The sequence below is a fragment of the Cololabis saira genome, chromosome 4 (assembly GCF_033807715.1).
Source record: "Cololabis saira isolate AMF1-May2022 chromosome 4, fColSai1.1, whole genome shotgun sequence".
Classification (NCBI taxonomy): Eukaryota; Metazoa; Chordata; class Actinopteri; order Beloniformes; family Belonidae; genus Cololabis; species Cololabis saira.
The window spans coordinates 7691232-7835410 of record NC_084590.1 but is presented as its reverse complement, the minus strand read 5'-3'; the positions used below and the strand labels follow the sequence as shown (position 1 = coordinate 7835410).

Below are 144179 nucleotides of genomic sequence, written 5' to 3'. Positions count from 1 at the left end.
ACACACAAGGGGGCCCCGGCGAGGGCGGGTGCCGCTCTGTGGTGATTGTAGAGACACAGCACGGATCAGTTCAGTCAACTCGGCCGCCCATGCTGGTTTCTCTTGTCCTGGGTCTCCCTGCATCGCCGTCCTCACAACAGGGTTGCTCTCCGGGTGGCCGCCCTCTACTGCTCCTCCAACGACCTCTCTCTCCAACGCCAGCTCCAGTGCTTCCTGCAGAGAGCTGGGGTGTGCCAGTTGAGTCTGGATGCGCAGCTCTCTTGGGGTTATGGCTCGGATGAACTGGTCCCTGGCCAGCTCGCTCTGCACCTCAGGAGACATGTGGGCGTATGCTCTCCGTGCCAGGGTTTCAATGTCATTAGCCAATATGCGGAGCGGCTCCCCTGGCTGTCTCTGTCTGCTTGACAGCTCTGAACGCAGCACACCAGGCTGGCTGCACTGACCAAACCGCCGCTTCAGAGCCCCAACCAAGGCCCCATAGTCCGCCCTCTCGGATGGGCTGAGTAGGAGCAAGCAGGATAAGGCTTCTTCTGTAAGGCACAGAGCTAGCTGGAGTGCCTTTATGTCCTCAGACCAGCCCACAGCCTGAGCCAACAGTTCAAATTGAGCCTGGAAGGCTTCCCAGTCCGCTTTACCATTGTATTTCGGTGTTTTCACCTGGAACTGGTTATAATGGGCGCCACCATCCTTGGTTACATCCGGCACCACGTCACTTTCGGCAGGAGCTCCCCTGCTGGAGCGCCGCCCGCGCTGGGTGAGTCGAAACCGGCAGCAGCAGCCAGCTCTATGGCTGTCTGTCTAAGGCGAGACAAACGTTCTGGGGCATTGTCATAATCACGCCATACACCGTCCATCCCCTCCTGTTAGACCTTCTGGCGAGCTCCGGATCGTTCCTGACGTGCTGCCATTACGTTTAACTGGCGAGGAAGAGCTGACGTTGGCAGAGCAGGGTGGAGGAAAATCCGTTGTTTAACTTCTGACACCAAATGTAGCGATCAGGATGTATCAGAAGGATGAGGAAGCGTAAACCAGTTTAACAGATTTATTATCTGTCACAGAAATGGGTTACTGATGGCCGTAACCACGCCAAAACAACAAAAACGCTGCTGAGTTACTCAATCAGCTGTTCAACTCCGCTCAACAGCTGTTCAACTGACGCGCCTCCTAACGGGCGCCGCTCAGCCGCTCTACGCATGCGCACACTCACACTCACAACTCCCGTGCTTACCCCGCCCCTACCTGTTCTCTACCCACAGGCTTAACATTAAACAGAACATCTGAACATGACAACATTACTAACATAACTGAACATAACTGCAGGGTCGCTAAAATATTAAGAGAATAATGTCGTAATATTATGAGAATAAAGTGGTAATTTATGAGAACTCTAACAGGAAGAGCTACATACGTCTTTTGTGGAAGAGGAGCTGTCTGGTATAGCATAGCATACTATAGTATAGTATAGTATACAATAGTATAGTATAGTATACTATACTATGGTATAGTATAGTATACTATAGTATACTATATTATACTATAGTATACTATAGTATAATATAGTATACTATAGTATACTACACTATACTATGGTACTATATACTATAGTATAGTATACTATACTATGGTATAGTATAGTATACTATACTATAGTATACTATATTATAGTATACTATAGTATACTACACTATACTGTGGTACTATATACTATAGTATAGTATACTATACTATGGTATAGTATAGTATAGTATATTATAGTATAGTATAGTATAGTATAGTATATTATAGTATAGTAGTGGTGACTGCAGGGCTAGCGGTGGTTACTTCTGCTTCCATTCAAAGAGGTTTTGTTGTTTCTCAGGAAACAATGACGATGATCATAAACATTTTCCTCTTCCACAAAAGACACAATTTCTTCCAAGTCTGTGTGGTTCTTTCTTCGTAATAGACGCAGTCGTTTACACAATCGTTTTAAAGTCCTTATACTGATAATAATTCAATGCTGATGTGCCAAAAGATTAAGTATTTCCTTATTTGTAAAACCGATACCAAAAATATAATAAAATATAACAAGATGCTCAATATTCCTCATTTTAACACAGGGAGAAGACTCCTCTTCTTGTTAGAGTTCTCATAAATTACGACTTTATCCTTGTAATATTACGACTTTATTATCGTAATATTACGACTTTATTCTCATAATATTACGACTTTATCCTCGTAATATTATGACTTTACTCTTGTAATTTTACAACTTTATTCTCATAATATTACGACTTTATTTTCATAATATTACGACTTTATTCTCGCAACATTATGACTTTACTCTCGTAATATTATGACTTTATTCTCATAATATTACGACTTTATCCTCGTAATATTATGACTTTACTCTTGTAATTTTACAACTTTATTCTCATAATATTACGACTTTATTCTCGTAATATTACGACTTTATTCTCGTAATATTACGACTTTATTCTCGCAACATTATGACTTTACTCTCGTAATATTATGACTTTATTCTCATAATATTATGACTTTATTCTCGTAATTTTACAACTTTATTCTCATAATATTACGACTTTATTTTCGTAATATTACGACTTTATTCTCATATTACGACTTTATTTTCATAATATTACGACTTTATTCTCGTAATATTAAGACTATTCTTGCAACATTATGACTTTATTCTCGTAATATTACGACTTTATTCTCGCAACATTACAACTTTATTCTCATAATATTACGACTTTATTTTCGTAATATTACGACTTTATTCTCATATTACGACTTTATTCTCGTAATTTTACGACTTTATTCTCATAATATTACAACTTTATTTTCATAATATTACGACTTTATTCTCATGATATTACGACTTTATTGTCACAACATTATGACTTTATTCTCGTAATTTTATGACTTTATTCTCATAATATTACGACTTTATTCTCGTAATTTTACAACTTTATTATCGCAACATTATGAATTTATTCTCATAATATTATGACTTTATTCTCGGAATTTCCCATTTTTCTTTTGTCTTAGTTTGGCCCTAATACTCCGTCGTAGTTTCTAGCATTTTTGGTCACATATTTTGTAAATGTCCAGGTTGACTGAAGAGTTCAAACCCTCTGAGATGATCCTGGTGTCTGCTTTAAGAAAAACTGTCTAGATTCAGTGATATAAAGCTAAAATAAAAGTTGAGCTAGAATAAACATAGATGTCTAACACAAGTTTAGCTGAAGCCAGACGAGCAGACATTTGAGGGACCCTAAACCTAACAGCTTTACCAGACCTTCAGCGTTGAAGCTTGTCAGCCGTTTGGTTCCTCTCCCCCCAGAATGACGACACGGGTCTCTACAGCCACCTGGCCGGCGTACCGAAGGCGCTGCTGCCTGGCATCGGGGGGAAGAAGATCCTGGACTTCTGGTGGGAAGCTGTCAACATGTACGTGAGAGGTCCAAACACGAGCAGCTCCAACATCTGCTGAAGTTTACAGTGTTTTCTATCTGGATGTTGACGTGTCTGACTTCTGTCCAGGAGGCAGCTCTTCACCGACGTCTATCTGGTCACCAATGCGGACAAGTGAGTGTCCTCACTGCTGCTCTACGTCTAGATGCTCTACGTCTAGATGCTCTACGTCTAGATGCTCTACGTCTAGATGCTCTACGTCTAGATGCTCTACGTCTAGATGCTCTACGTCTAGATGCTCTACGTCTAGATGCTCTACGTCTAGATGCTCTACGTCTAGATGCTCTCACCAAACCTCTTACTAGGGATGGGAATTGATAAGATTTTGCCAATTCCGATTCCATTTTCGATTCTGTTTAAAGATACGATTCTCTTATCGATTCTCATTTGGAAAAAAGGAGAACAAACAGGTCGATGAGCATCAACTTTGTTTTATATCTTTGAGGTCTTAAGACGCCCCCAGCCTTGGGCTCCTCCATGGTGCCAGGGGGTCCCCACAAAATTATTTGTAATATAAAATATGTATTTAATATAAAATAATAAAATAAATATTCTTCTGTAGAAATTAACTAAATACAACAAATAATTCTGTGGCAATTATACAAGAATGTCCAGTAACATGTTCACACCACGAACTTAGTCCCTGCGGGTGACATTCATCTATTCTGGCCTGATATTCTTCCCTGCCTTGATGAAAGGAGAAGCTGCGGTAGATGCTCTTTAACTTCTCCATAGATGAGCTGACGAGCTGCAGTTGTCCGCCGGAGCGCCAGGCTCGTCCTCGTGGCCGAGCGTGCGGCTCTTCCTGCCACACGCCGGCCGACTCCGGGTTGCGAAGGAAAGCCCGGCCAGTTTCCTCCCTTTGTTGAAATGTCCACATTGCAAGTATTGTCGCCCTGTTGTCATCCTTTTTGATAAAATGTAACCAAACTTTTGAGCATTTATCGCTTTATTCTTAGCACTTTATTACTCAGCACTTTAGTACCTCAGAATTTTAATTTTAAATCTAATTTTAATTCTAAGTGATCTTTTTTTTTTTTATTGGATCTGTTTTTTATCTTGGTGTTGAATGCATGCGTGAAAAAATGCACTGATGCTGCTGCTGCTGATGTAACACCTTAATTTCCTGCAAATGATTAATAAAGTATCTATCTAAGATCGTTTATGCCGCTTTGTCCCCATGTTTTCCTGCTGGGCGCGAATGCGCACATTGCGTAACATGCGTGGTGACGTCATTCGCGCACACTGGAGTCGATAAGGGAATCGTTTGCAAAAAAGGCAAACGATTCCAAGGAATTGAAACACTGGGAACCGGTTCTCAACAAGAACCGGTTCTCGATTCCCATCCCTACCTCTCACAGCTGCTCTACGTCTAGCTGCTCTCCCCAGACCTCTGTGAACCTCCCGTCCCTCCGCAGGTTCAAACACTACGAGCGCTGGGCTACGGCCAACGGCTTCCCGGTGGAGAACGTGGTGAACGACGGCAGCACCAGGCCGGAGGACCGGCTGGGCGCCCTGGCCGACCTGGAGCTGGTCATACGGAGCCGGCAGCTGCAGGACGACGTGGTGGTGGTACGAGGACTCGGCCTGAAGTCGGAGCAGCTCAAACATTGCTTGTAGAGTCAGCGTTTGTTCTCTGTGGACGCAGATCGCCGGAGACATGCTGTGTGCAGACCAGAACTTCGACATCGCTCAGGTCATTCGCTTCTTCAGGTCAAAGGTGAGGAACGTCCACCACGACCCACTCTGCTCAAAAGCTCTTTTTCAGACCAAAACACAGACTTTAGACCCTCTATCAGCTGTTAGATGCTGAGGGGAGTCTCTCCGTTGGTTCAGATGTGACCGAAACTGACCACTGGTTCCGTTTTCATCCTCTTTCTGCTGAAAACGGTCCAGAATTAAAGAAAATCCCCACCGTTCTGTTCTGGGTGCAGAGCTGGTGTAATCAAAACTCAAACCAGACCAAACCATGTTTACTGAAGGCGTGTTTCCCGATTGTATCTGGTTACGTTCAAAGGTTTGAGAGCTAAAATGATTTACAAACAGACTGGTAACTTACAGCAGACCGACGAGTGAAGAAGACCCCTGAGTTTGTGGTCCCTGAAACATCAGGACCAAGAAACAAGACCATGAACTCAGCAAACGTTAATAACAGACCGTGTCTATGTGGTTGGGATCAAAGAGAAACTTAAAACTGGATCTCTGGTGTTGTTGTTTCTTTAACTGTAATTGATTCACTTTAAGATTTTCTGGCTGGTTGAGGCTTAAAAGTTGATTTTAAATCTTAGTCACATGAACTGGTCAAACAATAGCTGGTGTGAAAGAGTGTGCAGCTCCATGAAGACCGGAGAGCTCCTGAGACAGGACACAGTTGTGGACTATAAATATGTATGAATGAATGAATGAATGAATGAATGAATGAATGAATGAATGAATGAATGAATGAATGAATGAATGAATGAATGAATGAATGAATGAATGAATGAATGAATGAATGAATTTTATTTTTGTGTCATGTCCGAAGATCCATCCCTTACAGGATTATAAGACACCAGAAACAGAAAATCATCAAATACACAATATCCACACACTTAATTGGGAGCTGCACAATGTACACCGGAAAAACAAAATAAATAAATCAAAAACCAGAATGGATATTTTTACATATATGTTACTTTTCTTCGCCTATCCCACTCTTTCTCCAAATAGTCAGCAAGTGCAAATACTTTATGATCAAAAATCCATTTGAGTCTCTCAGCATCGCTTACCCACATCAAATCCAGATTCTTACATCTATCAAATAATTTCTGACGCAGCTCATGATACAGAGGACAATAAAATAAAAAATGGAACTCATTTTCAATGTCATTAATCTTACAGTAAGGACAAATCCTGTCTTCTTCTGGGACCCCTCGATAACGTCCTGTCTCAAGGTGCAGAGACAAGATTCCACAACGGATTTGGGCACATAGTGATCGTTGTCTTTTAGATAACGAGGCACAAACATACTTTTCACAGCTATAACAACTTTTTATAAAACTAAATATTCTTAATTTGGGTTTATACAATATGTCCTGTGACCATTTGATCTGATAAACATTAAACAAGGCTTCCTTCGCCAAAGAGACATTCACAACGCTCCCATTCTGAAATGCATGCAATGCGCCAATCCTCATAAATATACCCTCTACTTCACTTGCCCATGCACCTTTTATTGTGACATCCCATTTTAATATTTTCTTGGCAATTCTATTCTCTGGCATCTTCACTATTCTGTTCCATAAAGCTAACATAGCACCTTTCCAACGTACCTCACATTGCTCCCATCCCATATCTCCCGTTATAGCTAGTATGGGCGCGAATTTATGAACCCCTAAAAAATATCGGATTGCCCTATTCTGTACCCTTTGACCTTTCATGTTTTCCTTTAAGCCCCATACTCCTGCCATATAATCAATAACAGGACAGACGCACGTCTGAAATAATTTGGAATAGGAAGCATATCCCAAATCGCCCAGCTTTTTAGTCTTTCCTATTACACCACCAAGCGCCCTACTTGCAGATTCAGCTAACAGAGATGTACCATATTCAAAATTTAGATGTTCATCCAAATTAAAACCTAGGTATTTGTAGTTTCCTACATACTCTAACTTTTGTTCCCCAAAATAAAACTGTATGTCACTCCTTTTAGTCCCAATCTGTCTAAAATGCATAATCTGAGTTTTGCTATAATTAACAGTAAGTCTCCACTTTCTACCCCACTTCTCTGCGCATACCAACATTTTCTGCAGATCCTTTTCGTTTTCAGCTACCAAAATTATATCGTCCGCATAAAGCAAAATATCTAATTTGTTACCATCATAGTTAAGACCCAGTCCTAGGTGTTTTATTTCCTTAACTAAATTATTAATAAAAATGGCAAACAAAGTAGGAGAGAGGCAATCCCCCTGCTTGACACCAGAAGGCGTAGGGAAGTATGTACTGTAAGTAGTAGTGTTAGTTGCAGGAATTACCTGTTTTACTACAATATAAATACATAAGTAGTAGTATAAGTGGCAGGATATAACTGGTTGTAATATACGTACAGGACTGTCTCAGAAAATTAGAATATTGTGATTTTCTGTAATGCAATTACAAAAACAAAAATGTCATACATTCTGGATTCATTACAAATCAACTGAAATATTGCAAGCCTTTTATTATTTTAATATTGCTGATCATGGTTTACAGCTTAAGAAAACTCAAATATCCTATCTCAAAAAATTACAATATTCTGGGAATCTTAATCTTAAACTTTAAACCATAATCAGCAATATTAAAATAATAAAAGGATTGCAATATTTCAGTTGATTTGTAATGAATCCAGAATGTATGACATTTGTTTTTTTAATTGCATTACAGAAAATAAAGAACTTTATCACAATATTCTAATTTTCTGAGACAGTCTGAGACAGTCTACATAAGTAGTGGGATTAGTACTGTACATAAGTATTAGTTGCAGAATTTAACTGGTTGTAATATAAATACGTAAGTAGTAGTATCAGTTGCAGGATTTAACTGGTTGTAATATAAATACATAAGTAGTAGTATTAGTTGCAGGATTTAACTGGTTCTACTATAAATACATTAAAAAAAAGAAGCTATTTCCCACTACCGCGTGTAAACAACCTATCGTCATGGATACTGGTGTATGTGTAGATGTTTGAAGGCAGCTCATCTCCAGCCTCTGGTGTTGGTTTCAGCCCGGAGAGGTGGTGATCTACTACGAGCTGGAGGATGGGGAGGAGAGCAGCTCCAGAGGAATCGTGGAGGCGTGTCCCGACACCCACAGGTGAGGCAAACATCCCAGCACAGCTGGAACAGCTGCTCTCTGGGACTGCAGATGGGGTTTCACCTGATTCTGTCGTGTAAATCAGGATAAGTCGCTTCTTGGAGAAACCTGCGAAGGGCCTGACGGCGTCGCGGCTGGCCAGCGTGGTGTTCTACTGCATCCGGAGAGAAACGCTGACCTCCATGTCGGACTTCCTCAGCCTGCAGCCTGACGCCTCAAATCAGGCCTTCGGACACTTCTGGGTTGGTACAGCTGCCCCGAGTCCAGCAGGAGAGGGGGTTCTGTTGTCTTCGCAGGAACCAGACCTTCTGTTCTGCTGCCTCTTTCCTCTGGGAAATTGGACCGTGAGACGATTCAGCTGAACATTCCAGTTCAGCCTGGTCAACTAGATGCTTCATTGTGGCGTGGATGGGATGGAAAAGGATACACTTGTGAAGACTTATGAACACTTGTGAACACTTATGAACACTTGTGAACACTTGTGAACATTTATGAACACTTGTGAACACTTGTGAACACTGGCTTCACACTTGTGAACACTTGTGAACACTTGTGAACACTGGCTTCACACTTGTGAACACTTGTGAACACTGGCGTCACACTTGTGAACACTTGTGAACACTTGCTTCACACTTGTGAACACTGGCGTCACACTTGTGAACACTTGTGAACACTTGCTTCACACTTGTGAACACTTGTGAACACTTGTGAACACTTGTGAACACTTGTGAACACTGGCGTCACACTTGTGAACACTTGTGAACACTTGCTTCACACTTGTGAACACTGGCTTCACACTTGTGAACACTTGTGAACACTTGTGAACACCTGTGAACACTGGCTTCACACTTGTGAACACTTGTGAACACTTGTGAACACTTGTGAACACTGGCTTCACACTTGTGAACACTTGTGAACACTGGCGTCACACTTGTGAACACTTGTGAACACTTGCTTCACACTTGTGAACACTGGCGTCACACTTGTGAACACTTGCTTCACACTTGTGAACACTTGTGAACACTTGTGAACACTTATGAACACTGGCATCACACTTGTGAACACTTGCTTCACACTTGTGAACACTGGCTTCACACTTGTGAACACTTGTGAACACTTGTGAACACCTGTGAACACTGGCTTCACACTTGTGAACACTTGTGAACACTGGCGTCACACTTGTGAACACTTGTGAACACTGGCTTCACACTTGTGAACACTTGTGAACACTGGCGTCACACTTGTGAACACTTGTGAACACTTGCTTCACACTTGTGAACACTTGTGAACACTAGTGAACACTTGTGAACACTGGCGTCACACTTGTGAACACTTGTGAACACTTGCTTCACACTTGTGAACACTTGTGAACACTGGCTTCACACTTGTGAACACTTGTGAACACTTGTGAACACTTGTGAACACTTGTGAACACTTGTGAACACTGGCTTCACACTTGTGAACACTTGTGAACACTGGCTTCACACTTGTGAACACTTGTGAGCACTGGCATCACACTTGTGAACACTTGTGAACACTGGCATCACACTTGTGAACACTTGTGAACACTTGTGAACACTTGCTTCACACTTGTGAACACGTGTGAACACTTGTGAGCACTGGCATCACACTTGTGAACACTTGTGAACACTGGCATCACACTTGTGAACACTGGCGAACACTTGCTTCACACTTGTGAACACTTGTGAACACTTGTGAACACTGGCTTCACACTTGTGAACACTTGCTTCACACTTGTGAACACTGGCTTCACACTTGTGAACACTGGCTTCACACTTGTGAACACTTGCTTCACACTTGTGAACACTGGCTTCACACTTGCTTCACACTTGCTTCACACTTGCTTCACACTTGTGAACACTTGTGAACACTTGTGAACACTTGTGAACACTTGTGAACACTTGTGAACACTTGTGAACACTTGTGAACACTTGTGAACACTGGCTTCACACTTGTGAACACTTGTGAACACTGGCGTCACACTTGTGAACACTTGTGAACACTGGCTTCACACTTGTGAACACTTGTGAACACTTGTGAACACTTGTGAGCACTGGCATCACACTTGTGAACACTTGTGAACACTGGCATCACACTTGTGAACACTTGTGAACACTGGCGAACACTTGCTTCACACTTGTGAACACTGGCGAACACTGGTGTCACACTTGTGAACACTTGTGAACACTTGTGAACACTGGCGTCACACTTGCTTCATACTTGTGAACTCTTGCTACACACTTGTTTCACACTTGTTAAACACTTCTCAACACTTGCTTCACACTTGTGAACACTTTGATCACACTTGCTTCATACATGTTTCACACTTGCTTCACACCTGAACACTTGTGAACACTTGTGAACACTTGGGTCACACTTGTGAACACTTGTGAACACTTGTGAACACTTGTGAACAGCTCCACTGAGAGCTGAAGGTCTTATCTCAGTGATGCCAGGAGAGAACAGGAGAACTTGATTCACATGGAGACCAGAGCTGTAAGATGAAATATTCAGATATAGACGAGTCCAGCTGGCCCCGGAACAAGTCTGACTACCAGCAACGTGGACCAAACCAGACGGGGCGAGGACTAGATCATCCCCCACAACAGACTCAGTGGTCCAGACTCCCACAGCTCCCCCGGCCCATATCACCTACTGGAGTTTCACTCATCATTTGCCGGCATCGTATGTCCTGATTGCTGCTTGGAGACATACTGTGAATGTGGTTGTGTGTGCTCTCAGTCACTGTAGTGCCACTTTGTATCACTATGATAAACGGCGAGGAGACACAATCAGAAAAAAGCCATGAATTCCATCAGACGCTAGTGGTTTATTCAGGAGTGCTGATGATGTTTCATGTGTCTGGTCCAGGAGTGGCTCATCAACCGCAAGCAGATGGATGTGTTTGGAATGAAGCTTCCAACCGGCTTCCAGCTCATCGGACAAGTGGTCTGTACCCCTGTGAACACACACACACACACACACACACACACACACACACACACACACACACACACACACACACACACACACACACACACACACACACACACACACACACACACACACACACACACACACACACACACACGCTTGGTCTTCCATCTCTACTCTCTTCCTCTTCAGAACCAACAACCATTGCTTCCTCTGCTTCTCCATTAGACAGAGATCCAACCAGGAATCATGGCACATACACAGTAAACATCCAAGCTGTTGTTAATGACTATGGTCCATCGTGATAGTTGTTGGTAGTGGCTCTTGAATGTATGAGTCACATACAGTAACTGCCATGTAGTGACTGGTTTGGTACGTTTGTACCAGTGGGAATGTACCTGACCCACATCACCAAGTGTCGGTCTGGTCTAAAGCCTGAATTATGGTTCTGTGTTAAACCTACGCCATAGGGGTTCGTGGCTACGCGGGAGTCTCTCCATAGCCTACGCCGTAGCCTGACCTGCACCTCCCAAAAAATGTAGCTACGTGGCGAGGCGACACAGACCCAACGCAGACGAGAGGGCTGTGATTGGTTCGCTTGGTAGCAACGCATTTCTGGTTCCGGTTTGAAGCAGCCGTGAAGTTTCAGCGCTCTTTCCTTCGTGTATGTGTGATTTTTTTTTTTTGTTTGTTTTTTTGCACAATAGTTGTCCTTATCTCTTTGATTCACTGTGACCGGAAAAACCAGAAGCTAAACAAAGTATCAACTAGCACTCTGGGGGGGTGTTGCCCCGCAGGAACCCTTCGGACTTCTCCGTCACTCCATTTCTCCATGGTGCAGTACCCCCCCAGAGGGATAGTTCGCGATCTTTTCCTGAATGTTTATCCGACTTTTTCCGGTCACAGTGAATCAAAGAGATAAGTAAATAACCATTGTGCGAAAAAACAAAACAAAAAAAAAATCACACAAACACGAAGAAAAGAGCGCTGAAAGTTCACGACTGCTTCAAACCGGAAACCGGAAATGCGTTGCTACCAAGCGAACCAATCACAGCCCTCTCCGTCTGCGTTTGGTCTGCGTCACCTCAACGTGTAGTTACAATTTTTGGGAGGTGCACTTTTAGTGACGGCGTGGGCTACGCCGTAAGGTACGCGTCGATGCGTACCTTACGGCGTAGGCACGGCGTAGGCACGGCGTCGTTTTGACACAGAACCATAATTCAGGCTTTAATGGAACCATTCAGTTGGCCTCCTTCAAAGTTGGTGAACGCTGCCACCTGGTGGCCAGATGATTCACGCTCTGACAGTTTTCATGACCTTGTTGAACCTCCAGGTGGTGCAGTTTAGATCTTGGGCTTTTAATCAAGCTTCAGATTTGACGTCTGTGTCATCTAGCATCAGAACTGATGACTTTTCTCTGACGTCATGACCACAACCAGCCGATGAGGTGCCACAGTTTCTCTTTATATCTTGTTTGGGGACTGTCTGGAGCTACAAAACCCCCCCTTTTATTGTGCAGGAGGTAGGCAAAAACAGCTGAGCACTGAGGCTACTCTTCCCAGGAGTAGACGTAGACATAGACTCCACAGACACAACTGGGAATCCTCAGTGAGGATTGGAGCTGGAAACATCTCTGTTCATGAATCTATGGTACAGAAGTCGCTGAACAGGCAGGAGGTTCATGGAAGAACACTACAGGACAGCTGCTAGTTTACCAAAGAGCTCTGCTCTAGCACAAACATGTTTTGGGTGGCTAAGTTAAAGGGGACCTATTATGGCATCTAATACCTATTTTAAACAGGCCTTGGATGTCTTAAAAACAAGCTTTTGATTGTTTTTGCTAAATAAATTAGAAATTCAGCCTCTGATCCATGTCTTTATCTTCCCATTCTCTAACCTCATCATCTATGCAGGATTCTGAGTGGGCGGGGCTATGATAATGAGGCTCTGTGCTGATTGGCTGCCTGAATGACGCGATACACCGCTACGGAAATATGGCGGAAGCTCCGGCCGGCGGAGTTAGGTGTGGGCGTGGTTTCACGCATCGCTCCCGTCATTACGTAACGACGGGAGCAGAATCTTATTGGCTCGTAGATCCACATCACACTGGACGGATCATCCGGGCGGCTGTACAGACACTGCAGAATTTGGTTGCTTTCCTCCTTCTCTGAGTTGGCAGGCTGAGGGGAGACCACTTTATATATGTTAAAGCAAGAGAAAACCTGTTTTTCATAATAGGTCCCCTTTAAAGATAAACTGTATAGTGTTCAGTTATTCTGCTCCTCACCGGTGGAACAAACTTCCTGTAGACCTGAGGTCTGCTCCAACTGTAGATCCTTTAAATCAGGATAAAAACATTACTGTTTACTGAAGCTACTCCTAAATTAAATACTTACCTGCTGTACTCTACTGCCCTTACTTTTAACAACTTGTGCTTTTTAGTATTTTACTCTTTTTTACTCTCTTTTCTTATCATTTTATTTAATTTTATTTGTTATTTACTGTTTAATTGTGTCATGCTGCTTTTAATGTTGATGTAAAGCACTTTGAATTACTTTGTGTTGAATTGTGCTATACAAATAAACTTGCCTTGCCTAATGATATTTCATCTGAATCCGTGTCAGGGTTTGTCGGACTACACCAAGTGGCTCACGCACTACTCCACCAAGAAGAAGGACAACCTGGCCAAACCCATCACATGCCGATCACATGCCAGGTGAGACAACTCGGCCTTTCCAGTCACGTTAAGGTCGTTGAGAATTCTCCAGCTTTCTTCAGGGCTGTGACCCAAGCTGATGGACACTTTTATTTATTTATTTTTTTTAATTTTCTTTATTATTATTATTATCCTCACATCTTACATTACACAGCTGGTGTACAATTGGTTTATAATTATTGTCAGGGGGAAATAAAAAGATCAGCATGTCAAAACATAGCTGTTGCCCTATAGTTGTGTAATGTTGAAAGAAACAAAACCTGCGTATATTTATATTTTTTAAGGAAAAACAAACAAACAGAACTAATTTAAGACAAAAAAAAAAAAAAAAAAGGAACAATGATGAATTAAAACGGGATGTATGGGCTTGTTACAGCGATTACATTCAGTTGCAGGGAGACCAAACTACGATATTATAAGGGTTTGGATATACACACATAAAATTATGTACGTATAAAACGCATAAAACCTGGCAGTCCATCAAACCAACAGAGAAATGACCAAGAAAGTAAGTGGGTGGAGACAAGTAATTCAGTTTCTAGGTAATTGTGACTTTTGTATATAGGAGACCCATTTTGACCATGACCTTGTGAATTTATCCATTTGTAGCTGAAGTGAATAAAGCAATCCTTTCCATTTTATATATTTCATTGACAATATCAGTCCATTCCTCTATTGTGGGGTGGTCAGGATGCAGCCAGTGACGTGTGATGGTTTTCTTGCCAGCAGAAATCAGAGCACCAAATAGATATTTGTTGAGATGTCCTGTGAGAAAATGAGTTTCTCCCAGAATAAAAGTTTTGGAACGATATGGTATTTTCATATGAAACATGTTTTCTAATATTTTGTGCATCTCTAACCAAAAACCAAAGACATTCCCAAAATATATGCCAAGGGTTTGCATCCAGGCTCCCACACATTCTCCAACATTGTGAATCCTCTCCTGCAAAGTGAGCTTTTTGTTTAGGGGTCACAAAAAATCTGCAACCATGCAAATTCTCTCCATGTAACAACTATACCACTCCTCCTTGGGAATTTCCAAATTACCTTCCTTCTCCCAGTTATCTTTAATGTAGTCTGTGGAATAGGTTTTTTTAATCATGAGGCCCTTATATATTCTAGATATAGTACCCTTGGCTCGCTCTGATGAATAAGCACTGATGGACACTTTTCAGAGCGGATGTCTTTGTTGTCTTGCAGGGTTGGGCTGATGGGTAATCCATCAGACGGCTTCAACGGGAAAACCATCGCCATGACCATCTCTAACTTCTGGGCCGAGGTTACGCTGGTGGAAAGCGAGACTTTGGTACCACAGCTGTTCATACCGACTGCTCAGATGAAAGGGCGTTATCGTCGGAGTACGGTGCTAACGCTTGTAATGTTTGTGATTGTGCAGGTTTTGGTCCCCCACCCACTCAATGACCCCACAGAGTTCGGCGGTCTGCAGGACCTGTTCTGCATCAGCAGGAAGGAAGGGTGAGGGGTTTCTGATCCGACATGCAGGAGTGGAGTCGTCTCCAGGTTGTAACGGCTCCGTGTTTGGTCCTGCAGGTATCTGGGAGGTCTGCGGCTGCTGCAGGCCACCTGCAAGAAGTTCTACCAGTTCTGCTCCAAACAGGGGTGAGGATTTCTGAGGTCCAGAGGTCTGGAGAGACACTTGTGTCCAGATAAGCTTTTAGACGTGGATTTAAATGCTTGTTGGAAAATTGATGGAACAGATGTGGTCTCGAATGCTACGGAAGCGTATTGCATTCACTTGAGGAAAAAAAAAATCTGCTCTGTTTTAATGAATTAACGACATAATTATGTCACAATTCCGAGAAAAGTTTTAATGAAAAAAAAGCGAACAGTTAGTTTACATAATTTGGACCTTAGATACCATACCTGTATTAACCCTGTTCTTGAAATCATATAGCACTGTTGGAGGGTTATTAGCAGAAGCAACCGTAGGCTACTCCATGCAGGTCACGTGAGAGCTTCTCGCAGGTTGTAAACAGATGTATTTTTTTTTCATTAAAACTTTTCTCAGAATTCTGAGATAATTATCTCGTTAATTCAGAAAAACAGAGCAGATTTTTTTTTTCTCAAGTGAATGCAAGCTGTTCAGAGTTCTGTTCTCTGCATTAATGCTGCCGTCACAGACGTGGAGATCTGGACCCTGATCCAGCCCCAGACCATCACAGAGTCTGGATTCTGGACTGGTTGCTGATTACAGTCCGGATCATCATTTTTGGTGCCCGTTTCTTCCTAAAAAGATCTGGAATCTGGAGTGTTACCTGCATCACAACCCACATCTGTGTTACGTTACATCAGATGAGCTGAGTGTTGCCATGTAGGGGAGCTTTTCTTACCATACTTGCCCCCCATGCACACTGCTGCATATAGGAGGGCACTCGCTGCCCCAGCCTGGTAGTTAGTTAGTTAGTTTCAATTTATTGTCCTTTCAGAAATTCTATTTGCATCTGTGGCAGTCAGAATACAAGGTCAAAAACCAAAAAAACAGAACAATATACAAGACAATTGGACATAGAACGATTAAGTGCAGTATAGTACAACACTATACAATAACATAACTTAACACAATGATCCTAAAATACTTCACACCAAACCTAGTGGATTATGAGATTAATAATGCATGTATAATTTATTTATCAGAGCTATACTAGAGGGTATAAAGATCTTTGGGCCCAGAGGTCTGCAGAGGTGGTACCTGCACCTCCGTCCTGATGGTAACAGCAGATATTCTGCTTTGAGGGGGTGAGATATATCAAATTAAATCAAATCAAAGTTTATTTAGACGGGACAATGCATATTAATGAACACTAATTAAAGGAGCTTGAGGCTCCTTTAATCCTAGGAATCCTAAGAAATGAGACTCTCTAGCGCCACCCTTCACCACGACGGCCGTCGGGGGTACTGCAGCCAACAGTGAAGCCGGCACGGGAGAACGGGGAGAACGCGCATGCAGCGTCATGTGACGTCACATCTGCAGCCCAGCGCGGGAAAATCGGGACCGATTTGCAGCACATTTTGAAGCACACAGCCTGTTCAAGGCAACGGAGAGATACACTAGAGCCGTGATTCCCAACCCCCGGTCCCCGGACCGGCACCGGTCCGTAGAGCCGTTACTACCGGGCCGTGGAATGGCTTGTGTTCCGATCATAATTAGGGCTGCAACGATTCGCCGACGTTGTCGACAAAAAGCGATAATCAAAATTGTAACCAGACGTTTTTTTTCCAATGGAGTGACGCATCTCACTTCACTTCACCTCATACAATCTCTGCGAGAGCCGCGCTGCAGGACGTCTCAGCGGAGCCTTTTTTTTTTTTTTTTTTTTTGCGTCCCAGCGCAGCTGCGGATAACAAAACTTCAAATTTCGGGAGCATTTTAGCCTGGATACGGCGAATAAAAGAAGACTTGCAAGTAGGGTCGCCACCCGTCCCGTAAAATACGGAATTGTCCTTTATTTGAGAAAAAAATGTTGCGTCACGTATTGAACTAATACGGGACGCGATTTGTCCCGTATTTTCATTAACGCCCCATACACACGTCTGTCACACACACACATCAACACTAAATTGATCAATAATAACAAAATAAAACACAGGAAACATTAAGGCCAGCAACATCTTTGTGTCGGGACAACAGGACCTGCTGCGTCTGTGCCCAGATCTTTCTATGTGCCAGACAGCGCTGCGGGGAGGACTCGGGCTTCACCTCCAGGTAGGAATTGGGAATTAAAAGTTCCGTATTGAACCAATACGGACATATATTATGCCAGGCCCGGTTCCACGAGGGTGCATAAGCAAGCATTGCACCCTCAGTTTGTGTTTGCGTGCTCAGTTGAAAAAACGAAAAGAAAACTGACAAATGCGCCCGCGTTAAGCCTGATTTATGGTTCCGCGTTAAATCGACGGCATGGCTACGGCGATGGGTAGCCTACGCGGCGACGCGCACCGTACGTTCGCGTCCCCACGTATCCTACCCCGTAAGCTCTGCGTTGGTGCAACGCGGAACCATAAATCAGCCAGTGTCCGTCACTGCATGCAGCAGTTTCCTGCACCAGCAAGACGCTGCTCTCTGATTATGGCTCAAAGTTTATGAAAACCCCAAATAAAAAATAAATTAGAGAATATTTTATGAAATCAATAAACAATTCCATCATCAAAATTATAACAAAGGTTCAAAATATCTTGCTTTGCATGTAATAAGACTAGGTAATATATTAGTTTCACCTTTTAAGTTGAATTATTGAAATTGATTAACTTTTACACCAAATTCTAGTTGAATTATTGAAATAAGTTAACTTTTACACCATATTCTAGTTGAATTATTGAAATAGATTAACTTTTACACCAAATTCTAGTTGAATTATTGAAATAGATTAACTTTTACACCATATTCTAGTTGAATTATTGAAATAGATTAACTTTTACACCATATTCTAGTTGAATTATTGAAATAAGTTAACTTTTACACCATATTCTTCACCTGAAGCATTTTTTTGTCATATAATTTCATCCAAAACTTGTATAAATCGAAATGTTTTTCTTTGAGTGGCAGCCCTGTCATGGCTTGGCGGACAATAAGTTCTGGTACCCGACTGGACTGAACAGCGCCATGCACAGGTGCTGTATGCAGGTTAGGTTCAGTCAGCTGCAGAGATGAGCGGACCTCAGCAAACCTCCATGAGCCGTTTCTTTACTGGTTGTTCGAGTAAAAGAAATAGTGATGAACAAGTGGAAAATCCTACCAAAAAGAAAAGCAAAAGCTTTAATCGCAAGTACGACATTATGTATATATAATACGGATTTGTTGCAATTGGCGATTTGGAGGCGCCAAACCCACTATGTATTTTATGTGGAGAAACGCTCGGCAACGAAGCAATGAAGCCATCCAAGCTCCAAAGACACTTAAATACAAAACATCCTTCTCTCAAAGACAAACCAGTGGATTTTTTCGAAAGGAAAAAACGTGAGTTAGATTTGCAGAAGCAAGTTTTAAAGGCCACAACATCAGCTAACGTCGCTGCAACGAGGGCTTCATATCTCGTTGCTCACCGGATTGCAAAAGCTAAAAAGCCCTTTACAATTGGAAAGGAGCTAATACTGCCCGCTGCAAAAGACTTCTACCTCGAACTTTTGGGGGAAAAAGCAGCTGGCAAAGTGTCGCAGCGGTCTGGCAATTGAAATAGTAAAATAAGTCGCCACCTGTTGATGGATAAATATATGCACCTGAAACCATTGTAAAGTTAGTAAAACAATGATAGCCTGCATTTTAAAAAGCATTGTTTTTTTCTAAAATGTTTATTAAAATTGACATAAATTGTCAACCGGTCCCTGAGCTTTTTGTTTATACTTCTGCTGGTCCTCGGCACAAAAAAGGTTGGGAACCCCTGCACTAGAGGGCTCATTCTTTTGGGTTTGGAACGCTTCATCTGACATTATTACTAGAAATTTTTCATTCAATTTTTTTTTCATAAATCCTGCCACAATCCGGCCTCAAGCTCCTTTAATGAAGTTCGATTGTCTAGCATGACTTTATCTTCTCGTTACACTGCCCCCTGTAGGTCTGACTGCTCATAGCACCTTAACAGCTATTTATGCGTTCGTGTAAATGATGGTATTTTTCAAAACGTAGAGGGGGAAATATCCGTGTTTGTAAATACCCGGCTATGTGGAAACGTGTCCTCAGCTCACCAGCTTCTCTGTTGGCCGTTTCTGCAGCATCGCTTTGACCAAGCAGAACTTCACCCTGAAGTACGACACCAACATTCCTCGGCAGGTGGTGAGTTGCATTTGCTTTGAGCTAAACCGTCAAAGTGTCAACGTTCAGCTACTGATGCAGTTTTTCTGTTTCCATGAAGGGCCTCGCTGGAAGCAGGTAAACGCTTTTCCTCTGCACAGACTTCCGTAAGGATGGTTTTTCCACACTTGGACTTGAAGAATGTGCTTGTTGATGATGTTCTCTGGTCGCAGCGCCATCGTCGCAGCCACGCTGAAGTGCCTCATGAAGTTCTACAACATCACAGACGGCGTAAGGCTCCTCTTTACCCACGTGAGCCTGTTTTCCATTCGTCTTCCGTCACTCTTTCACTGAACCCCCGTGCTGTTAATCTGCAGGATCTCCCCAAACCGGTGCGGGCCAACTTCATCCTGAACGTGGAGACGGAGGAGCTGTTCATCACGGCTGGTCTCCAGGACCGAGTGGTTCAGGTCAGGACCGTTCTGGACGGCAGCTGGTACCGGCAGGAGCAGGAAGTGAGTGTGCTCTGTCTCTGCAGGTGTACGAGGGCCTGGTCTACATGGACTTCAGCAAGGAGGTGATGGAGGAGCAGAGCTACGGTACGGAGCCACAGCAGCAAGATCAGCTCATTTCACTGGGTTCAACGGCTCCAACACTAAATATGAAGCTTTTTATCAGATGCTGAAGTACATCACAGAAACAAAAATCCCAACGTCACCCGCAGGTTTCTGAAGTACGGAAGAGTATTAGGGCCAGGCAGGAGAAAAATAAAAATTATATTTTAGAGAATTAATGTCGAGATTAATGTTGAAGTACAATTTTGAGTAAAAGGTCGAAATGTTGAGAAAAAAGTCAAAACTTTGTGAATAAAGTTTAAATGTTGAGAAAAATTCGAAATGTCGAGAATAATGTTGAAGTACAATTTCGAGAAAAAAGTAGAAATGTTGAGAAGAAAGTTAAAATTTCGTGAATAAAGTTAAAATTTCGTGAATAAAGTTTAAATGTTGAGAAAAAAGGTGAAATTTTGACTTTATTATTGAAACTGTATTTCAACAAGACTTTTTGAACACCAAATTCAATTTTTATACAGAAAATAGTTTGCACGGTTTTCAAAAAGCGCACTAGGAGATGAAACTGAGGACGGGGGAGATTTATTCCTGCAGGTCCATCACTCCTTCACATTACAACCTCTAGTATTTCTGGATTGAAATGAAAACAGGATGTTGTTTTCGGCCTGTTTTTTCATTTTTTATCACCGTGGACTGTTTAATCCTGAAAGGACACAAATGTGACCCCATAAGGGTTCTTCTCCAGGTTGTCCTCCTCATTGCCGTCCTGGGAGGACGTGCAGAGACGGCCTGGCAGCTTGAGTGTGTCTGAGCAGAAGCACGGCAACGGCGGTATTGCAGGATCTTTTTTTTTGTTTTTGTAATTCAACGTTTTTTTGTTTTTTTTTTCATTATTGCAACATACAAAACGGACATCAAATACAACAGACAACATGGAGGTCAAAAATAGCAATAATAGTAAAAAAATAAATAAATAAATAAATCTGAAAAATCTGAAAATAAATTAACTAAAAATAAGACAGGCAGGTAAGTAAATAGGCAAAGGCACGTAAATTAACACATCTGTCTACCAAAAGTATTCAATTTTTTTTAATCATATAATTTTCACAATTTAATCTCCCCAGCATCTTCTCCCACTTTTAATATTCTAAAACTATATTTGTTCAACAGAGGTACCACAGTTCTGTCTCCAAGGAGACTAGTCTTGGTGATCTGGGAAGTTCACAATTTAATGATTTGCTCATATTATCTATAACCTTTTCCCATAAGGTGATCTTAGAACAGTATTGCAGGATGTTGATTGTTGACGTAGAAAGGGCTGTGGACGGATCCGAGGCTCATCATGTGTCTGTCTTCCCAGGGAACTACGTTTCCATGGACATGGCGGACCTCCCCCCCTTCTGGCTGGCCTACCTGAGCGACCCCAGCGACTCCGGACGGATCCACAGCAACATCCGGCAGCGCTGGATCAACGGTACGCCTCGCCGTCCTGGAGGGGGGGGGTTAGGATGGGGAGGAGGTTCCAAAGTAAACACGTGTTCACGACAACCTCAACTCCTTTGACTCTTGGAGTTCAGGTCACCACTCAGTCCTGAAGGTTCTTCTGTGGAAAACCACAGCTGGAAACGACGAGCTGCTCCGGCGTCACCACAGACGCACGCTGAACTGCGTGCGTCTTTTTATTCGTTTTTTATCATTATAACAGGACCATTCACTCTAACAGAAAAGTACGGAAGAGTATTAGGGCCAGGCAGGAGAAAAATAAAAATAATATTTTAGAGGAGGAAGATTTAGAGGAGAACGCGTGCTGCATGTTTCTATATTAGTTAGAACTGGGGCAAGGTTTTTTTTTCATTATGCACTTCGACAAAAAAGTCGAAATGTCAAGAAAAAAGTCGAAATGTCAAGATTAATGTTCAAGTACAATCTTGAGAAAAAAGTCGAACTGTCGAGAAAAAAGTTGAAATGTTGAGAAAAAAGTCGAAATGTCAAGATTAATGTTGATGTACAATTTCAAGAAAAAAGTCGAAATGTTGAGAAAAAAGTCAAAATTTCGTGAATAAAGTTTAAATGTTGAGAAAAAAGGCGAAATTTCAACTTTATTCACAAAATGTCAACTTTATTCTTGAAATTGTATTTCAACATTAATCTCGACATTTTGACCTTTCTCTCGAAGTGCACAATAAAAAAAAATCTTCCTCTCTCAAATATTTTTTCTCTTCCATAGAAAAGAGAAACCAAATCCGAAACAACAACAATAACAGCAGCACGGCAGATTTTGTTTCTTGTCCCTGTAGTTCTCCATTTCCAGCGTCTTCCAGCGGAGCTTGATCTGGTCTGGCGTTCCTACAAATCCTGCTTCGCGCAACTTTTCTCTCACCTTCTTGTAAATCTTCTATCCCGGTACTTTCTACCGTCTACAAATGCAGAAATGTTCATATCCTTCATTACATTTATGAAGTGATTAGTCTCCTCCTGGTCTTGGTTTCTCCGTGTTTAGAAGAACTTCCTGGACTCAAAAGACCAGGATTCCTTGTGAAAAGAACATGCACAGAAAACAAATTCATGTTCCGTTTGATGGGGATATTCTGTTTGGTGTTTACATGACCCAATATTCAGGTTTTAAAAGGAGTAACCCAGGGCTCATATTCAGGTTTTTAAAAACCGGAATATGAGCAAATTCTGGTTATTCAAAGGGGTTATTGGTGTTTACATGGCCGTGCAAATCCGGGTTATTGCCAATATTCCGGTTAGAAAAGGGTTATTGATGCATGGAAACGTAGTCAGTGATCCTTGAAAGCTTGACCTCATGAACTGCTTGTCTGACGTTCCTCCACAGGGGAGCCCGTGGTGACGGAGGCCATGAGGCGTTTTGCCGAGCTCACCGATCAGGCCAGGTAGGACTCTGACCCGTCAGACCGGTCCGGTCCTCCATACGAACCCTGGTGGGCCCTGTAGAGACCACCAGGAGCAGCGGGGCTCCCACACTGATTTACTGGGTGTTTTTCTTCAGGACGGCGATCCAGGAGAGAGACTGGAACCAACTGGCCCAACTGATGGACCAGAACTTTGACCTGAGGAGGTAAACTGAAGGTTTGGTCCTCCCTTATGAACCCATGAGATCACCTGAACTGTACCGGCATTCAGTTTTACCACAATCTAGAGTCTGGACTCTCTGGGAGAGATGAGGGAAGTTCAGTCATCCAGGGGAGACTGACGGCTCCTCCACATCCAGAGGAGCCGGTTGAGGGGGATTCTGCTTGTCCGGGGGTCTCCTGCTGGTCCGGGGTCTCCTGGATGCCTCCGTGGAGAGATGTTTCAGGCCCTGAGACAGACCAGGACATGCTGGAGACCTCCCGTCTCTCTGCTGGCCTGGGCACAGCCAGGTTTCAGCTGGACTACAACCCAATTATGGCGCTTTTCCACTAGAACCTACTCACCCCGACTCCACTCGGTTTGGTTCTTTTCCACTAGTGGTCTAACATGCCGAGTAGATACTTTTCTGTATCTATTCTGCTGAGGTTCTAAGCTGCTGAGTCGGCTGTATCTGACATCATCACACTACAGACCACCGATTGGTCGGGGGGTTGGAGTCAGACGTCTGAGTCAGGAGGAGGAAATCAGAGAAAGAGACTCTGACGGATTCTTGTTCATTTTATTCAACCAGCAACAGCAGCAAAAGTCTGTTTGGTGATCCAACTCTGAGGGTCAGATGTTCATAAACCTGGTGCTGAGGAGAGAATTAAAAAGATCTAGACGGAGATAAGGAACGACCAGATCTACCAGGAGCTCTGTCTCTTCATAGCTGCTCACGGCTCCAGCTGACTTTTCAGCAGCACAGAGACAAACTAACAAAATCAGAAAGTGTCGCCTTGAAGCTTCTCTCACTCTCATTTTTTAACTTGATATCAAACACAAGCCACAGATCCAGCAGCACATCTATCATCTCCTCCAGGTTCTACATCTTTAGTGTTGTCTTCTCCGTTTAGATACACAATCAAATATGTCACAGCAGCTTCTCCAACCTCCTACTTCTGATCTGGGTATTGAAAATAAACGAGGGCAAGACGAGTCGAGTCGTGCTGAGTAGGCACTGGTGGAAAAGCACCATTAGTCATCAATTAACGTTAATGAGCCCGATCCATCATCAGGTCTAGGATGGCTCATAATGCCTACACGTGTGGCTCCGCCCCGGTCACCAGAACCTGACAAGATCCCAGTCCGTGTTTAAGTTCTACATTTCGTCTCCATAAATCCGTATCCGTCCAGTGTTTCTGGAGGTGGCTGCTCATGTTCTTGGTTTCCAGTGAGGTCCTCATGTAGATGTTCTTACCTGGGGTGACAGCAGCTTGTCTCCTCAGGTCCATCTACACCGACGACTGTCTGGGTCCGGGGAACCTCCGGATGGTGCAGCTGGCCAGGCAGGTGGGTGTGCAGCCGGTCTGACCTGCACCACGCTGCAGTCGGACGTGTTGATTCATGAAGTCTCTGCTGGTGTTGCAGTTCGGCTCAGCGGTGAAGCTACCTGGCAGCGGGGGGGCCGTGGTGGGGCTGTGTCTGGACCGGGAGAGGCTGGTAAGACCGGACTGTTTCTGTTGGAGTCGGACGGGTTTGAGCTCAAATCAGGCTTTAATGTCATTGAGCTGCACATGCAGCAGCATGCAGGAGCATCAACAATAATGCAGCCACGCACGCACGCACGCACGCACGCACGCACGCACGCACGCACGCACGCACGCACGCACGCACGCACGCACGCACGCACGCACGCACGCACGCACGCACGCACGCACGCACGCACGCACGCACGCACGCACACACACACACACACACACACACACAAGCCATGTTGGGTTCCCTGCTCCTGTAGAGTTCCTGGACGGACGAGAGGGAAACTGATGACCCTCAGCTCTGCAAACTATCCGCTGCAGGGAGAACTAAAGGATGAGAAGAACTGACACCAGAGCTGCATCTGAAATTCCATCCTTCCACCCTAATGAGTAGCAAAAACAGTATGTGAGATTTTTTTAGTGCGTCCGAAACATTAGTACGTACTCAATAGTATGTACTATCCATACGTATTCCAGAGAAATTTATTATTATGGATTGATGGACACTAGCTAAGCAGAAACTTCCCACAATGCAATGCAGCGGTGTTTGGTTGCTAAGTGCTGCGCAGATACTTAGCAACCAACAAAAATGGAGGATAACGTTAGCGGCATAGATATACGTAGACGCCAGCCCCCGGGTCTGGCAGTCAGAAGGCGCGCCGATTTTTTCCAGTGGCCAGTCGCGGTACTGCAACAAAAAATCCCATGCGGCCCAGAAAGCTTTTTTCCCATAGACCGCAATAGTAAAAGAGAAGCCTCTAAAACTGTTCACAGGAACCTCCAGCTGTAATCACCGGCAATTACTAATCTTTGTATTCTATATTTTTAAGTCATGGACTTTATATCCGTCAAAAATGTTTTATAACGGCCAGAAAAGTAAAAGAAAAGTCTCTTTCTGGGCGTGACGTCACGGCTGACGTCACAGCCGTGTCCGTGCATTCCCCGGATGTTTTATATTAATATATATTATACAATTATATTATATTAATACATTAATAATATATGTAATGCTATAGATGTAATAATATACATTAATTAATATATTATATTAATATTCGCGTCATTGCCCCGGGGCATGATGGGAGGCCCCAGAGCATCATGGGAGGTGACTCAACTGCGCATGCTCTATGGGCCGCTGTATGCGGAAGTAAACCCGGAAGTCAGAGATTTTTTCGGCGGATGCGCTGGCTGAGCAGAATGCATTGAAATGAATGGGCGGCCATTTTTGACGTCCGATCCAGTTATTATTATAGATCCATGGTAGACGCCTCATGACCTGCTGGAACGTAATCCAGCGGGGCCGCCATATTGGATGGGTCTCCTCACTCCAGGCTAAATTAACTACACTGGAGTTACAGAGTTACAGTTACAGCCAGCACACGCAACAAGCTGCAAAACAGTTCTTTTTCAAGGGTTTTAGCTCCCCAGCCCCAGTTCAAGCCTAACAAGGTAGTATAAGACCGTGGAATGAACTGGATTTATTTTTATAGATATATTTATTGAGGGCAATAAGAGAAAAAAAAAAAGATTTACAATAACAACAGAAATATAAATATTTCCCCCTTTTTTTTTTTTTTACTTTTCATAACAATAATTAAACAAAAATAAATAAATAATATTAATAAGAAAGAAAGAAAAAATAAATAAATACAACAACATACCCCTCACTGCTTCCCTCCCTCATATGATCAGTACATTACGTCATTCAAAATCATTTAGCTTCTTTTCACGTATGCATAACAATACTGGAGCAAATGCATAATAAAGTAAATAATCAAGTCCTGAAAAAACACATTAATTAATGCAGTAGATGAGCTCGTCCAATAAAGGCAAAAAATCCAAAAAGGCTCCCCAAATAAGATCAAAGTTTCTAGGTTTTTTTCTAATAGAATACAGTATTTTTTCTGGAGTGCTATATTATGCAAGTTCATTGATCCACTGTTTGGGTGCTGGGTTTTTTTCTGATTTCCAGTTTTTTAAAATACAATTTTTTTGGCGAGGTACGACCTGGATTTATAATGCTTACTTTTCCAGGCCTTTAAAAAATGCACTTAGCTGGTACAGTATATATGGGAGCTTGTATGTATATGTGTTACAGAATGAAATGACATGTATAAAAGGTTTCACATAATGGTCTAATGACAGCTCATGACTAATAAATTCAAATGAACAATCAAACTTGTTTCTTTATTAAAATATAAAATTAATGAAAATTAATCAAATTAAAATTAATTTATACATTTATCAATATGCCATACCATATGTCTTTGTTAAAGATGATAATACAAAGTCTTTCAGCATAAAAGTACGTATTTTTAGTGTGTGACAGCGTCCAGTATCATAACTAAATCTCTGCCGTTTGTAACAAACCAAACCGTGTGAAGATCGGGTAAGAATTCGGGGAGTTATGGATGATTGTAGTCGGGGATAAAACCTTCCTCAGTAGAAATAAATGCACTGGGGGCCGTTGGAGACCCATCCAAGATGGCGGCCGCATTGGAGACTCATCCAAGATGGCGGCCACGCTGAACGTCAGCTCCAATAGGCAGCGTCAGTCTATGAGGCGTCTACGTATATCTGTCTTTGGTTAGCGGTACCATGCAAAGCTACAGCAGCAGCACCACCACCTTCACGCTACAATTCAAATGTGAGGAATTAGGTGTGATTTCGCTTTGGTTTCCATAAGATATTAACCAGATGAGTTCATCATTTATCACATTATTCTTATTCTTCTTCTGTTTCTCGTTAGAAGTTGAAGAGGTAAGAACAAAACCACACAGCGCAGGAGAAATGTAATCTTGTTTGGGCCAGGATAAAGGGGAAAGAGTGGATCGGTGCTGCTACTGCTGCTGTGACAGGAGTTGTTATCGTGGTAACAGCTCCCCCCCCCAACGGCAGGAAGTGCTGTGTGGCTCTGAATAGTACGTCTCAATTAATGCATACTACTGATATTTACTCAAAAGTTTGCAGAACTAAAGTATAATTTTTGAGTATATACTGTTAAGTATGGAATTTCAGATGCCCCGGGACTAGCAGAACTGGCACCAGGACTAGTGGACCTGAAGCCACGACTAGTGGAACTAAACCAGGCTCGTAGAACTCGTAGGTCTCTTGGACCGCCAATGATGGGGTTAAACCCGTACCAGTCCCGCCAGAACCTGGTCCTGATTTCTGCAGGTCTGGGCTCTCACTGGAAGGGTTCCGGGTGGGACTGCAGTGGGGGGGTCTGTGGACCAGCAGGGGAACCAACCTTCAGGCCGCCACGTTCCCATGGGAACGTTAACGCCCCGGTCCCGCTGGAGTGTGATGACATGTGACCATGTAGGAACTGAGTGATGGGGACTAGTGTCTGTGACGTTAGTGCTGGATGGGGTTTGGCGGGACAGGTTAGGACGGACGTGTCCTTCAGTGTAATGTCACTAAAGAGAAGAGACACAGGGCTCTGCAGAGTTAAGAGGGGAGAACCAGGTCCTGACGTCCAAGGCATAAGTGAACTAAGCAGCTGCTTAGGGCCCCGTGACCACTAGGGGGCACCCAAGAGTAAAACAAAATTAAAAAAAATTTTTTATGTGTGAGTGATGATTCATACATTATCTTTTTTTTTTTTGGATTTCAAACTTGCTTTTTTTTATTTCTTTTTATTGACATTTAGCATTAGACATTCACATCCGATACATCATGTATGCCTACATCCTGTCTGTCCTAAATGTCAGAATAATGTTTTTGTTTTATGTCCAAACAATGAAAAGAAAGAAAGACAAATCACCAAAAACTACTGTGTACAAGTAGGGAGTGATATTTTCAACATAACACAATTATTATTATTTCAACACAATCATTGACTTGAGAAAATAAAATCAGGCCTATGGAGCGTGACGTTTTTGACCCAGTTTTCCCAGGATTCATACATTATCAAAGGTATGTTATCGTACAAAAACTTACAAAACATGAATATTATTACATAAACAATATTATGTTAACAGACTAGAGTAGATACCGCTGGCATATTGACACTTTAAATATTAAGTGTAAATCAACCCCAGGCTGCTCTTGTAGCTGAATTTGCTCCATTTCAGATTAAAAACCATAGATGGTAAAAACCTGCCAGGCTGACAGTAGGATGATGGAAACAACTCTGCTGCAACTGTGCAGCTCTTTCACCTTTTATCTGTTGCTTCTCTGTGTGGCCAGTAGGGGCAGTTGCTGACTTTGTAAAATATTAATTGAAAGATTTTTCTGCAAGTTTGTTAATCTGTTGTAGCTTCCATGATCTTTATCCCTGTGGATTACAATCTAACTACAACAAAAAGTTCTTACATCTAGTTTTACAAGTGTATTTGTAATGACAGGGAAGAACATGAAATATTTGTATTTATGTATTTATCTGACAGGGATAATGCAGTCCAACATAGATACAAGCCTGCAGCTGATGTGATGCATGTAGAGTTTATAGCTAGTGCTGATTCTCAACTTCAGTCCCCAGTTCTTCCACAACATTGCAGTACAATATAAAATGAATATACATCAATTAAAAAGAGCATACAATTCAATAATGCAATATTGCATTTACGTGATATAAAACCTTCCCTCACTCACTCTCCCACACAAATATACACACTATTTACAGATGAGTACAGTTTAGATTTTCCTTTAACCAGGTTTTAGTTTTGGGGTAAACATGTTAAACTCTGAGATGGATTTATTTCCAGAGTTTACAGCTCTGATAGGAGAAGCTGACGGTCCCAAAGTTTTCCTGCAGAACGGGATTTTGAAATAGTGGTTTGAGGAAGTTCTGGTGACTCTGTAGCTGTTTTGTCTCTCAACAAATTGACAAAAACTAAGTTTATAGTGGGTGTTTGAATGATCAATAATCAGTATTATTGGCAGTAATAGAGGGCCCCAAAATCTAATTTAGCTTCGGGCCCCATGGAGGCTTGGACCGGCCCTGCTGCCGGAGGACGTATCTGTATCTGTCTAATGCAGTTCCTCCTCTGCCCACCAGGTGGAGATGAGACGGGCCTTCCAGGAGGCGGGCTGCGTCTTCTGCCTCATCACTCCCTACGACCCGTCCAGCGGCGGCGCCGGACGCCAGCGCTGACCCCGCTGACCCCGCTTCCTCAGCGGGTGTGGCTGAGGGCGCTCCTGCCCGCCAGAGGTCCCGGAGTCGTCTCCATGACAACGGGGATGGATTTAACCAGAAATGATCACGTTCCTCAGGAGGACCACCTTCTCCAGGGGTGGCAGCTCTGACCGTGCAGCTGGACGTCTGCACTTCTGGGTTCATTTAAGGTGGAATGATTCATCCCCTAATTTATCCTCAGCAATGTGGAATCATGTAACGAGTTTATATAAATGTAATTAACTTAATAACTGTAGAATGTTTGTATCACCAACCTGATTTTATACGCAGATATTGAGATTAAAAGCAGTTTCACGGCTCCACTTGTGTCTTTGAGTTTCCTTATGTTTCCCTTCATAAAGGTAACGAAGCTCCACGTGTTAAACCTGACAAAACAACAGTTGTGCTGAAGTTGCTTCTTTCTGAATCCTGAAATGTAAAAGACAAAAACCTCACATGCAGACTCACGTCCAACAACATGGAACTTTTTTCATGTGCCACTATTTATTTATTTATTTATTTATTAAATGAATACAAAATGAACAAGACCAAGTAGTCCCTCACTGACCAACGTGGAGATGTCTGGTCTTCATGTCCAGAACCATGTTTGGAGGAAACCAGCAGAACCAGCTCAGACCCACTGAAGCACGGAGGTGGAGGGATGCTGGTCTGGACCTGGACACCTGTCAGTCCCTGAGGGACCAGGACCTGGACCTGGACACCTGTCAGTCCCTGAGGGGACCAGGACCTCCTCTGGAGACCAGAGTCTTCTAGAGACACATGTGAGGACATCTGACTGAAACTGGGTCATGTGACAAGAAATAATCCAAAACGCAGAAGCAGATCGACATCAGAATGACTACGTTTACATGCAGTCAAAATTCAGGTTAAGGTCAACATTCCGGTTACTGAAACATTGGGAATAATGTGTTTCCATGCGTGAGCTAACAGGGTTATCCCTGTATACATGGTGATTAATCATTTGGGATATCTGGATCAAACACACGGAGAACATCATGACGCAATTCTCGTCATTTCTTATTCCTGTATCCAAATCCAAAACAACAACAACAACAGCAGCACGGCAGAGCAGACCTTGATCTGGTCTGGCGTTCCTACAAATGCTGCTTCGCGCAACTTTTCTCTCACCTTCTTGTAAATCTTCTATCCCGGTACTTTCTACTGTCTACAAATGCAGAAATGTTCATATCCTTCATTACATTTATGAAGTGATTAGTCTCCTCCTGGTCTTGTGTTTCTCTGTGTTTAGAAGAACTTCCTGGACTCAAAAGACCAGGATTCCTTGCTAAAAGAACATGCATAGAAAACACATTCCTGTTCCTTTTGATGGGGATATTCCGTTTGGCGTTTACATGACCAAATTCGGGTTAGAAAAGGAGTAACCCAGGGGTCTTTTTCCGGTTTTAAAAACTGGAATATGAGCAAATTCTGGTTATTCAAAGGGGTTATTGGTGTTTACATGGCCGTGCGCAACCGGGTTATTGCTAATATTCCGGTTAGAAAAGCGTTATTGACTGCATGGAAACGTAGTCACTGATGAAAAAAGAACAGTCCAGGTTCTGGAACGACCTGGTCCAAGTCCAGACCTGAACCTGGTTGAGATGCTGTGGTGGAGCTTCAGAGAACTGAGTAGATGTGGACCTCCAAAAACCTCAATGACCTGAAGAACGGACCAAAACTCATCCAGACCCATGAGACACTGATGTAGTAAGACAGGAAGCATCTACTGGGAGTTCCTGCTGCTGAAGGTGGATCTATGAGCTGAGGAATCAGCGGGGTACTTAGGGTTGCCTCTGTAATGCTAAGTTTCTTTCTGCCTTCATTTTTGTCAATAAATAATAACACTTAAAGGAGCTTGAGGCAAGAATAAGAAATGAGACTCTATAGCGCCACCCTTCACCACGACGGCCGTCGGTGGTACTGCAGCCAACAGTGAAGCCGGCACGGGAGAACGGGGAGTACGCAAATGCAGCGTCACATCCGCAGGACAGCGCGGGAAATTCGGGACCGAATTGCAGCACATTTTGCAGCACACAGCCTGTTCAAGGCAAAGGAGAGATACACTAGAGGACTCATTCTTTTGGGTTTGGAACGCTTCATCTGACATTATTACTAGAAAAATTAAAACGTATACGGATTCTTTTCATAAATCCTGCCTCAATCCTGCCTCATGCTCCTTTAAGAAAGGTAAATGTTGATCAGACGATCTTTTTCCACAGAAGACACAGCATTAAAACCTGGGTTCCAATTTCCGTAGTTACATGGTTGTAGTGATGAGTGATGGACGTGACTGAAAACGTTTCCTCTGATTCAGCGTTCAGGGAGCAGCCTCCTCTGGGGGCGGGGCTTCCTCCTCCAGGGGGCGGGGCCTAGTCTCCCTCAGGGGGCGGGGCCTAGTCACCAACGGGGCGGGGTCTCCTGCTACAGGGGGCGGTCTCTCTAAGGGGGCCGGTGTTGTGCCGGATTCAGCACCCCTGCCGTGAAAAGCACCCCCTCGTCGTACACACAGAGCCGGATTAAATAAATGGACTACACTAGGCAGACTGTGATTTTTGGGGCCCCCTCCATCGATGTTATTTATGAAATCTTAAACTTACCAAAGTTACTAATAAAACTTAATTCACATTTTACATAGCATAGTCATAGTCAAGTTGGTTCTTTGTATTCCAAAATAAGTCATGTGTTGTATATTAAACAGTCTATCAGACTATTTTTAGATTTTTATTATTTATACGTTATTACAACGCTCTATTAAATGCTATTAAATTATCCTTATCTTATCGATTGTGAGCATTTTGCAGAAAATCTTAATTAAATGTGTTGATTAAATTGAATAGTTAAATAAGAAGTCAAATCTACAAAGACCAATACAATTTGCAGTAAGACAAAGTGTGCTGTAGTATGTATGTGTATATGTATGTATGTGTATGCGTATGCAGAGCCGTCTGGGAGATTTGCGAGGTCCTGTGTGAAATGGCCAGGGGGGCCCGCGAAATCTTTGGGTTTTTCGGGTCGGATCGGGTGTCTATATGCGCAATTTTAACTCTCCAATTAGCAAAATACCGGATACCTTCCCCTGCCTCATCATCATCTGGGCTTGCCTCGACGCGGGGACCCACGGCTGCTTGAGACCCGGGCGGATCGGTGATTTTTGTAACAAATTTATCAAACGTGCCTTTCAGAGAGGCATTAAACTCTTCCATTTTCTTTAGTTTTTTTCTTTTTTCATCCCCTGATGGAAATTTCCTGAATCTGTCTCGTTCTCTCGACATTGTGTGACAGTTTGTTCCAACTCCACCCGTCTGGATCAGAGCAGCTTGTGTCCGCGCTTGGTCTGATCAGTTGTATTGAACAACAGACACCGTTATCATTGCACATATATTTATTGATATGCACAGACTAGCACATATTTAGGTCTGTAATGGAATGTGACTGTTGATATTTATAGGGGAAAAAAGGAAAAAAAAAACGAAAAAAAAAAAAAATTGGGGGAAAAAAAAAAACGGCCCATAGCGCCAGGCCCCTTGTGGCGCGAGGCCCCTTGTGGCGCGAGGCCCCTTGGGGCGCGAGGCCCCCGGTCGCACGGTGCGCACATCCCTTGCGGCGGCCCTGTGCGTATGTATGCGTCTATATATATGTATGTATGTATGTATGTATGTATGTATGTATGTATGTATGTATGTATGTATGTATGTATGTATGTATGTATACTAAATATAGTAATAATGCACATATATATATATATGCCTTGTTGGTGTTGGTGTTGTTATTATTATTTATTATATATTAATGGTTGATATGTTATCAACCATTAATATGTGTGCAGACAAATTTTTTTTTTTGTTTTTTTTTGTTTTTTTGCCCCCCTGTCCATCGGGCCCTAGGCACATGCCTAGTTTGCCTTTGCGTTAATCCGGCTCTGCGTACACACAATGACAAAAATTATAAATTATATTATATTATACACACTGACACTTCAATATATTTATATATACACACTCACACAAACACATACTTAGGAGTTTATATTATATTTACAAATATTATGGAAGACAACACAGTAAGCAGGCTATTAATTAATGACATCAATAACCATTTACCCGATTTTTGTTATTGGTGACTGTGATTGTGGGAAAGTATGACTATTGTGGAATCCATGAGCGCATTTAAACATGAATCATTAACACAAAACTGGACGCTAAACAGTGTGTACGCCGAGGGGGTGCTTTTCACGGCAGGGGTGCTGAATCCGGCACAACACCGGGCCTATTCTCCCTAAGGGGCGGGGCCTCCTCATCCAGGGGGCGGGGCCTAGCCTCCCTAAGGGGCGGGGCCTCCTCCTCCAGGGGGCGGGGCCCCGGCCTCCCTCAAGAGGCGCGGTCGCTAGGGGCGGGGCCTCAGTCCTCCCGAGGGGGCGGGGTCTCGGTCCGCCTCCGTCCGCTCAGAGCTGCTCTCCTCTCGGCTCCGCCGGCTGCTGCTCCCCGCTGAAGCTCTGTTCCGCTGCTCGCTGTGGGACTCTCCTCTCCCGGACCCGGACCGGGGCTGCAGCTGCAGGACCATGGCCGCCAAAGAGGACCTGTACAGCAAGATAGTCCCTCGGAGGCTCCGGCAGAACCGAGCCGGATCCGTGAAAAGTGGCTCCAACCTGGACGTGCTGCTGTCCATGGGCTTCCCCCGAGCCAGGGCGTGAGTTCCGACCCGTGTGTGTGTGTGTGTGTGTGTGTGTGTGTGTGTGTGTGTGTGTGTGTGTGTGTGTGTGTGTGTGTGTGTGTGTGTGTGTGTGTGTGTGTGTGTGGGACTGATGGGGCATGTGGCTCCAGCAGCATCTGTCATCCGCTCTCACTACACCCACTGAAGTTGGTCTCTGATTGGTCTGAAGTTGGTCTCTGATTGGTCTGAAGTTGGTTTCTGATTGGTCTGAAGTTGGTCTCTGATTGGTCTGCCGGTTACCAAACCTGCAGGGGGCGCTCTCAGCGTAACAGCTCAATGGACAGACACACGGGATGTAGAGAGACCGAACAGCTGATTGTAACGTTAAAATATAATAAAGAAACGTCTCGTAATGTACAGCGTTGTACAGTGATATAAACATTGTATATAAACATAGTCAGATAAAAATCACATTACGCGCCCACTTCCAGTTGCAGTGACCAGTTATGTAGCCTTTTTCTTTTGAAGATGGTTTCTTGTTTTATATCATTTTGTGCTTTGCATCGTTTCTCTATTTCCAGCACGTTTAATACTGCTGCATTTGTCTTTGTTTTTTGCAGCACGTTTTTTCATTTGCACCACGTTCCTCTTTTTGTACCTCGTTTTGAGTTTGTGAATTTGAATGGTTTCTGTACTTGAAGCCGTTTTCCTTAACTGAGACGCATTAGGTCGTTGCAGTGCGTTTGGCCCAGCCCCCGAATCTCGCACTCAGAAGGTGTGCCGATTTTTTCCAGTGTCCAGCCGCGGTACTGCAACAAAAAATCCCATGGGGCCCAGAAAGCTTTTTTCCCATAGACCGCAATAGTAAAAGAGAAGCCTCTAAAACTGTTCACAGGACACCTCCAGCTGTAATCACCGGCTATTACTAATCTTTGTATTCTATATTTTTAAGTCATGGACTTTATATCCGTCAAAAATGTTTTATAACGGCCAGAAAAGTCAAAGAAAAGTCTCTTTCTGGGCGTGACGTCACGGCTGACGTCACAGCCGTGTCCGTGCATTCCACAGATGTTTATATTAATATATATTATGTAATTATATTATATTAATACATTAATAATATATGTAATACTATACATGTAATAATATACATGAATTAATATATTATATTAATACATATTATATTAATATTCGCGTCATTGCCCCGGGGCATGATGGGAGGCCCCAGAGCATCATGGGAGGTGACTCAACTGCGCTTGCTCTATGGGCCCGTGTACGCGGAAGTAAACCAGGAAGTCAGACATTTTTTCGGCGTATGCGCTGGCTGAGCAGAATGCATTGAAATGAATGGGCGGCCATTTTCAATCTCCCATCCAGTTGTATAATACATCCATGGACCAGATGCAGATCCAGCATGTCAGAATACTCCCGATGGAGGCTCGGTAGAAGGACTCCAGCAGACCCCCGAGACCAGATCCCGGCTGCGATACACCTGAACCAGCACTCCAACTGTTTTGGGACTCAGCTCTTTTGGGTCTTTTATTTATAATATTAACAATAATAATAATAATAATAATAATAATAATAATAATAATAATAATAATAATAATAATAATAGTCATCATCATCATCTCAACACTCAGTTGAAGGTGATGAGCAGCTCCGTCCTGTTCCGGTTCAGACTGGGTCAGAGCAGGTCCCTGGGAGAACCTGGTAGTTCAGTGACTTGGATGTCAGTCTGGGATCAGATCCGTCTCCCCGTCCAGCTCCAACTGGGACCACAGATCCAGTTCTGTCTCCTCGTCTGCTTGAGGACAGAGTTTCACATTCAATGATGTCTTTTACGGTTTTAAAAGAATGAATTTGAGCGTTTGTGCTTAGAAAACCTCCTACGAAGACTCCTCTGTTGGTACAAACATGTTCCATCAAGGTCAGAACGTTTCAAGAAAACCAACATCAACGAAAGATAACGATAAGATCGTGGACACGTTGATGAAGGAGGAGGACCTGCAGGTCCTCTACAGACCACTAGGGTCCAGATCCAGACCTGCAGGTCCTCTACAGACCACTAGGGTCCAGATCCAGACCTGCAGGTCCTCTACAGACCACTAGGGTCCAGATCCAGACCTGCAGGTCCTCTACAGACCACTAGGGTCCAGATCCAGACCTGCAGGTCCTCTACCGACCACTAGGGTCCAGATCCAGACCTGCAGGTCCTCTACAGACCACTAGGGTCCAGATCCAGACCTGCAGGTCCTCTACAGACCACTAGGGTCCAGATCCAGACCTGCAGGTCCTCTACAGACCACTAGGGTCCAGATCCAGACCTGCAGGTCCTCTACAGACCACTAGGGTCCAGATCCAGACCTGCAGGTCCTCTACCGACCACTAGGGTCCAGATCCAGACCTGCAGGTCCTCTACAGACCACTAGGGTCCAGATCCAGACCTGCAGGTCCTCTACAGACCACTAGGGTCCAGATCCAGACCTGCAGGTCCTCTACAGACCACTAGGGTCCAGATCCAGACCTGCAGGTCCTCTACAGACCACTAGGGTCCAGATCCAGACCTGCAGGTCCTCTACTGATCCAGAATCTGGATCCATGTATAATTAGGGGCGTGGTGTTTGGAGTGACGGCTGCATTGCTTCTTCTTTTTAGTGACTCTGTTGAATGAAAACTGAATAAAAGAACGTGTATGATTGTTACTGTTATAAATTCCCTTATAAGTAAGCTGATACCAGAATATAAGCTGTTAATTGTTAAACATAAAGCTGTTAATTTCTTAGATATAAAGCTCTTAATTTGCTAAATATAATTTATATTAATGTTTGATTTAAACAGGTTAGTATTATATTCAGGTATGTTTAGTTCAGTCTGTTTTGAGTCAGGCGATTATCGGGCAGCTAAGTTTAGGTTTGGGGTCCTCGGAACCTCGCGTGTGTGTGCTCAGAGTAAAATGTGTGTAACTCCCGACCGGCTGCAGAAAACTTTACATAAACAAAGGTCAAACGGAAAAACGGTGTCTTTATTCCCTAACCGGAGTACGTCCACGGGTGAAGAGTCCCAGCACATCAGTTCAAACATATAGTTCTTCAATATTGGTCCTTCGAGCCGGATTTCTTCACTCGCGGCGGAGAAATGGACACACCGATTACAACCACGGCGGGCAGCGGCGCGCTGGGAGCCAGAAGCCGACAGTTTCCAGCTCGCCTCGAAAGCTACCAGGTTAGCCTGCCACGGTCCCTCATTCCTCACGGTGCCCGCGCCGAAGATGAAAGGGAACGCGTCGGCGCTCAGCAGCTGCAGTCACTCAGCCTCCAGACCGAGTCTGTGAGGACCGCGGACCAGCCGCACGGAGCGCACGCGGCCCCTGAACGTCTCTTAAGCCCGCGAACAGCCCACGAGGGGAGCGAGTGGAACATGGCGATGCATATCAGAGACTTGTCCAGCCAGCTAACAGGCCATATGAGCCGGCCATCGGTGACGCCCGCGGAGCGGAGCTATCAGAGCAGCCATGGTTCTCCTGTCCTACAGCCACCAGCTCATCTCGACCAGAGCATCCCGTCATATCAGTCACCCTGGTTAAGTGATGTAGTGGTTCACAGCACCCCTCAGCCACAGCCATCCAGCCTGCAGCTTGGACCAGCTAGACTGCTTCAACACGAGCCACACCTGTCTACGCTGCCACATACCACCTCTGCAGCATTAAAGCTTCAAGCAGCAACGACTCCTATGCTGGGTAGTAGACAGGATAACTACATACTGGCGCAGTCTCTGCCATCAGCTGTGTCATCTGCATGGGCACCACGCCCCTCCACGATGCTGAACGTATCCACGCTGCAGCCTACTACTCAAGCATCACAAGCAGTGAGTTATTCAAGTGCACAGATAGCAGCTACATCTGGCTACCAGCTTAATCAGCCCCCTACACAGACTGTTAATAATGTACAGGACAGAGTGCCACCAGCTGCACAGCTGCAATACCTGCCCCTGCAGACAACACCAGTAAATCCAGCATCAGTGCAGCAACACATCCCATTCATGTCTGCAGCCCCGGTGCAGCAACGCACTCCACTTATGGCTGCACAGCCAGCGTATCAATCCCCCCAGATGGCAACCACTGCATATTCTGCCATCCAGCCAGTATACCAGCTACCACCGCCAGCGCAGAACCAACAGCTGCAACTCTACCAGCCGCTGCCTCCACCTTCAACCCAGCCAGCCTATCAACTGATGTCTCCCCCTGCTGGTTCCCCCATGCAACAGCACGTGTCGGTTCTACAGGCTCAGTACAGCCCCCAGTCTCAGTATACGCCACTGCAGGTACCGTACACCGTCCAGTCCCCCAGACAGCCTGTTCCAGTACCTGAACTGCCTAAGCTGGTGCATGACAGTGAGAGAGAGTTTGCTGACTTAAAAATGGCGCTGGATCACCTGCTCAATCCGCACACTGAACTTTCTGAACATTACAAATACCGTGTGCTAATGGAACGCTTGGTCCTGGACGAAGCCAAGCTAATAGCTCAGTCATGCAGACACTATTTACAACCCTACAGCGCCGCCATGCAGGCTTTGCAGAGACAGTATGGGCAGCCGCATCAGTTGGCACAAAGTGAGATTGCAGCCATCTTGAACTCTCCTGATCTCAAATCTGGGGATCCAAAGGCCTTCCAGAGCTTCGCCCTCAATGTTGATCTGCTGGTGGGAATGCTCACTTCATTGGAAGGGCAAAATGGGATGGAAGTGATGTCTACTGGTCATGTCGACCGACTACTAAGCAAACTCCCCAGACACATGAGAGACAATTTTGTGGAGCATCTGCAGATCCAAGGGCGCCTCAGCACCAGCAGCCTGAACCCATACAACCTCAGAGACCTCGCAGAGTGGCTAAAGGTGAAGGCAGAAGCTCAGAGACTGTCCGCAAAGATGGCTAAGCGCCACCGAGCTGAAGGAGCGCAGCCTGCCAAGAGAGACAGATCTGTCCCTACTCCCCGGGCTCGGACTCAGCCTGTCTCTGTGTATCACGGTTCAGACCAGCCCAGATCAGCTGATATGTCTCGGCCAGCAGCAAAACAACAGACATTTAAAAGGATGTGTCTCTTCTGCAAGAGTACAGAGCACTACCTGTCACAGTGTCCAGATATTATTAAACGCTCAAAACAGGAAATCGAGAAGTGGATAGCAGAGGGCAAGCGCTGTCGCAGCTGTGGACGTACTAACCACGACCAAGAGAGCTGCACTTTAAAGAAACCATGCGGTGAGTGTCAGGAGATCCACCTGAGAGTGCTGCATGATGTCACCAGGCCGGGCCCCCATGTCTACCTCATCACACCAAAAGACTGCACCTCAGCTCCCCACTCGATGCAAGGAGGAAAAGTATACCTCAAGGTGGTGCCAATCATCATCAGTCATGGGACTAAATCACTGCAGACTTATGCAATCCTCGACGACGGGGCTGAACGCACCATAATACTTCCAGCTGCAGTTCGAGACCTGGGGCTCAGAGGCAGAGCGGAGTCCCTCACCCTGCGGACTGTTCGTCAGGATGTTGTTCACCTCACTGGAGCATCAGTTGACTTTCAGGTGGCCTCCCCAGCATCACCATCAGAACAGCATTTGGTCGAGAGGGCCTACACCGCAGGTCGGCTCAGCCTGACAGAACAATCCTATCCAGTAGCAGCGCTCCAGAGACGGTACCGCCACCTGCGAGGGTTACAACTGCAGAGCTTCAACAAGGTACAACCACTGCTGCTCATCGGTGCAGATTACACTCACCTGATTACTGCCACAGAACCCGTGAGGTTCGGCCCAAGGGGAGGACCCGTAGCCATCCGCACAGCACTCGGTTGGACGCTGCAGGGTCCAGATGGTTCACAGCCCCCCGCTGCATCATGCTACTACACCGCCTTCAAGCCAGCACCAGATGACATCTACCAACACGTCGAACGGCTCTGGCAGCTTGATGTGCTCCCATTCCGCAGTGAGCGGTTAGCAGTGCGGTCCCGCCTGGACCAGGAAGCGGTTGGTGTCCTGGAAGCACGCACTACGAGAGTGAAGGTTGGTGACACGCTTCGCTACGCTACACATCTGCTCCGGGTAAAGGGTGCACCACCACTAAAGGCAGATGTTGAAGCAGTGATGCCAAAGCTACGCAGTACAGAGAGACGACTACTTAAAGACCCTGTCAAAGCTAAGATGTATGAAGCAGAGATCCAGAAGCTCATAGATGGTGGGTGTGTCACAAAGCTCCAAGAGGGAGAAGGAAACGGCTGCAGCGAGTCCTGGTTCATCCCTCATCACCTGGTCCATCACAATGGTAAACATCGCCTGGTCTTTGACTGTTCCTTTAACCATGGTGGTCTCTCCCTTAATGAGCAGCTCCTCCCAGGTCCAACCCTCGGACCATCTCTCATCGGGGTCCTCCTGCGGTTCCGCCAGCACGCTGTCGCCATCAGTGGAGACATCCGAGCCATGTTCCACCAGGTTCGGCTTCTACCGGAGGACCAGCCGCTGCTGAGGTTTGTTTGGAGAAACCTGCAGAGGGAGAAGGAGCCTGATGTCTACCAATGGCAAGTCCTGCCATTTGGTACCACGAGCAGCCCGTGTTGCGCAACATTTGCTCTGCAAAAGCACGTCAAAGAAAGTGCTGCAGGAAATGAAGACATCCTGCAGTCTGTCGAACAGGCTTTCTACGTGGACAATTGTCTTCAGAGCCTGTCAACGACTGGGTCAGCCAAGCTTCTGGTGGACAAGATGCGACGGTGTCTGGCTTCGGGAGGATTCGAGATTCGACAGTGGGCAAGTAACTTTTCATGTGTCATCTCCCATTTGCCTTCCAGTGCCAGATCTGAGAGCACGGAGCTGTGGCTGGCTGAGAAGAGTAACGATCTACAGGAGCCAGCTCTTGGTCTGCGGTGGTCCTGTCCATCTGATCGCCTCGGTTACAAGCCGAAACCTCCAGAGGGTGAGACCCCCACTATGCGTTACATATATAAAGTGCTCGCCCGCCAGTATGATCCGCTCGGGATCATTATCCCGTACACGACACGGGCCAAGATCCTCGTCCAGAGACTGTGGGCGAAGAAGAGGAGCTGGGATGACCCGAACCTCCCACCTGAGATCCTCCAGGCCTGGTCCAGCTGGGAGAGAGAACTCCCCGAGCTGGCCAACATCTCCATCCCTCGAACATATGCACCACTGGAGCTCGCTACTGACACCACTGAGTATACTCTCCATGTTTTCTGTGACTCATCTGAGCAGGCATACGGTTCAGTGGCGTACCTCACCACAAGAAGTGATGACACCGTTCACGTCTCATTCGTAATGGCGAGGTCGAGGGTGGCCCCAAAGCGCCAGCAGTCGATGCCACGATTGGAGCTCTGTGCAGCGCTGACAGGAGCCCAGCTGTCCTCCCTCATCCACAAAGAACTCACCCTGTGTGTTGCCCAGACCTTCTTATGGACTGATTCCACAACAGTTCTCACCTGGCTAACATCTCAGTCGTGCAGGTTCAAGGTCTTCGTGGGGACCCGGGTTTCAGAGATCCAGGAATTGACGGCCTCACACACCTGGAGGTATGTGGATACAGCTAATAATCCAGCTGATGATCTCACACGTGGCAAGACGTTAGCTGAGCTGGCAGCACCAAATCGTTGGATCCAGGGACCAGCATTCCTTCGCCATCCACCAGATGAATGGCCATCACATCCCAACACCGCAGAGCCAGAGGACAGCAGTGAGGTAAAACAAAGTGTTTTTTGTGCACTCACACAGACCAACTCACCACTCAAGATCCCAGACATCTCCCAATTCAGCAGCTGGAGAGAGCTGGTTAAGGCTACTCAGCAGTCTCTTCACGGGGCGGCGGCTGACCCTGCATCGCCTCTGTGTGACCTTCGAGATGCAGAAGTCCACCTGCTGAAGACCAGCCAAGCGGACTGCTTCCCCGACGACATCAAATGCCTCAGAGCCGGCAGGCCCGTGCCCCGCAGCAGCAGGCTGAGTACGCTCGCTCCAGAGTTAGACCCCACAACAGGTCTTATACGGGTTGGGGGACGCCTGCGTCGTTTAGGCAGCTGCAGCCCCACCGACATTCACCCAATACTGCTGGATCCACATCAGGCAGTTACCACCCTCCTCATAAAAGAGATGGATGCTCAACTGCACCACCCGGGGCCTGACAGGGTGTTTGCGGAGATGAGGCGCTACTACTGGATTCTGCGGGGAAGGCAGGCTATTAAAAAGTATCAGAGAGCCTGCGCTGGTTGCATGAAGTGGAGAGGGAAGCCAGTGGTGCCAAGAATGGCAGACCTGCCCTCTGCGCGTCTGCGGCTGCTCAAGCCTCCGTTCTTCTCAACAGGCGTGGACTGCTTCGGGCCGTACATGGTTAAGGCTGGGAGGCGAAGTGAAAAGCGCTGGGGAATTATTTTCAAATGCCTCACGACGAGATGTATACATCTGGATCTGCTCACCAGCCTCGACTCAGATGCTTTCCTCCTAGCACTGAGACGGTTCATCGCACGGAGAGGCACCCCCTTTGAGATCCTCTCTGACCAGGGGACTAACTTCCGAGGCGCGGATAAGGAGCTGAAAGAGGCCTTCGCAGCGATGGAGTCACAGCTGCAGGAGAGGCTTGCAGAAAAGCAGATTAAGTTCTGTTTTAACCCACCAGCATCTCCCCACTTCGGCGGTGCCTGGGAGCGTGAGATTCAATCAGTTAAGAAATCCCTGCAGGTGGTCATAGGCGCACAAGTGCTCCAAGAAGAAGTTCTGCTCACACTCCTCATCGAGGTGGAAGGCATCCTCAATGCCAAGCCGTTAGGATACGTATCCTCAGATGTGGCCGATCCAGACCCGGTGACGCCAAGCATGTTGTTGATGGGGCGGCAGGATGCCTCTCTCCCACAAGTCACCTATGCTCCTGACACCCTCACCAGAAGACGCTGGCGTCATTGCCAGATGATGGCGGACCACTTCTGGACACAGTTCATCAGGAACTACTTACCTACTCTCCAAACACGCCAGAGGTGGCGCCAACACGCAGATCATCTCCTGCTGGACACCTTTGTGATGATTGTCGATCCTCAGCTTCCACGTGCTCACTGGCCGATGGGGAAGGTGGTCAAGCTGAATGCAAGTGATGATGGATGCATCAGGACGGCTGAAGTCAGAGTGGGCAAGAAGACTTACCTGAGACCGGTGGCTCGGCTGGTCCAGCTGTCAGCTCTTCCTGAAGATAATCCTACTTAAAGGACTTTTGGGGAGGGAATTTATGTTTGTTTCAAAATAGCCATGCTATTTAGGGGGCGGCTGTTATAAATTCCCTTATAAGTAAGCTGATACCAGAATATAAGCTGTTAATTGTTAAACATAAAGCTGTTAATTTCTTAGATATAAAGCTCTTAATTTGCTAAATATAATTTATATTAATGTTTGATTTAAACAGGTTAGTATTATATTCAGGTATGTTTAGTTCAGTCTGTTTTGAGTCAGGCGATTATCGGGCAGCTAAGTTTAGGTTTGGGGTCCTCGGAACCTCGCGTGTGTGTGCTCAGAGTAAAATGTGTGTAACTCCCGACCGGCTGCAGAAAACTTTACATAAACAAAGGTCAAACGGAAAAACGGTGTCTTTATTCCCTAACCGGAGTACGTCCACGGGTGAAGAGTCCCAGCACATCAGTTCAAACATATAGTTCTTCAATAGTTACTTTAAAGAATAAATGTATTGTGGAGTTGTTAACTGCACTGAGAGACAGTTGAGACTAGTTCTAGGTTGGTCTAGAAGGATTCTGGGTAAATTGTGGCTAGTCAGTGTTTTGGTGGGACTCAGAGCTCTGAGGTTGTGGTGGAGCTCGTTTGGAGTTCGTTTGGAGTCCAGGTGGAGCTCTGGCTTCCTCATTATCATACGGTGCGTCCGAAATGCCATACTAAAAAGTATATACTAAAAAGTATACTTAAATTTGGCACACTTTTGAGTAAATATCAGTAGTGTGCATTAATTCGGACGTACTATTAAGAGCCACACGGCACTTCCTGCCGTAGGGAGGGGGAGTTGTTACCATGGTAACAACTCCTGTCACAGCAGCAGTAGCAGCACCGCTCAGCTATTTCCCGTTTATCCTGGCCTAAACAAGATGACATTATATAATATTATTAAATACGAATATTATAATATTAAATAATAATATTATTATACTTAATATTATACTTATGACATTTACGTATCACTTAGCAACCAAATGCCGCTGCATTGCATTGTGGGAAGTTTCTGCTCGGCTAGTGTCCATCAATCCACACTAAAAAAAAATTTCCAGAATGAGTATGGATAGTACATACTATTGAGTACGTTCTAATGTTTCGGACGCACTAAAACATCTTGCACTCATTTTGCTACTCATTAGGGTGGAAGTATGGGATTTCTGACACAGCGGTGGTGTCCTTCAGGTCGGTGGACAGACCGGGTCAGCTGAGCTGCCGTCGCCGTGGCGACTGAGTCATTCTGGAGGACCAGGTTTCCTTTCACTTTCCAGCAACCAGACGGTTCCGGTTGAGTCACGTCCTGAAAACATGGAAAGTAGAGAAACATCAAGATTCTGGGCTCCAGGTCAAAGACATGAGAAAGACTTAATCTAGAGTAGCAGTTCAGCTCTGACATCAACGTAGTTTAAAGTCAGAATAGTCAACAGTCAAAGGCAGCTGTAAATGTGAGTTTCAACCTGGATTTAAAGGAACTGAGGTTTCAGCTTCCTGCAAGTTTCTGGACGTTAGTTCCAGATCTGTGGAGCATAGAAGCTGAATGCTGCTTCTCCATGTTTGGTTCTTTACGTGTTAGACTGTCTGCATCTGTATTCATGGTTAGTGTCAAACATAGCAAAGCTAAAAGTCACGTACACCGCTTTGGTCTTGTGTGTGTGTGTGTGTGTGTGTGTGTGTGTGTGTGTGTGTGTGTGTGTGTGTGTGTGTGTGTGTGTGTGTGTGTGTGTGTGTGTGTGTGTGTGTGTGTGTGTGTGTGTGTGTGTGAGTGTGTCCTCCAGCAGTCCTCTAGACAGACCCGGAACCCCTGGTTCTGTCAGAGAGGACTGACATCACTGATGGAGACACGAAAGGACAGAAAAGAAAGAAACCAGACATCCATGTGTACACAGATACGCATCTGTGTGTGTACTTGCATGTACATGTACATGTTTATACATACGTGAACACTCATACAATACACACACACATACATGCACACATGCACGCGTATACACATAGGTACACATTCACATGAATATATACACATCAAGCCACCAATCAATCAAACTTTAATTATAAAGCCCTTTTCATACATTATATGTGGCACACAAATGCTTTACATGTTTAAAAATTGTACAATTTAAAAAGTTAAAACGGGGCCCAAACCCCCCCTACCCCTGTAAGGGATGTTGAAGAGAAAAGAGAAAAAAAAAAAAACCTTGCTGGGTTTGTATGTGTATATATATATGTATGTGTATGCGTATATATATGTATATATATGCCTTAAGTTTTTACCGGCATGGTATCAACCATTAATATGTGTGCAGACAAGGTAAAAAAAAAAAAGGGATGTTGAAGAGACGGGTTTGAGATGACTTTTAAAAGATGGCAGTGAATCAGAGGGTGCTTTCAGACCTGTGGCCCGTTTGTTTTGTTCCGATTCAGGGGCTAAATCGATACAGTTGTTTCGTTTTGTCGTTTGTGGCGTTTGTGTTCACAAGCCAACCGTCTGTAGTGGTTCAAAGCTGTTAACAAATGCCATGAACCAACTGTTCTCTCATTGGTCAGAAATGAACGTGGAAGGAGTTTCCTCTTCCGTACCCCGGGAAAAACAACAACTATGGAGCATCGTAAGCGAGTGTGGCTAGTTTGTTTGTCGGTTGCTGTGTGGATTCTGTTCTCACTGCAAACGAACTGCTCCAGGTCTGGAATGGAAGCGAGCAGAGACCACCTCTCCTAGGAGATCTCGGCTCGCTTGTTTTGTGCCGCATCCGAGCGCGATTGCTGTGTTCACATGTACCAAACAAACCGATCTTTAGGGGGAAACGCTCCCTGTTTCGGAACAACTGATCCAAACGGGACAGGTGTGAAACCACCCAGAGTTATGGATGGCCAGGGGGATGGATTTCCAGAGGGCTGGGGCAGCAATGGCAAAGGCTCTGCCGCTTATGGTGGGGTATTTGATCCTGGTGATGGGGGTGAGGGTGTTGGCATCAGTGCAGCGTGTTGGGTGGGGGTGAATGGGGCGATGGAGGAGACCTGTCATGTATGAAGGGGCAAGGTTGTTTAGGGCTTTGTAGGTGGTGAGGAGGATCTTGAAATGTATGTGTTGTTTTACGGGAAGCCCGCAAAGTTGATGGAGGATGGGCGTGATGTATCCTCTGGGCTACACTAACTTACAAAGAGTTAGTGTAGCTTACTAGCTTAAGCTTTTCTGTGGTAATAATTATGTACAACAAAACATGTGCACCAACACAGACAACAGTAGATATTTCATTCTCTTAGAGTTGATGAAAGTTTTCCTATGGAAAAAGAAATTAAATCTTAAAATAAAAAATTAATTATGAATTATGAAGCTTTATGAAAGCTTTAGTGGTAGCATCCGCCGCGTGTGAGGAAACTCTTGTGAGTGAAACTCTTCACACTACAGTAGAACTCCAAATGACTCATGAAGCGACTGACACGACTGTCGTCCTGCATAAGGGTGAGGGTTGGATGTGACTGTATATATTCGGTAAAACTCCGGCGGGATTTCATCAGTGAAATATTTACCACACGGCAGCGCGAACCGCAGATCCAAGCTGCTAACGACGCTTTTAAACCCGATGTCTTCTACAACAGAAAGCAGCTGATGATCAAGGATTATGAATTAATTACCTTACAATGTAGTTCTTTGTTTTTCTTGCTGTTGCTGCTGTCATTTATATGTCTCTGTTACAGGTGAGTTAGCGGCGTTGCTGCACCTCCTGTTCTTTCTCTGCCTTAGCGGCAACCAACTTTGTAAACTCAATATACTTCTTTGTGTGAGAAACTTTCAAATGTCTTATCAGCTTTGTTGTGTTGAAATTCTTTTATAACATTCCTCCTCGGGGGAATCTCCTTTGCATACACACACTACAAATTTGTTGTCCTATTCGGACATTGTAAAACTCCCATACCGGCCACGCCCCCTTAGCAGATCTGGGTCTGAGATGTGGGAACACACGCGCGGGCGGCATTTGTTGTAAACGTCATCAGATCAGCTGCTTTGAACTATTATTTTGAGAACGTCGATCAAAACTGATAGCAGCATTATTGGCCGATACCGATCGGTTGCCGATCGATCGGTGCATCTCTAAACATATTGTTTTTGAAGAACAGTGGAGGGGAGAGCGTACAGGATGCTGTTGCAGTAGTCGAGTCTGGAGGTGATGAAGGCATGAATAAGTGTTTCAGCGGCTGAGAAAGGAGAGAGTGGGTCGAAGGCGTGCCGTGTTCTGGAGGTGGAAGAAGGATGTTCTGGTGACGTGGTTTATGTGTGACTTGAAGGGGGTGCGGGGTCCATGTAGATGCCAAGGTTTCTGACCAGGGGGGAGGAAGTGACAGAATGACCATCGATTCAGAGTCAGAAGTTCTGGGAGAGTGGATTTTGGGCTAAAGATTATAATTTCAGTTTTATTGCTGGTGAGTTTGAGGAAGTTGTGGTTCATCCAGGTTTTTATGTCGGTGAGTTAGTTGGTGAGGGTGGAGAGTTGAGTGTCATCGACATGGCAGTGAAAGTGAAGTCCATGGCGGCGGATGATGTGACCAAGTGGGAGCATGGAGAGGATGAAGAGGATGAGGCCAAGCACAGAGCCTTGGGGGACTCTGTGTGAGACAGGTGGTTGTTTATTGCGATATATTGAGATCGTTCAGACTGAGTTAAACCATTAGAGGGAAATCTTATGGATTTCAGGCGGCTGAGGAGGATGGAGTGGTTGATGGTGTCAAAGGCAGCGCTGAGGTCACGGAGAAGAAGAATGGTGAAGGAACCAAAATCAGAGGAGAGTAGGAGGTCGTTTGTGACTTTGTTTAGAGCTTTTTCAGTGCTTTGTCGGTTTCGAAAGCTGGTTTGGAATGTTTCATATAGGTTGTTGAAGAGGAGGTAAGTCTTGAGTTGAGTTGCGATGGTTTTTCCAGTAGTTTTGAGATGAAAGTGAGGTTGGAGATGGGTCTGAAATTGTTGGCGTTGTCAGAGTCGAGACCAGGTTTTATAAGGAGAGGGGTGATTGCAGAAGGCTTAAGAGGTTGGAGGACAGTGCCAGAGGTAATGGAGGGGTTGATGGTGTCAGTGATGAAATGTTGTCGTGGGCTTGAGGATTTTATTTATTGTGGAAATCAGGGTTCGTGGGTTGGAGGATCCAGAGTGAATGATGCCAAAGTAGTAGACAGAACAGGCTGTATGCGAGGGCGTGTACTGGGAGACCGGTTTTCTTGTGAAGTCGTTCTAGTTGTTGCAGTGTTTTTTGAGTTTGTGAAGTTCCGGGGTGAAGCAGGGAGATGAGTGGGTGAAGGTGACCGTTTTGGTTTTCAGGGGGGCAGTTTGTTCAGGGATGAAGACAGTGTGCTGTTGTAGATGTTGACGAGGTCCACAGGGATTGGATTTGCACGGGAAATGAGGCTGGAAAGACTGTTCGGCATGCAGGTGGAGAGAGAGACTGGACGGATGGATTTAAGGTTGCGGAAAGTGACTGTTTGGGTTGGGGGACGGGAGTTGTCAACGGCAAATGTGACGGCCAGGTGGTCAGATAGAGGGAGATATTGTAGATGTGGAGGCCAGTGGAGCAAACCAGTCTAAGATGTGTCCACAGTTGTGGATGGGAAAGTTGATAAGGTCTAGAAAGTCAATTTTTACAGTCCGGGGACTCAATGTGGAGGTTGAAATTGCTGAGGAGTAAAAGAGATGGTGAGAGTGAGGAGTGTGGGGATGAATTCACACATTCATATATACACATATTATATACAAGCGATTAAAATGATTGAGAGATTAATCTAAATAATCTCTTTTTTAATCTCACCTAAAAATTGTTGAGAAAAGCCTTCAACTTGAGGCGTTTTCCTTTAAATGTATTACATTATTGTGTCAGATCAAAAGACTGATATATAACAACAAAAAAAGTGACTTTATAAAGTCATGTATTTATTTTTTAACAGACTTGAACTGATGCAGTCCTAGCCATTTACATCCACTTGGCAAGAACATTCGCGTTGCTGTGGTAACATCGTTGCTGCTAACGGTAGCTGTGGCTGCGCTTGCCACCGCATGCTTTGCGTTTACGTGGCTAAACTTGAGCTGCTTCAGTTGTGAGCAAAGTCCTTTCCACAAAGACACATATCACTCTACCTTTATCAATGGTGCCGTTGGGGCATTTTAGAAATGTAAATTCCCCTTTCACTGGACCGACAACCTTCACATGCTCCTCCATTTTCACCTCTGTTCTCTGGGTTTTGGGTTAAACTGTTAGCAATGAATGTAAGATTATCTACTTTCCTCATAAGGAGGTATGATGCTAGAGGAAGGAGAGGAGGTGTGTTGTGGTTTGCTGGATGGATGTGAAGAAGACGATGCTAGCATCCCCCACCCCCCTCCTAAGGGAAACCACAACCTCTTCTCGAACAGGTGAGGTCTTGGCTTTGTTGCAGCCACTTATTGAACCTATCTTGAGCCAGTGAATCCCCTGAACATGTTCAGATGTTCAGGTTCCGCTGCCAAACACGCAATGATGTTTGTTTGAAGCAGCGGCTCCTGGGACGGTACGCCAGAACATCACTCTACTTCAAAAGGAAGTGCGGATGTGCCTGAAAATGACACGTACCTGTCAGTTTTTAAACCTCGATGACTTCTCGGGGGTAAAGCTCAAGTCCCATGTGCTTTGCTTTCGGATTTGTTTGGACTCTCAGAGAAGGACTCTCATCTAAGATGTGGTTATCTAAAGGCTGAGTTATGGTTCTGCGTCAAAACGACGCCGTGCCTACGGCGTGTGGTACGCGTCGACGCAGACCACACACCGTCACTGACTCGTACCTCCCAAAAATTGTAACTACGTGTCGAGGCGACACAGACCAAACGCAGACGAGAGGGCTGTGATTGGTTCGCTTGGAAGCAACGCATTTCCGGTTTCTGGTTTCCGGTTTGAAGCAGTCGTGAAGTTTCAGCGCTCTTTTCTTCGTGTATCTGTGATTTTTTTTGTTTTGTTTTTTTGCACAATAGTTGTCCTTATCTCTTTGATTCACTGTGACCGGAAAAAGTCGGATAAACCATTCAGGAAAAGATCACGAATTAGCGGTCGCGGGGGGAACTGCACCGTGGAGAAATGGAGTGATGGAGAAGTCCGAAGGATTCACGACGGCGTCACAGAGATGGCGTAGGCACGGCGCTGATTTGACGCAGAACCATAACTCAGGCTTAAGGTGTCCAGAATCCACATGTATGGTAGTGTTGCTGTTGTTTTGGTGATTTGTGGTATATTTGGTTGGTTCCCATGTAGGAAGAGTACAAGGATTTTTGTTCATCAAAAGATAGGACAGCTTCAACACACCTGATTCAAATTAACGGTCGTCACCAGCTTGTCATCGAGGTCTTGACATCTCTGTTGGTGACACAGGTACTTGTATCACGGTGTGTGGAAGCAGGGAAACATCTAAAACATGCAGGACAGGTGATCTTGAGGACCAGGGTTGGTGACTCCTATTCTATAGCCTTACTCTGTCTTTACCTTGTGTTCAGGTTTTACTCCACCAACATGTCCCCCTGTTGTGTGTGGGACTGTCCTCTGATACTTACAGCCGCAAAGAGATTTCATCTGTAATTATTTCATCTGCATTTTCAGTCAGAGGTGGATTAAATGTTGTGGGGTACGTCACCATGGAAACCTTTACCTGACATTATTTGTTTCGGGATTCATGTCGGCAGTTGACAACAGCAGTAGCTTTCCTGCTACCCATAATGCTCAGTGTTGTTTGTTTGGCTCTGTGAAAACAGAGCTTTGATATGTTGATGGCATTAGATGTGTGTAAATTCAGCGGCAAGCACCGAAGAGTCTTCTACATGTTTGAATGTGTGAGATTCTGGTTCAGAGGAACATTTCAGCAACAGATCACATGACGATGCCAATAATAAACATGTTTGCTTCTTGCTCTTATCAATTACTGACTATGCGTCATGCTGAGGTCTACTGAACATCCACTCAGAGGTGACATCAGTCTGGAAACAGGATCAATAACTCATATCATCTTGGTCCCCAGAGGGAAAAGACTTCCAGGAACTTCCAGGTGGAAAACGTTTGTTGGGCTCGTCAGCGGACTATTAAAGTAACGATCGATTCAACTTTGGTTCTTACAGTAATGCAGCAATAAACATCTGATCTCTTTCTGACGTTTCTGTTACTTCTACAAGGCATTTGGGAATAGAGCAAAGCAGCCATGAAGCGTTTAGGAAGTTTATTCTCTACTACAAACATTTCTGGATGTGTCAAACAGAACCGAGCGTCGTCACATTTCTGGTGAGATTGGTCCTAGCACTGAACCCTGCGGAACACCATAACAGACCCTCGACTGTTCTGAAGAAACCTCATGTACATGAACAAACTGGAACGTGTCAGATAGATATGATTTAAACCAACATAGAGCTGTCCCTTTAATCCCAACAACATGCTCTAACCTGTGCAGTAAAATGCCATGATCTATAGTGTCAAAAGCAGCACTGAGGTCCAGTAGAACCAGTATGGACACTAATCCCTTATCTGAGGCCCAGTAGAACCAGTATGGGCACTAATCCCTTATCTGAGGCCCAGTAGAACCAGTATGGGCACTAGTCCCTTATCTGAGGTCCTGTGGATGCAACACTCTTTGTTCTTTATTTCTCACGTTTGCACCTCGATAATCCCGTTGGAACAACTCGTCTTTATTTCTGCAGCAGAAGAATCAGATCGTGATGCTTCATGTTTTAAATATAAGTTTATATTGTTCACATTGTTATACTTATGAGAGAGGTGATCGTGGACTTCCACTATAAAACTCAATAAACTAAACATTGGTCTTAATCCGTCAGTATATAATACGCGTGACAATAAAGCTGAACGAGGAGCCGTTTTTCATCCACCAACTTAAGTTCTGGTGTCGGTTCTTAAAATACAAACAAGAAAAGCAGAGTGTAATGATGCACTAACGCTGCCCATAAACATTCACAAACCCCTACGATCATAATAAAATCACATCTCTTCACGGAACGCAACACAAAGCAAAGAACAAGACCCATAATGCAATGCAGCTTAAATCGGAAGAAATGCCCCCAAATAGATTATTTTTTCCAGGCCTTAAGTTTTGACAGGACTGTCTCCAGCTCACAGCCAATGTTTTTTAAATTAGTTTTACGGTACTTGTTTTTGCAAGTTCCTTTATAGGATGAGCAGTTTTTAATGGATAATTCTCTTCATTATCATATTCAAATATATCTACATGAGGGAGGAGACAGGGCGGAGTGTTGTGCTCCGGCATATACACTCACTGATTGCGATGTTTAAAGGAACCTGTGTGGATTTGGGATAGGGATGGGCGGTATGGACTAAAAAATCTATCACGATCATTTCTGGCATTTATCCCGATAACGATAAAAATGACGATAAAAAAAATACCAATTCAACTCCACCTTTGCAACTATGAATCTATCACCACATTCAGTCTTTGGAGCCCCCAAATCACTGCTCTAAAAGATACTAAATGCTACTAAACTACACCAATTAAATTTAATTAATAAAAACCGATTAAATTAGTACACCTGTACTGCAAAACTGTAATGACTCAAATGAAACAAGTTTGAAATTGAACAAGATTCAACATTTATTCAAACTGTATGGCTTAAACAGTGGGATAACAGTGCAAACAGCAAAAGTACCATTGTCCTTCAAGTTTTCCTAGCTTATAAAATCACAAAGTAGAAAAAAATACAACCTGATAAATAAAGAAACAGGACAAATAAATAAAAGTTCACTGAAAATAAAACCCTATCAGTGATGATCTCTTCTAATATAAATTAAATGTGCAAATTAACCTGTGGTTGGAACATGCCACAAATTAGATACTATTTTTTTTTTTTTTCGTAATAGTCAAACGTTATATCAAAATGTAACAACCATTTCCTTCTGTTTTTGCAGACTCTGCATATAATAGATGATGTTTGCTCCTCGTCTCTTTTTAAATCCAAACCAGTTCCAGATAACGGAGCTGGAGCCTCGTTTAACAACGAGCTCTCAGATCCATCATATTTGTTACACAAAAACGTCATCAATGGGAATTTATGCCTTTTCCCCACGAGATGACAAATTCTTACCGTGGGGAATTTTTTTGACGGTATATCGGTAAAATATCGCCCATCCCTAGCGTACGCACAGTTTCGAGAATCTGAATTTTTTTTTGTGTACGCAAGAATTCCACGCAGGGATTCACATTGAAATCCACGCCCTCTTTGTACATGAGGCCCCTGATGAGCAGAAATGTGTAAGAGCAGTTGCAGGAAGTCTCACAGCAGCTCTAAAACACTTCAGAGCATTTTCACCCTCTGACGCCGAGGCGTGTATCATCAACACTCATCAGTGCTGAGCTTGAGCGTTCGGTCAAATGCAGACCTTGTCACTTCCTTATCCGCTGATGGAGCAGATCAATTATTCACGTATGTGACTAGTGTCGTGTTCGACGGCCTTCTCAGTGCAGTACGGCTGGAAACGGCCTGGTGGTTGTGTGTGAAGGCAGAGAGGAAAGTGTGTGAGCTGCAGGAAGATCTCTGAGATGGAATCTCTGAGGGGATGTGGAGATGCTAACTCATGAATTATTGAGTCATTTCTTTTTTTAAATTGTTTTTCAGCCAAGTGTCTTTGAAGCGCAGATTATAATGAGGTTGCTGAAAGGTTTACTTCGAGCAGTCCTCATTAACAGATTTCAGCTCTTTGAACTTGAACGATTCACCTGCAATTACATTTGATGTGTTGTTTATTGTTGCTGTCGGTCTGTTTTGGTAGGAATGTCCTTCAAAAGTCGTTAGTCTCCTTCTGGAGTTATGGTGGAGGTATCGATGCAGGATCATCAGTTATGGTGGAGCCAGGGCCGGCCCAAGCCTCTATTACTGCCAATAATACTGATTATTGATCATTCACACACCCACTATAAACTTATTTCATGTTCTTCCCTGTCATCATTACAAATACACTTGTAAAACTAGATGTAAGAACTTTTTGTTGTAGTTAGATTGTAATCCACAGTGATTAAGACCATGGGAGAGTGAGTGAGGGAAGGTTTTATATCACGTAAATGCAATATTGCATTATTGAATTGTATGGTCTTTTTAATTGATGTATATTCATTTTATATTTTACTGCAATGTTGTGGAAGAACTGGGGACTGGAGTTGAGAATCAGCACTAGCTATAAACTCTACATGCATCACATCAGCTGCAAGCTGGTATCTATGTTTGACTGCATTGTCCCTGTCAGATAAATACATAAATACAAATATTTCATGCTCTTCTCTGTCATTACAAATACACTTGTAAAACTAGATGTAAGAACTTTTTGTTGTAGTTAGATTGTAATCCACAGTGATTAAGACCATGGAAGCAACAACAGATTAACAAACTTGCAGAAAAATCTTTCAATTAATATTTATCAAAATCAGCAACTGCCCCTACTGGCCACACAGAGAAGCAACAGGTCAAAGGTCAAAGGTCACAGTTGCAGCAGAGTTGTTTCCATCACCCTACTGTCAGCCTGGCAGGTTTTTACCATCTATGGTTTTTAATCTGAAATGGAGCAAATTCAGCTACAAGAGCGGCCTGGGGTTGATTTACTCTTAATATTTAAAGTGTCAACATGCCAGCGGTATCTACTCTAGTCTGTTAACATAATATTGTTTATGTAATAATATTAATTATTGTGTTTTTGTACAATAACATACCTATGATAATGTATGAATCATCACACACACATAAAAAAGGTATCGATGCAGCATCATCAGTTATGGTGGAGGAAATGATGCAGTTTGGTGTAAATGGCACCTTTGGTGGATATGGGTTTCAGATTATTGGGAGTATTTATGTCTAAATCCCCCAAAGCAGATGATAGTTTGTGTTATCACCTTAAACACATTATATTTCTATGTTTTCGCCACTTTTCCACTAGTACCTACTCAATCCGACTCGACTCGCCTCAGTTTGGTTCCTTTCCCACCAGGGGTCTAACGTGCAGAGTAGATACTTTTCTGTATCTATTCTGCTGAGGTTCTAAGCTGCTGAGTCAGCTGTATCTGACATCATCACACTACAGACCACCGATTGGTCGGGGGGTTGGAGTCAGACGTCTGAGTCAGGAGGAGGAAATCAGAGAAAGAGACTCTGATGGATTCTTGTTCATTTTATTCGACAGGCAATGGCAGGTGGCTTGGGCATCTGTATCGGATGCCTCCTGGACGCCTCCCTAGGGAGGTGTTCCAGGCATGTCCCTCCTCCCTAGGGAGGTGTTCCAGGCATGTCCCTCCTCCCTAGGGAGGTGTTCCAGGCATGTCCCTCCTCCCTAGGGAGGTGTTCCAGGCATGTCCCTCCTCCCTAGGGAGGTGTTACAGGCATAGCCCACCGGGAGGAGACCCCGGGTAAGACCCAGGACACGCTGGAGAGACTATGTCTCTCGGCTGGCCTGGGAACGCCTCGGACTCCCCCCGGAGGAGCTGGAGGAAGTGTCTGGGGTGAAGGAAGTCTGGGCATCCCTGCTGAGGCTGCTGCCCCCGCGACCCGGGAACGGATAAGCGGCGGACGATGGATGGATGGATGGATGGATGGATGGATGGATGGATGGATGGATGGATGGATGGATGGATGGATGGATGGATGGATGGATGGATGGATGGATGGAGGCAATGGCAGCACAAAAGTCTGTTTCATGATCCAACTCTGAAGTGCAGATGTTCATAAACCTGGTGCTGAGGAGAGAATTAAAAAGGGATCTAGACGGAGATAAGGAACGACCAGATCTACCAGGAGCTCTGTCTCTTCATAGCTGCTCACGACTCCAGCTGACTTTTCAGCAGCGCAGAGACAAACTAACAAAAATTAAAAAGCGTCACCACTTGAAGTTTCTCTCACTCTCATTTTTTAACTTGATATTGAACACAAGCCACAGATCCAGCAGCACATCTATCATCTCCTCCAGGTTCTACATCTTTAGTGTTGTCTTCTTAGTTTAGATACACAATCAAATACGTCACAGCAGCTTCTCCAACCTCCTACTTCTGCTCCAGGTGCTGAATTGTAGTGGAAAAGAAACTTGAGTTGAGTCGAATTGAGTCGAGCTGAGATGAGTAGAGCCGAGTAGGTACTAGTGGAAAGATGGAGATCAGATCCCTTTTTGTGATAAATTAATTAATAATTAATAATCCAGAAGGGTACACAAACTTTTTAGGGCTGTCTTTGTCTCCAGAAGACCAGGAAGTGAAGCAGAGTTGATGTGGTGATTAATCTCACTGCCACTTTGGTTCATGTTTGTGTGTGTTTGGCGATGACTGGACCATCTGTCGCTATGGTAACGTTGCCAGTTGAGCGTTCTGGAGCAGGGCCACCTCACGCTATCCGTCCCTCGCGGTGGGCCCAGAGAGCACTTCCTGCCCACCTCCCCTCCGGCCCTGGGAGCTCCGGTGATCTGCAGAGAGCAGATTTCAGGAGACAGACAATCACACGCCTGGTTGGATGTGGATATTACTGGAATTAATGAGCGCTTCATCCAGCTGAACAGTAAACACAGTCAGCTTCTTTCCGCTCAGCTGATGCACTTTAGTTCATCTTGATTTTTATTTATTTCCTGTCATAAAACATCAGAAATGCTGTTCTGTGAAGCTGCCGGTGAGAAAACAGCTCCTGCAGGACCGCTCAGGTCTGATGGCACGTTTGGCACCTCCTCCTGACCAGCGACATCAAGGTTCTGGTTCTGATGCCAAAGCTGGTTCCAGTTTGAAATGCTTTCCTAGTAGTTAGTACTATCAGCAGCAGGAACTCTCAGGAGACGGTTCCTCTAGCACAGGGGTCGGCAACCCAAAATGTTGAAAGAGCCATATTGGACCAAAAACACAAAAAAACAAATATGTCTGGAGCCGCAAAAAATGAAAAGTCTTGTATAAGCCTTAGAATGAAGGCAAATGACGAAAGTCGAAATGTTGAGAAAAAAGTCAAAATTTCAAGAAAAAAGTGAAAATGTCGAGGAAATAGTCAAAATGTCGAGAAAAAAGTCGAAATGTCAAGATTAATGTTGAAGTACAATCTCGAGAAAAAAGTCGAAATGTCGAGAAAAAGTCAAAATTTCAAGAAAAAAGTTGAAATGTTGAGATTAATGTTGAAGTACAATTTCGAGAAAAAAGTCGAACTGTCGAGAAAAAACTAAAAATGTCGAGATTAAAAAGGAAAGGAAGAAAAAAAGGAAAAAAAGAAGAAATAAAGAAGAAAAAAAGAAAAAAAAGAAGAAAAAAGAAGAAAAAAAAGAGAAAAAAAGGAAAAAAAAAAGAAAAAAAGAAAAAAGGTCAAACATTTTTGAAAAAGCTCCAGGAGCCACTAGGGCGGCGCTAAAGAGCTGCATGCGGCTCTAGAGCCGCGGGTTGCCGACCCCTGCACTAGCAGGAACTCTCAGTAGATGTTTCCAACAATGGTGATCAGTTCATCATCACTTCATGGTAACAAAGTATATGTTTTCCAGTTGTATTTGTCTAACAGTTTCACTGCAGGAAGATGTGGGTGAACTGAAACCATTTTCTTCAGAAACGTTTAAATGACACTTTTAGATTTAGTTGATACTGTCAGTGGGGTTTATTCTGAATCTTTAAAAATCTTGAATCAATCTCTTAAATTAGATTAAAACATGTAAAGCAGTCCTGGACTGAAGGAAAGAGTTTATCATGAAAATTTGACTGAAAGTTGATGCTTTTCCATTTACTGTTGACTGTGTTGAATGATGTGTGCAGGCTTGTGTCACAGGGAATGATGAAAGGATCGGCTGTTTCCTCTCATCCTAACTGCGGGTTCTGAGCTGTTTCATTTCTCGTGTGTGGGGTTGTCGGCTCGCCCGCGTGTTTCAAGTGTGTCACTGAGCAGATCTGTTCAGGTCCAGTTCATCCATGATGCTGAGACGAGGACACGGCTTCAGTCCATGTTAGCAGCGTTTCATTCACACACGGGAAACAAACTCTGATCTCTCTTTTGGATGGACGGACAGATGGATGGATAGATATGGAAAGATGGATTCAATTCAATTACATTTTATTTATATAGTGTCAATTGTAAATTAGTATTAATGATCCCGTTACCTGGAGAACTAAGAGTCCTACTGTATGTACATATGACTGATACCTGGTTAATTGGTGAACTACAGAGACCACTATATAAACTGGTTTAGACAGCAGACACTGAGGTGATCGGGGGTGGGGGTTTAATTACTGCAACTTTAAAAACCTGGGGTACCCATCCTTAGTTTAGGGATAAGGTGATCTGGTCCAGTATTGTCGTGCCAATAAGAGAAAGAACATTTTTGAATAGTGGAGTCGGGATGGGGTCTAACATACATGTGGTTGACTTAGCTCTATTGACGACTGAGGTCAGCTCAGGGAGGTCTACAGGATCTAAACAGTCTGGTACTGTTTTAAACTGGTTCAGCTCCTACCTCAAAGACCGACAATTCTTTGTAAGTGTGGATACATGTTCCTCAACAACCTATAAAATCAAGTCTGGGGTAGAGATGCACCGATCAGGATTTTGAGGGCCGATCACCGATCTCCAAAACCAGTATCTGCCCATCCCGATATTGCCCAACACCGATCACAGCGTGAAATCCATAAATTTGTCAATAGTGTTGTCTCATGTACACAACACTGACATTGTATTATTAGGTATGAAAATTATGAGATCAGAAAGTATAATGAATTGTCTGTTGTGCAATATTTCACCCTCTAGAGAATCTTAGAGATGATTTAGACTCAGTTACAAAGGTAAATGTAGCTTATTAGCTTTCTTGTGGTAATAAATGTGTATAACACAACATGTGCACCAACACAGACAACAGCAGACATGTCACTCTCTTAGAGTTGATCAAAGTTATTAACTATAAACCTTAGTTTTCCTGTGGAAAAAGGAATTAAATCTTAAAATAAAAAATGAATTATGAATTATTAAGCTTTGTGAAAGCTTTAGCGATAGCATCCATCGCGTGTGAGGAAACTCTTGTGAGTGAAGCAAAACTCTTCACACTAGAACTCCAGATGACTCGTGAAGCGACTGACACGACTGTCGTCCTGCATAAGGGTGAGGGTTGGATGTGACTGTATATATTCTGGTAAAACTCCGGCAGACATTCATCAGTGAAATATTTACGACTCGGCAGCGCGAACCGCAGATCCAAGCTGCTAACGACTCGTTTAAACCCGATGTCTTCTACAACAGAAAGCAGCTGATGATCAAAGCTTATGAATCCATTACCTTACGATGTAGGTCTTTATTTTTCTTGCTGTCGTTTATAGGTCTCTCTTACGTTCAGCTGAGTTAACGGCGTTGCTGCACGCTACTTTTCTTTCTCTGCCTTAGCAGCAGCCAACTTTGAAAAATCAATATAATCCGTGTGAGAAACTTTCAAATGTCTTATCAGCTTCGTTGTGTTGAAATTCTTTTATAACATTCCTCCTCGGGGTATCTTCTTTGCACACAGCTTGCAAACTGCAAATTTGTTGTCCTTTTCGGACATTGTAAAACTCCCATACCGGCGAGGCCGGTCACCCCCCCTTAGCAGACCTGGGTCTGAGATGTGGGAACGCAGCGCGGGCGGTGTTTGTTGTTGTAAACGTCATCAGATCGGCTGCTTTGAACTATTATTTTGAGACCGCCGATCAAAACCGATAGGAGCATTATTGGCCGATACCGATCGGTTGCCGATCGATCGGTGGATCTCTAGTGTGGGGTACCCCAAGGTTCGATTTTAGGCCCAATACTTTTTCATTTATATATATATGATTCTGCTTGGGGACGTTATCAGGAGGCACGGCATCAATTTTCATAGTTATGCTGACGATATACAACTGTATATTGCCGTGTCTCCTGAAGACACAAAACCAATTGATACCCTTAGATATAAAGTCATGGATGGCAGAGAACTTTCTGCAGCTCAACCAGGACAAAACAGAAGTTTTAATTATTGGTCCTGAAGCCAAGAAACTGATGAAGACCAGAAGGCGTCCTCACATTACACCAGTTTTAGAACCACAACCCGCGGTGAGGCATAATTTCACTACTACGGCCCACGTCTGTGGAACAGCCTGCCGGAGAACCTCAGGGCCACAGAGACTGTTGATGCTTTTAAAAGCTCAAGACTCACCTTTTAAATTTGTCTTTCTTGTATGCCTCTTGTTTTAACTAGCTGTTCTTGTTGTTTTAACACAGGTTTTATGGTTTTATGGTTTTAAGTTGTTCTTATGTTTGTTTTAGCAGGTCTTACTTTCTAGACCTACTTTAAGGATTTTTTTATGTAAAGCACTTTGTGTTGCATTTTTTATATATGCATGAGAAGCGCTATACAAATAAAGTTTGATTTGATTTGATTTAATTAGAGTCAAGTCAGAGCCTAAGGAAGTTGCTAAAGCTGAAGAAACGCCCACAGCTGCTACTGGGTGGGTCCGGTTGATTTCTTCTCTAATTCTGATGATTTTACTGTTAAAGAAGCTCATAAAGTCTTCACTACTGAGAGCTGCAGGAATGCACGGCTCAACAGAGTTGTGACCCTTTGTCAGCCAATTTAAGCTAATTTAAGATTATCGCTGTAAACATCCATATGAATGTTAAAGTCACCCACTATGATGAATTTATCTGTACTGATCAATAAACCAGATAGGAAATCTGAAAATTCAGACAGAAACCCTAGATAAGCAGAAGCAGGGGGCCGGGACACTACCACTAACAAAACTGGCTTCTCTGATTTCCAGCTCGGGAGTTTCAGACTAAGTGTGCGGCTTTCCAACGTATTATAAATGCATGTAGATTTAGATTTGATTTGAATACTAGAGGTATAGATTACTACTCCTCCACCTAGGCCTGTGCTTCGAGGAATATGATGATTAAAGTAGCCGGGCGGAGTCGATTCATATAAACTAACATACCTTTCCTCCTGTGGCCACGTTTCTGTTAAACAGTAAATATCACTTCTGGTCTTGGTAATTAGTTTACTAAGGTAGTCAGTAATCCAGGTGGTTGTGGAGGCGTCCACCTGTGTCTTCTGGAGCTTCTGGAGTTTGGATGGCAGCTCCTGTGGGTTAGGTCAGGGTGGGTGGAGTCAACTGCTGCTGATTTGACCAGATCCCTGAAGAACTCACTTCAAAGCCACTCTTCAGAAACCTTCATGGATGGAGGTTTGTCTGACCCCTTTTACACGTCTGTGGGCGGTTTCATGGCTGCTCATCAGCTTTGGTCAAACTGGCAGAGGTCCATCAGCTCCAGAAGTATGTGTTTGTCGCTAAACTGAGCCAGCATTGTCCTGTGTGTGACGGAGGGGAATAAAAACTTCCGCTCCACAATAATAGAGCTGATGCTCCTTTTCCTGCTTTACTGTACATTGTTCCAGTCAGCACAAAGACCTCCATTTAGACCAGAGTTCAGGTCAAACGGGTTACTTCAGGACATCACAAATCATCGCAGGGCAGAAACGTAGCTCCTTTGTCCAACTAGACAACTAGCGGAAATAAAGTTACTTGTAGCCTGGTTCAGAAAAGGTTCTCTGTCTCCAGAGCTGGTTTCTGGGTTTCCGGACATAAGATCTGGTCCCTACTAGGTCTTGAATCAGGCAAACCCAGTACTGGAGTTGAGGGGGGATGAGGGGGGATGAGGGGGATTTCCCCCCAGAAATAAAAATGGTCCAAATCATCCCCCCTGTAAAACTGCCATCCCCCCTTTCCATCCCTTATGTCATTTCATCAATGAATGTGGTTTTACTGCTATTTCAACTTTTAGAGTCATCACCAGAAAAATAACTTATTTGACAATTTTCACCTGTTTCAAGTCAATTTTCACTTGAAATAAGTAGAAAAATCTGCCAGTGGGACAAGATTTATCTTCTCATTAAAAGCAAAAAAATCTTGTTCCACTGGCAGATTTTTCTACTTATTTCAAGTGAAAATCTACTTGAAACAGGTGAAAATTGTTGTTTTTTCCAGTGATGAGTGTTGTTTTAAGTGGAATGAGATTTTTTTACTAAAATGAGACATTTTAACTAGAAATAGGACAAATATTCTTGTTAAGATTTTGAGTTTTTGCAGTGATCCATGTTACTTATCCTGTGAAGGACAGAGTCATATTGATAAGTTCAGAAAAGTGTTTTTTATTGTTGTGTTTTGATGTATTTGATGTAAGCCCAGTGGATATTTAAAGCTTACAGAAGGCTGCATTTAACTGCTGCTATGTCATTCCTGCAGTATTTCTGCAGGTGTTTTGGTCAGTGCTATTATTTGTAATATATTATATTATTTGTAATCAGCACAAATTATCTGTCCCCATATGATCAAATCCACCATCCCCCCTGATTTCTTTTTACAACTCGAGTACTGGGCAGACCCAACCTCAGGTGAACAACAACACGACGGTTATACCATGCCATTATTTATTTACCTAAAACTGAAGCCAAAAAACCGGGAAAGAAAAAACACAAAGACCACGTGGGCTATCCTAAGTACCCCGACTGCTTCCTTAGGATCTCTGGTGCTAACCTGAAGAGTTCTTTTGAAGACTGTTCTTCATCGTACTGTGCAGCAGTAGGTTACTAATAGGTCTGGGTCCAGACCCTAGTGGTCGGTAGAGGAACCGCAGGTCTGGATCTAGACCAGGGGTGGGCAAACTTTTTGACTCACGGGCCACAATGGGTTCTAAAATTTGACAGAGGGGCCAGGAGCATCTGTATGGGCAGAAATATGTGCCACTAGAAACTGAATTTGAATCATTTATATTTGAATTTGAATTGCTCAACTTGAATAATTGCATTAAAAAACTGAATCTGAATCACATAATTTGAATTTGTATTGTTTAATTTGAATCATTGCATTGAAAAACTACATTCACTTCTCACAATTCAAATTCAGTTCTTGCAATGCAATTTCAATTTCACTGTGCCAGACATCCGGGTCTTCCGGAGGAACAGCAATCGAGTAAAGATACAACAAAGTCCTTTTCACGTAGCCGACTATAACCTCTATTTTCTTTCAACGATATAAACGACCAATGGGAGCTAGATATTTCGAAACCTATTGTGTTTTCTCCATTCTGTGTAAAAAGTGTAGATTTATATCTTGCCGTTTTGTAGAAACATTTCTTCAAATATAAATTATTCAAATTCAGTTTCTAGTGGCACATATTTCTGCCCATACATCTGGATCTGGTGTTTGGGCTGGATATACTAAAGCATTGCATGTAGTGTGTTCAAACCTTATAGCACAGTAAGAACACAAAAAAATGTACAACCCGATTTATTAACAGATTTGCACTGAGGACTGTCTTTCAAATATGCAAAATAGCCCTTATTAGTTAATAAGTTTGTCTCAAGGAATATGCAAGATATGGCGTTTACACACTATTTTGCACAATATGTGAAGGAAGAAAATGTAAATAGATTAAAATAGCATTCGCACTGATTTATCAAACCTGGGGGCTCATGTTCGAAACGTGCGGTGCACAAAAAACGTGCGTACGCCACTTTCTACGCTCACGGTCGGATGTTCGAAAAGTGATTTGAACGTAGAAAGTTGCGGTCTTTCATGCACACATCATGTCTGAGGTTTTGTCCCTTGGCGACACTCACTGGTGATGCAGTGAAGTGTCAGCTGTTCGGTCTCTCTCTACATCCCGTGTGTCTGTCCATTGAGCTGTTACGCTGAGAGCGCCCCCTGCAGGTTTGGTAACTGGTTATGAAGTGTTTTTCTTTTGAAGATGGTTTCTTGTTTTATATGGTTTTGTGCTTTGCATTGTTTCTCTATTTGCAGCTCGTTTAATGCTGCTGCATTTGTCTTTGTTTTTTGCAGCACGTTTTTTCATTTTCACCACGTTCCTCTTTTTGTACCTCGTTTTGAGTTTGTGAATTTGAATCGTTTCTGTTCCTTTAGGCCGTTTTCCTTAACTGAGACGCATTAGGCCGTTGCAGTGAGTTTGGCCCTCGTCGCCCACCGTACTGCACCGTCTCAGAACCTGCCTGAAGGAACGTTGTTCATGCTCTTACTCCCTTATTGGACCGGAGAGACCTGCTGATTATGCTGAGCCTGATCACATGACCAGACCGCTGCTTTCTTATAGGCTCACACCCCCGCGGTGTGTGTGTGTGTGTGTGTGTGTGTGTGTGTGTGTGTGCGTGCGTGTGTGTGTGTGTGTGTGTGTGTGTGTGTGTGTGTGTGTGTGTGTGTGTGTGTGTGTGTGTGTGTGTGTGTGTGTGTGTGTGTGTGTGTGTGTGTGTGTGTGTGTGTGTGTGTGTGTGTGTGTGTGCTGTCAGACTTGTAAACAGGAAGTGTGAGCATGCGTGCACAGCCATGGGATTTCCCACAGTGACAGAGCTGCTCGGCGGAGCGAGGCTCGCCACGAGTGGGAGGTGAGCCTCGCTCGTGGACTTCCTGTCACATGTTTGTGGTCTGGAGAAACCTCTGAACCAATCTGCACAACACAAATTCTTCCTTTCAAATGCAGACTCATGAAACCAGATGGAACTGGCCCCCCTCAGTCTCATGGTGGTGGTGGTGGTGGTGGGGGTGGTGGGTTGTTTCTTCAGCTTCACTTCATTAATCATCGTTTTTACTATTCAGACCTGCAACACAAGTTTCTCCTCGTCAACAAAAGACAGAAAATGTCCTGCACAGACTGTATAAAAAGAGCTCAGACTCAGGAGACTCAGGAAGAGGACCTGACTCCGCCCAGCCTCGGTTCAAGAAACGGGCAGAAGGGATAAGTGTGGATGCTGTTTGGATCACTAACCCCAACCACCTTCAACATAGATATCACATGTTAGCCGTTAATAGGAAGATCAAACTAGCAGAGGAGATTCTCCTTGATCAGGGGCGTGACAGAAACGTAGCTCGTTAAAATGTTCTGGTAGATTCTTAATAGCGGTGTAACAATATATCGTGCCACGAAATTTTGCGATACAAAAACGTCACAATACGTGTCGTGGAGGTGACAAACTGTATCGCGATATTGGGTTATTAATATTAATCTATTGTGTTGACTAGAAACGCGCATCCGACCGCGCCTCGACCCGCGGACCAAAATCTTCCTCCGCTCAGAAGAAACTAGTCCCGTTTTGAGCTCTGAACTTTTACTGATGTAAGTCTGGTGTAGAGTTAAGCCTTACCTTATTAAATTAAACCTTTTTGGGGTGGTGAGTAGGATAAACACGGGGAAACTTCTGCTGAGTTCCAGTGTACTTTAATGTCCCTCAACAGTGTAGGATTTTAGAACATCAACACAGCACCTAGTGCCGTACTGTGGCGTATCACTCCGCCCAATCTAAAACAGACTAATCACTACAGATAAACTAGTCCCTGATTTACATCAGAATATAAAGAATATATTTATAAAATAATGAACCCTGAATTACCGAAATAACCTTCTTAACAAAAATAAATCTCCTCTTACACTTATAAGGTGAGCATGAATCAATCTTTTTTATGATGTAAAATTGTATGTATTTATTTACTTTTATTTATTTAATTTTAGTTGTTAAATTTCTGGAAAAGAAAAAGGTCAAGTCATACATATGAGAAACTATTCAGTTTGTGGCTAAATATTTGTACTTGTTTGAAACTGAAGATCATAATGCAAACCTGACATTTACTTTTAGTTCAGTTTGTGGAAAATGGTTGGCCTGGCTTTCTCTTTAAAACTTAAACAGTTATAAAGCATTACAAACTGTAACAATAGGGCAAATGCACAGCATTGTTTTGTATTTTGTGTCTTTCAAATAAAAGACCATTTTTTCCAGTCATATGTTCCTCATTCAAGGTTGTTAAAAAAGTACTGCTATAATATCGTACCGTTATCGTTATCGTGACCTCAATATCGTGTATCGTACCGTATGGTGAGATTAGTGTATTGTTACACCCGTAGTTCTTAATCACACTAAGTCAATTCAGCGTCAAGTAGTCAAAGTGTTTACCGTGCATGATTGGCTGTGCTAAAGACCACGCCCCCAATTGTACCTAAAATGATTGCTTCATAAAATGAACTTGATGAGGTCCATAATAATCGGAAGCCGCCATACGACAAAAAAGAATGGATTACAGTTTCTTTCAGCAGGAACTCTCAGTGGATGGTTCCTCCATCAGCAGGAACTCAGATGTTTGACTTCAGTTCAGTTGTTTTCTCACTTGTAACATAACAGAATGATCTGATCCTAGTGGGTCCCACATGGATGAGCAGCCGTATGACTAGTTTTGTGAACAAGTGTAGATGTTGAGGTTTTTGAGACTTTGATCATACGCAGTACTCGAGTTGTAAAAAACAAATCAGGGGGGGATGGTGGATTTTATCATATGGGGACAGATAATTTGTGCTGATTACAAATAATAAAATATATTACAAATAATAGCAGTGACCAAAACACCTGCAGAAATACTGCAGGAATGACATAGCAGCAGTTAAATGCAGCCTTCTGTAAGCTTTAAATATCCACTGGGCTTACATCAAATACATCAAAACACAACAATTAAAAACACTTTTCTGAACTTATCAATATGACTCTGTCCTTCACAGGATTAGTAAAATGGATCACTGCAAAAACTCAAAATCTTAACAAGAATATTTGTCTTATTTCTAGTTAAAATGTCTCATTTTAGTAAAAAAAAATCTCATTACACTTAAAACAAGACTCATCACTGGAAAAAACTACAATTTTCACCTGTTTCAAGTAGATTTTCACTTAAAATAAGTAGAAAAATCTGCCAGTGGAACTAGATTTTTTTGGCTTGTAATAAGAAGATAAATCTTGTTCCAATGGCAGATTTTTCTACTTATTTCAAGTGAAAATTTACTTGAAACAGGTGAAAATTGTCAAATAAGTTATTTTTCTGGTGTTATTTTTCTGGTGATGACTGTAAATGTTGAAATAGCAGTAAAACCACATTCATTGATGAAATGACATAAGGGATGGAAAGGGGGGATGGCAGTTTTACAGGGGGGATGATTTGGACCGTTTTTATTTCAGGGGGGGATGATTTGGACCGTTTTTATTTCAGGGGGGGATGATTTGGACCGTTTTTATTTCAGGGGGGGATGATTTGGACCGTTTTTATTTCAGGGGGGGATGATTTGGACTGTTTTTATTTCAGGGGGGGTGCCATCTCCCCTCAACTCCTCTCAACTCGAGTACTGATCATACAAGATTTTCAGGTAAAGTTGACTGAATTCTCTGAGCTGAAGATGAATCTTGGTTCTGGTCCAGAGTTCTGCTGAACTGACTTCTTTCCCCCACACATGCTATTTTCTTTAATTCCCATCCCTGAATCTCTAGAGCAGTGTTTCTCAATCCTGGTCCTCGAGCCTCCCCTGTCCTGCATGTTTTACATGTTACCCTGCTTCAGCACACCGTGATACAAGTACCTGTGTCATCAACAGAGCTGTGCAGACCTTGGTGACAAACTGATGAGGACCTTTAATTAGAATCAGGTGTGTTGGTGCAGGGAAACATCTAAAACATGCAGGACAGGCGTCAGGAGGACCAGGCTTGAGAAACACTGGTCTAAAGGACATGTTTTGGACATGTATTAAGCCGTAGCACCAGTGTTCTGGACAGGAACCTGGTATCTGACTAGTTCCTGCTGCTGCTCAGTTCTTCTAGTAAGCGTTGGTTCCGCGGTGCACAATGAAGGAACTGATCTGATGTATCAGTCACACATATGATTCACAACATGACACTGAATGTCAGTGACATGGAACATCTTTGTGTGACAAACGAGTGTGGACTAAAGCAGTAAAGGTGTGTGAGGGGAGCGTAAGCAGGCACAGCCCCGAGCTTCAGAGATGAAAGTGAGTCACGTTCCTCCATGATGCCAACTGAAGCGCCGGCGATCATGTCTCATGGTTGAATAACGTGTAACACTTGAAATGACCGTGAGTTTTGTACGCCCACATAGAGATAACATCAAAGCCTTCACCAACGACCAGTACTGGAGATGAGGGGGATGAGGGGGGATGAGGGGGGGTGAGGGGGGATGAGGGGGGATGAGGGGGGATGAGGGGGGGTGAGGGGGGATGAGGGGGGATGAGGGGGGATGAGGGGGGGTGAGGGGGGATGAGGGGGGATGAGGGGGGGTGAGGGGGGGTGAGGGGGGATGAGGGGGGGTGAGGGGGGGTGAGGGGGGGTGAGAGGGGATGAGGGGGGATGAGAGGGGATGAGGGGGGATGAGGGGGGATGAGGGGGGGTGAGGGGGGGTGAGGGGGGATGAGGGGGGGTGAGGGGGGGTGAGGGGGGATGAGGGGGGGTGGCATCCCCCCCTGAAATAAAAATGGTCCAAATCACCCCCCCCTGTAAAACTGCCATCCCTCCTTTCCATCCCTTATGTCATTTCATCAATGAATGTGGTTTTACTGCTATTTCAACATTTAGAGTCATCACCAGAAAAATAACACCAGAAAAATAACGTATTTGACAATTTTCACCTGTTTCAAGTAAATTTTCAGTTGAAATAAGTAGAAAAATCTGCCAGTGGGACAAGATTTATCTTCTTATTACAAGCAAAAATATCTTGTTCCACTGGCAGATTTTTCTACTTATTTTAAGTGAAAATCTACTTGAAACAGGTGAAAATTGTTGTTTTTTTCCAGTGATGAGTCTTGTTTTAAGTGTAATGAGATTATTTTTTTTACTAAAATGAAACATTTTATCTAGAAATAAGACAAATATTCTTGTTAAGATTGTGAGTTTTTGCAGTGATCCATGTTACTTATCCTGTGAAGGACAGAGTCATATTGATAAGTTCAGAAAAGTGTTTTTTATTGTTGTGTTTTGATGTATTTGATGTAAGCCCAGTGGATATTTAAAGCTTACAGAAGGCTGCATTTAACTGCTGCTATGTCATTCCTGCAGTATTTCTGCAGGTGTTTTGGTCACTGCTATTATTTGTAATATATTATATTATTTGTAATCAGCACAAATGATCTGTCCCCATATGATAAAATCCACCATCCCCCCTGATTTTTTTTTACAACTCGAGTACTGCCAACGACCAACTTTCCTCAGCTGACTCAGGACTGAGGACCACCAGCAACCTCTGGGTGGTCCTGCCTACTGTTCTCTCTCTTCAGCGTTCTCCTCACGTCCTGTTCTGTCAGGGTGAACGCTTGTTAAAGCCGTTGGGGTCCTCAGCCACAGTGGCGTCTGCTCTCACCAAGGCGGGGACTCTGACCCTGTAGTCCGTTGCAGTCTGCAGTCCCTGCAGTCCACAGGCTTCTGGTGTCACGGTGGTGGAAAAACTGAGTCCACTCTGACCCTGCACCACTCATTAACATCCTTCAGCTCACTTAGCAGTCTGTGTGACATCACTTTGTAGTCCTCCATCCTGCGATGAGACGTCCAGAGTTGTCGGTGGCCTTGCATTCCCTCAATGCTTTCCAGATAGAGGTTTCTGATTGGGGAAAACCTGAACAGTGATGGGACAACATCACCTACCAGCTTCGGTTGTAAGAGTGTCTTCAGTGGTGGGTGTGTGTTGGTAGTGGGTTTGTTTTTGGGGTGTCTTTGTGTTTGGTGGTGGATTTGTGTTTGGTTGTGGGTGTACAGGACTGTCTCGGAAAATTAGAATATTGTGATTTTCTGTAATGCAATTACTAAAACAAAAATGTCATACATTCTGGATTCATTACAAATCAACTGAAATATTACAAGCCTTTTATTATTTTAATATTGCTGATCATGGCTTAAAGTTTAAGAAAACTAAAATATCCTATCTCAAAAAATTTTAATATTCTGGGAATCTTAATCTTACAACAAGCAATTTTGTAATGTCCTAGAATTCAAATTCTTTATTTGGGAATGGGGACCTTTAGCAGATATGAGATTAAAATGCATTTAATTAGATTAATTAATTATAAATCCTGTAATTAATTAGATACATTTTTTTAATCGCCTGACAGCACTAGTTGCCATATAGAATAGAAGTTTAGGCCACAGCCTTTTGTAACATATGGGATCTTTTCTAAAGTCAGATGGTGCAGAACATCTCTGATCCGTTGACTGAAAGTTGGAGGAGATCTGTCTTTCCATTTAAGCAGGATGAGCCTTCTAGCCAGTAACATGTTTCTGCCATGATGAGTGGGGCAGACGTCCTGCGGTTCTACATCGGTGAACTTTGACAGAGGTCTTGTTAAGGCCATTCAACTGCAACATATCGCCACTTCCTTTTTTTTTTTTTTTACTTTTTTTTATGTGCACCATAAAAGAGAAACACAAAACAACAACTAACAGACAAAAGTAATATGTGCGGGAGAGGTTTAAAAAACCCTGTACGGGCTAATAAGAAGCACCTCCCCAAGGAAATAAAAGAATTGACAAATAAATCAACAACAACAATAATACTGGTATTCACAAAATAAACAAGAAGCTCTAACAACAGACAATAAGAAAGCAAACAACATGAGCAGGGAACGCAAAAAACAAAAACATGAGAGTATGTAGGGTAATAATCCACATCTAACATACTGTAAAATAAACGTTTAAGGGCCTGATTTACTAAAGGTTTGCGTGTGTAAAAACGTGTGCAAACTTGACAGCACCCGCAAACCAAAGTGCCAGCTGATCTACTAACAGCGTGCAAAGAGGACTGCGCCTCTCAAATGAGCAAAATAGCACACGCTGTTCATTTAGTACTTTTGCCCTGATGAATAATCAATATGGGGCGTACCCGCCAGAAATCCTAAATACTGGGAGGGGAAAATACAAATAGGTCCATTTACCACACGCAATGAGATTTACCAAGCCTGAAAGTTATTGCGGGGATTGTGATTGTGTCTGTATTTAATACGTTTGAAAGGAAGGTGCTAAACTGCTGCTGCTGTTATTGTGGCAAGGAGGCGACATCCAAAATCAAAGAATACGCAGAGAGAGAGTCTTTATTCTGCTGCATGCTATTTTAAAAATGGTTGCACAAGTTTTATTAAAGGCCACTTTTTCTTTAGTTCTTCGCCTTATATCTTGCCACCTTCTTTTAACCTCATCTGCCGTTCTTTTTGTCTTACCAACTGCATTTATTCTATCGCAGATTTTCTCCCATATTGCGTTTCTTTTGGTAATGTTTAAATTTCTTTGCTGTAGTTCATGAATGTGTTTATTTGCCTCTTCCACTAATATCTCTAACTCCAACTCTTCAAATTTCATTTTGCGCTTGCGACTATCCTGCTTTCCATCCACTCTCCATGGCGCAAACCGTAAGACACGCAACACCTCATTTAAATACTGAGGTTTGCACCTGTTATCAATTGCGCAAGTTGATCACCCGCAAAACACACAACAACAGCAGTGCAAACTTTTTCAGTGCACACGCAATTTAGTACTCTTTATTTAGGATCTTAGTAAATCAGGCCCTAAGAGTCTTGATTTAACAGAATATATTTAAGTCTTAACTTAAACATTTTGATAGAAGAGGATGATTCAACAATGAACTGATAGGAATTCCAGATTAAGCAGCCTCTATAAGCAAAAGAAAACTGGCTGTGTGTAGTTTATTAATTTATTACTGTGTTTATTACTGTGTCTTGTGTTGTAAGAATGGACCTGAGAGTTGGCTGTAAAGATTCATGAAAAGATTTGGAAAGCAAGTGGGAAAGATGGATACATTTATAAATAAATATGCATGATTGAAGTATGTTTATGTCGTATACTGACAATATGTGAAGTTTCCTAAACAGAGGGGCAGATGGAGATAAATAATTAGAGAAGGTGGCTAATCTAACAAATTTCTTCTGAGTGATTAATCATTTCTGTAAATTAGAAGAATAAGTACTGGCCCAAACAATATTACAATAACTGAGATGTGGATAAATTAAACTGTGGCTCCTCTGGCTCTGATCTGTAGAGTTTCCACGGTGCATGTGGCCGTCGTTGCTGAGACGCCTGTGAACCAAAGTGCTCTGAGACGCCTGTGAACCAACGTGCTCTGAGACGCCGGTTCTCAGTCAGTGTTGAGTGTTGGAGGATGTTGGGTTGTTGTGTGGGCGCCTGTTCCTGTCCTCGTTCACAGCCACAGAACGTGTCTTCACGTGTCTGTGGGTGAAACGAGCCAGTAGACGGAGGAGACACGGGTCTCTGTCGCTGACAGAAGAGTTTTTTATTGTTTTTATTGTTGGCTTTATCTCGAACAAATCACCATCAAATTAAAAGTGTCAAAATATCAAAAAAACTAAACAAAACAAGTTAACAGTCTCATCCAGAAATAAAGGACAACAGCTAAATAATGTGTTGGGTAGGGAACAGCAGGAAGCAGAACGCTTATTTAGTCCTGCCCCTTCCTCACTATATCAGAAAATATAAAAATTAAAATAAAATAAAATAAGAAAAGACAAAAATAATAACAAAAAATAAATACAACACAAACAATTAATAAACAAAGATCAAGGCATAATTAAACTAGCCTCCTACAATATCCTAAACTCTGAAATGTAATTTCCCAGTCACTTCAATTGAATTGAATTTTTTGAATTGAATTGGAATTTCTATTTCGAACATGAAACAGTAGTGAATACAAAACAAAACAATAATAATCAATAATAAATACATGTAAATAAGAAAACAAAACAAAAATATCAATAAAAACATGCATCCATCATAATTAACATGCTCGAAAAGGAGTAGGAAAAAGTAAAAACTTATTAAGTCCTACCCCCTATACTATATTTCATTATGATCAAAATTAATTAATTTAATTTCTATACAAAAAAACTAAAAAAAAAAACTAAAGATATCTATATATACATATATAACACATACACACACATACACACACAAACACACCAGTCATGAATGTAGGTAGTTATATTTGTATCGTATATGATGTATCACATAAGGAACTGAATAAAAATAAAAGAAATACATACAGAAGGTAAATTGAGTTCTTTAGAGGTCCTTATTTTTATATTTGTCAAGAATAGTTTTCTTGTATGTGTTTTTAAAGAGTATAGAGTTAGTGCGGCGTTGAAACGGTGCTGCAGCTGACGATAACATGTTAATATTTCCAGTTTGAGGAACATAAATGCAGCTGTTTCTCACTGGCGTCGTTAGAGCGGGTCTGGTTTCACCTTCTCTGGAGGAAATGAGCTACAGGGACTTTCTCCAACAAAGAGCTCTCACTCAGTCCACCCACACCGGTGCTGGGGGACCCAGCAGTTACAGGGCGGGGCCTCCACCACAACACTTTCCTTTTTATTCTTTATTTCAGTCATTAAAACGAAAACAAAACAGTATTACAATATAATTACAACAAATCTCTTTCCTTGAATGAAATGGAACAGAAAGAAGACTGAGCTTATTTTATCTGTCCCTTTTTCCCAAGAAATCAAATTCCAATTAATTTAATAATAAAAAAAAGATTACGCAATTTAAAAAAAACACTTTTTAATAAACGTAATTAAAAAAACAAAAAAAAACTACAACAAAATTATAAAATAACACCAAATAGCTGTCGTCGAACACAGATAGTCGTATTCTTTTTTGATTCAAAGAAAAAAAATATGACAATGGTGCTAAAAAGAGAGAGAGAAAAAAAACCACTGAACTTAACAATTATCATGATATTTCTTCATCAAACTGGCTTTTATTTTTCTTTTAAATGTAATGTTTGATTTGCATTCTTTGGCTTGTGTATCCAGATTGTTCCATAAACGTATACCTTTTACAGAAACAGGACGAGAGAGACACTAGTGTCGTGATTCAGTCTGCAAACCTTTATTTTATTCAGTAAAAGATTCTCCGAGGGAGCGGCTTTTTGGTACGAGCAGCCGACTCCCCAAACTCACATCTAAATGATCCCAGCAGCGGACACACCTGCAAACATCATGTCCTCTTCAGCAGCTGTCTCAGGAGAAAGAGCTTCATCTCTCTACTCCGTCACTCCTGTTTTACTGCCTGGAGCTGCAAACGTTCAGCCACGATGCTGCAGTTGGTCTGACAGAGACCAAAGACCACCGAGGAGAGGATCAGGGCAGGGGGATTTGAAACCTGTTCAGACACGATGCAGCACCATGTCTTTTCTGAAAGTCTGAAAAGTCCTGGGACATAAACAGGAAAATTATGACGAGGAAAGAAATACAAGCTACAACTTTGATTTAACAGATGAATCAGAGAGCTATCAAACTGCTCCCTCGGCCTCAAGATGACTAGAAGATGAGATGAAGATGACTAGAAGATGAGATGAAGATGAGATGAAGATGAGATGAAGATGACTAGAAGATGAGATGAAGATGAGATGAAGATGAGATGAAGATGACTAGAAGATGAGATGAAGATGAGATGAAGATGACTAAAAGATGAGATGAAGATGACTAAAAGATGAGATGAAGATGACTAGAAGATGAGATGAAGATGACTAGAAGATGAGATGAAGATGAGATGAAGATGAGATGAAGATGACTAGAAGATGAGATGAAGATGACTAGAAGATGAGATGAAGATGAGATGAAGATGACTAAAAGATGAGATGAAGATGACTAGAAGATGAGATGAAGATGACTAGAAGATGAGATGAAGATGACTAGAAGATGAGATGAAGATGCTGAAGAAGTGGGAGATCAGCCCCTGGCTGTGTGAGGATATAATGGACCTTCATCTTCTTCCTCTTTGTTGCAGCTTGTGTCTTCCTCTATTTGTTTTTTCCTTCTTTTTATTGCAGTGACAGATACACAGATGAACAGGTAGACAGGTAGACAGGTAAACATACAGACAGGTAAAAGGGTGAGCAGGTGAACATGTAGAATTATGAACAGGTAGAAGAGTGAACAGGTAGAAGAGTGAACAGGTAGAAGAGTGAACAGGTAGAAGGGTGCAGACCAGGGCTCCTGGTTGGTGCTACCTGGATCAGTAGAACTGAAACCAGGACCAGGAGAGCTCCGCTGGGACTTGCAGTGTCTTGGCCTGGTGTCTGCGGGTCCTAGCAGACCCACGGGTCTGCGGCTTCCAGATGTTCAGTCTGTTTTGCGGTTGACGTGGTCTGGTTACTTTCACCACTAGGTCAGAAAAGAGGTTGTGCCTGAGGTGGAGTCTGAGTATCGTTCATGAGCGAGGGACAGTTTAGCAGGACATCTACAGGTGGACCAGCATCTGCAGTCATGTGGACTCAGTTCTGGTCTGTTGTGGGGAAGAGATCTGAGACTCTGGTGGATCCAGGTCCCCCCCCCCCCCCTCTCCTGAGGAAATGTGGGCAGTGACTGAGGGAACCAGGTGGAGGATTCAAGTGGATGAGAGGAGGTTCCTCTGCAGGGTGTCTGGACGCTCCTCCAGAGACAGGAGGAGGAGTCCAGGCTCCTCCACATCCAGAGGAGACAGCTGAGGTCAGGATGTCTCCTGGACGCCTCCCTGAGGAGGAGTTTAGTAGTGATCTATTGATCCACACGTTTTTATTAAAGGAACAGATCATTTTCTGTTTTAAACTAACATTCGGCCACATTTTGTGGCCGTGTTTGCAGAACCAGCTTCCACCCCGGTGTGGATCCTCCTCGGTTCTTCCTGTGTTTTATTGGTCCATGTGCTTCTTCTGCTGCGGCTGAACCCGTTCAGCACATTGATCTGGCTTTAATCGGGCCGCTGGCCTTCAACCTGTCAGTGTGTGACTGCTCATCTCCTTGTCTGTGGTCTTTTTCAGGCTCAAAGCGCTGGTGTCGACTGGAGGTCGCAGCGTTCAGGCCGCCTGTGACTGGTAGGTGCCAACCCGCCTCACAAACCGGTACCACAGCGCCCTCTGCTGGAGAGCTCCACCACTCTCCTCTCTGCTCACGAGTATTGGAATGAAAAGTAAAGGCTCTTATGAAGCGCTTCGTAGAAAAGCTCTTCTCCTCATTTAGAATTAGTTTTAGATGAGTGAGTTGAGCTGGAAACATATCAGCCGCAGTGTTTAATTCATGAGGAGAAGATCCAGCTCTTCACAAAAAAACAGATATGATCCCCTACATCATTTATGTAAAGAGACCAACCAGAGGAAACGAGTGAAGCAGTAACTATGAAGGAGCTGGGAGACACACGATGCATCAAGACTGGTGTCAGAAGTCCAAAGATGCTTTAGTGAAGCTCCTGCTCCTCTAAACCAGTCTAACCAAGCCCTGTTTGTCCACAGATGGACAGGTGGACGGCTGTACTAGTGCGTTTGGGATCACAATCAGCCAGATCAGAAGGTTTTTACTGCAAAATGTGACGTCACGCGAGACTCAAAATTGTCCTCCTTCAGTGACGGGGATGATAGTGTCCCTACAGACAAACCAAGCTCATTTTAGCTTCAGTAGCGCATAAAAGCACAGGAATCTTCATCCGGTCGCTGCCATCCTCCCACAAGTCCGTACGAGTCGTTTTTGGGTTTCATTAGAACTTGTGCGGTCAGAAGTAGGTTTGGGGTCAGGGTTAGGTTTATGTTTAGGTTTAGGGTCAGGGTCAGTGTCAGGGTTAGGGCTGGGGTTTAAACAGAAAGGTTTAAATGTTGGAGGAACAGTGTGATCAGCTCTAACCGTGTGTCCTCCAGGCTGTTCTCCCACCTGGACGACCCGTTCCTGGACGACCCGCTGCCCAGGGAGTTTGTCCTGTACCTGCGACCCAGCGGGCCGCTGCAGAACCAGCTGTCCCACTTCTGGCAGCAGAGCCGGCTCACCTGTGGGAAAAACAAAGCCCACAACATCTTCCCTCACATCACGCTCTGCCAGTTCTTCATGGTGAGATGGACTTGGGTTCCTCCGAGAAGCTCAGTAGTGGAGAAGTAGTACTTTCATGTCAACGTTACCATGATGAAGGTCCTTTACGGTACTGGGTCCCAGTTCTAGGGGAACACAAGTCCCAGAACCTGACTTCTGTCTTTGACAGATGTACTGAGGTCTTAGATGTTTAGTGTTTAAAGGAAATTACACAAAAAATTACAAGTGAATAAATGAAAGTTGAAACTAAAAGTTCAGTTTCGATTTTAAACAAAGACACGTGATTTTTTCATGTTTCACTTTGAGACATTTCTCAATTTATGTGATTTTCTGATAAAAAATAACATTAACTGCAGGAACTCTAGAACAGTTATAGAACACCTGGAGAGGTTTACATCTGTACACCTGGACAGGTTTACAGCTGGACACCTGGACAGGTGTACTCCTGGGTTTTTGGGTATGTCTCTGATGAGTTCCTGGTCTGATCTGGGAGTAAACCTGCTGGACGTCTTCTCCTGGGAGACTGACAGCTGTGTTGGGTGTTTTCCTGCCAGTGCTCGGACCAGAAGGTGGAGTCTCTGTGTGAAGCCCTGCAGGCCACCGTGCAGCAGTGGCGGGGCCGGTTCCCCAGCCCGCTGCCGCTGGAGCTCTACACCTCCTCAAACTTCATCGGCCTCTTCGTGGAGGAGACGGTGGCCGACGTCCTCAAGCAGTTTGCGGCTGAGTTCGCCGCAGAGGCGGTCCAGAAGGCAGGTAAGAAACACAAACGTGAGAGTCCACACAGCAATCCCATCATGCTCTGGGTATGCAGCAGTGTGATTGACCCTGGAAAACAGCTGTGATTGGTTTTAAATCAGTATTCTGATTAAACCTGATCAGTGTGTTATAATATATATATTCGTTCAGAGCATGCAAGCCCATATGGTGTGTGCCCAGGCAACAAGTTTTAGCAACTAAGTTAGCAACTCACCTTGGTCGAATGCCTGGAAACCGACATCCACCCCGTTTTGTCCGGCTTGGGACAAAGGTCGACTCCCTAGCAGGTCATCCAAAATCTCCAAGTATGGACAATTGACCGGATCATGTCCACTTCTACAGTTGTTCTGTTTGGCGCCAATGTACGTCTTCCGTATATTCTTCCACTTTTTTTTGATCTGCTCCGGTGTCCTGATAAAGCTGTGTCTGCCATCTCTTTCGCAATCTTTTTAAAAAGGTCTGGGGGCACGGTGGCGCAGCTGGTAGGGCAGCCGTCTCACAGCAAGAAGGTCCTGGGTTCAATTCCCGCCGGGGACGCTGTGGGTGCTGAAGTGCGTGTTAGTTCCCCCATGACTTCAGCTCCCACACCCTGGGTGGGGTTGGTGAAAGGATCTTTCTGTGTGGAGTTTGCATGTTCTCCCCGTGTTCCCTTGGGTAGCTAATGTGAGCTACCCTCACAAAAACATGGACACAGTCCTGGGCTATACTGCCCCCTCTGGCCGACCGGGGCGCCAGATGGGGTGGGGAGGATCTGGCTGGAATAACGTGATCCTTCCACGCGCTACGTCCGGCCGGAGAAACCCCACCCAGTCTGGTGAACAGAAGCTGCTGCTCACTCCTCAGGATAAGGAGGAGACCTGAGCTCAGTGCAGGGTTGGTAGAGGATGGCAATGCCCAGGACTGTTACTTAGGTAGGAGCACTGGGTGATAAAATGGGAAAAACCGGGATAAAAAAATCATTTAAAAAAAAAAAAAAGGTCTGCATTTCTGGTTTTGCGCCCATCCATAAATCTCAAAATGTTTAGCTCCTGTATCTGACGTAACATGAAACGCGTCTCCTTTCACTTCCGGGTGAATCCCCCCCCAGAGGAAATTCTCGAGCATGCGCAGACTGCAATATCCAATGTCCCCGTTTACATGGCGTTAACAACCCGATTGCGAATGGGTTATCTAGGGTGCTGCAACCCGATTATTAAATGTCCGACATAGGTCCAAAATAGGTCCGAAGTAGATGGGGTTCAGGTGTTTACATGCAGTTTAAAAGTCCGAACGATGTCTTATACGATCAGAAACCCGATTGAACTGCTGCATGTAAACGTACTGAGTGTGTCTGGTGTCTTCAGTACTTCATCTGGTGAGTATTTAGAGAAGGACATGATGTCCTCTGGTGTGGACGGCCCTCAACGTTCACATTTAGATTTGGAACACAGGTCTTCTGCTATCAGGAACCATCAGTCATATGTACCTAGAACTCTTAGTTCTCCAGTTACCGGATCATTAATACTAATATGTCTGCTCTTTTCTACCTTTGACAATATGTCATAGGTGTCATGAGGACACAACACAAGGCGATCATTATTCAGCTGTTTAATACCAGACCAGCATTTCCAGTTTCTCCCTCTTTTCTCCACCCAACTTTATATCACGCCTCATTACTGTACGTCAAAACTGGAAGTCTAAACCTTTGATTTTTAGTTCTCTAAATTTGGACATTCCCCACGTAGATTTTAGAAACTTGAAGGTTCCCTTTTCACCGGAACCCCCTCAACAGGAGAATTACAGGTCCACATCCCGATTAAAAAAAAAAACTAGCGTCATGAACTTAGTGAGCTAACGGCGGCTTCGCTGGCGCCAACTGAGCATGTTGGCGTACTGGGACAAGTTGAGGTCCAAGTCCCTGTAAAAATAAAGGTGGCACTTCTGACTGTGTAAATGTACTAGTGGTGGGACTTAATTAAAAAAATTAATCTAATTAATTGGAGGCTTTGTAATTAATGAATCGCAATTAATCGCATATCAATATTTGACACGAGAAGCAACATTTTTCAATTTAAATGGATTTTTGTACATGACTGAATCATTGAATTGACACATAAATTAGCTTAAACAACAAAATTGTGTTTATTTTGATAACTGAGTGTTAACATAAAGTGCAATATGAATAATAGGAGCATGATTGCATTGTCCACAAGGCACAAACTCAAATCAAGTTTGCTATATTCAAGCTTTTTCAGGACTTTTTGTAAACTTTCTATGTCTTAAACACATTTGTTTTTGTTTAGTAAAATTAAAAAACAGCACTTTCAAGTACATTCCAGAAAAGTGGAAACTGAACATTGCAAAATAGTTAAAATATCCTTGGCATAAAATGAACAGACCAACAGTTAAACATAATGTGCCCTTTCTACCATAAATGGTTTGCACAGTTGTGTGCAATTTGTACACAACTGTGCTTTTATCCAGGTTTTCCACTCGGTAGTTTTTTTAAACTAAAATTTCCGCCCAACGAACAACGACTTCCCAGCGGTTTCAGTTTCCATTGTTGTTTCTCGTGTTGAGTTCTGGGCATCAGTATTACGGGTAACTTATACCGGGAACTCGTGCAACGAGAAACATTCCGCACTGTTTGGAGTGGAAAAGTAAAGTGCGATTAAATGCGTTATTTTTTTTTGTTGCGTTATTTTTGTTTTTGTGGCGTTCGTAATCATAATTAACGTGATAAAGTCCCAGCCCTAAAATGTATACATTTTCAAGCGAAAAACAGGAGATTCCAGCTTGACAAACACTCAGATGTGCGTGTTCTCCTGCAGAGGTCCAGGTGGAGCCTCACAAGAAGCAGCTCCACGTCACGCTGGCCTACAACTTCCCATCAGACCACCTGTCCTCGCTGGAGAAGCTGGCCAAGGGCATCGAGGTGAAGCTGGGCTGTGATTGGCTGGCCGTCCTCTTCTCCCGGGACATCCGTTTCGCTAATTACGAGGTAACTGATGCTCATTCAGGTTTCAGTTTCACACATGCTGCACTCATTCCAATATTTAGCTGGTTTCCAGTTCTAGCTTGACTTTTCTGAGCTCCATGGAGTAGCTCTGCATCCAGCAGAACTCCGTAATCCTGCAATCATTTCAGAAAATAATGGAGAATTACAGGAAGACGTTCTTCCTGGAAGAAGGCAGATTTGAAGTGTTTTCTGATTGGTTGAATTCCCTGAAGCTTGCTGATGGGCGGAGCTAATGGCTCATCAGTGTGTTTATGGATGTGATGTGTGCGTACTCTTCCTTGTTCATAAAACCGTTCTCCACAGAAGTTAAAAAACACAAACGTGTGCTCCGTTGCTGGCCCAGACAGATGCAACTGTCCCTCACACACAGAAACATGTTATTTTGAAGACATTTCAGAAACCAAACAACAAAATACAACATAAGAAGTCCCAAAACATCCACCAATGGAAAACATGCTCCTCTTTTCACAGATCTGAACTCTCACTCTAACAGTAACTGTCCCATGTGCAGACGCTGCGGGTCCTGTATCCCTACACGCCGCACAACGATGACGAGCTGGAGCTGGTTCCTGGAGACTTCGTCTTCACGTCGTCCTCGGACCCCAGCAGCGCCAGCGAGGGCTGGGTCCACGGGTCCTCGCTGGCCACCGGGCTGTCCGGCCTGCTGCCCGAGAACTACGTCAGCCCGGCCGACGAGTGCGACACCTGGGTCTTCCACGGGTCAGTATGTCCCTCACTCCAACACCAGGCTGGACCCGGGAACCTAAAGATCACAACAACATAGAACCTTCATTGTGACACTTTTTATTTCACAAAATGGACAAAAACCAAATAAATATATTGTGGGAAATGCTAAATACCCCTTCACTGCTAGCTGGGGATAAGATAAAGGGAAAGCTGCAGCTGCTAACCGTGGATCATTTATATTTGGGTCAATGACGAATAAGGATTTTCAACAGGTCAATTTTAAAATAATAAAAAAAAGAATATCTATTGCAGTAGTTCAAACATTAAGAATGTTGTGTACACATAAATTCATATTAAAATTTTAAATTGAGTTTTTTGTCAAGATGAATTGGCACTAGCCTTAAAAAAGTTCATGTGGTGCAACCATGATTCATATTAAAATTAATTAATTTCCATAACATCTTGACATCTTTTTTTTACAATACAAAAATGGTTGTTTTTTTAATGGTCGCGTCACATGATATTTCATAAAATGGACATCAGTCAAACTTTGTTTGTATATTATGATGGAAATATAAATACAAATGTGTTGCATTCTTACACACTACAAGATACTTGGGAAACAATGCCAGATAGGGGAGAAGATTGATTTAAATACATTTAGAGTGATTTCAAAAAAAGTTTTTCAAAACCAGAGTCATGGTCGGACGGTCGCACCACATGACATTTTGACGCTTAAAACAACAACAAAATCCCAAATAACTAGTATTTTTTGTAAAATTCAAGTGAGTCCATACGTGGGACAGGTAGTTCATATATATGGTATTTTCTTATCCATTTAAACCTTTTTTGAATTGAAAAAAAAAATCTGTTTTTCAGAAAATATAGGCGTCACATCATTGACCCATTTGTTGTTCATCTGGGGTTGCATTTGTCTAAACTAAAGACGACTATGATCACATGAGTTTTATTATGTTTTTTCTTAATTTGAAACTCTGTGGCTTGTATTGACTTCATCAAAGACCACTTCATTGTGGTCTTGGTCTTGTCTTGGTCTCGGTTTAGGCTTGACTACAAGTCTAATACACGTTGGCACATTTCCCTGTATTTGCCTTACAGATGGTATGAATTGCTAGTTTTTAAGTTTTTATCTAGTTCTGTACTTGAAAAAAGGTTTGTTTTTTGTTTTTGTAAATGGACAGGGTAGCCAGTGGAGCATAAGAGTCCTGGGCCAGATGGTCAATTTAATATGTTTTAACACCAAAGCAAAAGAGACTTTGGCACAGGAACACATCTGGAAACATGACCATAAATACATGAACACATCTGGAGACATGACCGTATCAAATACCACATCTGGAAACATTCAATTCAATGTTATTTATATGCAGGACTGTCTCAGTAAATTAGAATATTGTGATAAAGTCCTCTATTTTCTGTAATGCAAAAATGTCATACATTCTAGATTCATTACAAATCAACTGAAATATTACAAGCCTTTTATTATTTTAATATTGCTGATCATGGTTTACAGTTTAAGAAAACTCAAATATCCTATCTCAAAAAATTTGAATATTCTGGGAATCTTAATCTTAAACTGTAAACCATAATCAGCAATATTAAAATAATAAAAGGCTTGCAATATTTCAGTTGATTTGTAATGAATCCAGAATGTATGACATTTTTGTTTTTTTAATTGCGTTACAGAAAATAAAGAACTTTATCACAATATTCTAATTTTCTGAGACAGTTCTGTAGCGTCTATTGCAACAGAAGTTGTCTCTATGATCTTTCCAGAGACCAGAACATGACCCCAGAGCAATTATTACATAAACATGACTGTATCACATGACCGTATGACTGGAAATGAGTTGGTTTTGGGTGAGTTCTCAGTATTTAACGGTGGATGTCCACCCCGTCCCCCCCAGTTCCCACTCCTTCTTCAGCTGTGGGCCCAGCGACCGGACCAGTAAAGGCCTGTTTGAAGGCCTGCTGGACAGCCGGCGCTCCGACAGCAGCAGTCCTGGAGACACGCCCTCGCTCAGCCTCATCTGCCATCCCATGCAGGTATGTTGGTCATTCCGTCTTCAGAATTGAGACTTTTCCCTGTGGCATGTGTCATACACGTCTGTATTTCACTCTCAGCAGGTGCTGCGGTTTAACGCCGGTCACGCTCGACAACCCAAACGCACACTTTTCGTGTGCCGGCACGGCGAGAGGATGGATGTGGTGTTTGGCAAACACTGGCTGTCCCTCTGCTCGGACAGCAAAGGTCAGCTCAGGAACACCTCACTCATGTCCCTAAGGTCCTTAATGAGTGACATCCGCTCTAATGCGGATAGAGCAGGAGTCGGCAAACCAAAATGTTGAAAAAGCCATATTGGACCTAAAAAACAAAAAACAAATATGTCTGGAGCCGCAAAAAATTAAAAGTCTTGTATAATGAAGGCAACACATGCTGTATGTATCTATATTAGTTATATTAGCCTACTATCAAAATGACTTAGTTGGGTACAAATACATAAGAGTTCACATACCTGCATAAAAGCGCAGTCTGCTCAATATCGATCACATCACGACTCAACACAATAATTGATTATGCTGGCGCTGAATTTATGTCCTTGATTTGCTGATCGGTGATGTTGCTGTCATTTTAATGTCCTTTCCTTCACTGTCTTAGCGGAGAGAGTCTGTATTATCTCTGTTTTTGAAGTCTGCAAATAGGTCTGCAATGAATGCAAATGATTCGGCCCAAGAAACGTTGAATCCTCTTTTCTCCTCAGTTATTTTTCTCTTTTTCCCTCTGGAAACAATCTCTTTGGCCGGTTTGTTTCCAGCAGCCACCTGCCTGGCGCCCCCTGCTGGTAGAAACATGTGTTGCAGGCTACCACGCAAATCTTCGCTTACAGAAATGTTGAAATTTTGTATTTATTCTACACATTTTTACAGCATTGGAAAACATTAAGAATGTTTGTGTCGTGTTTTTCCTCCTACAGAAACCATATTAAAACAAAAAATATATTTCCTTCCCCCACCTATTTCCATTTTCAAACATTTTTGAAAAAGCTCCAGGAGCCACTAGGGCGGCGCTAAAGAGCCCCATGTGGCTCTAGAGCCACGGGTTGCCGACCCCCGGGATAGTGGCAATTGAAAGCAGAAAAGTACTCTGAGATTTTAGAGGAACATCTGCTACCTGCAATACCACATCTGTTCCAGGGACGTCCATGAATGTTTTCAACAAGTCAATGAAAAACCACATTCTGGACACGTTAGAGACACGTCTGAGTAGGAGGAGGGTATGATACTGGACTGATGCAGTCTTTGACTTTTAAAGGTAGACGGAAACTCTTCATCACTGGTTTCCTCAGATGTTCCTCAGAGCCAGAACTGCTTGTGAGGAGGAATGAGGACATTACACTAGTAACAGATTTAATGTGTTGGATCTAAATGTAATGGATCTAGATAAATCACTGGGTTAGAAGTAGGTTTAGGGTTAGGGTTAGGGTTACGGTTAGGGTTAGGATGGGTGTAGGAATCCCACCTCCTCCGGTTGGAAAAGGTGGTGCACTGTCCGTCCAGCCCAAGGGCGCCCGCCCAAATCGGCCCTTCCCATTTTGGTGGGAAAACTTCCGCCTATGTCCCTAGCGGACCTCAGTCCACCCTCCGTCCATGCAGAGTTTTGTTGACTTATATGTCAATTGAAACTTCAAAATAAATTGTGCCAATAACCTGGCTTTAACTAAAAGAGCTTTCCAAAGAGAAAGAAGACTTTTATAAGAAATTATATAACATTTTCTTTCAATAATAGATTAAAGATAAAAAATAAAAAGCTTTCCAAAAAGGAAAGATCCACACCCTATTGGGGTTAAAAGAAAGCAAAAAGGCATTTCCATAAACAAAAAAGCGTGCACCACGACGTTTTGACCTCTTAATAGGTCTTCTTCAGGTTCAGCACGCTTAAAATAAATAAAGAAAACTGAATAAAAACAGGTGTAATTGAAAAAAAAATGAATGAAATGCACTGTGAGTGGCTGATGTTTCTCCCTCGGTTGCAAAAGCGAATGTTAGGGTTTAGGGTTTAGGGGTTAGGGTTAGGTTTAGGGGTTAGGGTTTAGGGTTTAGGGGTTAGGGTTATGTCCAGGGATTGGGTCGTCGAGGCACCCCGCCACGACTGCTACCCAGCCCACAATGCACCGGCCTGCCATGGTCCTTCCTGCGGGTGGTGGGCCTACTGGAAGGCGGACCCGCGTCGCCGTTTCGGGCTGAGCCCGGCCGGGTCCCACGGGCAAAGACCCGGCCACCAGGCGCTCGCCTACGAGCCCCGACCCCAGGCCTGGCTCCAGGGCAGGGCCCCGGTGACGCCGATCCGGGCGACGTAACGGTCCTTGATTTCTTTTTCATCATGAAAGGCTTGTGAACCGCTCTTAGTCTGGCCCGTCACCCAGGACCTGTTTGCCATGGGAGTTCCTACCAGGGGCGAAAGTGCCCCCGACAACATAGCTCCTAGGATCACTCGGGCACACAAACCCCTCCACCACAGTAAGGTGGCGGTTCAAGGAGGTGTTTGAAGACCCTTCGCCCCGGTCGTGGAACACTGGACCAGCTCTATACCCTCCGCAGGGTGCTCGAGGGTTCATGTATGTATGTCCGGTCTCTGTATGATCGAAGCAGGAGTCTGGTTCGCATTGCCGGCAGTAAGTCAGACTTGTTCCCGGTGCATGTTGGACTCCGGCAGGGCTGCCCTTTGTCACCGGTCCTGTTCATAATTTTTATGGACAGGATTTCTAGGCGCAGCCAGGGGCCGGAGGGGATCCGGTTTGGGAACCTCAGGATTTCATCTCTGCTTTTTGCAGATGATGTTGTCCTGTTGGCTTCATCAGACCCGGACCTCCAGCATGTGCTGGGGCGGTTTGCGGCCGAGTGCGACGCGGCAGGGATGAGAATCAGCACCTCCAAGACCGAGGCCATGGTTCTCCACCGGAAAAGGGTGGTGTGCCTTCTCCGGGTGGGTGGAGAAGTCCTGCCTCAGGTGGAGGAGTTCAAGTATCTCGGGATCTTGTTCACGAGTGAGGGAACAATGAAGCGTGAGATTGACAGGCGGATCGGTGCAGCGTCCGCAGTAATGCGGTCGATGTACTGGACGCTCCCTTAGAGATAGGGTGAGGAGTTCGGTCACCCGGGAGGAGCTCGGAGTCGAGCCGCTACTCCTCCACATTGAGAGGAGTCAGCTGAGGTGGCTTGGGCATCTGTACCGGATGCCTCCTGGACGCCTCCCTAGGGAGGTGTTCCAGGCATGTCCCACCGGGAGGAGACCCCGGGGAAGACCCAGGACACGCTGGAGAGACTATGTCTCTCGGCTGGCCTGGGAACGCCTCGGACTCCCCCCGGAAGAGCTGGAGGAGGTGTCTGGGGTGAGGGAAGTCTGGGCATCCCTGCTGAGGCTGCTGCCCCCGCGACCCGGTAACGGATAAAGCGGGAGAAGATGAGTGAGATGAGTGAGTGAGGGTTAGGGTTAGGGTTAGGTTTAGGGGTTAGGGTTAGGGTTTAGGGGTTAGGGTTTAGGGGTTAGGGTTTAGGGTTAGGGTTTAGGGGTTAGGGTTTAGGATTAGGGTTTAGGGTTAGGGTTAGGGTTTAGGGTTAGGGTTTAGGGTTAGGGTTTAGGGGTTAGGGGTTAGGGTTAGGGTTTAGGGGTTAGGGTTTAGGGGTTAGGGTTTAGGGGTTAGGGTTAGGGTTTAGGGGTTAGGGTTTAGGGTTAGGGTTAGGGTTAGGGTTTAGGGGTTAGGGTTTAGGATTAGGGTTAGGGTTTAGGTGTTAGGGTTAGGGTTTAGACCCTGACGACTTGTCCTGGTCCTGTCCCCTGAAGTGGATTTCTGCTTTCTCAAATCTGTCTTTTGACACTTTGGCAATGAAGACTTAAGTGCGTCAACAAGGTCATGATATGTTCCGACTGCGGCTTTTTCTTCTGTTTTTCATTTGAAAAATTATTTCCATCGTGGAAGTCTGAAAAATTGCAATTCCTCTAATGACCCACCGGGGGCAGTACTATTGATTGATTGAAATCTTTATTTCGAGCGTATTAAATAAAAAATAAAAACAATTACACAAAACATCAGAAAAGAATACAAATAAACAGTCATTAAACAAATCATATGGAAATAAACCTTCCCTACTATAAAAGCAACCACAAGTAATGACCGCTCAATGTAAATCCAAACAAATGTCCAGTTCGAACTAGAGGTGTGAGAGATTGTTCTGAAGGGCTGCACGTTCATGACACTGAAGGGGTAGACATGTGAGATCATAGGAAATGGATTTTACAACCACAGGCCCCCCGGTGGTCAGGAGAGGAACTGTGAATTCTCTCTGCTCCACGTTTGCTCAAGCAGGAAGTTGAGGTGTTGGATCTTTGCGTTCATCCTTCTCGTTTGGTCTTGCACATTCTCCTCTGGCTTTTGTTTTTTATTTTATCGTTGGGTCACTTACTTCTACCTTTATCTGTGAGAATAAGAGAACCTGCTGGTAATCCTGGTTGATTTTGTTCAGTTCCTGTGTTGGTTTGCAGGTAGATATGTCCGTTCCAACCTGAACATGCCCCCCAGTTTGCCCCTGTGGGGGGCGCAGAGAGACTACGACATGGACGCTCCCATCACTGTGTTTGGATCCTCGCAGGCGCGGCTCGTAGGTACGTATGTCACATGACCAGGGCTGGGGATCCATTCAAATGTCAAGAATCGATTCGATTACGATTCTGAAGATTCAAAATCGATTATCAAGATTTGATTCAATCCGATTTGATTCCGATATTGATTAGGGTTAGTGTTATTAAAACAGTTTTTTGAGCTGTTTCATGAATTATATATGACTGTAGTTCTGCAACATATTAATACTAGTATTATATTGAGATTCAACAGCAAGTATTGCAGCTAATGATGCTGTAAGGACCAATCACCTCCCAGAATGCTGATAGAACTGCTTTCAGAAACATCATGTATCATGTGCATCATGTGTTACCAAACAGATCCAGGGCAGTAAACAGAGACGGATGAAATCGTTTTATTTTTTCCCACATTCCAGTTTTATTTTTTCCATTTTCGGTCTATTTCGGTTTTTAATTTTTGAGACTTTGGTTTTTAGCATTTTATGCAAATGTAACCCCAAGACAGTATATAAAGTAAAGAAATACAGGACTGTCTCAGAAAATTAGAATATTGGGATTTTCTGTAATGTAATTACAAAAACAAAAACATCATACATTCTGGATTCATTAAAAATCAACTGAAATATTGCAAGCCTTTTATTATTTTAATATTGCTGATCATGGCTTACAGTTTAAGAAAACTTTAAGAAATTTCAAAAAATTTGAATATTCTGGGAATCTTAATCTTAAACTGTAAACCCTAATCAGCAATATTAAAATAATAAAAGGCTTGCAATATATCAGTTGATTTGTAATGAATCCAGAATGACAGACATTTTTGTTTTTTTAATTGCATTACAAAAAATAAAAAACTATATCACAATATTCTAATTTTCTGAGACAGTCCTGTATATAGAAGTTATGCAATTGTAACTGAAAATTTTAATGTTTTCATACCTTTAAACATATTTAAAGGCAAAAACATGGCAATAGTTATTCTTGTGTCAAACAAAACATTCCTTTTTTGGGCATAAACAAAAACATACCAAAAGTTGTAATGTAACGATGAAAAAAATTTTTTTTTTTAAATCGATCTTTGGACATACCAATTGATTTTTAGGAATGAATATGAGAATGAGAATATTTAGAATCGGAAAATTGATTTTTTTCCAACACATGACCCTTGGTGTTAGACCGTGCGGAGCAGCATTCAGCGGTCTCTAACTGAGCGTGTGCTGCTGTTGCAGGGGAAGCTCTCCTGGACAGTAACGCCGTGATCGACCTGGTGTACTGCTCGCCCTCGCTGCGCTGCGTCCAGACGGCCCACAACATCCTGAGAGGTGAGGAAGTCCTCCGAGAGGTGGGCCGGGTTCTCAGTTTACCCAGAATTCCCTGTCTGAGATCTCCCATCACTGTCCCGTGTTGCTGCGAGCAGGTCTGCAGCAGGACGGGAAGCTGAAGATCCGGGTGGAGCCGGGCCTGTTTGAATGGACCAAGTGGGTGTCGGGGGCGTCCCTGCCGGCCTGGATCCCCCCCCCTGACCTGGCTGCAGCACACTTCAGCATAGACACAACCTACAGGTACTCCAGGCAGGGACGGGAATACAGAACCGGTTCTTGTTCAGAACCGGTTCCCGGTGTTTCAATTCCTTGGAATCGTTTGTATATTTTTCAAACGATTCCCTTTTCGATTCCAGTGAGCATGAATGACGTCATCACGCATGTTGCATAAGCCAGCAGTCGATAGTAGACATGGCGCCCAAACGATACAGACGCACGAAAGTCTGGTTACATTTCAGTAAAAAAGACGACAACAGGCTAACTTGCAATACTTGCTAAGTGAATATTTCGTCAAAGGGAGGAAATACTACCAACATGCAAAAATATTTGTGCACACAGCAGCAATAATGATCAAGGAATGTGTTTTCCAGCAACATCAGCAACGTTAGCATGTCCTTGGCTAATAATACTGCAGGTAACTAATTAACTAGTGAACACTCCCTATCACATTAGCACCATTTGCCTCATTGTTGTTTTTTTCTTCCAAATGGGAAGCAATGAGGGAATTGTTAAGGAACCGAATCGGTAAGCAGGATCGAAAATGGAATCGGAATCGTAAAAAAGGTATCAATTCCCATCTTTAGTCCTGAAATGTTTGCACCTGATTTTGAACAGGTATCAGTTTCCTAATGACGTGCTGTAATTCAGACTTTGCATGTTTCTGGTTTTGATTTCTGCCACTAAAAGCATTTTGCCAGTTGCAGCAACCAGTGATCATGTGGTCCACACCACCTGGGGATTCACCTCACACCATTACAAATGCTCCTAAGGATGGTTGGTCCACGGGGGGTGGGGGTTGGGGGGCAGGGAGCCCGGTAATTACCCCTCCTGTTATGGACTACTGTTTAATTGTTTAATTAGGATCCCCATTAACTACAGCATGACTGCAGCTATTCTTCCTGGGGTCTGCTAAACATAACATAATAAAAGCAAACCAAATAGATTTCCACTAGATAAAGAGAATATCAAATTAAAAATATTCTGCAAAAAAAGCAGAGACATTGCACAAAATAAACACAGCGAAATGAGAACACAACACTAAACAAAACAAAAAACGGCACAGTTAAGAGTTCATCTGAGGTCGTCAAAAAGTCATTTCATTTGTAGTCTAGAACTTCACAACTGATCTAATACAGAAAAAAGAAAGAAAAAAATACATTCAACAACAACAACCAATAAGACACAGCCACAAAGTTACAGGGAGGTCCAGCAAAAACCAACCAAAGAGCAAGTGAGCCAAGAATCAGCCAACAGGGGGCCAGTGATTGTCCCTTCAACACATGAGGCCAGGACATGTCCTCTCCCAATGGAGGAGGTGGCTGAGGAGAGACGGGTTCGAGGATCTACTACTACTGTCATTTAGCAGACACTTTTATCCAAAGCGACTTACACCTGAGAGAACAAACACACAGGGAGCAATTAGGGTTAAGGCCTTGCTCAGGGGCCCAAGGTGGTTCCTCTTGGTTGTATTGTGTTCATTATTATGTCTTCAGTGTCAACTTCCGTCTTCTTCCGTGGTTCATCTTGGTTGCCATTCTGGGGCTTGAACCTCTAGGCCCAAGCCCTCCTCTGTAAACACTAGACTACCACCTATGCTACCACCTAGATCTATGCTAAGAGGCAATGGTTTGGCAGCAGTGCCAGCTGATGACTTGTATCTCGGTCATTCCTACAATGAATAATCCACAGTAGATTTAGTTACAGTGAGCGAGTCCCTTTAAAATCCCACAGCAGATTACATGAGAAGAAAACAAGAATGCACTGAGGATGCAGAGCTTGATCACAAGCAGGTTAGGGGAGGTAACAAAGGTGAGGGTGGATGAGGGGACTGAACAGTCACCAGCAAGCACTGAAACACGTTTGACTAAAACAAGCTGGAGAACCTGGACTTTTTTCTCCGCTGAACCTCAATGTGGTGGATGGATCGGGGTGTGAGTCTGGGTTTGAGCTGCTTGTGTGTGAATGTGGCTTTCAGCGTGAACAGCTTTGGTGGATCTCAGCGAGAGACGAGCGCTTCCCAGCCCCCCAGCCTCAAGGCCCCGTGTGGCACCTTTTTTCCAGGAAATAAACTGTAAAATACTGCGAAACCAAAGGTGGCTTGATCTGACGCTGAGCTGAACCTGCAGGACTCCGTGCTGAGCTGCACAAGCAGGTTAGGGGAGGTAACAAAGGTGAGGGTGGATGAGGGGACTGAACAGTCACCAGCAAGCACTGAAACACGTTTGACTGAAACAAGCTGGAGAACCTGGACTTTTTTTAATCTGTCACACTGCCGACGTTATGTTTTTACCTTTGTTTTCTAATACATGCTGTCCCTGTGTAGACCTCTGATCCCCGCCAGCAAGATCACCGTGTCCGAGTCTTACGACACCTACCTGAGTCGCAGCTATCAAGTGACCAAAGATATCCTGGCAGACGGCAAGAACTCTGGTAGGAGACGCTCCGCCGGCCCTCAGGGGACCTTTCCCTCTGTGCTTTAAGATGGTGATGTATTTGTCCACCGCTGCAGGAAACAACGTCCTGATTGTGGCCCACGCATCTTCCCTGGAGGCCTGCACCAGGCAGCTGCAGGGCCGCAGCCCACAGACCGCCAAGGACTTCATCCAAGTGGTTAGAAAGGTCTGTGCTTTTCTTTCATGCATCTTCCTGTTTATCTCCATCCATCATTAGTTCCCTCTGGTATATTCAGGTCCCCCTTCATGCCAGTTCTGGTCCGGCTCTGTGGCGAAAGCTCCCAGAGATGAAGTTGTATATGGGGTCTGGTTTGGGGGTCTCAGGAATGCATCTGTGCTTTTTGCAGATGATATGGTCTTGTTGACCCAAGACTTTGAGCTCTTTCTGGAACAGTTCACAGCTGAATAAGAAGCAGCGTGGAGGAGAATCCTCTCCTCCACATCTCAGACCAGGGTTCTTTTGGGGCTTTTCCACTAGTACCTACTCAGCTCAACTCATTAAAACTCAAACAAGTTTCTTTTCCACTACAATTCAGCACCTGGAGCAGAAGTAGGAGGTTGGAGTGAAGCTGCTGTGACGTATTTGATTGAGTGATCATAGTGCGAATTATACAATGACAATTGGGGGGTCAACATTTCCTAGAGGCCAGGGTGTAAAGGGAACCCCGTACGGCGCAGGCGCTTCAGATAACCCAAGTCTTGCACAATTTTTACAATATCTTGAAGGTTCAAGGTTCAACTATCTTTATTATTATTATGATTATTATTGTTTAATATAGAGCAAAGGTAGAAGTCAGAGAAAACACACACATCCCAATATCCATGTAAGGATATAGAAAAAGATAATAGAAAAAGAACAATGTCCGTGTAGCAGGGCGAGTGCCACGGGGCCCGACCGAAGGATGGAGAGACACGGAGTTTAGTGCAGAATCCCTTTATTTGCCACAAATCACTGCCAACATGTGCACAAGCATACCCGCAGCTCCTCCGACCCCTTGCTGCTGTCCAGCTCCGCCTTATAAGGTAGGCAGGGTGGAGAGAACCAGCCACTCAGGCGGATGGGACACAGGTGCGTGTCCCATCAACCTCTCCACCCTGCCACAGTCCGCACATCAAAATGAGTTCCACAAAAAACATTTATTCTAGCATGACGTTTGGAACTACATTGCTCTTCCGCAGATTGCTTAAGTAACTTAAGCGGACATGTTCTTTTTCTTAATATAGAAACATTTTGAATTTTGAGCACTCTCAGGGTGCTTTAGGAGGCATTGTAATATTTATGACACTGATAAAATAGATAAATGTTTCAATCCCCCCAATTTCTTATTTGCCCCTACTTTAGGGGGGTGGAGGTTGTAATTGGGGGGTCAGACCCGCCCAAACCCCCCCATAATTCACACTATGGATAAGTTAATGTTACTAAGAGACCAGTGTGACTGGCTGTGGTGGCCTGGGAAGATCTGAGACTAAGCTGAGCAGCAAGCAGCCCGGCCTAACTGCACTACCTAAATAATCCCAGCCTTGCAGACCCCCGGCTCTCAGCCCGGTCCCTTCTCCTCCAGCTGAGCCCCACCCAGCTGTGATGAAGCCCTCGTGAGAACAACGTGACGGGGAGCTCCTCGCTCCTCCACCGGGGCTCAGCTGGAGCAGCTGATCCAGCTGAGACCGAGCCCCGGGGACTAAAGATCTGCTCTGGTTTAGTGTCGGCTCGCTGAGCATCCCGCTCCACTGGACTCCAGCTAGGGTCGCCAACCGTCCCTTGAAAAACGGAATCGTCCCGTATTTATAAACTAAAGTCTGCGTCCCGTATTGAGCTGAAAGGGGACGCACTTTGTCCCGTATTACTGTGAGAGTCAGAAAATAGTCATAAAATGCCAATGGAAAATGGCACTGAACTGTTGAGTTCATAAGTTATATTTTTCTGTTTTACTACAACTGTAGCTACAGTCATGGCCTTTGAGGCACAAATATGTTTCATCACCAGGCGATACATTTTAGAAATTAATGTATATGTGTTCCCCTCATAGAGAAATCTCTCAACATCATTCATGACAAGCAAAATCATTTCAGGACCCAGGTTAGCTCTCAGAAAGGATCTTAGCTGGAGATAACAGAAAAAGGTCTGATTGGACCATTGTATTTCCTCCTCAGGTGTTCATCTGTCTCTCCTGATGGTTTCACTCAGGACAGGTGTTGATTCCAGGAGTGAAGATCCTCTTTATATCTCTGGTCCTGTGTAACAGCCGTCCTGTGTCTGGTCCTCAGATCCCGTACCTGGGCTTCTGTGCCGTGGAGGAGCAGGGGGACACGGGTGTGTGGCAGATGGTGGACCCTCCCATCCTCCCCCTCACCCACGGACCCAACCACACCTTCGACTGGAGGGAGACGCTTCTGCAGGAGTGATGGACGTGATCCCTGCTGGTCTGAGGAGCGGGGGTCTGATCCCCGGACCACCGGGTCCCCCTCGTGGAGCCTCCCTGGGAGCACGCTGAACCTCAATGTGCTGGATGGATCGGGGTGTGAGTCTGGGTTTGAGCTGCTTGTGTGTGAATGTGGCTTTCAGCGTGAACAGCTTTGGTGGAGATCTCAGTGAGAGACGAGCGCTTCCCGCCCCCCCAGCCTCAACGCCCCCGTGTGGCACCTTTTTTCCAGGAAATAAACTGTAAAATACTGCGAAACCAAAGGTGGCTTGATCTGAGCTGAGCTGAACCTGCAGGACTCCACGGTGAGCGGAGGCCGAGTCGGGCCCGTCCCCGCGGTGCTGAGCTCTGCTGAAGGACAACGCCTGGATGCTTCGTCCAGGTCTCCATCAGGGGCCGGTGCTCCTCACACGTGAAAGACTCCTCTGGTGCGTCGCGCTGGTGGAGAAGCACAACCGACAAGCGCTCGGTAGCACCTTAATCCTGGTCCAGCGGAGATGCTAGCACGTTGGGTTCATGTTGCTGTCATCATGTCTGTTCAGAGTCTTCCAGTTGTAGCTTTATTCATGTGATACCGTATAGGCCCGAATATAAGACGACCCTGATTATAAGACGACCCCCTCTTTTGCAAAACTCAAGTTTGAAAAAGGACTTTTTAAACACCAAATTCAATTTTTATACAGAAAATAATTACAGTACATCTGAAACAAATGATTATAACAAAATATTCTAGAGAAAAAGCCTGTTATTTTGCCTCATTCAAATCATCATGTTGATGTTTGCATCATAACTTCTCCTCAGCTGCCGGTTAACCTGCCGATCTTCCATGGAGCCAAATCAAGGCCAAAAGTTTTGCTAATTTGAAAATAAAATTGTAATTGAAAATCTAAGATTTGAACCTGAAAATTCAAGATGTGAAACTGAAAAAAAAAAAAAAAAAAGATCTGAAACTGAAATAAAAAGATCTGAAACTGAAAAAAAGATCTGATACTGACAAAAAAAAATTTCAGCTTCAAATCTTAGTTTTTCAATTACAATTTTATTTTCAAATTAGCAAAACTTTTGGCCTTGATTTGGCTCCATAATCTTCCACCCACTTTTCTCCAGATTGTCCCTACATTTCTCCATTTTCTGTTATCTCTTATTTTCTTCTCTTTTCTTTCTTACCTCTATTTTTATTTTTATTCTTGGTGACAGGGGTTTGTTTTGGCCTGGAGAGTTAAGTTCAGAGTTCGCTTTAGAGATATCTGGTGCCATCTAGTGTTGTGAATGGGTATAATGTCTAGACCCCGAATGGAAGACGACCCCCACTTTTTCAGTCTTATTTCAAAGGAAAAAACTCTGTCTTATATTCGGGCTGATACGGTAAGCCCTTTCCCAGCATGCAGCATGTTTATGAGCAGTGTCTCAGGTGTCCACACATCCAGCTCGGTCCCGTGACCTTGAGCTTCTGACCTTCACACAAACCTTTCTTGTAGCAGTTCATTTTAATTTTTAATTTTAATTATTACAAGGTTTTTTTCACAACAGTTATCACCTGAATGGCTGTGAAATAAACAATAAAGACGTAATCAACGTTTGGACTTTAAATTAAGAGCTTAACATTTATGTGTTCCAACCACTTTAAACTAAGACCTGAGGTACAAACGTAAGTAAAAGCTGCACTTTTACTCCGTGGAAGGTTTTCCAGTCAGCCGGTCCCCAGCAGGTGAAGTGAGGAGGAAACGGACCAGAGCCGCAGGACGGACCTCGTCCCAGGAAATCCTCTCAGGGCCTAAAACGGAGGGACTTAGTCTGAAACGTTCCAGGGGCCGGATTCACAAAACATTCTTAAGAAAAAAAATCTTCTTAAGTGTCATTTTTTTCTTAAGTTCAGTCTTAAGAAGAAAAAAAGAGAAGAAGTCATATTCTCCAAACAAGTTCTTAAGTATTTTCTCAACTTTCTTCTTAAGTTTCTTCTTAAGAAAAAACTTAAGAATAAATGGTATTCTTGAAATAAAAGTTCTCAAATTTGTTCTTGACTTTTTTCTTAACTTTAAGACAACCTTGACCTGTCTTAAAATGTCTTCTGTGAAAAGGTAAGATTCTAATATCACCTTTTTCAACACATTTTATACAAGTTTAGACTAGTAGGTCATAGTTTGGGGATATACTTTGTAATTAATTACACAAAGAGCCTGTTCACTGTTTGTTAGCATGTTAGTTAGCGTGGTAGTTAATTATTATTCATTTTCCCCAAAAGTATTTTTTTCGCACATTAATCTCATCCACCATAACCTTGAAAAGTTCCTGCATCTCTTTTTCTCCTTCTCCATGTTTAGTGAGTGACTGACGGTTAAGACCAAACTACCTGTATAAATGTAGTTTGTTGGCGCGTGCAATGCAATGACATATTTTAAGAAGTTCTTAAGTAGGAAAAACAATAAAAATAAGAAATTGGTAAGAAATGACAGTTCTTAAGACGGTTCTTAAGAAAATATTGAGGAATTGCACTTAAGAACTTTCTTATGAACTTCTTAATTTTAGATCTTAAGACATTTCTTAAAGGTATTGTGACATGAAAAACACATTTTTCTTGATTTTTTGTGTTTTGTTGGGTGTCTTGACATCAATTACACCCAAAAAAAAAAAACTTTTAACATTCAGTGTATTGTGTGCTTTCTGGGATTTTCCGCATAACTATGCAAAAACGGCTCACCTGGTTTGGTGGCGGATCGTTACGTAACGGCCCGCTAAATCACCGCCCCCTCCACCCAGCTCCCTGCCTCCTCTCCTCTCCAGCGCACCATAAAGGCTGATTTATGGTTCCGCGTTACACCGACGCAGAACCTACGGCGTAGGGTTACGCTGCGACGCGCACCGTACGCTGAACCCTACGGCGTAGGCTCTGCGTCGATTTAACGCGGAACCATAAATGAGGCTTAACACGGAGCTGTTTAGAGCCTCTTTTGTTCTAATCACCGGAGGAAAACTGCTAAGAAGACCCACGGCCACTGACTGGACTTAAGATAAGGGGAGTAGGAGACACTGCTGCTTGCATGCCTTTATTTTTATGATTGTTTGCTGTGGTTCGCCCTGCTGCTTTTCCGTGCATGCTTCGCCTGTCGCTCCTGGCATAACTCTCCGACGCCGCTGTGAGCGTATGGCTGGGCTGCAGGAGGTTTGGAGGAGGAGCGGAGCAATGATTGACAGGAAAGGGGGAAAAGGAAGCGTTTTTCACGGCGCAAAAAAACACTGTAATAAAAAGCCAGGAATGGAGTACTAGAGTGAAGTTTTTCTTGTTACACCCTTTTAGACACATTTGAGGGATGTTGGCCAAGACTTTTAATAGTGTTAAAAGCATGTTAAAAATGATGTCACAATACCTTTAAGATCGTTCTTAAAAACATATTGGTGAATCCGGCCCCTGGACGGTAAAAGAGCTCCTGGGTCGGAGCTTCAGGCGTGTGTTGGTGCTGGAGGTGGAGGTGGAGGTGGAGCTGGGACCTCCACCCCTCCTCGCTCTGACACCGTCGCCTCCTGGGGAAGAAACCACAAACAACACCGAGGTTTCTGTAGCCCATCGGAGTTTCTGGACAGGATTTGTCCTTGTATAACCCACGGAGCCGCTGAGGGAAACCAGTTAAAAACAAATCAGAAATACAGATCACAGACAAAATCAGCAGTCAAAGCATCTACAGCCAGTAGTATTTGCTTCCACGTCTTTCAGAAGAACCTTAAAAGCATCAAGTGACACCAGATTATTCAATTTTAAGATTTTCTGCAGCTCATTCCAAGCAGAGGAGCAGCAGAGCTGAAAGCCCTGCTACCTGGTCCAGTGCGGACCCTCGGTACAGTCAATAAAAATAAGTCATGCGACCGAAGACTCTGACTCCCAGTGCCTTTTAGAGAGAGATACCTCCTCAAATAAGCTGGAAGCAGGACCAGAATGGCCTTATAAACAAAGGCATGCCAATGATAAAGTCTCCGGGTGGCCAGAGCAGATCATCGGACCCGGGCAGACAAAGAACAGTGGTGAGGAAGACATCTACATGTAAGATTTGTGATAAATCAGTATCCAATGCATGAAGACATTGAGCAGGTGAATGCATAGAAAGGACATCACCATAGTCAAGCACAGACATAAAAGTTGATTCAACAAGTCTCTTTTTTGAATAAAAGGAAAAACCAACCTTTTTTCTAAAATAAAAACCCAATTTCAGCTTCAACTTCTTGACTAGATGCCGAATATGAGGCTTAAAAGGTAATGAATCATCAATTAGGAATCCAAGATACCTACATTGTGTGATGTTTGTTGTGTAATGTAATGTGTACAGCAGTTAAATGAAAGTTTCTGATTAAAGATGGTCCTTGTGTTGTTTTGTGGGCTTGTTTGAATGCGGCTGCAGTATTTTCCAGAGTTTCAGAGGTCAGAGGACGTTCGTCCGGGAATCATCCGTCACTTGATTCTCATTTTACTTGGTTGCTGAGTTACTTTAGTCGCTCAGAAATGAAATAATACGGCGTCTTCCTGCAATACTTTAGGTAGGCCGACCTGGAGGGTCCTGATCTGCAGCTCCTCTACCAGGGTCCGGATCCACACCTGGGTCCCGGTTTAACCTGCGTAATGGATGCGCATATGCGTTGCCGTGAGGAGGAGGGGAGAAAAGAGATCTGAATGGTTTGAGTAATCTGGCCGTGCATTGATTGGCAGCACCCGACATCTGACCAATAAGAAGGGTGCAGGCAGGCTCTTGCAGAGTGTGGCAGAGTGGAGGAGCTGCAGCCACTCAGGCTGATGGGACACAGGTGTGGCCCGTCAGCCTCTCCACCCTGCCAGCCTTATGAGGGAGGAGCTACTGCTGAGAAGCTGGTGAGACTGAAGCTGGATCTGCTGACCTGTGTGGTGCTTGTGCACGTGTGGCGGTGTGTGGAGTGAATAAAAGGGTTCTGCACAAAACTCCGTGTCCTCCTCTATCCTGTCGGTCGGCCCCGTAGCACTCGCTCTGCTACACAGAGATTTCAACTTTTCATGCAAAAGACAAGAGAAGGCAAGAGAAAAAAGGCAAAACACAAGGAAACTGGTGCTTCACTTGAAGGTGGGGATGTTGTTGTGTCTTGTAAGCCCATATAGGCTGGGCACCTTAGAGGTGTATATCACATTAAAGGTATTGTGACATGAAAAACACATTTTTCTTGATTTTTTGTGTTTTGTTGGGTGTCTTGACATCAATTACACCCAAAAAACAACGAACTTTTAACATTCAGTGTATTGTGTGCTTTCTGGGATTTTCCGCATAACTGTGCAAAAACGGCGCACCTGGTTTGGTGGCGGATCGTTACGTAACGATCCGCTAAATCACCGCCCCCTCCACCCAGCTCCCTGCCTCCTCTCTTCTCCAGCGCACCATAAAGGCTGATTTATGGTTCCGCGTTACACCGACGTAGAGCCTACGGCGTAGGGTTACGCGGCGACGCGCACCGTACGCTGAACCCTACGGCGTAGGCTCTGCGTCGATTTAACGCGGAACCATAAATCAGGCTTAACACGGAGCTGTTTAGAGCCTCTTCTGTTCTAATCACCGGAGGACAACTGCTAAGAAGACCCGCGGCCACTGACTGGACTTAAAATAAGGGGACACTTTATTTACATGCCTTTATTTTTATGATTGTTTGCTGTGGTTCGCCCTGCTGCTTTTCCGTGCATGCTTCGCCTGTCGCTCCCGGCTTAACTCTCCGACGCCGCTGTGAGCGTATTGCTCGCGGGGAGCTGCGGTCCCGGTCCTCTGGTCCCGGTTGGACTTCATCACCGGGCTGTAGTCGCCCTGTCTGGGCTGTGTGTCGGTGTTTGTGATTCGGTGTGCGCGCGTGTGTGTGAAGACGGCAGAAGTGTGTAGCGGTTGGTTGGAGGAGGTTTGGAGGAGGAGCGGGGCAATGATTGACAGGAAAGGGGGAAAAGGACCCGTTTTTCACGGCGCAAAAAAACACTGTCATAAAAAGGACAGAATGGAGTACTAGAGTGAAGTTTTTCTTGTTACGCTCTTTTAGACACATTTAAGGGATGTTGGCCAAGACTTTTAATAGTGTTAAAAGCATGTTAAAAATGATGTCACAATACCTTTTAATAAACAATTCATTCATTCATTCATACATACAGCGACTTTGTTCTTTATTCCTCACGTTTGCACCTCGATAATCACGTTGGAACAACTTGTCTTTATTTCTGCAACAGAGGAATCCGATCGTGATGCTCCATGTTTTAAATATAAGTTCATGTCGTTCACCATGGCAACCTTCTCTGTATGTCGTAAGACTCTGAATACGTACATTAAGTAAACTGGGATGAGGAGCCAACTTAAGTTCTGGTGTCGGTTCTTAAAATACAAGCGAGATAAGTGTAATGATGCACTAACGCTCACAAAACGCTCATATTCACAAACCCGTACGAACATAATAAAGCCACAACTCTTCCCCCAGTTTAAGCTCCGTCAGATCTAGCTGAGGTGACATCGTGGACTGCAACACAGCTGTCGCTCACACAACCACATAAATCAGTAGTTTCTTTACTGAACGAGGTTCTATAGAACCCAACTACAGGACCAGAACTTGGTTTGTTTCCAGTTTCTGCTGGAAAGTTGGACATTTTAACCGGTAGGTTGATGGAACCATGGACCCGTAGAGGAACCGCTGGTCCGGACCTCCGTTACGGGTCAACGGTTTTTTTTTATACTTTTTTTTATTTAGGCAACAAAGAACCTGACATCATGGGTGTTACAAAGTCAAGGCAATACAATTTCTTCCATACATCGTGCTACCGTGTCATATCTTTGTTAGTGTGCATACGTAATCCATTTTTCCCAGTACCTGTCACATTTCTGCAGTTCAAGTTTCAATACAAAAGTGAGTTTCTCCCAGAGGTGTCTTCAGTATTCACATTCATTACTCAGGTAGAAGTATAGATACTAGAGTTTAAAAATACTCCTGTACAAGTTGAAGTATCAACTCAAGTTTTTTACTCAAGTAAAAGTATAAAAGTACTGGTTTCAAAACTACTTAAAGTATAAAAGTAAAAGTAATGTAAGGGCGAAAAAAACCCTTGAGGACAAAAGCCATTGAAAATGAATGCATCTTAGTATAATGCAAATATATTAAAGAAGCATATATGTGTACTATTGAGCATTAACATGTGTTAATATAAATATATTAAAGAAGCATATATGTGTACTATTGAGCATTAACATGTGTTAATATAAATATATTAAAGAAGCATATATGTGTACTATTGAGCATTAACATGTGTTTCAGAGAGCAGCAGATATGATGACTAGTTGCCTATAAGTATTGTAATGGTGCAAAAAGTCAAACTTCATGTTCATGTTATCATTTATCCTAACCTTTATTGGAATGTACATCCAAGTTTAGTTGCAGGAATCTGAGGGAACGGATGTAAGAACAAAACTGGACAAGAACATCTGAAACAACCACAACCAAATTCTGTTTTTAAAATGTAAGGAGTAAAAAGTACAGATAATTGTGTGAAAATGTAAGGAGTAAAAGTAAAAAGTCGTCTGAAAAATAATTACTCCAGTGAAGTATAGATAACCAAAATTTCTACTTAAGTAACGAAGTATTTGTACTTTGTTACTTGACACCTCTGGCCTCTCCATAAAATAAACACCTTCTACAATCTTCAGCCACTGATCTTTCGTTGGAGGGTCAGCCTGCAACCAACTACGAGTTATCGCTTTCCTGCTGCTTGCCAGAAGTATCTTCAGCAAATATTTATCTTTAAGAGGAACCGTTTCTGGCATCTTTCCTAAATATAGTGTGATGAATGAGCAATCTAACTCCACTCCCAACATTTCAGATATGGCAGTTGCCACCTCCTGCCAATATGGCTGTATCTTTGGGCAAGCCCAGAAAATATGGTAATGGGTTGCCATTTTCTTCCATTATGTATGCATTAGAGAATAGAGTCAGCAGGGTTTTTAAATGAACACTAATGACATCCACAAATGATCTTTATTTAAAATGTATCTGACCATGACAGAGTTCATGTAACACCACGTCCATGTATGCAGAAGAAAAACTCAAGTACAGATAAATATTCATGGTTCATTTGTACAGAAATTAAAGCTGGAAAACATGTCCAACAGAAAAGAAGCCCAGACCCGGCACACGACTGGTGCTGGTCCGGGAGGCAGCTCATTCAGCAGGAGCAGAACTCTGATGGCACTAAAAACATCTGAGAGCTTCTGCTGGAGGTCCTCCTTCTGGGTTTTATAGTTGTGATTAACTGGTTTTAGGACCAAAAAGCCTCCCACTTGCTGAAGTAGAGCAAGTACAGAAGCTTTTATTAAGAAAACAAAAGTGAAATCATATAAAATCTAACTGTGGGTTTCCTTTAAAGCCAGTGTATGTAGTAATAGCTGTGTGTCCCGGTAGGACACGCTGCCCCCTGTGGTCAGACGGGGCAATGCTACATACACTGGCTTTAACGCCCAGTGATCTGAAGGAGGGCAGATGATTGGAGCAGAAGTCGTGTATGTTTGACTTGGACACGATGGAGACGTCACGGCAGCATCCGGGCCGGTTTGTCCACCGGTACAAGAACACGACCAGAACTTCCAGCTCAACGATGACATGAACAGAACACATTCATCTGCAGTTTTAGTGCTTTTCAAGAGATGATTAAAAACAAGTAACAGTGCTGTCGGACCGTCGCTCTGAGGTAACTCCAGGAGGCTCTGTGACTGGGTCAGAACCAGCACCAGTAGCCCCGCCCCCCTGGGCCCGGCCCGGGGGATTATCTGGCGTCGTTGAGCTGCCGGGCCACCGTCAGGATCTCCTTGGCTCCTTTACTCAGCAGCAGCTCGGCCAGGCCGAGGCCCAGCCGCTCGGCCCGGTCCTGGGCGTCGGCCGGGACTTTGGTGGCCGTGACCCCGACCCGCTGGACCTGCTCGTCCACCTTCTCCGGGCTCTGAAAAATTTCATACATCACATGAATTTAGGTATAGTTTCTGATATTAATTCTGATATAAAGTATTAGTAGATGTTGTTCAGCTGAGAGTAGACCTTTTTTATACATATAGTTAGTGCTGGGCGGTATACCGGTTCATACCGAATACCGGTGTTTATTTTTCTTATAATATGAATTTTTCATATACCGTAATACCAGTGAGTGTACAGTAGCGTACACAACGTTGGGAACACCGCGCGGCGTTATGTTCCGCCGACACTGTTTGTGAGGGGACTGTTTAGCAGTAGTGATACACCGATTGTTCGGTAACCGAAATTGTTCGGCCGAAAATGGCAAAAAAACACTTTCGGTGTTTGGTGGAATAAGTGGGAAAAAAAACGAACAATTAATAACGGCGTTGTAAAATAAAGGAAATAGACTGGCCGCTCCCGTACCGGTTGCGCACCACATACATAAATCGTTGGCCAACCAAAAAGTAACCATATAAGAATTTTACCTAACATTCACCAGGAGGTGGAACCAAAACAACATAATGCTGGGAAATTAAAACATGTTCAGTTTTTTATGTTCAATTAATATTTTCTACCTTGTAATTTTGTAAAAGATTTTTTTCTTTGAAAAGCATGACTAAATCAAATTTATTTGATTTATGCATCCTCCTCATGACAGTAAAATAGGCCATTCTAAGCCAATTTACTGCAGCAATTCCTTTCCAAATCATTAGAAAATGTGGTTAACACCCAGTTGTGCATGAAAAAAAAAAATACCGTGATATACCGTGAAACCGATATAATTTTTAAAAATACCGTGATATAAATTTTTGGTCATACCGCCCAGCACTACATATAGTGACTGGTAGTACTAGTCAGTACTCGAGTTGTAAAAAAATAAAATAAAATCAGGGGGGATGGTGGATTTTATCATATGGGGACAGATAATTTGTGCTGATTACAAATAATATAATATATTACAAATAATAGCAGTGACCAAAACACCTGCAGAAATACTGCAGGAATGACATAGCAGCAGTTAAATGCAGCCTTCTGTAAGCTTTAAATATCCACTGGGCTTACATCAAATACATCAAAACACAACGATAAAAAACACTTTTCTGAACTTATCAATATGACTCTGTCCTTCACAGGATAAGTAAAATGGATCACTGCAAAAACTCACAATCTTAACAAGAATATTTGTCTTATTTCTAGTTAAAATGTCTCATTTTAGTAAAAAAATCTCAGTCCACTTAAAACAAGACTCACTGGAAAAAAACAACAATTTTCACCTGTTTCAAGTAGATTTTCACTTGAAATAAGTAGAAAAATCTGCCAGTGGAACAAGATTTTTTTGCTTGTAATAAGAAGATAAATCTTGTCCCACTGGCAGATTTTTCTACTTATTTCAAGTGAAATTTTACTTGAAACAGGTGAAAATTGTCAAATAAGTTATTTTTCTGGTGTTATTTTTCTGGTGATGACTCTAAATGGTGAAATAGCAATAAAACCACATTCATTGATGAAATGACACAAGGGATGGAGAGGAGGAATGGCAGTTTTACAGGGGGGATGATTTGGACCATTTTTATTTCAGGGGGGGATGCCGTCCCCCCTCATCCCCCCTCAACTCCAGTACTGAGTGTAACAATATATCGGGCCACGAAATTTTGCGATACAAAAACGTCACGATACGTGTCGTGGAGGTTACAAACTGTAGTGCAATATTGGGCTATTAATATGAATATATTGTGTTTACTAGTAACATCCTATTGGTGCAGCGGGATCACGTGACGACCTCGACCCGCGGACCAAAATCTGACTCCGCTCAGAAGAAACTAGTACCGTTTTGCGGTCCCGATCACGGGACTCTTTGGGGTTTTGAGCTCTGAACTTTTACTTCTAAGGTGAGCAAGAATCAATCTTTTTTCTGATGTAAAGATTGTGTCGTCCCCAAAGGTGTGAGGATGAAACGATAACGGGGTTCACCTTACGGCCTCAGGCTGGAGCAGGTGAAGCTCTGAGCTCTGGAACAAGATAAATAACAGTCATGGTGCATTGGGGACTTTTCATAGTTTATTCATTTACTTTTATCTATTTATTTAATATTAGAGTTTAAATTCATGGAAAATAAAAAAGTCAAGTCATTCATGAAACTATTCAGTTTGTGGCTAAATATTTGTACTTGTATGAAACTGAAGATCATAATGCAAACCTGACATTTACTTTTAGTTCAGTTTGTGGAAAATGGTTGGCCTGGCTTTCCCTTTAAAACTTAAACAGTTATAAAAGCATTACAAACTGTAACAATAGGGCAAACGTACAGTATTGTTTTGTATTTTTCAAATAAAAGACTATTTTTTCCAGTCATATGTTCCTCATTCATGGTTGTTAATAAAATACTGCTATAATATCGTATCGTGACGTCAATATGGTGTATCGTACCGTATGGTGAGATTAGTGTATCGTTACACCCCTACATTTGAATAAACCCAACATGGAGGTCCAGGTAACGTGTGAAAGGACGGAGCAGTCCGGTTCAGTACCAGTCCTGGACCCGGCCTCCTCCCCAGGACCGGAACCCCAGTGTCTCTCACACCGTGGACGACCCAGGAGCCGCTCGTCTTTGTCGTGGTACATCGTCCCACTGGTCCCTCCACTCTTCCTAACAAGGTCTGCTCCTGAAACTTCTGCTCTAAAGTCACATGACTAATCTAAAATAAAGGAAACACGTAAGTAACTACAGTGTAAGGTGAGTATAAACATCACCAGAGCAGAGGAAGGGAGGACAAACAGCAGAAACTGGACTAAATACGCCACTTTTAGACGTCTGGATTCACTGCTTTTGTTTGCTGTCACTAAAAGGATTAGTTCCTGTCAGATAAAACCATCAGCAAGCTCTTCAGGAAGCTCTAGCGCCTCCTTGTGGAACAGATGCTGAACTGTAGGTGTTTGGACAAGGAACGCAGGAATTACCCAATCAGAACGGAGATAAGGTTGTATGTTTGCTAATTGTAGAGGTTTAAATGAGAACGTGAGATACTTGCTTATGGCTTACTCTGTTCCAGTCAATTGTTAGCAAGAAGCTACGTCCACAAAGCTGTTCTCTCATTGGTCAGAAACAAACGTGGAAGGAGTTTCTTCGTCCGTACAACGGGAAAAACAACAACTATGGAGCATCGTAAGCGAGTGTGGATTTGTTTCTGTGTTCTGTGTGGATTCTGTTCTCACTGCAAACGAACCGCTCCAGTTCTGGAATGGCAGCGAGCCGAGACCACCTCTCCTAGGAGATCTCGGCTCGCTTGTTTTGTCCTGCATCCTAGAGCGATTGCTGTGTTCACATGTACCAAACCAACCGATCTTTAGGGAGAAACGCTCCCTGTTTCAGAACAACTGCTCCAAACAGGACAGGAGTGAAAGCACCCTAGGACTAAACCGTGTGTTCCTGCCTGAGGACACTGATCCATGTTCATGCTGACATGACCAGACCGTGGAATATGTCGGCTTCAGCCTGTCAGTCCAAGTACAAGGACCAATGTTCCAGCGGGCCAGACGGAGGGACTTGTGGAGGAACCTGTGGGGACTCACCGGGTCACCGGCGGCCGTGCTGGTCTGCATGGTCTCCTTCAGACTGTCGGATCCATCCAGACTGTACACGGCTCCCGTCATGTAGAGCTGTGGAAACACCAGACTTAACTCTCACCAACATCTCCTCATCCCCTCACTGGTCCAGGACCGTGGTCCAGAACCGTGGTCCTGACAGGTCTCAGTGGTTCTGGTGGATCAGGGTTCTTACCTGGCCGTCTTTGATCTGGGTGTAGACGGCCACCGGTACGCTGCAGCCCCCTTCCTGCAGAGACACACCCACACATTTACAGGAGGAAACCCCGGGGAGGGAGAGTGATGGAGAGGGGGGGGGGGGCAGAGAGAGAGTAAAGCCTGATTCAAGGTTCTGCGTTAAACCAATGCAGAGCCTACACTGTTGCCGTGACGCCGTCGTGAACCCTTCGGACTTATCCAACACTCAATTTCCCGCGGTGCAGTACCCCCCCAGAGCACTAGTTGATACTTTGTTTAGCTTCCGGTTTTTCCGCTCACAGTGAATCAAAGAGATAAGGACAACTATTGTGCACTCATCTCACTCATCTCATCTTCTCCCGCTTTATCCGTTACCGGGTCGCGGGGGCAGCAGCCTCAGCAGGGATGCCCAGACTTCCCTCACCCCAGACACCTCCTCCAGCTCTTCCGGGGGGAGTCCGAGGCGTTCCCAGGCCAGCCGAGAGACATAGTCTCTCCAGCGTGTCCTGGGTCTGCCCCGGGGTCTCCTCCCGGTGGGACATGCCTGGAACACCTCAGTAGGGAGGATCCAGGAGGCATCCGGTACAGATGCCCAAGCCACCTCAGCTGACTCCTCTCCTCTGAAGGAGCAGCGGCTCGACTCCGAGCTCCTCCCGGGTGACCGAACTCCTCACCCTCTCTCTAGGGTTTTTTTTTTGCACTATTGTGCAAAAAAAAAAAAAAAAAAAATATCACACACACACAAAGAAAAGAGCGGTGAAAGTTCACGACTGCTTCACAAACTGGAACCAGAAATGTGTTGCTACCAAGCAAACCAATCACAGCACTCTCGGTCTGCGTTGGGTCGTAGTTCCATGTTTTGGGAGGTGCAGGTCAGGCTACGGTGTAGCTACGGAGAGACTCCCGCGTAGCCGTGTACACTACGGCGTAGTTTTAACACAGAACCAGAATTCAGGCTTTAGGGGGAGAGTTAAAGAGAGTGATATATAGAGAGAGAGATAGAAATAGAGTGAGACAGAGAGAGTGATAGAGAGAGAGAGGGGGCAGCACCAGGTGTCGGAGGAAGGCTCTCTCAGCGATGCAGCGCAGCACCGTGTCGGGGTCGTGGAGCACCGACACCATCTCCAGGATGTCTACATCTCTGGACCGACACTCCACCGCCAGAGCCCCCTGGAGAGAGAGACACACACAGGCACACAATTGAGACTGGTGGTCACAACAACCCAGTGATTCTAACATTACCGTGACATTAGCTGCGTCCAAAATCCCATACTTCCACCCTAATGAGTAGCAAAAACAGTATGTGAGATGTTTTAGTGCGTCCGAAACATTAGTACGTACTCAATAGTATGTACTATCCATACTCATTCTGGAGAAATGTATTAGTGTGGATTGATGGACACTAGCTAAGCAGAAACTTCCCACAATGCAATGCAGCGGTGTTTGGTTGCTAAGTGATACGTATATGTCATAAGTATAATAATATTATTATATAATATTGGTATATAATAATATTATATAATGTCATCTTGTTTGGGCCAGGATAAACAGGAAAGAGCGGAGCGGTGCTGCTACTGCTGCTGTGACAGGAGCTGTTACCATGGTAACAACCCCCCCTCCCAACGGCAGGAGGTGCCGTGTGGCTCTGAGTAGTACGTCCTAATGCATACTACTGATATTTACTCAAAACTGTGCCGAACTTAAGTATACTTTTTGAGTATATACTGTTTAGTTTGGCATTTCAGACGCACCGCCTGTCTCATCTGACCACGTTTCCATGGTGACAGTGAGGAGGGGGGGCTAGACCCGTCAATGGACGTTTTCAGGACCAGAGGGCCACCTGCCACTGTTGGGCTAAAGGGAGTTTATACCTGCCAGTGTTTCTTTTATATTAATGTAATAATTACTCGGGGGTCATGTTGAATCGAGGACCATTTTGGAAGTTGGAACTGCAGGAATAATAAAAGGGTTCCTCTGATGCTGCACCTGCAGCTCCACAAGAACATGTTCTCCAAGTCTGAACACTTGTGTTAACAGATGTGGTTTGAGGGAGGAGCGGGTTCCGGTGCTGTAGCGTGTTGGACGTGTTTGACGTCTGAGCTGGTCTCACCTGTCCCACGGCGTACATGCAGTCCTCCGGTCCCAGGATCTGTTGGAGGAGAACACAGCTCAGTTTCTAGCGCCACCTACAGGCCAGGCTCACGTGTGTGGGGGGACGGGGCTTCTGGTACCGCGCTGATCCGGTTCTCCCAGCCCATCCTCTTCAGCCCGGCCGCCGCCAGGATGATGGCGGCAAAGTCCTGCTTCTCATCCAGCTTCTTGAGCCGAGTGTTCAGGTTCCCCCTCTGAGGGCTGGAGTTGAGGAAAAACACCTGGAACCCACCAGTTTGAGGTCCCAGGGGGACCTGGGTCTCCACCCGGCAGGAGACCCGCTTCAGACCCTCTACAGAACCAGGATCCTGCATCCATACAACAACAGGACCGGCCAGGACCAGACCTCTGATCCCTGCAGATCCAGGGTTCAACCCCACACTGCAAAAACTCAAATTTTACCAGGAATATTTGTCTTATTTCTAGTTAAAATGTCTCATTTTTAGTCAAAAAATCTCATTACTCTTAAGACAAGAATCATCACCAGAAAAATAACTTGTTATTTGACAATTTTCACCTGTTTCAAGTACATTTTCACTTGAAATAAGTAGAAAAATCTGCCAGTGGGACAAGATTTATCTTCTCATTACAAGCAAAAAAATCTTGTTCCACTGGCAGATTTTTCTATTTATTTTAAGTAAAAATCTACTTGAAACAGGTGAAAATTGTTGTTTTTTCCAGTGACGAGTCTTGTTTTAAGTGTAATGAGATTTTTTTGACTAAAAATGAGACATTTTAACTAGAAATAAGACAAATATTCTTACCAGGAAAATCTTACCAGGAATATTTGTCTTATTTCTAGTTAAAATGTCTCATTTTCAGTCAAAACATCTCATTACACTTAAAACAAGAGTCATTACCAGAAAAATAACTTGTTATTTAACAATTTTCACCTGTTTCAAGTAAATGTTCATTTGAAATAAGTAGAAAAATCTGCCAGTGGGACAAGATTTATCTTCTCATTAGGGTTAGGCTTCTGGCAGATTTTTCTACTTATTTCAAGTGAAAATCTACTTGAAACAGGTGAAAAATTGTTGTTTTTTCCAGTGATGAGTCTTGTTTTAAGTGTAATGAGATTTTTTTGACTAAAAATGAGACATTTTAACTAGAAATAAGACAAATATTCTTGTTAAGATTTTGAGTTTTTGCCATGCACCCTGTGGACTGGGAGGAGACCCGTCTCAGAAAGGATACGATGTCCTTGAACGTCAGGTGGGGGAACCTCCTCTTGAGCTGAGCGGCCCGGCGCAGCGAGCTGGTGCCGATCACGCTGCACACAAACGCACCGTCAGGTCCATGAACACACCACGGGGATTAAGACAACACTGAAGGAGCGTACCTGCAGTCTGGGAGGGTGTCCAGGGTCTTGCCTGCGTGGCTGGGGTGCAGCACCACTGCATCATGGGGGTTCTCCCTCCTGGAACACACATGCATGTGAGGACAGGAACGATAGGTCCAGATCCAGACCTGCAGGTCCTCTACAGACCACTAGGGTCCAGATCCAGACCTCTACAGACCACTAGGGTCCAGATCCAGACCTGCAGGTCCTCTACAGACCACTAGGGTCCAGATCCAGACCTGCAGGTCCTCTACAGACCACTAGGGTCCAGATCCAGACCTGCAGGTCCTCTACAGACCACTAGGGTACATAATCACTCGCTTGAATCGACGCTTAAATCGATGCTGAGCCTACGGCGTACCCTACGCCGTAGGCTCAGCGTTGGTGTAACGCGGAACCATAAATCAGCCTTTATTCTGGCGAGATCTGAAAAAACTTTGCAACAACGAGCAAGCGAGTGATTATGTACATTCACTGAGTGAAAATTATGAAAGTAAAATAAATATTTCTCGCTAGAAATGTTATCAAAAAGCATTTTTATGCAGAAACTAACTCAAAATATTGATTTTATTCACTAAAAAATGAGAAATGTCCACCATGTTTTTTTGTTTGATTCAGTCTGCAAATGATGACGTAAAGCATTCTGGGAAATTTTCTCTGGCCCTCAGTCGGCGAGTCAGCATCTGAAATCCCTCGCTGTGAAGGGCTAGATTCATACAAAGAGGAATTGGGGCACCACTACCCTCGCGCAAAATTTAGGGGTAGGGCTGAAAAGTAGGACTAGAGGGGGCATTGGGACTGGCCCTAAGTCAGAATTGTCGTTGATGACAGCAACTTTGTCTGAGAGAGCAGCCGGACTGCGTTGACTTACTTGAGCACGGCTCCGATGGTGAACCCTGGGGGCAGCGTGGTGGGGAGGTCTTTGAGGGAGTGGACCACCAGGTCGACCCTGTCAATCACACACAACGCCGTCATTCCTGTGCTCGTTCCAGCTGCAGACGGAGCCGCTGCCACATGACCACGGCAGACTCTCCTGCAGGGGCCTGACAGGACCGGACCGCCTGCAGACCCCCAGGTTCTGGGGACCGGAGGACCATACTCACTCGTTCCTCTCCAGGGCGTTCTCCAGCTCCTTGGTGAACAGACTCTTCTCCCCGATCTGCGTTCAGACACCAACAAACACGCTTCTGTCAGTTCACCTGGTACTGCATGAACACCACACACACACCTCTGCACCTCTGAACGCGGGGCTCACCTTTGACAGCGCCGTGTCCAGGATCTTATCTCCAATCGTCGACATGGCAACTGAGGGGCACAAGACACGAGGTCAACGTGGGTAACGAGCGGGAAACAGGGCAGATGTCACGGCACCAGACCTGGAACACCTCAGCAGGGTCCAGACTATCAAGACCCGCTACTCTCTGGGTCCGAGGGTTTGAACTAGAGGGCTGTGTTGGGATTGGGCCCCGCCGGGTCCCGCAGGACCCAACGCAAATCTGGCGGGAGCAGGCGGTTTGAACTTTGCTGCAGGCGGCTAAAAAAAACACTGCAGGATCGGGATGTAGTCTAGCAACAAGATGGAAATCAATGACATGGAAAAGAACCTCAAACAAGGTCTTTACTAAACAAAGCAAGCCCAGTCAGATATTTGGAGATACTTTGTTTAGTGTCTGTGGAGAATCTTGTAAGAGAGACGCAGGGATTGGAACCTCAGTCGGTCAGCAACATGCTCTTCCTCCACAGCAATGTAATGGACAAGTGATTCATTTGTTAAATTAATTTGATTCATTCTGTAACGTTGTCTATTTTATGTTATTTATTAGTGTTATTTGAGCCACTCAAAGCCTCGTTGCTATAACCTCAATCACATAATTGATACGTGCGCGAAAGGCGAAATAGCTTGTACAATGATGACAATGATGGATTTGCATCTAACTTTCGGTCAGGTGACCTATGACCTGTCAATTATCCATCAAGCTCCACAATGATCATAACATTAAAATCAGATAGATTCGTCTGGACATTATTCTTGGTGCAGGTGGGGAGCTGTTGACCTCGACTGGGGACATCGTCGGACGGTGGAAGGAATACTTCGAGGATCTCCTCAAACCGACTGACATGCCTTCCACTGAGGAAGCAGAGAGTGGGGACTCAGGGATGTGCTCATCCATCACCCAAGCCGAGGTCACTGACATGGTTCATAAGCTCCTCAGTGGCACCGGGGGTGGATGAGATCAGTGAGTATGGGGTCCGGGGCCCTCTACTAAGGGCTGTCCGGTCTCTGTATGATCGGAGCAGGAGTCTGGTTCTCATTGCCGGCAGTAGAGCAGACTTGTTCCCGGTGCATGTTGGACTCCGGCAGGGCTGCCCTTTGTCACCGGTCCTGTTCATAATCTTTATGGAAAGGATTTCTAGGCGCAGCCAGGAGCCGGAGGGGATCCGGTTTGGGAACCTCAGGATTTCATCTCTGCTTTTTCCAGATGATGTTGTCCTGTTGGCTTCATCGGACCGGGACCTTCAGCATGTGCTGGGGCGGTTTGCGGCCGAGTGCGACGCGGCAGGGATGAGAATCAGCACCTCCAAGACCGAGGCCATGGTTCTCCACCGGGAAAGGGTGGCATGCCTTCTCCGGGTGGGTGGAGAAGTCCTGCCTCAGGTGGAGGAGTTCAAGTATCTCGGGATCTTGTTCACGAGTGAGGGAACAATGGAGCGGGAGATTGACAGACGGATCGGTGCAGCGTCCGCAGTTATGCGGACAGGTGTTCCAGGCATGTCCCTCCTCCCTAGGGAGGTGTTCCAGGCATGTCCCTCCTCCCTAGGGAGGTGTTCCAGGCATGTCCCTCCTCCCTAGGGAGGTGTTCCAGGCATGTCCCTCCTCCCTAGGGAGGAGTTCCAGGCATGTCCTTCCGGGAGGAGACCCCGGGGAAGACCCAGGACACGCTGGAGAGACTATGGGCCCGATTTACTAAAGGTTTGCGTGTGTAAAAACGTGTGCAAACTTGACATCACCCGCAAACCAAAGTGCCAGCTGATCTACTAACAGCGTGCAAAGACGACTGCGTCTCTCAAATGAGCAAAATAGCACACGCTGTTCATTTAGTACTTTTGCCCTGATGAATAATCAATATGGGGCGTACCCACCAGAAATCGCTAAATACTGGGAGGGGAAAATGCAAATTGGTCCATTTACCACACGCAATGAGATTTACCAAGCCTGAAAGTTTTTGCGTGGATTGTGATTGCGTCTGTATTTAATACGTTCGAAAGGAAGGTGCTAATCTCCACATGCAAAAGGAGAAATATTTTATTTGAATGTTAAATCGAGTATTATTCAGCAAAAGGTTGCCACAGGAGGCACATTCATTTTTTTATTTGTGATAATAAATAAATCACGTGTTTTCATGGAGAAAAAAGTCTTTCTCATTGTGCGCCTATACTTGTTCTGCAGTTGTCATACCCCAGTGTTGTACTGTATTCAGCACCCCTGCCGTGAAAAGCACCCCCTCGTCTGACAAAAATGATATTCTCATTCCGTGTTCTGTTCATGTTCTGTTGTCCATGTTCTGTTTAGCGTCCAGTTTTGTGTTAATGATTCATGTTTAAATGCGCTCATGGATTCGGGTAAAAAAAAAAAAAAATCGGGTAAATGGTTATTGATGTCATTAATTAATAGCCTGCTTACTGTGTTGTCTTCCATAATATTTGTAAATATATATAATATAAACTCCTAAGTATGTGTTTTTGTGAGTGTGTATATATAAATATATTGAAGTGTCAGTGTGTTGTTTTTTTTCTTGGTCTACTTATCATTGAATATACGAGGGGGTGCTTTTCACGGCAGGGGTGCTGAATACGGCACAACAATTTGCCTCTTCCACTAATATCTCTAACTCCAACTCGTCAAATTTCATTTTGCACTTGCGACTATATCCTGCTTTCCATCCACTCTCCATGGCGCAAAGTTTGCGCCGCAAACCGTAAGACGCGCAACACCTCATTTAAATACTGAGGTTTGCACCTGTTATCAATTGCGCACGCAATCTTAGTTGATCACCCGCAAACCACACGCAAACAGCACGCGCAAACATTTTCAGTGCACACGCAATTTAGTACTCTTTATTTAGGATCTTAGTAAATCGGGCCCTATGTCTCTCGGCTGGCCTGGGAACGTCTCGGAAGAGCTGGAGGAAGTGTCTGGAGTGAAGGAAGTCTGGGCATCTCTGTTGAGACTGCTGATGGATGGATGGATGGATGGATGGATGGATGGATGGATGGATGGATGGATGGATGCTAATGAGGTGTAAAAGGTTCAGCGTTGCTCCTCTGAGGTTGTAATTGTCTTAGACTGAGAACCACTAGGATCAAAATGGTACCAACAAAGTAAGACTTTCAGCTTTGTGGATCTCACCGATCTCCAGGTGGACGTCTGGGTACAGCCCCTTCAGCTTCTCGGCCACGCTGTCCGTCTGGATCCGAGCCAGCTGCAACACAAGCACACGGACCATGAACTGACCGCTAGAACCACGCTAGGACCACGGTTCCACACCGAGCTGGACGCTCCGGAGGAGGAGGAGATGGGGAGGAGGAGGGGGATGACTGGGAGGAAGGAGGGGGAGAAGGGGGGGAGGGGCAGGAGTGCTGCCACAGACGTGGGTGCAGCAGCAGGGTTTTATCTCTGCAGGGAGGAGCTGCAGACGTGCTGCTGATCCAGAACCCCCCCCGTCCGCAGGTCTGGGCGCCTGCTGCTCATGTCTGAATGACAGAGTCAGAGAACAGAACCAGAACCAACCCAGCAGGGGTTGGCTCTGGTTCTGGTCTGAACACCTCCGTGTTAGTGTACCTGGCTCTTCCGGGTCCCGATCCTGATGACCCGGCTCACTCTGCCGTTCCCATCCTGCAAGACAAAGAACAGAGTTCACGTCTGGACTGAACTTCCCCCACGTTCAATCCTCTCAGCACGGCTGCAGGTTTTCCGGTTGTTTCTGAGCCATGTACTGGTCCCTGCTGGGCCCTGCTGGTCCCTGCTGGGCCCTGCTGGTCCCTGCTGGGCCCTGCTGGACCCTGCTGGTCCCTGCTATTCCTTGCTATTCCCTGCTGGTCCCTGCTGGTCCCTGCTGGGCCCTGCTGGTCCCTGCTGGTCCCTGCTGGACCCTGCTGGTCCCTGCTATTCCTTGCTATTCCCTGCTGGTCCCTGCTGGTCCCTGCTGGTCCCTGCTGGTCCCTGCAGGTCCCTGCAGGTCCCTGCTGGACCCTGCTGGTCCCTGCTGGACTCACCCTGGTGTACTTGTAAGGTCCTTCCTCCATCCTTGTGCTTGCTCGTGGAGCTGCTGAGAGTCTGAGAGCGTGTGCTGCACTGACGGAGGTCCTATTTCCTCCAGATACTGACAGGTTCTTCTCACCGGACCGCCCCCAGGACCTCCACCCCTCCACGGCTCTGCTTCTCACAGATAAGCTGCAGATTCAGAGTCCGTTGTAAAAGGGAGGGGCGGGTGGCTAAGGAGGGTCCTGAGGTGTGGTCGGACTGCAGTCTGAGACAGACTCGTCCAGAACTGCTCTACGGTTTAATCCAGTCATGCACAAGTTAGACTAGATGCGGCTAGATTGGGCTTTTCTGAGTTGGAAGGCCAGCAACCTGCTGGCTTTATTCCCCATCTCATAATACTTTCTATTCACATATCTCAGGGCTCCCTCTGCCTTATATGTCAGAACCTCATCTAGTTGTTGTCTAACTTCCTTTAACTTTTTAAGAGTGTCTTTCTTTCCAAATTGTTTGTGCTCCCTTGTTAATGTTTTTACTTCAGCTTCCAATCCTTGTTGTTTTGCTAACCTTTGTTTCTTAATCCTATAGAAATAATCTTCCCTCTCATCGTGGCTTTACTGGCATCCCATACAACTGACGGGGAGACATTACCATCGTCATTTATAGTGAAATACTCAGTCAGAGCCTCTTTTAGTTCCTGCCTGATATTTGTATCTGTTAGTAACGAGACATTGAGTCTCCAATATAATAATAAAATAATAAAATGGTTATTTACTCCTAGATTTATTTTCATGGTCACAGGGCCGTGGTCTGAGATAGAGATTGGTTCAAGTGTGCTTTCTTTATCCTTTATAGTTCAGTTTTTGATATACAAAAGAGGTCTATCCTTGAGTAGCTCCCATGTACTTGAGACATACAAGTGAAATCTCTCATTAGGGTGGAGCTGTCGCCAAGTGTCTACTAAACCTAGTTCCTTCATCATGTGTGATAGTCCCTTAGACATTTTGGATTGAGATTCTCTTGTTGCAGGTAGTCTATCCAATTTTGAATCCAAGCTGCAGTTAAAGTCAGCCCCCACTATTATAATCCCCTCACTTTTGTCTGCCAGTAAAGTTGCTATTTTTTTAATAAAATGAGGACAGTCTTCATTTGGGGCGTACACATTAAGTATAGTCATCCTTATTCCTCCTATTGTGCCTATGACCATTACATACCGACCTTCATCGTCTTGGAAAATTTGGTCATTTCAATTTACTTTATTTGTTGAACAGGGGCCGTACATTTTAATAAACAAAAGTGTAAATATGCATGGTTGTAGCCAGAGGCTAATTTCCAACATTCGTCCCTGTGCCAAATTAATGCCAGACACAGAATCGAACACAAGCAGACATATGACATCCATACATATGTCATTGTTGTAGTACACAGATTTATTAAATGATATAGCAACCCCTCTCTTCTTTTTCCTCCCACATGATGCACTGTAGACCTGGTCTACCCACTCTCTCTTCAGTTTTAAATGCTCCGTCTCTGACGGGTGTGTTTCCTCAATTATGACAACAGAACAATGGAATTTCTTTAATTGTCCCAGGATTTTTTTCCTTTTGACCGGATTACTAATTCCTCTTATATTGTAACTTATGAAATTTAACTCAGCCATGGTCTCTGTATAGTTCTATGATATATCTCCCTACCTGTTTATACTTATATAGCAAAATAAGTCTAACAACTAACAAAATATTACCTGTAGCATGTGTCAGGAAAAGCAAAGAACAAAGAACAAAGAACAGTATATATAACTGTGTCAGATCCCCGGTGATATTGGGGCAGAGAGGTGTGACCTTCCCTCTCTGTGGCAAAAAGCAGTGCAAATGTGACCAATATTACATTAAAATCTAAATAAATGTCCGGATGAGTGTACAGTATCGCACTCATGTATTCAAGCATAGCCTCCTTCCGGACTATATAACACATAACACATACTATCTTTTATCCCTGTGTCATCTAGGAACAACAGAGACACAAAATACAACAACTGGAATACTCACAGGACCAAAAGGATTCAAGAAATGTATAATATACCCATACTATATCATTGTTACAGGCCATTCCAGTTTTTGTATTTTGTGTCTCTGTTGTTCCTAGATGACACAGGGCTAAAAGATAGTATATCATTTAGGCGATAATTGTGTAAAAATGTGTGTTATTTATAGTTTAAAGAGCTTCAGTGACCTCTATTTTGGTCAGAAAGATTCACATCTTAGCTTGAATGAATGCTTAAAAGGTCCCCTTTAAAATTACACCAAAGACAATATTGTGAAACATTGACAGATATCCTGTACATGAGTCTAAACCAGGATATGCAGCAGCATCTAAAATGTAATTTTCTGAAGGGGGTGGTAACTTCATGAGCTGATAACTATGATCCAGCTGCCACTCAGGAAGGGTTTATCATCAGTACTGGAGTTGAGGGGGGACGGCATCCCCCCTGAAATAAAAACGGTCAATCCCCCCTTTCCATCCCTTATGTCATTTCATCAATGAATGTGGTTTTACTGCTATTTCAACATTTAGAGTCATCACCAGAAAAATAACACCAGAAAAATGTGACAATTCTCACCTGTTTCAGGTAAATTTTCACTTGAAATGAGTAGGAAAATCTGCCGGTGGAACAAGATTTATCTTCTTATTACAAGCAAAAAAATCTTGTTCCACTGGCAGATTTTTCTACTTATTTCAAGTGAAAATCTACTTGAAACAGGTGAAAATTGTTGTTTTTTCCAGTGATGAGTCTTGTTTTAAGTGTAATGAGATTTTTTTTTACTAAAATGAGACATTTTAACTAGAAATAAGACAAATATTCTTGTTAAGATTGTGAGTTTTTGTAGTGATCCATTTTACTTATCCTGTGAAGGACAGAGTCATATTGATAAGTTCAGAAAAGTGTTTTTAATTGTTGTGTTTTGATGTATTTGATGTAAGTCCAGTGGATATTTAAAGCTTGCAGAAGGCTGCATTTAACTGCTGCTATGTCATTCCTGCAGGATTTCTGCAGGTGTTTTGGTCACTGCTATTATTTGTAATATATTATATTATTTGTAATCAGCACAAATTATCTGTCCCCATATGATAAAATCCACCACCCCCCCTGATTTATTTTTACAACTCGAGTACTGAGTATCATACCAGAATATCATCTACAGACATGAATCTTTTCAAAAATCATAAGTAAGTTTAGTCACCTTGAGTGGTGCTGACCAGTGAAATGTTGGGCTCTGGCCCCTGGACTATCTAGTTTTACTAAACAGGGGCTCCACGCGAACCAGCCAGCAGGGACGGGTTTTAACCATGTATTTATTGCATTTAATGGTCCCCTCCATGTTTTTATTTTCTGTCATCATGGGTTTATTCTGTCCGTCGTGAACTTGTATTCAAACTGTGCTAACTTTAAGATCCGCGGCTGTTGCCAGTTCACAGAGCCTTCAAAACACTGGATGTTTCTCAGGAAAGGTGAACACCCTGCAGTGACCAGTTCGGCTTCAAAAACCCTGACCAAAGACAGCTTTATCAGGGTCAATTGTAACTTTAATGGTTTTTCTCAGCTGTAGCGACCACGCTGTCGGGGGCGGGGCCATGCCGGCAGATTCACGGCTCCATAACTAAACTGACGTTAAAACGTCCTCCAGTTCTGAGACAGACACAAATCCTTCACTGCGTGTCTTAAATATTCAACCCAGACGGATGTTTAGGGGCTTTGTGCGGGATCGGGGGTGAGTTTGTCTGTTAGTTCCATGGATGTATTATGTTAGTTCAGGTCACCGTCAAAGAGCGGAGCGTCTACTCGCCTCCTGATTGGTCTGTTCCGTCTGAACTTTGACAGAGTGGGCCCCGCCCTCTTCCTCCCGCTGGCCAATAGGAGGCTCCGTCTGCAGACAGACACAAGCCTTAGCCAATCAGCGCGCCCCGACCGCGCCAGGTTTAACAAACGCACGCCGTGTCCCCGGGTTGTATAAAAACTTACTTTAGCAGCTGCTTCCGCGGACATGTCGGTGCTCCTCCTCTCCGTCCTCGTATCAAACCACCCGGCTGTGTGTTTTCCTCCACTCAAAGGCCGTTACAAGGCACCAAATCCCGGTGAAAACCGACAACTCTCCCTCCATTCAGCTTCGCGAGTGCATGATTGGTTCCGCTGATGTCATTGGGCCGCTGGATGTGACGTCACGTCCGCGTTCCGGTTGTCACTTTGCTCGCGCGGATGGCGCGCGCACATCAGGATGTTCTGGAATAACTTCACTTCAGATCTGAACTTGCCCTCTAAATATCTGATCATAAATAAGGTTAAAGAAGTGACTCTGAAAATGATTCAATGTATTTCTACAAAGATACAAAAAGGACATTGATGTGGACTGCTCATTTTGTAAACTGTCTGCAGAAGACTTATGTCATTTATTTTGGTCTTGGCCCACCTCATGTATTTTTTTTTATATCTGTTCACTAATTTCACAACATATTGACTCTGATTTCTCCCTTTCATATGAAAATGTATTGTTTGGATTCTTTTCTTACACCTCTAGCAAAGCAAATAAATTTTACATCGTCAATTTAATTTTGTTACTTGCAAAATTTAATATTCACAAGTCTAAATTCTCTAATCACATACCATCTTTCCCGTCCTTTAAAAATGAATTCAAACAATACATTGCAACAATCCAATATTCTAAAAATAGAAAAGCCATCCAAACCACTAAGTTATGTACTATGTATAACATTTTTTTGAACTGATCTATAATTTCTGTCTGTGACTAATCCCCTGGCATCAACTGTTTCTATATATGTTTTGTTTGTTTTATAATGTATTGTTGACAATTTGAAATAAAGAATTGTGGAAAAAAAGAAAAAAGCACATCAGGATGTTTGGTCAATTTCGTGACAGATATTGAGTGGACAAAAGTTTGGTCGTCACCACAAAGATTCTTTCTAACAAATAAAGTCAAAGAGATCTCTTTTAAATTGATACACAAATTCTACCCTGCAAAACAATATTTATCAAAATTTAAGAAGGATATAGATGTTAATTGTTCTTTTTGCCAAAGGCATCCTGAAACATATTCTCACTTATTCTGGTCATGTGAATTATTCACTTATAAATTCTGGAGGGACTTCCACAAGTATATTGCTGATTCTGTCTTTTCTGATTTTCATCTTTGTTATAGGAATGTTATTTTTGGTTTTCATAATTATAACCACAAAGATAGTGATGCTTTCTTTTTTATAAATCTGTCTTTATTTTTAGCAAAGTTTCACATACATAAGTGCAAATTCATCCACAGAAAGCCTGAACTCTTTGTACTCAAAAAAGAACTTGAACAATATATGAGGACGATCTACTCATGGAAAAACACAAAGGCACAAAAAACCATCGGCATCTGTAAATCGCTGAATTTGTTAACATGAAATTTACTCTCGCACATTATGCTGTTTTTATTTTTATTAATTTATCTTCTTAATTTACATTCAACTGTCTTGTCCTTTATAAATATTTTTTCGTTTATTTCTTTTCAATTTGGTGTTGGAGTCTATCTGTCATTTGTATTTCGCCTTTGATCTTAAGCTTTCATTGTATTTCAAGATTTAAATGAAGAAAAAAAAGAAGCACATCAGGATGTTTATTTTTTTATTTTATTTTTTTCCAAAACTTTATTGAAAAACTGCAGGCATACAGACATTTGTTTTGTATGTAAAATAAAATATTTCTCAGTGTAGATATTTACAATTGGATAATACAAATATAGAAACTTAAGATAACATCAATTAAAATAAAATAAGGTAAACATATCTCCTTATTCTGGAGTTACTGAAAGTAAGCTATTATTAAAGTACTGCAGTGTTCCTTGACTTTTCTTATTTGACATTAACTCTAAAGTGTTTATATAAAAGTTTAATTCCACTGTAAATATATCAGAGTTTGGAAGGGACTTGGAGAACTTCATCTTATGAATATGAAATTTACCCATCAGAAGCACAAGATTTGTTATAAAGCATATTGGTTTGTCATCACATCAGGATGTTTATGATCGGCGATCAATGACAGCAGTGATGTCACAGTCACGCAGTTATTCCCTATCAGATTGATACGAAAATTGGGTTCTTTTGTGTGTGGACTTTCAAATCCTGATGGCTGCTTGTTATCCTTGCATCATTTTAGAATAAAGCATGATATTTTAGGTGATGTGTAGTTTTCTCCAAGTTCAACTTTCATGCCTTCCCTGACTAGTTCTGATGTCAAGTTGATCTGTAACTCCAGGACCAGTTCTGTCTCCAAACAAATCCCATCTGGACAAAATGACACTGTTCTAGCCAGTCGGCTACAAAAACCTGGAGGAGATTCTGGATCAGCTGAACTTATCCTCCTGTTGTCTTCATACTTTACCCATACCGACTACATCTACCTGCCTCATCTGACATTTCTTTCACCGTCTTCCTCAGGCTCCGCCCACATCCTCCCAGCTGCCCCAATAATAATGCAACTACTGATCTGGCTGTGAAACCTGACAGCCTACTTCTACTGGACCAACCCTAACTGTCCATCCCTCTCATTCTGCGTATCTAAGCGTCTTCCTTTCATATTCCTCCTCCACTGAGTCTTCCAGGGAACTGTCAACTGCTGGCAGTTCCCTGGAGACCATGTCAGGCCTTATACCAGTCCAAACAACCAGCTTTGCACCCAAATCTAACTGCCTTTCCCATCACTAACGGCTTCTCAACAACCAAACCCTCGCCTACCTGGCTTCTCACCTCTGGGTTCCTCCTCCTCACCCACACACTGGATCGTACTCTGTCTCTGAAAACCTCCTGAACTTTGCTTATGTCTGTTTTCAACACCTGCAGCTCAGCTTTTCAGCACCTGATTGTGTCTCCCGTGTTCTGGCTTTGTGACAGGTCCTCTTCTCTACACTCCCTCAGTTTAACCACTGTCCCTGCTTGGGCCTTTTTTTTTCCGTAACCATGGCATCCTTATTCTCAGCCAACAGCAGCTCTGTCCTGACCGTAGTACACTTAAACTCCTCTGTTATACCAGGTATTGGTAGCTGCAGTATTCCTGTCCTGTCCTGTCACCTGGGACTAGCTAGCCACTTCCTTACTGTACATAGGAGCTAACTACCCCTTCCATTTTCTCCACGGTGGATGTTGGGGCTCGGTCCATTCAGAATGGCCACATCAACCTATAGGGATTAACACAGGCTGCAAACACTCCAACTTTATCTATCCTGGGAGGCATGACTTGTACATTATGTCCAGTTCTTCAGCAACATCCTTCCTAAAGTGCTCTATCTGTTCAGAATCACCCAGGTCCAACTGTAACACCGACCTAAACTCTTCACTGACTTTTCCGTAACTCTTGGTTTTTCCTCTTCATCATTGAAAAACCTCCTATAACTTAACTTTCCCCTACAGATGCTCCTAGACATGCTAGGCTTAATCCTCAGTCTAGCCCACCTGAGGTTCACATTTATCCTTCCCAGTAGCCTCTTTGTTCATGGACCTGTTGCAGTTACTTACTTTCTGTGTTTTACTCAGTGATTTATTTATACATTTTGCTCTTTTATGTGGGTTCTCTTATGTGAATCTTATTGGGGATGTATGATGTGATCCCGTATGAAGACGGTGTGTATAAGTGCTTCTTGTGTCACCACGAAGGACAAAACCAAAACAACCAAGATGGCTGAAGAATCCGTAATAATTCAGTTCATTTCAGTTTTATTCATATAGCGTCTATTACAATACAAATACAAATAACACCAAGGCTTCACACAGTTGTACTAGAGGCCATCGCAACACCATCTAGTCCCTTCCTAAGGTGTTTGGGACCAAAAACAATGATCTCTGTTTTATCAGAGTTTAGAAGTAAAACGTTAGTGGCCATCCAGTCCTTGATGTCCCTAAGACATGCCTGAAGTTTAGCTAACGGTTCTGTTTCATCTTCATAGACAAATAGAGCTGCGTACCATCAGCATAGCATGTCTGTCTGTCCGTCCGTCCGTCCGTCCGTCCGTCCGTCCGTCCATGGATGATATTTATTATGTACTTACCTAATAAAAGGGGCGTTCACAGACACGGCGGCTCGGTGCGTTCAGATAGCAACAACATTTTTGTGTTTCTTTATGTTTTCCATCTACGTGTTGGAGCACTAGATGCTCACATTAACCCTAATGTGAGCTCTCTATCTGCATTCCAAATATCTGCCAAACTGGATTTTATCCAACCGGAGATCCAAAGATGAAGAACCCCCAGTGGAGTTAACCAGGGTTGTGTCGAGGCAGGGAAACATCTAAAACGTGCAGTAGGCTGACCCTCAAGCACCAGCTTGTGTGCACCCCTGTATATATATACATGTGTATATATATATATATAGACCCCTTTCCAGCCTACGTCATCACAGGATGTGCGCGCATTGTTGCGGCGGAAGTGCTGAAGAAGTTGCATGAGTTTGAATAGAGCGAGGGAAGATTTGTTTCTTAAGTTGCGTTTTTGGAGTTGCAGTAACGTTATAGAAGAACAACATGCCCACCAGCTGTTGTGTGTACGGGTGTACAAATCGAAATCCCGAGGAACATAATTTTTTTGCAATTCCCAGAGGAAACAGGCCATTTCAAAAGCACCGACTGGACCGAGGATCATCAAGCATGCCCGCGTTTGCAGTGCTCATTTCATATCTGGTGAGTTATCGTGGCTATCTGGTTTAGCTTTACTTGAATGCCTTTAATTGAGTAGCTGTAGGTAGAGTAAGTGTATTGTAAGTGTTTGCTACCATAGACTGTAAGTTTACTACTGGTGCTAGCTAGTAGCTAACTTATACAGCTGAGAGCTTCAGTGTGGTGTACATAATAATTATTAATATTATTAATATTATTAATATTATAGATCCATGGGTGTATAGCAGCTCCACGTAACTTAACAGCTTTAACGCTCTAGCATCATTGTTGTTTAGGATGTGTGCCCTGGTTGTCTTTTCTCTGATTTGAGCATCTCAGAACACTTAAGAAACTTGAAAAGTGGTTATCTGGTGTTATTTGGCTAATGTGTTTCTTTCTTTTTACAGGTGAGATCTCACTGGACCACGACAGTCCTGATTTTGTGCCCTCTATTTTTTCATACACTAAACAAAACCAAAACCCTGATGCAAAGATCAAAAGGTAAAATACAATAAATGAGACCTAGCTGTTTGTGTTTTTAGCTTAACCTAATGACATGATTAACTCATGAATATTAAGGGTTTACTTATTTTGGTATTAAGCAAACCATAACCGATAATTAAGATGGGAATCTATTGTATTACAGCTTGAGATCAGTATTTTTGTTCATTTGAGTTTTTTTATGTGAAGGTACCAAAGAAAAAAGAAATGGAGTGAAAGACTTCTGGTTGCTTCACCAAATCAACCTGTTCCTGCTCCTGGAACTCCAGAGGAAGTCACCGGCATGGATCACAGTCCTAGTAAGTGTAGCCACTGTTGTGTCATTTCATGTCTCATTGCATTGTATAATGGTTCAACCATGTTGAGTATTCTCCCCCTATGCTGATCTCCACACCCATTCTTTTCTTTACAACTCATATTTATGCACAGTGTAGACTAACACAGTTGCAATTAATCTTATGTCTATGTATGTGACAAATAAAATCTCCTTGTCCCTGTCCTTTTCTCCTCTCCTATTCACAACTGTCCTCTACTGATTCCAATGCCCCTCTTGTGTTCTCTATACACCTCTCCATCCATCCATCCATCCATCTCGTCTTCAATTCTCAGCTGTTCTCTTTTCTGCTAAAGCTGAAGAGGACATCCCAGTCACGAGGACAGAATACAATGACCTGAACCTGAGGTACACCGAGCTGAAGAGTGACTACGTCAACCTGCAGGAAAAGTATCAACAGCTGCGAGATGAAAATGAGAGACTTAAAGAGGAGCTAAAGAAGTCTACATTTTCATACTCAAATATTAAGTGCAACATGGTACAACTGTTGTTTATCACTAGAATAACATCTGTGCTCTTTGACTGGTTGTGCACCAAAATTGCAGGAAGTGTAAAAATATTCAGCAAGAAGCTCTCTCTACAGGATCATCTTTTGATAGTGTTAATGAAATTAAGGTTGCAGCTCATGGTGCCACCCTTCGCATTCCAGCTTTCACCAAAGGCAAACGGCAACTTTCTGCACAGGAGGTCGACACATCAAGACAACTGTCACGTGTCAGGATACATGTCGAACGTGTTATAGGGAGATGGAAGAACTTCAGAATTTTGCAGACAAGAATTCCACTGTCACAGGCTGACCTTCTAGATGATATTGTTATTGTGTGTGCTAGTCTCACAAACCTTAGCAAAAGTGTTGTTCTGAAAAAATCTAAGAAATAAGGGTTCTGAATAATAACATCAAGTCTTGACATGTTTTTATTTTCTCATCAGTGATTTGGAGCTGTGACTATGAATTCAATATCAGCCATTAATGATTTACTTGACTATTAAAGTTTTGCTAATAAACTACCGGAGTTATTTGTTTTTTCTCACTGATTGTGTAAATGTATTGATTTTCTCTTTTTAAAGCTACAAACATCCAACTTCCACAGCTGTAAATATGCTGCACAAATATACATATATTCACTATATGTGTTGTATATCAAACTCAGGTATATTATAGATATATTAATCCCCACAAACCCTCAAATAAAAATAATGAATTTACCTAAAAATAATGAACTAAGTTTTAAAAAACAGTATTTTGCATTATATGCCTTTTAATGTTTTTCTTTTTATCATATTAGTGGGAATAGGTTTCTGTAAATTAATGGTGATAATGTGAGATGCAGGATGGACAATAAAGCTCATATAATTTTTTTTTTTAATTATTTTTTTAAATAACTATCAACTTCATTCATTCAGCACAGACAAAGGTACACATGACATGGCTTTCATTCAAAGGCAATGCTTAATGAAACTCATTAAGAAACAAAGGGGACACAGTAAATTAACAAAAATAATAAGATAAATAAATATGAAATAATATAATAACTTAAAATGTCTAGTGTATAAAATACATTCAGTTGACTGTCATAATTTACAAACTTCAGCTGTGACAGCTGCTGACAGTGTCGCAGCTTCTCCTGAGTGTAAACACTAGGTTTCTCAACCAAATACGGATGAATATCCGGCCATTGGACATCGGGACACTTTGTGATATCTTCCTCCGGGAAGGAAGTTGCTTTCCATCCGCCAAAGTTAGTTTAGTAACGTAATTTCCACGATCTTTTTCCGTCAATCGGCTGGTGTAAACTGTGATGAACTCCGTCTTTCTGCCGCAACAATGCGCGCGCAGCTTGCTTGTTTACAAACACGGAAAGGGGTCTATAGATATATATGTCACTGCCCCCTGGTGGATGTGCTGCTAAACAACCAAACAAACCCTCATGACGGACAGAAGAATGAAGGACGGAGGCAACGTCTAGAGCGGACAGATGTACAAACATATGAAAGTGAAGTCTAAAAGGACCTCTTAGCTCATTGGCACGGACAGAACTCCGCTCGGACCCTCCCACCAGGGAAGTGCTACCGGACACTGGGTTCTTTGAGGGTATCGTTCTTCCCCTATAAATAGCTTTTTACTTTGTATTTGTCTTATATATTTTTGATAATGATATATAAACTTCAAAGTGGTTATATTTATATATCAAGGAAGTAGGGAAGGAAAAATTGAAAGAAGGGAACAAGGCTATATGCATATACAGATAGATTTAGCTATGAATAGATGTGTTTCTATCGTGTAACTTTATTCATATGTATGTAAGTATGTGTGTGTATGTTTATGTATGTATGCAAGTAAGTACGTCTACTTTGTTTCCGAAGGTACACTTTTATCCGTCCATCCATCCGTCCATCCATCCATCCATCCATCCATCCATCCATCCATCCATCCATCCATCCATCCATCCATCCATCCATCCATCCATCCATCCATCCATCCATCCATCCATCCATCCAGGCGATTCTGAGGCGTTCCCAGGCCAGTCAAGAGACTAAGTCTTTCCAGCGTGTCCTGGGTCTCCGGTCCCCCTTTTTAAACAGAGGGACCACCACCCCGGTTTGCCACTCCAGCGGTACTGTCCCCTTCCTCCATGCAATGTTGCAGAGGCGTGTCAACCAAGACAGTCCTACGACATCCAGAGACTTGAGGTTCTCAGGGTGAATCTCATCCACCCCCGGTGCCACCGAGGAGCTTACGAACCACCTCAGTGACCTCGGCTTGGGTGATGGATGAGCACGCCCCAGAGTCCCCACTCTCTGCTTCCTCAGTGGAAGGCATGTCAGTCGGGTTGAGGAGATCCTCGAAGTATTCCTTCCACCGTCCGACGATGTCCCCAGTCGAGGTCAACAGTTCCCCACCCGGAAAACAGTGTTGACAGAGTACTGGTTCCCCTTTCTGAGGCGCCAGACGGTTTGTCAGAATTTCCTCGGGACCGACCGAAAGTCTTCCTCCATGGCCTCACCGAACTCCTCTGTTCGATTTGAATTACCTTGTGTTGAATTGTGCTATACGAATAAACCTGCCTTGCCTTGCTTGAACATGGTGTAAAAAAAAATAAAAATATTTATATATATATACAGTACAGATCAAAAGTTTGGACACACTTCCCCATTTGTTTAATTACAAAAACAAAAATGTCATACATTCTGGATTCATTACAAATCAACTGAAATATTGCAAGCCTTTTATTATTTTAATATTGCTGATCATGGCTTACAGCTTAAGAAAACTCAAATATCCTATCTCAAAAAATTTGAATATTCTGGGAATCTTAATCATAAACTGTAAGCCATAATCAGCAATATTAAAATAATAAAAGGTTTGCAATATTTCAGTTGATTTGTAATGAATCCAGAATGTATGACATTTTTGTTTTTTTAATTGCATTACAGAAAATAAAGAACTTTATCATAATAATCTAATTTTCTGAGACAGTCCTGTGTATATATATATATATATATATATATATATATATATATATATATATATATATATATATATATATATATAAACTCCTCTCAACTCATTTCAACACGTTTAAAAAGATTTAAAACAAAGTCTCGTCATCGTTCCTCGGAGCTCCTCCTGGATGGTGGTTGTTGTTGTCCCGGTAACGCCTTGGCCACGCCCCCTGCCAGCGCGTCTGTTACGTCACGGGGGGCGGGGCCTGGCTTCACTTCCGGTGGAGACGTGGCTCTGCTGCTGCCATATTGACGCTAGCGCTAACGGAGAACTCTGATACCGAACCCTGCAGGACCGACACCCACGACCGCTGACCGGCCCCGAGACACGACCATGGTGAGTGCTGGCCGGGCCCGGGGCTGGTCCCGGCTCTGGTCCGAGCTCTGGTCCCGGAACAGAGGCTAACAGAGGCTAACAGAAGCTAGCCTGTAGCGGCTAGCACGGTAGCTCCTGTCCTCGCTCGGAGACTAGAAACACAGGGGTTAGTTCTGGGGACGGCGGGGGAGACGGCCTCTGGACGGAACACGTCCCCTGGACCGACCACGTCCCCCCAGGACCTGGTCCAGCTCCTGCAGCGGCTCATGTCACCGTAGTTATCCGGATCTGGCTGGACAGAGCCGGGGGGAAGCTAGCAGTAGCTGTCACGTCCTTCTGGACCCGGACCATGGTCTGATCTGGACCTGGACACGGATCTGGATCAAGACCTGGATCCGGAGCAGGACCTAGACCAAGACCTGGACCACGACCTGGATCTGATGATATCGGATCCGGATCTGGATCTGACCTGGACCTGATAGTACTAGACCTGGACCTGGATCTGACATTAAAACACTACGGAACCTGATATCTGAATCTTAATCCGACATGGGAGCGTCCCTGGTCCCCAGAATCTCAATTCAGTTTTATTTAAATAGCGTCTATTACAACATCAAGTTGTCTCTAGGATCTTTCCAGAGACCAGAACATAAACCCCCGATAAATTATTACATAAACAGGGGTTCACACAAGCCGGGACTCAACACAACCCTGATAGACAAGGCTGTGTCACCAACAGAGTTGTGTAAACCTTGATGATGTTGATGACGACCAGTGATTAGAATCAGCTGTGTTGAAGACTGGGAAACATCTAAAACATGCAGTAGACTAGCCCTCAAGTACCGGCTTGTGTGCACCCCTGATCATAAACAGCACAAACAATGGCAGGTAAAAACTCCCCTAATGGAAGTAAAACCTTAAGCCAAGGAAAACTCCCCTTTAGGAGGGGAAAAACCTGGACCAGGACCTGGATCTTAAAGGGGGAACCTCCTGGTCCCCGATGTCTCTGAACACCTGCCCTTAAACAGCCTGTCCTTTCATCCTTCCTGCCGTGGTTTGTTCTTCTGGTTTGAGTATTTTCCAAGCAGCTGGGTGGTTGGAGCAGCCTGGTCCACCTGGATGGACAGTAATCAGCACTCCGTCCCCCGAGGGTCAATATATAATTGTGTGTACAGGACTGTCTCAGAAAATTAGAATATTGTGATTTTCTGTAATGCAATTACAAAAACAAAAATGTCATACATTCTGGATTCATTACAAGAAAAGAAAACTCAAATATTCTATCTCAAAAAATTTGGATATTCTGGAAATCTTAAACTGTAAACCATAATCAGCAATATTAAAATAATAAAAGGCTTGCAATATTTCAGTTGATTTGTAATGAATCCAGAATGTATGACATTTTTGTTTTTGTAATGGCATTACAGAAAATAAAGAACTCACAATATCACAATATTCTAATTTTCTGAGACAGTCCTGTGTGTGTGTGTGTGTGTGTGTGTGTGTGTGTGTATATATGTATGTATATATATATATATATATATATACAATATGTAAGTTTGGGTCAGTATTGAAGTCAGGCTGGACCTTCTGCAGCGTGGCACCTCCACCCACTGACTGCAGCAGGCGGTGGAGAGTTGTTGGGGGGGGGGGTTGAACCCCCAGATCCGGTACGTGGTAGCAGCACCCGAGGGTGCCCGGCTCTCACGTGTCCCGTCCTCCGCAGGTGCTGTTGGCAGCGGCGGTGTGCACCAAGGCCGGGAAGGCCATCGTATCGCGGCAGTTCGTGGAGATGACCCGGACCCGGATCGAGGGGCTGCTGGCGGCGTTCCCCAAGCTGATGAACACGGGGAAGCAGCACACCTTCGTGGAGACGGACAGCGTCCGCTACGTGTACCAGCCGCTGGAGAAGCTCTACATGGTCCTCATCACCACCAAGAACAGCAACATCCTGGAGGACCTGGAGACGCTGCGACTCTTCTCCAGGGTGGTAAGGAAACTGTACCGAAAACTGTCTGTAGGCATCTACCATAGAATGTGGACTTCGTCGAAGTCTAAGAGCTGCTAAACATCCCAGCTCTGGAGGATGTAAGTCACTGCTGAGTCTGGAGACTATTTTGATTGATTAGATTGATATGTCCCGTAGGCAGATTTGTCTTCTTTTGAACTTATCTCATGTTCTTTCACATGTTTCTGTTAGTAAGTTTTTTTTTTTAATTTTGTTTATTTAGCACATATTAAAAAGCCAGTAATACAATTACCATAAAAAAAACAATAGACAGCATATATGCAAGGAGGTCAAAAAAGCCTCTAGGGGCTTGACACGAGGACTTCATACACGCCACACACACATACACCCCCGAGCACAGCACTGCACTGCATACTCGCACGCACACACAAAGAAAAGAAAAAAGTACATACCCAAAAAAATAGAAAAGACAAAGGAAAGAAAGAAAAACTACAATACTGTAAAAAAAAAAAAAAAAAATAGGGAAAAAAGACAAATGTGAGTAAGTAGAAGTTTACATCATATTATTAAGCTATTGCTATAGCAAAATATGTTTCACAGATTTTTTTTTAAATAATTCATGAGAAAGTTTGACCAGGTGGGGAGGAAGTGAATTCCATATCCTGGAACCTCTGTAAGAATCTTAAACTGAGATGAAATAGTTGGTGATTGTGGGGCCGAAGCTGGGAAGAATAATTATGAAATTCATTGTTCAGCGAAAAGAAATTGTGAAAAAAGTTAGGAAGAGTTTTCTTTAAAGAACCATATACAAATTTGGAGGTTATTAATCAGATAGATGTTAAGGATGCCAAATTTATGAAACAAAGGTAACGAGTGACTTCTTAGAGTTGAATGATTCTCACCACTCGTTTTTTGCAACCTAAGAATTGGTTTGTAATTTTGTTTGGTGAGTTCAGGCCCCAGCAATGTTAATAAACGGATGAATCATAGAGTAATAAAGGTTGAGTGAAACTTTTGTGTTGAGGATGTAACAGATTTTCCCAATTATTCCAATGTTTCCAATGTTTCCAAGTTGTGCTGCTGTAACACTTAATTTCCCAGATTGGGATGAATAAAGTCCAGACTCGGGGCTCTGTGGTCTCTGCCCCCCCCCACTTCTCCAAGCCTCCAGCCCCTCCCGGACTTGTGATACAGGTGTTTGTGCCCTCCCCCCCAGATCCCGGAGTACTGCCGCGTCCTGGAGGAGAGCGAGATCTCGGAGCACTGCTTCGACCTGATCTTCGCCTTCGACGAGATCGTGGCGCTGGGCTACAGGGAGAACGTCAACCTGGCTCAGATCCGGACCTTCACAGAGATGGACTCCCACGAGGAGAAGGTGTTCCGGGCCGTCAGAGAGGTGAGGTCCTGGGCAGGGGGAGGGGGCCGGTGCTGGGTTGGTGTTGGTGCTAGGCCTGTGTTGAAAAATCGATTTTCCGATTCTAAATCAATTCTCATATTAATTCCTAAAGATCGATTATTTTTCATTACATAACAACTTTTGGTATTTTTTTGTTTATGTCCAAAAAAGGAGTGTTTTGTTGGACACGAGAATAACTGGTGCCATGTTTTTGCCTTTAAATATGTTTAAAGGTATGAAAACATTAAAGTTTTCAGTTATAGTTGCATAAATTGTTTATATTTCATTGTTTTATATACTTTCTTGGGCTTAAATTTGCATAAAATACTAAAAACCAAATTCTCAAAAATTCAATACCGAAAAACATAAAATGGAAAAAATAAAAACGGAATGTGGTAAAAATAAAACTGATTTCATCCGTCTCTGTTTCCTTTCTGGATCTGTTTGGTAATTCTGACCCACACGATGTTTCCTAAAGCAGTTCTATCAGCATTCTGGGAGCTGATTGGTCCTTACAGCATCATTAGCTGCTAATACTTGCTGTTGAATCTCAATATAATACTAGTATTAATATGTTGCAGAACTACAGTCATATAATTCATGCAACAGCTCAAACAACATTTTTAATAATTCTAACCTAAATCAATATCGAATCGAATCCCTTATAATCTATTCTGAATCGAATCGATTCTTGACATTTGAATCGATCCCTAGCCCTACTGGTTTTCTATCAGTCATTTTTTTTTGTTATCAACATTTTTTATTTTCAAATACAGACAATGACAATAACAAAAACATCGTGGCTCGTTAACAGTGAGGCCAGAGACAAAAAATAAGAAATAAAAGATAAAACAGGATATCAATGTGGATTCTTACAAATCAATAATCATGTCAGTAATCAGTAATAAACAATAAAATAAAGGACATGTTCTTGAAGAAAAAAAAAACAGTAGTGGACTAGGGAAGAAAGAAAGTTAGAAACCTAGACAAATGTGACTAACGACTCCTGTTTGTTCATACTGTCAAAGCTGGAGCGTTTCAGCTTGTGCTATCAAACACAGGGAAGTGTAGGAGCCTATCCGTTATTTTAGTGTAATTATATGGAGAACAGATGTGTTTGGTGGCCGTGGGAGCTGCTTGAAAGCGTGTGTTTCCCCCCCCCCCAGACCCAGGAGCGTGAGGCCAAGGCCGAGATGAGGAGGAAGGCCAAGGAGCTGCAGCAGGCCCGCCGGGACGCCGAGCGCTCCGGGAAGAAGATGCCGCCCTTCGGAGGCTTCGGCAGCGGCATGTCCTCGGGCTCCATCATCACAGACACCATCGTGGAGCCGGAGAAGCCCAAGATCACCGCCGCTCCCGTCCGGTAGGTGCTGACAGACACGGGCTGCTGGTTGAACTCTGAGACTCTGCTGTGAACACGTGAGCAAACGAGCTGCTTTGTTTTCCAGGCCCAGCGGGCCCAGCAAGGCTCTGAAGCTGAGCGCTAAAGGGAAGGAGGTGGACAACTTCGTGGACCAGCTCAAGTCCGAGGGGGAGACCATCATGGCCAGCACGGGGAAGCGCGGCACAGACGTGTCCAAGGCGCTGCCGCCGCCCGTCAACGTGGAGAGGTACGTTCACCAGCTCCACCAGATCCACCACACTGGTCCAAGCTCTCACTTCCAGGTCCTGGTCCAGGTTTCTTCCTCCTAATGGTTTTTCTCCCATTAGGGGAGTTTTTACCTGCCATTGTTTATGTAATAATTGCTCGGGGGTTTATGGTCATGTTCTGGTCTCTGGAAAGATCCTAGAGACAACTTTCTGTTGTAATAGACGCTAAATAAATAAAATTGAATTGAATTGAAACTTCCCACCAGTGGCGACTGGTGCTAAAACACGGTACAAGCCTGGTACAATGGGGAAAAAAGAAAGGTAGAAAATAATATTTTGGTCCTTTTTTTTAATTTTGAAAAATGTAAGGTAATTCAAAGTGCTTTACATCAACATTAAAAGACACAATTAAACAGTAAATAACAAATAAAATGATAAGAAAAGAGGTACAATTATAAAATGCACAAGTTTTTAAGAAGTAAGGGCAGTAGAGTACAGCAGGTTCATCTCATTCTTACAATGGCAAGAATTACGTTTCTATACGGTCAAAACGTACAAAGACCGGGTCAAATACAGTATTACAAAAGTAATCTGTGCCGATTCGTGCAGCGAATCAGACCAATTTGACAATTCTGCATTCAGGGGTTATCCATAACTTTGTGCGGTTTTCAAAGATCATAAGTATTTAATTTAAGAGTACGCTTAAATAACAAATAAAATAATAATAAAAGAGGTAAAATAATAAAAAGCACAAGTTGTTAAAAGTAAGGGCAGTAGAGTACAGCAGGTAAGTATTTAATTTAGGAGTAGCTTCAGTAAACAGTAATGTTTTTATCCTGATTTAAAGGATCTACAGTTGCAGCAGACCTCAGGTCTACAGGAAGTTTGTTCCACCGGTGAGGAGCAGAATAACTGAACGCTGCCTCACCTTGCTGGTTCTGGTTCTGGAACCACAACAAACCAGATCCAGATGAAGCTCAGGGGTCTGGGAGCTTCATAGGAACTAACAGATCCAGAATGGATTTTGGTCCAAGACCAGCAGGAAGAAGCAGTTCAGTTCTGCTGCAGTGGAAAAAGAAAAGTCAACATAAAGTAGGGGTTTATCATTTCAACAAGTCAACAACATGTTATTTTGAATTGTTTTTTTTTTTCTTCTTGATTTGGGTTCAGTTTATTTTACACATTAGAGAGAAGAAAAACATGAACATTTCCATTGTTCTGTCTGGAATTTATATTATTTGATCAACAAATATTATTTCAAGAGCACGTGTTATTTAACCTCTTTAAAACAAACATAAGAATCTGGTTTGTGTAGTTCAGTTTGACTTTCTAAAAAAGACTGGGAATGAATTGTCCAATCACATTAGATTAAAAACAACAACATACGAGTACGTCACGATACTGATCGCTGATCCGTTGCTGATAACTGAGTTTCTGGGACGCACACTTCCTTTTATGAATCTAATACAGACCAATTAACAGAGATCCTCAGGTCACGTGCTTATCAAATGTTTACGGAGAGTTTACGCTGGATTCTGTTTGACCGGCGCCCCTTACTTCCGGAAGTAAATAAAATATAATAATAAAAATTTTGGAAACAAATAAATATTTAAACAACATTCAATTACTATTGACAGTCACCCACAGACTGAAATAACACATGCTTTTAATAATTATATCAGGGTTCATACGTTTTGAAAAAAGTCATGGAATTTTAAAATGTCATTTTTGAGGCCTGGAAAAGTTTTGGAAACATAAGTTCACCCCAAAAGTTTTGGAAAAGTCATGGAATTTATTTTTCTCACTTAATGATAACATTTAGTAATAACAGCCTACACTATGATGTCTGTTTGATCTGGAACGTGTGTGAATCAGAAACTAATTTCATCGTCTGGTTCAGCTGTGATGGGTGACTTTACTCCAGAGTGGCCAGACCTCCCTCGCAAAAGGCCCCATTAATTCCCCTTCACGGTTTGGAATTTGAAAGATAAATAAATACAAAGCTAAATGATAGCTAGGCTTTAGAATATTGATCTCCTAATCTCAGGAAGAAACGGTTCTTATTGTCCAATATCCCACCTCAATTTCAATTCAATGTTATTAATATAGCGTCTATTACAACAGAAGTTGTCTCTAGGATCTTTCCAGAGACCAGAACATGACCCCCGAGCAACTATTACATAAATATAACATAAACAATGGCAGGTAAAAACTCCCCTAGTGGGAGAAAAACCATAAACCAAACGGTGGCAAGAAAAACTCTCCTTTAGGAGGAAGAAACCTGGACCAGGACCTGGATCATAAGGGGGTAAATCTTCATAGAAGGGAAGGAGGAGGGTCCTAATCTTCCTTCATGGTTTTTACTGTTCTGGACCAACTTTCATGAAAACGTTCATCGCCTGAGCAAAATGTAGCACCTACTTATGTGCCGAGACTCGGCTCGCCCCGGGCGGCCCCCCTGGGCCCCCCGGGACCCCCCAGGGCGTTGTTGAGGAGTAGTTTTAATTTGGACAACAGTGAGACAGCTTGTTTCAAGGGTGGGTGTGTGATGCACATTCATGTTTACACTTGAGAAATGAACAAGAAAAGTAATCAATAATTGAATTACGTCATTAGATGAATCTTTCAAATGTGTTTTTGTTAGAGCACATTAAAATACAGTTACACATTTTCAGTATACACACATAGAGCACAGGTCATAGTGCACTTTTTTGTTTTCTTAGAACATAATAACTGAAGAAACTCATATAAAATGTGGAAAGCAAAATACAAAGAAAAATAGCTAAGAATAACAATAGATAAATCAGATAAATAATAGATAAAAATACATAAACAGCCCCCCCCCCCCCCCCCCCCCCCCCAGCCAGTCTTACTCTTCCGTCTGTTCACTACTTTGTTAATGTGAAGGGGAAATGTCCATTTCTGATAGGAGGTGTGAGATAATGAATGAGAGGGGACCACATTTTTTCAAAGTAAGTGAGTTTATCCAGAAGAGAATATCTTATTCTTTCTAAGTGGAGTGTGTTAGTGAGATCACTGAGCCACATCTTTGTGGTGGGAACATCTTTTTTCTTCCAATGCATGAGAAGTAACGTTTTTGCAATAATAACTATAGGAGAGGAAACATTGTTGGAAGTTGCTTAACTTTATAACATAAGCTGATGTTCCTAAAATAATAATGAATGTATTTTGGATATTAAACTGAATATATTAAACCAATAGGTCTTAACCTCGGGACACAGAACAAAGCTGTGGAGAAACGTGTCGTCTGCTGAGGCGTCTGTCACATGTAGGAGATCTCAGGGTAGATTAACCTCTCCTTAGAATAATGAAGATATATGTATGAGATATTGATTTTTCTAAGCGAGACATAGGCCGGAGGCAGCTGTCAAGATGGGAAGGTCTCGACATTTTGCGTCATTAGATGAATCACACAATGAATGGACTAATTGAGAGAATGAGTGGATCAGTCATGTGGAGTGAGGGTGTTGGGACGGGACCACCGAGGGACTGGTGGGCAGCAGCTCCTAGGTCCTACAGAAAGAGTGGGGGGTACTTTGCTGTGCCCTCGGGACTGTAATTGTTTAGATGAAGACAGGCACAGTTAAAATGAAAACAAAACAACCTAAATGTTTTGAATTCAAGGTGGTGTTTGGCCCACTGGGCTCCGATGAATGTGGTTTTTACAGAGAAGCCGCTCATTTTGCTCACGGCTGTAGTCCAGCTTGGGCAGGAGACGGGGGTCGTAGGGTTCAGACGGTCCGCCCCCGAGAGACTGATATCCCCGGCAGGAAACGCGACCAATCCGGCCTCAGATAGCCTCCTCAGTCCTCCACTAAACATTTTCTGAAGACCTGGATGTGCATTTACCCACAAAAACAGCCTGGAGACGGAGGTTTCAGGAGGTTTCAGGAGGCTTCAGGAGGTTTCAGGAGGTTTCAGGAGGTTTCAGGAGGTTTCAGGAGGCTTCAGGAGGTTTCAGGAGGTTTCAGGAGGTTTCAGGAGGTTTCAGGAGGTTTCAGGAGGTTTCAGGAGGTTTCAGGAGGTTTCAGGAGGTTTCAGGAGGTTTCAGGAGGCTTGAGGAGGCTTGAGGAGGCCCGGCAGAGCCCCTGCAGATGTTTCCTCAGAGGAGCATCTAATCTGAAATGGAGCAAATTCAGCTACAAGAGCAGCCTGGGGTTGATTTACACTTAATATTTAAAGTGATATAGTACTAAGTGTGATACTGAGTGTCATCTACAGTGTAGGCCTACTAAAAGAAACAAAATAATCAAATAGATCATTTATAAACTATTTACTGTAAACACGTTATCTGCTTTATTTTTGGTTTTAAATAAACTGCAACAGCAAATGTGTAACAACAATTAAGTGCTACAACAAAGTACTACAAAAACTAGAACTATAATTAAAATCACTCAACTTGATGTACAAAAACAGACATTATTGAATAGAATAAACCAATAAAATCAAACAAATACTTAAATAATGATGTAAATGAACAAGGTAACAAAAAGTCTGTTAACATAATATTGTTTATGTAATAATATTAATTATTGTGTTTTTGTATGATAACATACCTTTTGATAATGTATGAATCATCACTCACACATAAAAAAAAAAAAACTATTTGGTTTTAACTCTTGGGGGCCCCCTAGTGGTCCCGGGGCCCTAAGCAGCCGTTTAGTTCTCTTATCTCTTGGCCTGGCTCTGCTGGAGAGACTAGCGAGGTCTCCCCAGACGGTCCGTGGGTCTGACTGGGTCTGGAGGGTTTCAGTCCCCTGATTGGATGGTCTGGTCTGTGTCTGGTCTGATTCTGTGTCTGGTCTGATTGTGGTCTGATTGTGTGTGTGGTCCTCAGCGTGCACCTGCGGGTGGAGGAGAAGATCACGCTGAGCTGTGGCCGGGACAGAGGCCTGCAGAACATGGAGGTGCTGGGGATGGTGACGCTGCGGGTGTCGGACGAGAAGGTGGGACGCATCCGCCTGGTCATCATCAACAACGACAACAAAGGCCTGCAGCTGCAGGTACGGGGACCGGGGGTCACATCACACTCTCCCAAACAACCGTATGACAGAGTCTACTATCATTTAGCTCACCGTGGTTACAGTACACGAATTACATCAGAAAGGAGGTTCATACCGAGAGTGAGAACAGGTTTGATACAGAGAACTATTTTTTACAGAGACACGGTTGGATGTTTCTCATGTAGGTAGAAAAGTAGGCCTGTGTTCTAAATCCATTCTAAATCCATTCTCATATTAATTCCTAAAAATCGAATCGTATGTCTAAAGATTGTTTTGTTTTTTTTTCTCCATCATTACATTACAACTTTTGGTATTTTTTTGTTTATGCCCAAAAAAAGATATTTTTTTTTGGACACGAGAATAACTATTTTTGTTTTTGCCTTTAAATATGTTTAAAGGTATGAAAACATTAAAGTTTTCAGTTATAATTGCATAAATTGTCTATATTTCATTACTTTATTTAATGTCTTGGGGCTACATTTGCGTAAAAGGCTAAAAACCAAATTCTCAAAAATTTAAAACCGAAACAGACCGAAAATGGAAAAAATTAAAACGGAATCTGGGAAAAAATAAAAGCGATTTCATCCGTCTCTGTTTCCTCCCTGGATCTGTTTGTTAATTCTGACCCACGATGTTTCTGAAAGCAGTTCTATCAGCATTCTGGGAGCTGATTGGTCCTTACAGCATCATTAGCTGCAATACTTGCTGTTGAATCTCAAATCTTGATAATCGATTCTGACATTTGAATCGATCCCCAGCCCTATAGCAAAGATTGGTTTAAGATTCAGTTGAAACAATATCTTTTAAAATGTAATGAATTATGATTTGGCATTTGGAAGAAACAGAATGAAATTTGAATAGAATTACAGGTAGTGTAAACCCTATCACAATAAAGTTGAAGTGGTCAAGAATTCTAAGATAAGGTCATTTCAGGCAGGTATTGTTTATGAAGGTGTTTTATTTGATTTCATTTCTATGTATTTATGTCTGAGAATGATGGTGATTTAGTTTTATCCTCTGTGTTGTTTGTGACTAAGGGAGTTGTGTCTAGTATTGTGTTGTTTGTCATGTATAATGTATGTCTGTTATGTCTTAAGTGTTAATTAGTGTGTTATGTGTATGGCGGACCCCAGGAAGAATAGAGAATGCTGTTGCTAATGCTAACGGGGATCCTAAAGCTCTTCTCATTTGGTGTTTGTGTTCGCAGACGCATCCCAACGTGGACAAGAAGATGTTCACAGCCGACTCTGTGATCGGCCTGAAGAACCCGGAGAAGTCCTTCCCCCTCAACAACGACGTGGGCGTGCTGAAGTGGAGGCTGCAGACCACGGACGAGTCGCTCATCCCCCTGACCAGTACGTGCTCGTGAAGGCCCGCGGGCCTCGGTCCACCCCCTAGTCCTGCTGCATCACTGCTGGACCCAGAGTCCTGCTGGACCCAGAGTCCTGCAGCAAAGCTGCAGTCAGACTCTGACACCAGCTCCTCCAACGCCAGCACGGGGGGTTGGGCGCTACCGCCCACCTGCTTCCTGCTGTAGCCCAAACTCTAGCTTTAGTCCCGTTACCCGGGATTCACACTCAAAGCGCCACAGATAGGCGTCCGGCTGCCATTCATTTTCTATGAAAGCGCTGCGAGAGGCGTTGGAGGCGTTGGAGGCGTCCAGAGCGTCAATTTGAAGTTGAAAAATCTGAACTTTATGCAAATGAGCAGCGTTGACGCCGAGGCAGCGTCCAATCACAGACCGGGATTCTCGAAGCAAGAAGCCTCAATGCAGATTGTATTTTCATGTTCACACAAACGTACACTCATTCACATGCGTACATGAGCATAACTGTGCACTAACACACTTATTTTATCAGGAATTCATATATTTCATCCAGCAAACTGACATTTTTGCTGATTTGACTGCTGTTTTTACCTGAACTGCTCATGTGAAACACTAACTGATGGGTGAGGAGCTGGATGGTCTGAATGATTTTATTTGCTACATCAATCCAACGCAAAATAATTCAAACCCGTGCTTATTAATCACAAAACACAGTTTAAACATCATGACCAAATCCGCTGGGACCCCGGTGTGTCAGTGTTCACCGTAGACAGACTGCAGCTTCACCGGGACCAACGATGATGGTTGATGTTGATCCAGGACCGACCTGGTTAAGGAGCATCAAACTCACTCTTATCTACACGGAAATAACGCTAAAATATAATGAAGGCTTCCAAAGTGTGATCCATGGTGAAATAGGAAACTGAAGATGTGCAGCTATATACAGATATGTGTAGACTATATGCACTTTGTTCCCTCCAGTTCTGCAGCGCAGCTTTAGCCCCGCCCACTGCAGTCGTGCTACCACAGGCCATTTTTGACACTTTCAGTGTGAATCCACCATTAGAGTTGTCCCATTGCACTGCTCTCCCCTTCACTCGTCCTCCGTCTGCTTCCCCGAAGTCTGGTGTCTGTCAAACCTTGATTCCTGCCGAGTATCCGTGGTTCCGCCCACGTCTGACCCGCCCTCTCCTCCACAGTAAACTGCTGGCCGTCGGAGAGCAGCGGCGGCTGCGACGTCAACATCGAGTACGAGCTGCAGGAGGAGAGCCTGGAGCTCAACGACGTGGCCATCAGCATCCCAGTGCCGTAAGTTCCCCTGGTCGGCTCCACGCGGCAGAGGGGAGTTGTCCTCGGATTAGTCTCCCTTATGGTGCTTTTCCACTAGTACCTACTAAGCTCGACTCAGTTTGGTTCTTTCCCACTAGGGGTCTAACGTGCCGAGTAGATACTTTTCTGTATCTATTCTGCCGAGGTTCTAAGCTGCTGAGTCGGCTGTATCTGACATCATCACACTACAGACCACCGATTGGTCGGGGGGTTGGAGTCAGACGTCTGAGTCAGGAGGAGGAAATCAGAGAAAGAGACTCTGACGGATTCTGGTTCATTTTATTCCACCAGCAACAGCAGCAAAAGTCTGTTTCATGATCCAACTCTGAGGGTCAGATGTTCATGAACCTGGTGCTGAGGAGAGAATTAAAAAGGGATCTAGACGGAGATAAGGAACGACCAGATCTACCAGGAGCTCTGTCTCTTCATAGCTGCTCACGGCTCCAGCTGACTTTTCAGCAGCGCAGAGACAAACTAACAAAAAAATAAAAAGAAGCTTTTCTCATTTTTTTTTTTTTAACATTTTATTTATAAATTTTTTTTTACATCAAACAGAAGCAATCCCACAGGACAGTAAGGCAACAACAAAGATAAGTAGACGAAGACACAATCAAATAAAGAAATTTAACAAATGTAAAATAAATAAATAAAAAAAATGATATAAATTAAACTAAGGAGGGGCAGACAATAGTTACAACGGTGTCACCAGTTCCACTGCACTACAGACCAACCTATCAAAAAAGTTCACCAGCAGGGTAGAGGAAGAGAAGGGTATCACTGGTCCTTAATATGCTCTAGTACTGGGTTCCATATCCTGGAGAACTTCAGAAGAATGCCAGATAGTTCATGTCTCAGTCTTTCAACATGTAAAACACTTATGAGTTCCTTCAACCAAGCCTCAAACTTGGGGGCTCACTCTCATTTTTTTTAACTTGATATCAAACACAAGTCACAGACCCAGCAGCACATCTATCATCTCCTCCAGGTTCTACATCTTTAGTGTTGTTGTCTTCTTCCTTTAGATCAAACAATCAAATACGTCACAGCAGCTTCTCCAACCTCCTACTTCTGATCTAGGTGCTGAATTGTTATGGAAAAGAAACCAGGCCAAGTTGAGTTGAGTTGAGTAGGTATTAGTGGAAAGGTGCCATCAGGGTCCGAACCCGGAGGTCCGTCTCCCCCTCCTCAGCTCCGTGAGCTTGACGTGCGGGTGTCTTCTTCTCCTCCTCAGCTCCGGCGTGGGGGCCCCCGTCATCGGAGACCTGGACGGGGAGTACAAATACGACAGCCGGCGGAACGTGCTGGAGTGGTGCCTACCCGTCATCGATGCCAACAACAAGACCGGCAGCCTAGAGTTCAGCATCGCCGGCCAGCCCAACGACTTCTTCCCCATCAGCGTGTCCTTCGTCTCCAAACGCAACTACTGTGACATCCAGGTGGGTCCCGCCGCTGTACGTAGGCCGGGAAGGGCCTCACCCTGACCCCTGACCCCCAGCAGAGCTGCTGGGGCTGTCAGGAACACATTGACTACGTTTACATGCAGTCAAAATTCAGGTTAAGG

General features: G+C 43.7%; 4 protein-coding genes across 7 annotated transcripts in view; 3 read left to right on the top strand and 1 right to left on the bottom strand.

Moving 5' to 3' along the window:
* The window catches only part of gkup (glucuronokinase with putative uridyl pyrophosphorylase), a 35128-nt gene extending 4790 nt beyond the window's left edge, over nt 1-30338 (top strand). Inside the window, exons 2-23 of the mRNA XM_061718745.1 lie at nt 3347-3453; nt 3547-3591; nt 4896-5049; nt 5126-5197; nt 8220-8308; nt 8394-8550; nt 11201-11278; nt 13888-13979; nt 15180-15285; nt 15376-15455; nt 15531-15599; nt 19707-19767; nt 19847-19863; nt 19959-20016; nt 20103-20195; nt 20264-20324; nt 21655-21768; nt 23134-23191; nt 23308-23376; nt 24656-24719; nt 24798-24869; nt 29907-30338. Of these exons, the coding sequence (XP_061574729.1) occupies nt 3347-3453; nt 3547-3591; nt 4896-5049; nt 5126-5197; nt 8220-8308; nt 8394-8550; nt 11201-11278; nt 13888-13979; nt 15180-15285; nt 15376-15455; nt 15531-15599; nt 19707-19767; nt 19847-19863; nt 19959-20016; nt 20103-20195; nt 20264-20324; nt 21655-21768; nt 23134-23191; nt 23308-23376; nt 24656-24719; nt 24798-24869; nt 29907-30002 (1812 nt within the window). The 3' untranslated portion in view covers nt 30003-30338. The remainder of the gene's footprint in view (nt 1-3346; nt 3454-3546; nt 3592-4895; nt 5050-5125; nt 5198-8219; nt 8309-8393; nt 8551-11200; nt 11279-13887; nt 13980-15179; nt 15286-15375; nt 15456-15530; nt 15600-19706; nt 19768-19846; nt 19864-19958; nt 20017-20102; nt 20196-20263; nt 20325-21654; nt 21769-23133; nt 23192-23307; nt 23377-24655; nt 24720-24797; nt 24870-29906) is intronic.
* Nucleotides 30339-34457: 4119 nt separating this feature from the next.
* LOC133441438 (ubiquitin-associated and SH3 domain-containing protein B-like) lies at nt 34458-97064 on the top strand. 2 transcript variants are annotated; one of them, XM_061718739.1, is made up of 14 exons: nt 34458-34730; nt 76596-76649; nt 77463-77649; nt 78183-78381; nt 81195-81364; nt 81894-82102; nt 83998-84136; nt 84218-84341; nt 88632-88751; nt 89954-90046; nt 90142-90286; nt 92589-92695; nt 92775-92884; nt 94984-97064. In XM_061718739.1, the coding sequence occupies exons 1-14, from the start codon at nt 34603-34605 to the stop codon at nt 95119-95121; spliced, it is 1923 nt and encodes a 640-aa protein (XP_061574723.1). In that variant the 5' UTR covers nt 34458-34602; the 3' UTR covers nt 95122-97064. The 2 variants fall into 2 exon arrangements, with proteins under 2 accessions (XP_061574723.1, XP_061574722.1); XM_061718738.1 differs by having other exon boundaries at nt 84215-84341.
* Nucleotides 97065-103125: 6061 nt separating this feature from the next.
* LOC133441437 (porphobilinogen deaminase-like) lies at nt 103126-120849 on the bottom strand. 3 transcript variants are annotated; one of them, XM_061718735.1, is made up of 15 exons: nt 120660-120849; nt 120484-120564; nt 116219-116272; nt 115787-115859; nt 112634-112683; nt 112482-112537; nt 112250-112327; nt 111379-111456; nt 111234-111309; nt 110120-110233; nt 109999-110037; nt 108939-109058; nt 107887-107940; nt 107679-107765; nt 103126-104097 (listed from the first exon to the last, which is right to left on the bottom strand). In XM_061718735.1, exons 1-15 carry the CDS (start codon nt 120681-120683, stop codon nt 103924-103926), a joined length of 1158 nt encoding a protein of 385 aa, XP_061574719.1. In that variant the 5' UTR covers nt 120684-120849; the 3' UTR covers nt 103126-103923. The 3 variants fall into 3 exon arrangements, with proteins under 3 accessions (XP_061574719.1, XP_061574721.1, XP_061574720.1); XM_061718737.1 differs by lacking the exon at nt 120484-120564; XM_061718736.1 differs by lacking the exons at nt 120484-120564; nt 120660-120849 and adding an exon at nt 116653-116893.
* A 9027-nt stretch (nt 120850-129876) lies between these two features.
* Nucleotides 129877-144179, top strand: part of LOC133441445 (coatomer subunit delta-like) — a 17093-nt gene continuing 2790 nt past the window's right edge. The window contains exons 1-9 of the mRNA XM_061718747.1: nt 129877-130007; nt 131713-131976; nt 133172-133351; nt 134518-134711; nt 134797-134958; nt 139797-139962; nt 141170-141317; nt 142489-142597; nt 143850-144054. Coding sequence (XP_061574731.1) covers nt 130005-130007; nt 131713-131976; nt 133172-133351; nt 134518-134711; nt 134797-134958; nt 139797-139962; nt 141170-141317; nt 142489-142597; nt 143850-144054 — 1431 coding nt within the window. The 5' untranslated portion in view covers nt 129877-130004. The remainder of the gene's footprint in view (nt 130008-131712; nt 131977-133171; nt 133352-134517; nt 134712-134796; nt 134959-139796; nt 139963-141169; nt 141318-142488; nt 142598-143849; nt 144055-144179) is intronic.

Coding starts and splice junctions, on each gene's coding strand:
- LOC133441437 (XM_061718735.1), bottom strand. CDS start 120,683: ATGTCCGCGGAAGCAGCTGCTAAA. Junction 110,038..110,119: donor GGGAGAACCGGATCAGCGCG/GTACCAGAAGCC, acceptor CTCCTCCAACAG/ATCCTGGGACCGGAGGACTG. Junction 107,766..107,886: donor CCCAGATCAAAGACGGCCAG/GTAAGAACCCTG, acceptor GTGTTTCCACAG/CTCTACATGACGGGAGCCGT.
- LOC133441438 (XM_061718738.1), top strand. CDS start 34,603: ATGGCCGCCAAAGAGGACCTGTACAGCAAGATAGTCCCTCGGAGGCTC. Junction 90,287..92,588: donor AGCATAGACACAACCTACAG/GTACTCCAGGCA, acceptor GTCCCTGTGTAG/ACCTCTGATCCCCGCCAGCA. Junction 92,885..94,983: donor TCATCCAAGTGGTTAGAAAG/GTCTGTGCTTTT, acceptor TCTGGTCCTCAG/ATCCCGTACCTGGGCTTCTG.